This window comes from Syngnathus floridae, chromosome 10 (assembly GCF_059516105.1).
Source record: "Syngnathus floridae isolate MCC-2025c chromosome 10, RoL_Sflo_1.0, whole genome shotgun sequence".
NCBI lineage: Eukaryota > Metazoa > Chordata > Actinopteri > Syngnathiformes > Syngnathidae > Syngnathus > Syngnathus floridae.
In genome coordinates, this window is record NC_142422.1 from 9,652,506 (window position 1) to 9,777,240 (window position 124,735).

At 39.0% G+C, this 124,735-nt stretch overlaps 3 protein-coding genes across 20 annotated transcripts; all 3 read left to right on the top strand.

Moving 5' to 3' along the window:
* Nucleotides 1–4,207: 4,207 nt before the first annotated feature.
* plecb (plectin b) lies at nucleotides 4,208–82,229 on the top strand. 15 transcript variants are annotated; one of them, XM_088386065.1, is made up of 35 exons: nucleotides 4,208–4,354; nucleotides 6,098–6,328; nucleotides 53,159–53,220; nucleotides 56,539–56,553; nucleotides 56,993–57,082; nucleotides 58,102–58,179; nucleotides 58,282–58,386; nucleotides 59,074–59,240; nucleotides 59,494–59,609; nucleotides 60,129–60,232; nucleotides 61,618–61,737; nucleotides 61,861–61,956; nucleotides 62,032–62,159; nucleotides 62,601–62,694; nucleotides 62,821–62,975; nucleotides 63,052–63,364; nucleotides 63,457–63,534; nucleotides 63,648–63,809; nucleotides 63,923–64,027; nucleotides 64,115–64,210; nucleotides 64,370–64,495; nucleotides 64,578–64,730; nucleotides 64,807–64,961; nucleotides 65,072–65,198; nucleotides 65,498–65,681; nucleotides 66,218–66,375; nucleotides 66,971–67,149; nucleotides 67,234–67,372; nucleotides 67,559–67,915; nucleotides 68,014–68,097; nucleotides 68,277–68,381; nucleotides 68,488–68,586; nucleotides 70,225–73,578; nucleotides 74,289–81,307; nucleotides 81,526–82,229. In XM_088386065.1, the coding sequence occupies exons 2-34, from the start codon at nucleotides 6,139–6,141 to the stop codon at nucleotides 80,415–80,417; spliced, it is 13,623 nt and encodes a 4,540-aa protein (XP_088242191.1). In that variant the 5' UTR covers nucleotides 4,208–4,354; nucleotides 6,098–6,138; the 3' UTR covers nucleotides 80,418–81,307; nucleotides 81,526–82,229. The 15 variants fall into 15 exon arrangements, with proteins under 15 accessions (XP_088242191.1, XP_088242192.1, XP_088242193.1 ...); XM_088386066.1 differs by having other exon boundaries at nucleotides 58,282–58,374; XM_088386059.1 differs by lacking the exons at nucleotides 4,208–4,354; nucleotides 6,098–6,328 and adding an exon at nucleotides 35,566–39,299 and having other exon boundaries at nucleotides 81,526–81,642; nucleotides 81,763–82,229.
* A 1,057-nt stretch (nucleotides 82,230–83,286) lies between these two features.
* On the top strand, nucleotides 83,287–106,553 carry macf1b (microtubule actin crosslinking factor 1b). 3 transcript variants are annotated; one of them, XM_088386076.1, is made up of 40 exons: nucleotides 83,287–83,470; nucleotides 84,190–84,301; nucleotides 91,740–91,796; nucleotides 91,905–92,075; nucleotides 92,449–92,615; nucleotides 92,689–92,848; nucleotides 93,148–93,232; nucleotides 93,458–93,702; nucleotides 94,257–94,376; nucleotides 94,487–94,594; nucleotides 94,674–94,892; nucleotides 95,253–95,456; nucleotides 96,304–96,535; nucleotides 96,994–97,220; nucleotides 97,304–97,426; nucleotides 97,505–97,606; nucleotides 97,733–97,834; nucleotides 97,921–98,070; nucleotides 98,142–98,297; nucleotides 98,549–98,746; nucleotides 98,908–99,036; nucleotides 99,114–99,284; nucleotides 99,378–99,533; nucleotides 99,628–99,834; nucleotides 99,944–100,063; nucleotides 100,132–100,301; nucleotides 100,379–100,538; nucleotides 100,868–101,062; nucleotides 101,161–101,286; nucleotides 101,455–101,598; nucleotides 101,727–101,915; nucleotides 101,997–102,111; nucleotides 102,203–102,369; nucleotides 102,505–102,667; nucleotides 103,052–103,206; nucleotides 103,284–103,358; nucleotides 103,437–103,554; nucleotides 104,451–104,596; nucleotides 104,709–104,829; nucleotides 104,923–106,553. In XM_088386076.1, the coding sequence occupies exons 2-40, from the start codon at nucleotides 84,263–84,265 to the stop codon at nucleotides 104,949–104,951; spliced, it is 5,721 nt and encodes a 1,906-aa protein (XP_088242202.1). In that variant the 5' UTR covers nucleotides 83,287–83,470; nucleotides 84,190–84,262; the 3' UTR covers nucleotides 104,952–106,553. The 3 variants fall into 3 exon arrangements, with proteins under 3 accessions (XP_088242202.1, XP_088242201.1, XP_088242200.1); XM_088386074.1 differs by lacking the exons at nucleotides 83,287–83,470; nucleotides 84,190–84,301 and adding exons at nucleotides 88,633–88,936; nucleotides 90,855–91,549; XM_088386075.1 differs by lacking the exon at nucleotides 83,287–83,470 and having other exon boundaries at nucleotides 84,079–84,301.
* A 1,018-nt stretch (nucleotides 106,554–107,571) lies between these two features.
* On the top strand, nucleotides 107,572–117,383 carry slc52a3-2b (solute carrier family 52 member 3-2b). Of its 2 annotated transcripts, none has more exons than XM_088387016.1 (4): nucleotides 107,572–107,741; nucleotides 114,882–115,954; nucleotides 116,149–116,272; nucleotides 116,682–117,383. In XM_088387016.1, exons 2-4 carry the CDS (start codon nucleotides 114,921–114,923, stop codon nucleotides 116,892–116,894), a joined length of 1,371 nt encoding a protein of 456 aa, XP_088243142.1. In that variant the 5' UTR covers nucleotides 107,572–107,741; nucleotides 114,882–114,920; the 3' UTR covers nucleotides 116,895–117,383. The 2 variants fall into 2 exon arrangements, with proteins under 2 accessions (XP_088243142.1, XP_088243141.1); XM_088387015.1 differs by lacking the exon at nucleotides 107,572–107,741 and adding an exon at nucleotides 109,209–109,343.
* Nucleotides 117,384–124,735: the final 7,352 nt, after the last annotated feature.

Sequence of the window (124,735 nt, forward strand, 5' to 3'; positions counted from 1 at the left end):
AAATCTTAAAACACAAAACAGTGAAAAAATAGCTGACAGCGAAACAACTTCTAATTTGTTTTGTTTGTATGAATTAAAAAATACTGTAAACATAATCTTTAGAATACAATTGATAAGAAATACATTTGGAATATTTTTATACACTTCATAACAACTCAAAACAATTAACATTTTTAGTACACAATACTTTTTAGATACATTTCTGTATAAAGGTACCCTTGGCAGCAGAAGAACCCAGGGTGGGTTTTTGCACTTTTTGGACCGGTAAATCCATCCTTGTTTTCTCAGAATCATCCAAGCTATCGCTAACCTCGCTGGGGAGTTGCCCAAGTTGGCAAACTCCCTTGGTTTGATGCAATGATGACACGAGAGGCCAACAACAAAGTTATGACAGAGGCAGTAATACACTGCTGTGATGGGCTCTAATGACTGGCTGCTTAACATTTTGATTTAATGCTCATTAGCTGGATAAATATTCCCATACATATGTTACAACCATCAGACATGCATCTATGATGCATGCCACATGTTTCATTTTATAATTGGGCCTTTTACAAAGAGACCATCGCGGGACTTCTTCAACATAGTCAAGGCCTTACGTATTGATATCTCGGACGGCGGCTCTCAGCCGGAATCGTATATCTGTTGTGTTTCCTGTTTCTTAACGATCTTCAGTCCCCATAGTTTGCGCAGCTCGGCGTGCGAGTTGTCGCGTTGTTGACATTTGAACTCACAAACAGTGGAAAAAGCCCCGGAATCAACACACATTTGTTTGCTTATGTCAAATCATCGGCGTAGACTTGCAGGGTGCCATGAAACGGTTCATAGATGATTCAATACAAAGTGCTTGTTCCCTAAAAACTGTATTGCTAGTCTAGACAATCTCCTCTCTATTGCTACCATCATAACTTAGTGGCAGTGTAAGAACAAGATTTGAGGCAGCTATTTTGTGATGAATCACTGCTCTGAATAAACTTAAATTCCTGATTAGAGGGGTTAAATGAAACAGCGAGTGTTTATGATCTCAATTACCACCTTTGCTGTAGCGCCGACTTTAATTACGTCGTTTCACACACTGCACTTCAAAGAGTCCAAATACTCCACATACATACTGTACACATGTAGATTTCCAGCATCGATTCAAATTGACAACAGCAGCACCTAAATAGACTGACACATGTCTCATCCAATATGATCCACATGCAGAATTAATCAACACCACTGAAGTTTCCTTTCAAGGCCATGATGTCGTCTCACGTGGTGAAACAACCTGTGGTTATAAAAAAAAAATTATGTCACCGTGATTATCATCATTATTGTTAATCACCCATTCATTTTCTGTTTCACAAGAGCCCACAAGATCAAACCTAAGTATTTTAAGCATTTCCCTGAAGCATGGCTCACATCAATGGTAATTGAAACAATATGAGGTATATCTGCACTCACTGTTACTGAACCATCACAGCATTCTGGAGATATGATGATAAGGATGTGAAGTTGCTTTTTCTTCCACCCTTTTGGTACAGAAGCTTGCTCAATTCTAAAATGCAACAGCAGCACTCTCTTGTGGAGGCGGGAAATACATTCACTGTTCGTTGACTGAGAGGTCCAAAACAGCATGGTGAAGCTATGATGACAAGAATGTGTTCATTTTTGTTGAGTTTATAGGGCATCAATGGAATATACTTCCCTTTCAGTATCATAATTACACCATTAGACATCCTTCATAAATCAGAACGTAGCCTGCTATCTGCGATGGCGCTCCCTGATTGTTGCCAGTCATGCTTCACAGGAGGACTCGAGGTCCACTGTGCATTGTAATTGTCTGTCGAATTGCTAAACAACAAATATAATGAAGTTAGTATTTTGCACATTGCTGTGTGTGCTTGTGTGAATTTTACTTTGTGTCTTGAGTGATAGATTTTTAAATTGATACTTGATTGCTTAGTTTCCCGCTATGCTCCACAGAGCATCCATATATTCCTTGAAGCAAATCTCTTTGTTATATTGTACATTTGATAAGTAGTCTTTGTCTCATAGGGTTTTTCCATTATTTACCTTATTTTAATCTGGGCAGCCTATTGAAACTATGATTTTGTCTCTTAAACAGCAGTGACACAGGAGGAGGTAGAAATCAGAAAAGAGAATACAAGTAATGCACTCATATATGGATATACAATACAAACAAATGAATACTGTATCCTGTTTAGTGTTGTAATGGAATGGACCAGTCATGTTCAAAGTGTTTCAAAAACAGACATTTTAAAAAATTATGTTTTTATTTGCACGGACGGAAGGACAGACAGACGGAAGGACGGACGGATGGATGGATGATTATTACAATACAGATGAATTTATTGTTTATGGTTGTTGAAAACAGGATCTTGAAATACCCATATATTTTGCAATTTGATTATTTTTAAAAATTGGTCAGCCCAAGATCTAACCTTACTGTCTTTCATACAGCATCTGTTCTTCCTACTACATGTTTTAAAGATTACACACATATTCAAGTTAAACAACGTGCATGCGATTGTGTTTAAGCATGTGTGAGTGGTGCAATACAGTAGCAGTGCAGGGCTTGCATCCAAGCAGCTGGTACACATCTGTTTCTTCGTCTACTGCTGCGGCCTGTGGTTCATGGAGCGAGGTAAACTGGCATGCGGTGTACTGTGTCTGCACCATTAATAGAGAGGTAGGCTGAATAAATGCGGTTTATGGTGAGAGGCGACTCCTATGGGTAAACTGCATTGGGTTTTTCATGGATTTGATTTTGCGTGTGGGTGTGCATCTTGAAAATGCCGCATGCCTGTGCGTCTGTGGATTGGTGGTTTGTAATAATCTAATGATTGAGCCACTTATAATTGATAATAACCACTCGATAAAGTCTCACATCATACATTTGGCACTTCCGATGTCTTCCATGATGCATTCAGTTCCAAAAGGTTTTCACTCTTTCCATTTATTATTAATGCAATGCCAATGTGTATCCTATAGATTGAATATAATAGCCAACCAATGGCCTTCCAGAGTTGCATCATTACTTTATTGCAATGCTATCTATGATTCTATGATTGATGCTTTCTAACACCATAAAAATGTATTTCTTGCCTTTACACGGGAACTTAATGTGCGTTACCTTCTGAATCAAATACTTGCTCTTAAACTGTTTGTAAACTCTTTTGCGTGACGACGACATGTTTCCACTGGAGAGCAGTGTTGGTCAAGTAATTGTTTTCAGCTTTTGCAATTGCTGTCTTCAGAAGTGCAGGTTCGGCACAGTGTAGCTCAGTCTGTGGCCACATTATAAATACTTTTTTTTGTAATTGGATTATAAAAAGCAGGGTCAAAACCCCAGAGATACTCAGGAAATGAGTAAAAAGCGCACAATGATAGATAGATAGATAGATAGATAGATAGATAGATAGATAGATAGATAGATAGATAGATAGATAGATAGATAGATAGATAGATAGATAGATAGATAGATAGATAGATAGATAGATAGATAGATAGATAGATAGATAGATAGATAGATAGATAGATAGATAGATAGATAGATAGATAGATAGATAGATAGATAGATAGATAGATAGATAGATAGATAGATAGATAGATAGATAGATAGATAGATAGATAGATAGATAGATGGATGGCGCGTCTTTTAATTTCCCCCCCTGCTTGGATTTAGACCTTTGGCACATAAGTTGTGCTTGACTTTTTAATTGCTGTGACCTTTAGACCTCTTTGGCACATAAATTGAGCTTGACTTTGGTGGATTTTTTTAATTTTTATTAAGCAATACCAATTTTATAGCTTTCAAGTGTCAAAACAGGTCAAAATATTCAAAAAGGACAAATAGGTCAAACTTATCGAATATCGAAATATCCATCAGCTCTTCGCAGCATCCACACGTGCACGCACCCACGCACGCACAACATGGATCACATGCGCATATCAGTCCATGGCTTTCCGTGTCCCACGAGACTGGTCTCGTTTCACTTCTGCAGTGACGAAAACGAGAAGGAGAAGGTTGCAGCTCGGTTCCAATTACAACCAGAAGCATGGACGACAACGAAGCTTGGAATGTTTCTTGCTGTCGTAGGATAGATACTGTGTGATGCGGAAGGACAATGATCAGCCTCATTTTGTCTATCCAGTGTTTTACCATATGCCACCGCATGAAGGAGTGGCTGGTTCACTGTTGCTGGAAGTCATTGCTGAATGCAACGCACACTTTTGAGTTCATGCGGTTTCTGCGACGTGTCACCCATAACCTGCGGAATATTTTGAAGCAAATGCATCCATATGGTTCTTTTGCAAACATTGCTGAGCCAGCAGCAAAAGTCGCAAGGTAAGTAGACGCATGACATTCCCTCAGAGAGGAAAAGAGCGCATTGTTCCTGCGATCAGGACGCTGCAGGTGCACTGTTGTAATAGATGTAAAGAAAAAACAAAAACGTTATTTGCCATTTGAAATTAATTGTACCGTAGGTTTATCTTATGTCTCTATTAAGGTCACCAGATGACGGCACATTCTGAGGGTCAATTCCATAGTGGTGTCATTCTGACAGCTGTTTTGAATATTTTGTCAACACAGAAAAAAAACCCAGCAAAACATAAACAGTATACTGCAGTGCCAGTTTATTTTACAGTGGTGTACACTGTACGCCATTGCAAACTACATTAATGGCAATGTATATTTGTTTAAATTTATAGGCTACTTCCCTGATAGTGTCATTTTGAGCGGAGCATATTTATCAAAGTGTTTTTTTTTAATGCCCAACTCTTGCATCGTCCCGTTAGATTGTGAAGTCATAATGTTGGTAAGAGAATGTATTTGCTGCATTTAATGTTTTATACAGAAAAGATTGAGACACGCATATTACAATCAGAAAACACTACATGAGCATACATCGGCTAAATCAAACTCTTACATTTATTTTTATGATAATGGAAAAACATGCAATATGGTTGTTGAATATCCCGATATTGATATTATTTCAATATTTAATGCATTCCCACAGAAATGACATTTTTACTAATGAAATGATTCAATTTTTTTCATGGTGAAAAATAAGCAATATCAATGTCCTCAAAGCTCAAGTGTTTGCATTCTGTTTTTTGTATATCGAATATTTTATCGAAGGCATTTTCTGTTGATACCGAATTATCACCACACCCACGATCTGGGCATTGCACACAACTTCTACGGTAAAGTAAGAAGTTTCAGTCGTGGTGATTATTTTAGGAAAATGAATGATGTTACATTGTGAATAATGTAATGGACTGCTTTACTCTTTAAATGGAGTGATCATTTATGTATCGTGGCCTTGAAATTGTAACACATAACCAGACCCAGTAACTGTAATTGTAGGTAAAAATATAATGAGCACCCTGTTATATTACTTTGTTACTGCCTAAATATACTTGTAATATTAATAATCTATAATCTATAAAAGATTATAGTAATGTAATGCCCCGCCACCAAAACTGGTTGTTGACTACTTAGTATAATCTGTCATTTCTCCCTTTGTCGTGTGGCGTTCTGTTCACTCCTTCTGAAACATTAGCCAGGTAAAGCAGACTTTGTTCTTGCTGCGTCCTCCCAACAATCTCCTCTTTCAAAGTCATTAAGAGCCTTTACGCTTGTCATATCAGCCCAAGATCATTTGAGCCTGCTCAGCAACTTTGTATACGTGGTGGGATGTTGACACAATACTTGTATGCAGTGCATCAAAATTGTATCATGCAGTGCATCATTGTTTTGAACATGAATACATACAGTGTGGCGATTATGTCAATTATAGATTATTATCATTCAAACTCTTGTTTAACTTACCGAAGAACAAGACGTCACTGACAATAGTCGCAGTTTTAAGTAATGTACAGCTCAATTGTGACTTTGAAACATTACAACAGGATAAGAACCTTCCTAAAGAAGAATATGAAATGGCACGGTGGCATGTCATGAGTAAGCAAGTAACCGAAGTTACATTTACATACATAAACACATTGTAAAACACGACATTTGTGCTTACAGGTTATATGTGTATATGTGTGACGTGTCTGTGTTTACCGTCTGTGCTTCGTGCAGCAGTGTGAACTTTCCACTTTGATCATTCCTGCGCATTGGTGATGGCAACCTCAAAAGAAAGAATCAAGGATCGTATCCTGCTGGAGGAGAGCAATCGAGAAGGGAGCAGTGTCCCCTGTCCAGGTGACACACTCCCCTGGAACCTGTCCAAACATCAATGGGCCAAACGCTCCAAGTCAACCTCAGGGGAGGTCCTCGATCCAGCTGAAAGGGCAGTAATCCGCATCGCAGGTAAAGTCACTTTAAAAAATGTGGCGTCCGCCGACTTCATTTGTCAACATGGTTCCAGCAATTAATTAGATGGCAGAAAAGTTGGTGCTGGTTTTAGTATGTGGTGTAAGATATAATGTGATATAAACAGCACTACAGTCTCCTTGTGTATTTGTAGTTAAGTGGTACTGCTGTTTGCAAATCTAAATTTTACCGACATAACATGCCAGGGCAAATGCCAATTCCTTTGCATAATATTTTTCGGGGGGCAGAAGGGCATGTTGTTGTGCCACCCTATGTGACCACGTATACCTGTGACCTGCAATAAGTCTTTAAATTCATGAAGTAAGGTCAGTGGATTGGAGTAAAACTAAGCACCAAGCAACAACGTCATGCTTTTTTTTTTTTTTTAGACCCAGACTAAATTATGTGTACCTCTGGTGATAACAGTATATCGCACTTTTTTTAAAGGTTTATGAAACCATAATTTATTGGTAGAATAATTAGATTCTCTAAATACGATTTCATGTATTTCCTTTTGGAATGCCTGAAAACAAATTGGGATACGTGGTGGTTGTCAACAAGCAAACACTTCAAGTTATTTACTTTATTGCAAATAAGTGCAGAAGAAAATACAAATTTAGTATTAAATGGATTCATAAACAGTAATTTTGGGACTGTTACCTAACAAGATGACACATTTTAACATTAGGAGTAGTGCAAAAGAGACTGTAACCAATGTGAGGTGTGGTTTTGTTTGCACTGCACAGACAATAGGGTCAGATCATGTCTAAACCAACAGTAGTGGTGCTGGAAACACATTACTTATTCATGTTAAGTGAGAGAGGAGGGCGTTTGTATTTTGTAGGTGCAGGTGTTACAGACAAGGAAAAAATGAATTGAAAATGTAAGCGCTGTTTCCAAAACAATTATAAATAAATTGTTAGTCTTGAAATTATCGTAACACATGAGCATACCGTACTACCGACACTAGTTGAAAAGGTTTTTTCTTCCGATAGTTAAACTTCTTTTTTTGCACCAAATCACTTTCAGTTGAAATGTCCTGCACTATTATTTATTTATATATTGTTTACTTAATGTTGCCATTTTTAGGACAATATGTCTTCGATGTGGTTTGTTTTGGAATGTGGTGCGTTTCTGCCAGGCTAAGAGGATTTTTGCATAACTGGTGTACCTACAATGAGCGTATCCTGTGCTGCTCTTCCCGTGATCTTCCATTGGGTCAGGTCAAGGAATGTTACCACACCCGTGGGTGAGTGTTACGGCTTACAGATATCGTTGGTCACAAAGTGCAGATGTGAACAGCCTTTAATAAAATGAGCGGAGGTCCTTTTACCTTTGCTGCTTGATATTAACACCGGGTCTCGAGAAGCTGTTTGTAGGCCAAGTCGATTTATGCATGTATGCTGCTGAAATCAAAAGTCTGACTCTTTTTGCCCCGACACTTACCATTCTTGCCTCAGGCAGAAAAAAAATGATACAATGAAGAATATTTATTAAGACTGGTATTTTAGCACAAAGCATTCTATTTCTCATTTTTTGGACTGGAGATCTGAATCAGGAATAAAAGGATCTTTGTTAATAATCTCACATTGCAAAGTTTCATAGAGACATGACTTTTATTCGTCAATACATGGCTGCCTGTTCTACTGTCATCTTTAAATAATGGAGATATTTAGCTTTACGATTTCCAGAACGTCAAACTCTGTGTTAAAGCTTCTGGGATCGAGACCGCAGTTAACTTTTTGACCAATAGATGGCACTTTATGTCAAAAGGGGCTTGTTGCTGAAAGCTGTCCTCCTAAAGACCACCACATCCTCTGGAAAATGTGTCTCATTTTCCGCACTCACTTCAAATAGAATTGACCACATAGAGTATCCATTGTACTGCTGGTGTTACAGTGCACTAAGACTATATGATTTATGCTCAGTGACGTGGTCTAGAAGACAGAATGTCTTTATTTCATCTGTTCTTTACAACCATGACATTTCCACTTCCGCTTTTACTATATCATCAATCAGTTTTGATACCATCAGAGAAATTGGCTGTACGAGTGATGACGAAATCTGGGGTAGAGTGCAACATCCAATTGCCAAACATGAAATAATAATTTTTTGCTTGTTTTTTTTTTTTTTTTTTAAACATTGATCTATTGGGGTGGAGAATTCCACGAGCGAATGAGAGGCCTCTGAGGTTGGCAGTTTGACCTTTCTGTGTGTTTGTATAGATTTTTTTTCTCTGCATTCCGGTTTCCTCCCACATTCGAAAGACATGGAGCTTGTTGTTAGATAACTGAATCGTCAAAATTTTCCTTCAATGTTATTGTGAGTGGTTGTTGTTTGTATCTATAGTGTGCGCTCTGTGATTGGCTGGCGACTAGTTTACGGTTTGCAGTGACACTTTGCCTAAAGTCCGCGAGAACAGGCTTCAGCTCACCCGTAACAATAGTGCAGATAAGCGATAGAGAAAATGCAATTGAATGTTTTTTTTTTTTACTTTTCATGTAGGCATCAGACAACCATCCAATTATATAAATGTATGACTTCCGCTACAGATCACATAGCGCTGCCTGCGGATCAGGTTGCCACAAAGTTTTGTTGTGCTTTCCAACATGCCCTAAAATATCAAAAGATGCCGCCAAAGCCCTGTCTAAATATGAGAGTCCCTGTAAATGCCCATCTTTTCTTTCTGAAGTCCATAGCCATCTCTTTTGTCTTCTTCCTATTGATGCAGTGCTTACTATCTTTGCAGTATTCCACCAGATTTTCTACCTCCTCGCTGTACTCGAATACCAAGATGTTTAATAAGAGTATATTTATTGTAGCAAAATTATAGTATGTTATTGATTAGGGTTGCACAATGTGCATAGCTTGATGCATTGTCATTAGTGATGTACTGGGTTTTTACGGCCTAATGTGTCAGAAAAAAAGATATCTGATGTTATGTAATATTAGAGAAGTGTAAAAGAGAGAAAAAAAAAGTATTTACTTTCACATCCTAAGCATACCAAACTGTTCTCCGTAAAATTGAGTATATGTCCATAATCAAGGCCTTCTTTATGATTTAGTACTAGATTCACCCGACACACAAAGCACAAGTCAGCATTTGAACTGACTGTGCTTCATCCAGGAAAGAGTGCTTGCTGTTGCCAAGTTGGACTGTCAAGAATTGTGTCTGCAGGGATTTCCTTTTGCTACTATGTAACCCCACTGTTCGAGGCTAACAGGCACAACCTTGTAAACATATTTCAAATCGTGCAGTGGTAAACACGATCAGGGAAGCTTATGAAAAGCAAAAATTTCAATGATCTGAAATATTTCATCTCTTGTGTGTAGTCACTTGGTTGTGACTTGTTTTCAGAAACAATATGTAAGCTTTAAAACTATTTTGATGCATGGAAATGGTTAGTTTGTCATTGCAAATTGCTCACCTAATGTTTGTGTATAATTCTTCAGTGACTCAAGTGAAATAATTACTTTACTTTGTTCTACATTCATTGTGCCAAAGTTATCAAAGAAAAAAATAATGTGTCTCCTTATGAAGTTAATAATGAGGATTCAATCAAAATAAGCAATTGGTTTTTAAGTCTTTAGTCTTCGCTTCGTTCGCTTAGTTCGTTAGTCAAAAGCATTGATATGTTTGTGCAGTAGCATTTTTGATACAACCCTTGAATCAATGAGTTGCGCCGGTGTCCCTGATATGTGTTTACTGAGTGTATACTGACATCCATAACATTCCAGTTGAGTTGAAGTGTTACCATTAAGAGCAGTTTTTGAACTCTGCTCTTACGACAATGCAAGAATAAGCAGTGAGTGAGTGCCTTCCCTTCTGGTCAGTGTATCTTTAAAAGGAGGGGCCGGACATTTATACTCGTTTTAGTGAGTGTGTGTGTTTGAGGTGTATGGGGGGCGTGTGTGTGTATGTGTGTGAAGCTTGTTCGTGGAATGAAGTTGGCAGCTGTGGAGGGTTCACACAGCTGAGAGAGTTGATAGACGACAGCTCAGACTTACAAACTAATTCAAAGTAATAGGAATAAGTAGACTTGCAGGAGAAGGAGGGAAGAGGGTGAGAGTGCCGGCATGGCCGTGTATGAACCCTTCTACCTGCCTCCGGACGCTGAGGAGCAGGACTTCATCCAAGCGTATGAAAGCGTCAGAGAGAAGTATAAAGGTGAGAGCCTGTCTGGTGGCATCATGTGCATGATACATTGAAGACACATTTTAGTCGTTTGCACAAGTCCCGGGCTATTTGTGAGGTTATTGACCTATTCTGTTTATGCCTTGATGTTGTATATGTTTGGACTTGCAGTGTAGGTATTGATGATTGATTTTGGATTGGTACATGGGTTTTAAGTCTTGTGTGTTGAGGGTTACAAAAGTCCATGTTTTACTCTACATGTGTGACTGTCACAGTAAGCCTGCTCTTCTGACCTCTGACCCTAATGAGGCTATTAGATGGGGGATTAGGACTGACTGGATTCTTTTCCTACACAGACACGGCATCATCTCAACTCATTATTACTGAATCATTTTACATTTAGCTACTTTGTCACCCTTGGTGCACCCAAAAGGTACAGCTTTTCTACACTTGACACTTTGGAAAATACTTTCATCTTAGTTGACCTTGGAGAATGGTAAACCTTTTGTATGGAATGAACCATTTGTACCTAAAATTTATCTTTGATAAGTGAGTTAATTTGACCCTGTCTCTTTTAGCACAGTTTGCTTTTACACCTTCTTTGGTCAAATTCTCATATGGCAAGGTTACAAAGAGTAAGTGTAAAAGTGGCCATTGAATGTACCTATAGTCTCTACACAAACGTTTTTTTCCAATCAAATGACACATATTGGGCACATATGTTTAATTATTTTCAGCTATCAATGGTTAATTTTTAATAGCAGCATCTTTTTTTGGTATTGTTATTCACTTTAATTTTGGCTTTCCTTTATCACATCACGATAATACATTACTGTCAAATTTGAACAAAAATGAAAATAAAAAGAAGATGCGGATTGATCATCAAAATGATATTCATGATTAATCTCTTCAATTAGTTGTTAATTATGGGCTTCAGGAACTTTCTCAATAACTTGCAAAAGAAGAGCAGGGGAGAAGAAATTTCTGCAATAGTAACAAAGTTGTTCCAAGTATTCATGGTCGTTAACATGAATCACTGTTCTGTTTGTTGTGCTGGTTCTTTGCAAGGTTATGAGAAGCAGGAGCTCGTTCTGTGGCAGTTGTTTATGTTTCAGGCGTTCCACTCTGTTCCCTTCTAGACACAATCAGTGTTGCATTACGTTACTGTATGCACTCCTTATTAAGGCACATATTTTTCATCATTCACTTCATCTTCATGTTTCTTTCATCAGCCTGCATCAAAGCCAATCTGTTTTTCCTGCAGAAATCACTGCTTTGAGAATTCTTCTTGAAAGTCTTACTATGACCACAGCCTGTTTAGAAAATGAAAACTCTCAAGTAGAAATAACTTGGTCCCACCTAAAATCCTTATTTAGCAGTATTTAACCAAATGAAGGCTCTGACCAATTGATTAAATTTAGATGTTTTTTTTTTAGTCATACTGTGTGCATACATGTCGGATGATTGCACACTGTAATATGATTTTGCATCTGTCATCACTTATTGAAGATGATACTCAAGAATATATAAAATAAAAATATATATGTTGATTGCTAGTTTCCATTCTGAAGTCTGAAGTAGAGTATGTTGTCAACCTCGAGAGGTTGAGCTATACATCCTTGACACAACAGCCTTGACAAGATACATCCTTGACATGACAAATCCTCAGCCAGCATTCATCTGCTTGGCATCACATAAGAAGTTCACAACATCCAGTAAAATATTGCCCTCCCTATAATTTGTTTATTTTATCTTATAAATGAACAGTTAACTGGTTCATTGACATTTCATGTTTCCTTTACTCGACCAAGAAAGCAATGCCTATCCCTTTGAAAAATATCATCCAAGCCTTTTATAATATGATTGCACTAAGTATGCTACGTCTAATATTACTCGCTGGTCATTGCCTGCCTTAATTTGCAGTGCTTTGGATGGGAAAGCCCTGTCCATTGTCCCGTTGACTTCTTTGGAAACATACGCTAACAGCAGCTGAAGTAGAAGTAGTTCCAGGCACACCTAAGGGGGATTACCCAGTTCTGCTGGGTGGATTGCTGATAGAGCACAACCATGGCTGGCATCCATCTTTTGCCAAAGCAAGTGTTCTGCATGGCCCAGTCTTTTGGTATGCAGGGCCTGAAATAATCCCAATATAGCCAGGGACATTTTCAATCATCCAATTAGCCTGTTGTTTTTGGCAAGCTTGGCTGCAGTAATTTAAATTCCCATTTCTTATTGCTGTAAATCCTTGTACAAATAACAATCCAGAAATACAATACGTTAATTGGCAATTTGCAGACATCTACACACCTGTTTAAATGCTATTTTTTGTGATATTAAAAAAACAAGAGCAATAATTACTAATTCCAAAAGATTTCCCAATTTGTGAACAATTACCTGTTACACTCAATAGAGGAAGCTTGTGTTCAGTTTACCAATCAAATTCAAACTAATTTTAAATGAAAGTCGGCATTTGCCAGCCGTCATTTGAAGTGGTCTTTAAAGTTCAGATGTTGCCATGCTTTTTGGGTAATATTATCGAGCAACGTAAGATGAGTCCTCTGAGATTCTAGAACATCAGAAGCAGCGCTTTGTTCAAAGGTATCAGTGAGGAGAAGAGAACAAAAGAGTTTCCAAGGCATCCATTATCGTGCAACGCAATAAAGACACGTCAAGTACCGAATATATGCCACAAGAGTGATATTTTGAAAGAACTTGACATTCTTCCAAAATTGTTGAAAAGACGAGGAGAATACTGTTCAGGAAGTTCTGCCAACAGGCTGACAAGAGGGGTAAAGGAATTTTGCAAAAACACACTTGAAATCTCTCAAACACTTCTGGGAAAATGCGTTACATGATCCAATGAAACCAAGGTTGAACTTTTTGGCAGTAATTCGAAAAGGTATTTTTGGCAGAGAGGTTTGGAACACTTCTCTCCAGCAAAAAAATGGCATGATGGCGACTATCTATCAATCTCTCTGTGATATGAATAATTAAGAGGTCTTTCCAACACTAGCTCTGTGTGGTGGGTTTCACTTTTGCGATGATTTTCCACTTCCTGAAGGATGATGTCATGTGTCGCATCATCTCTTCGAGCTCACTTCTCAGAGTATATCAACAAGAACAAAGCCTTTGGATTTTGTATGATCTCAGAGTCTTTGTCATGGCCCGCTGACTGTGGGCCACTGCCTTAGAGATCAGGGTGAGATTAACGTAGAAGAAAAAGAGGGGGAAGGATCCGGCTGTGAGTAGTCACACCATCGTGGTCACCCTTGGTGCACCTTGGTTGGGTATGTGTTTAATGATGGCCCAATAAACTGAGCAGAGATGAGAAGCAGAGAAATGGGCCCAATATTCACCAGCTGTCGCAGCCCGGCATTGGCCCTTGGTGTGAAGACTGCTTGGTTGCTGAAGACTGTCTTGCCGGTATCTGTGAACGTGTGCATGTTCCTCAGAAGAAACCAGGGAAATGTAGCAAAGTGCAGAAAGTGATCCAGCTGAAAACTAAGAAAATTATTTTTCGTGGAACAGTTCCGCAGCAGCAAAAGTAGTATTCCACTTGGAGCTTCATGCATGTGAATGAGGTTTTTAGCTTCACATGTGTTGACATGCTCTCAGAAATGTGCAGCCATTTGTTGTCCCTTCTACGTTTTATATACAACTATTTCATGCCTTGCGTTGATCAGCACGGTCATACATCTTTGGGGAAAAGATGACTAGAGGGCATGATAACACAACTGCAATGGATTCCTTCAGGGCCTTTTATGGGAGCAAGAGCGCTCCAAAGGGATGCTTCCCCAAGCTGACATCCTTCCTGTCAGACATTTACTGTGACCACATGGCAGGAAACAAGTTACTATCATTTTAAAATGAAACAAAACAAAACTGCTGCTGTTGTTGGTCAAACTATAAGCACAGAGTTCCACTTAATTGACTTTTACTTTTCCCCGTCCGTTTAAAATAAATTTCTTGCCTTGCATAATTATTTGCAATCATGTGTATCTATGTACATTCCAACTTTTGGTTATACGATAGACAAACGGAATGTAATAAATGAGCATTCATTTGATGATCTGTAGAGTTTGTTGTTGTGAATGAAACAGGACAAAAAAAAAGCATAGAAATTGAAAATGTTTTGAAAGAAAGACATTTTTGCCCAAAAAAATTCAATCATCTCATCTCTCTATTGATCATTTAAATGACATTAACGCATGTGTAACTTTAACTTGTCACAGAACATTCTTACAGTAGATTCTTGTTCTACAGTTTGAAACTAGGATGTCTTTATTGTCTAAACAGTTTTTTTTTTTTACCACTCAGCAAAACTGTTTTCTTGAGAAAGTAGCAACATTTTATTTATTCATATGCCAATTTGGAAGATTTGTTCCATTCCTTTAAGTTCCATAGTTACGTATGTTCCGCTACAGTTGGGGTTTTTCATGAAGGGCTCTCTGTTGTAAAGAGCAGTGGAAATAGTTCTTCGTTACTGCCAAGGAGACTTAAGAAGGACTTTGGGTGTATTATTTTCTTAAGAGAATGATAATGAAAATCCCCCGGACACCTGATCGGATGCTTGTTGTGCGATACAGTGCACTGATGTTTAACAGTGAGTTGTCTTACCTTGTTTGTTGTCAACGGTTTCCTGACACTGCCAGGCGTTGACTTTATTGGTGGCAAGTGGTATTCAGAGCAGCTGGAGCCAGTGTGACAGTCACCAACCACAAACTCCAGGAATGTCTCGACAGGTCACCCCTCACAGCTGACACTCTTGGGTGACTGCACCTCATGCGTGCATTCTCACTCTTTCATTCTGTCTCTCTCTGTCTCTCTGTCTCTCTTTCTCTCTCTCTCTCTCTCTCTCTCTTTCTCATCTCAAAATAAATCTCTCTGGCCGTCAGTCAAAATTCATTAAAGCAAATTGAATAGCAAAACTGAGAGCGACTTTAATTTGTTTGACAAATGAACTGCCGAGACTGTCCCAAATAGCATTGCTGGACGCATCCTCCTTTTCACCTGGCTTCACATGATGAGGAGTCACCTCTAAGTCAGTAAGCATCGCTTCCATAGTGGCGAATAAGCCACACATATGACAAGGATCGTCATCACAAAGAGATATAATCCTGGCAAAAATTACTTTTGAAATCAGATGCTCCTCAAATAAGTAACTATTTCACAAGAAATAGAAAAAATGTTGAGATCTTATGAAAACACTGGAAGTGGTGCATCATGCCCTCTAAGCAGATCACTTAATCTCTTTTGAGTCTGGATACCAAAGAAGGATGAGGTGTGTTAACTCAGAATACCTTTCACAGTGATTCTGTCCAGCTCTGACAGAAGATGCGGTTAGGTAGTTAAAAACTGCCTTAAATGGCAGGTCTGACTCCACGAGCTACACACTGCTCAGTTACATAAAAGGTATGAATAAAATCTTTGGACATAATAAATGGCTGTTAAACTAAACAGAGCCTCCTACACGTTCATGTTTCTGTTGACTGTGAGGTCCCTGAGGGGTGTGGCTGCTCTCCCTCGGAGCACAGGTCAAAAGGCAAACCCTGGAAAAAAAACAATTACTACTCCCATTTGTTTGTCTTATCTCAAAGCTCCAATCACTGCTAATTTGGTCTTTCCTGTAACATTGGAACTACCCTTTACTATTACATCAGGATAATATAAAACTGTCTGGCTATGTTTGTCCTCTTGCCACCTTCCAACTTGTCATATATCTTAGATGTGTGTATCGAGTGTGTGGAATTAACCTTGTGTATATTGACGTTGCTATGGCTGATGCAAAACCTTGATGTGTCGCAGAACCATGAAGGCTTACATCGGTGGAATGCCTTTGTACAGTATTTTGTCTTTGACTTTTGTAATCTTTCCATGAATTTAGATTTGAAGTTGGTAGATGAATTCTTGTAAACATAGGCGTACATTTCAGCTATGCAATTGCTTGAGCTGTATTTTGTTTTTATTAAAGTCAATGTTTTGTCATTAAAACATTGTCAGGATAATGCAAATTGGTATATAATGGCTATGTATGAAAAAAACAAAAAATAAAACTGAGTTTGGCTATAATTTTTGAAATGGTAGGGTTGAAGTTAGTCTCTTTAGAGGTATGTGAAAAATCTGGAGGAGCCAATGTAAATTCTGGATGAAACCTTCAGTGTTTCCCACTGGACCAGAATGTATTTGCAGTGGTCTGTATCTGGCGGCTCAGCTGGCTTGAGTGTGTTGTGGGTAGATTTACTCATAAATAAGTGGGCCGAACTACTCATATTCCACAAGCGCAATATTAATCAGAATGCTGTGCTTGGACTTGCAGGGGCCCACACAACATATTATTGCAAAGACAATATTTTGGATTGACATCTGCTTTAACGGGTAAGGACATTTTTTGTAATAGGGATTCTGAAGACATGGTTTGGCTAAGTTGTGTGGTCAATAAAACAAGCCCAAATTTTACAATCACTACAATAACTTTGACTAAACTGAGTCAAGCTCATTATTTCAGCATTCATACTTTTTAACAAACAAAATGTGCTTTACCAGCAGACTTTCACATTTAATTGAAGGTAGTATTCACATGCAAGATAGGTGAACACAAAATGTTTGAGGGACCTGCAGTGACCTGCATGCTAGCGTCTTATATCCTTGGGTGAGCCAAGTTTCCGTGACAATCAAAATATAGCAGTCAGAAACATAGCAAGGTTGTGGCAGGTGTAGAGAATGTTTGCAGAAAGTTGTCAGTGATCAGCTATCAGTGATAGAGCCTACAAGATCATCATTCCCCCATCTCGTTTTACCATTGCTCCCTTCTCTAAATAAACTAGAGCCAAGCATAAAATCAACTACTGTCCATACTATCATTGTTACATGACAAGATGTCTTTTATATTTGCTTCTACTGATATTGCATTTCTCATGATATGAGCATCACATGGGCTAGAGTTTCTGTACCATAATCCTGTACCCTGGCTACAAACTAATCTGACAAACAAACAAACCCTTCCATTAAGTAAAATGTGCGTGTTACAAAACCTGCATCCCCAGGGATGTGATTGTTGTGGTAAACAGCAATTACAGAATTTAATTAGATTTTATGTGTGCAAGACCCTACAAAATTGTAAAGTGTAATAGCCCTTTCCTAAATGCTCCTTTGGACCAAAACAATATTTAAGTTACCTGGGAACATCACCTGCTTCAAATAAATAGAATATTTGCGTCACCTGTTTTAAGATTATTTTGTCTTTGAATAAATTGTGTGTACGCATTTTTCAGTTATGTGGCATTAACTATTACTTCAATATACAATATCTTTTTTTCCATTCAGTTTTATCTTTACCCACCATCTAATTTCTGAATGGGTATCAATTGTCGTCATGTCCTGGACAGTGTATAGTAGGAGGGATGGAGTCAAGGCGCTAACGTTTCATTTTCCATTCAGCTGTTGAGTTTATACAGACGTACAAGTCCTGCCAGCTCCATGCAGGCTCTTCCGTGAAGGCTCCTTTTTGTCACCACTTGGCAAAGTCAGTGTTTCCAGTGAGCGAACAGCCCTGACTAGATCTCTGTCCACCTACCACCATTCTTTAGAATTAAAATAATGACAAAAACATGGCTCTATAAAATGTGCTGGCATAAAACAATTATCGTGAAAATTGTGTGATATTGCAGAACCTTAAATAGCATTTTGAATTGGACTCTAAGAGGTATGTGGTTATATTTAGATTGAGATGAAAATGACAGCATCTTTCCACTGATGCATCTGGTTCAACTCTAACTCTCATGCCCATTTGTATGGCATGAGTTAGGCTTTTTTTTTTCTAGACGCGATTCAGATGTTTAAAATTTGAATGGGGCCATCTTTTATTTGAAAATTATTGTATTAACCCCTCCCAAAATCTGACCTGTCACTTTATATGAGGAAAATCACTTCATGTACTGTGGAGGATTTTACACCAGTATTTTGTGTGAGCCTAGTGGAAGAAATGCCCAAAACTTTCAATTCACAATCTGCCAGACTGTGGGTTATGGGATTCCATCCAATGGCTTAACTATTTTATTACTGACTACAACAGTAGCGTCTGTCTTGGATGAAAACACAAACTGGGTGATTGGTGTACAGTACTCTAAGCCACCGCATTGGGCCAGAGATTTCACTGGGTGAGTGACCTCAGGCAGGAGGAATGTTTTGTCTGGCTGGCCATTTTAACGCTACCATTCTTATGAAGACATCAAAGAGTCAAATTGCTTATTAGACACTTTGGTACAGTTTAGTCAAGCCACCCCCTCAGAAAAAGAAGAAATCAGCAAAGACAGATAAAGAAGAACTGTAGAGATCAAGTGACTTTTGCAAAAATGTTAAACTGTATACATCTACATTTAGAGTATTGACTTGAACTTTGGTATTTAATAATGTCATGAATACTTCAAACACACCTAGAGGCAGGAAGGAACTTTCATTTTATTGGAATTTTCTGATGCTGGGGGCATACAGATTAGAGATTCAAACGCCATTGAAATTGAGTTCAGCAACAAAAGTTGGCAACAAAATATTTCAAAATAAAAGCCAGTGTGTTCCAATATTTTTTAATTTAACAAACCACCACACCCAAGGAAAACCAACCAAATACAGAAGAGGTGACTGCCATGGTGTCAATTTTGACACAAAAGGGAGAGTATCATAACATTAAGTGGCAGTACTATGCTTCACCACTATGTAACTAATGGTGTAGTCATCTTTTTATTTCTGCCACACAATTCAATAAATATGTATTAATGTGCAGTAAAGTCCCCAGTATCTAGCAATAATTTTCATTTATCCCAGTTTAGTATGATCTGCATGACATCATATTTTAAGTTAAAATGGTGAACTTTTTAAAAATAGAATTTGGAACATAATTAGGTACAATGCTATGAGGATTATGATTTGTTTAAACTGACACTGTCAAAGAGCTATTAAGAGTAACTGTTCTGCATCATAATAAAATGTGTTTATAGCAATTATGGCTTTTTGATAGCTACATAATAAGGAAAAATATATTAGGATAAATTCAGCATTGCTGACCCCTCTGGCTGTGAGGTTCTCAATCAAAACCATACATGTATTAGATTTCATTACATAGTGACATTATACATTTACCTAATTCTGTAGTTTGGTTGAATGAGGTTCATTCTTAAAATGGCCCGAGGCGTTTGGGTGTATTCTTTACGTACGTACTTCCTGGTGGTGCTAAAACTGTTAAACAAATGAACATATGGTTCATAGATAGACACTTCCTGGAACTCCTTCCAATAATTTTTTTTACATGAGCGAAAGTTTGGCGGAGGATGTGTGGGAGGGGTTAGGGGAGGAGCTGTTTCATGTCTGTAACCATACATTGTGACGGTGAATGGGTGTGTGTTGAAGTACCAAAACAAAGATTTCCAGTCAGAAGACCTGCAGTATTCTTGCTACTGTACAATGAAGTGGATATTTGTCCAAAAGAGGTAGAAAAGCATCAAGACAAGTCTTTAGTTTTCGTAAGTTCCTAAGCCAAACAGTTCAGGTGGTAATGCTCATAAAGCTACGTCATCAATAAATAGAGTTTATTCATCACTAAAGAGAAGAGCTACTATGGACAATTCAAGATCAATCCAACAAGAGATCACTTATCTGAAAGGTATTTTCCATATTTTAGACTTGCACCGTATACAGCAAAAGTTGTCCCTATTGTGATGATGCAAAGGAAGGATATCTGAGGGAGGCATTGTTTGAGAAGCGGAAGGGAAAATAATTCCCAGTAAAAGACCTTTCCAACTCATTTGTCACTTTAACGCACATTTGTTTTTTTTTTGCAAAAATTTAACCTTTAGTTGTATTTGATGACCCTGTGGTACCTTTGTACAGTTAACATATACATACAGAGTATGTAATATGTATGTATTGTATATAGGTCGTATTAATTCAAGCACTCAGTCCACAAATTTGCCATGCAAAGTTTCCATGCAAACCTGCATCACTGACATTTCTCTTCTCGTCTGCTTGAATGTGACAGAAACTGCAATGTCTTTTGACTACTTCACCCAAAACTGATAGGAGTGTTAAACAATGAAAGAAACATGAGCCTAGAGAGAGATAACCAATAACCTTTTTTTTTTAATTTGCATTATTTTGTGGTCAGCCCCCAGGTTACTATTTTTTCAAATGCCAGGTTTTCAGGCTTTTCTTTCAGAACTGTCTGAATTGTGGGCTCTTTTATTGTGATTATGTGACATCTTAAACTGAAGAATCTTACGTCCCTGTACCTATAACATATGTGTTCTGTATGTGTTTATTTGTGAAATGTAATCGATAATGCCGTGTTCCATAACATGTTTTTAATTATAACAACTTTTGGCATTGTTAGGCATTGTTAGTCAATTTTATTAGTATGAAGACCTACAGGCAGTCAAACAAGAGATAAAGATAACATGTTTTTAATTATAACAGCTTTTGGCATTGTTAGGCATTTTTATTCAATTTTATTGGTATGAAGTGCTACCTAAAACAGGGAGTCAAACAAAAGATAAAGTTTTATTGCTTCGCATCACACTCAGTCTATGAGACTGTACTACAAAGTTAGAAGCTTTTTGAAATGTGCAGTACATTGTCTATAAACATAGTAGCTGTACATGTCTAAGAAGATTACCATAATTGACAGACTCTAAGCTGCTACTTTTTGCACAAGCTTTGAACCCTGCATCTTGTAGTCTGGTGCGTTTTCTATATGAATAAAACAGGATTTTCCACACATTTTAGCTGGTACCTCTCATATTCAGGTGGGGTTTATCGTCCAGAAATGATGGTATGTTTAGTAGAAACCATACTCATCTTTTTAAATCTAGAGGTGATGATATCTGATCAGTAATTTGGATTTAAGGCTCCAATTTTAATCCTCTATCCAGCAAAAAAAAGAAACAAATACAAAAAAAAAAACAATGATCCACACTGCTCATAATCAATTAACCTGGACCATCCTAAGTTGGATCAGTGGTAAATTTGTCACCCGTAAACTACATATACTTTAGGTATGTCTGCATTTAATCAATTAATACTCATACATAGTAGATGAACATGGATCCCTAGCGAGACCTGGATAAATAAAATTAAAAATTAAAATAGTAATTGAAACTCACACTCAACATTTGTCACTGCTTCATTTTCTCTGTTTCTGTCCCACTGCTAAAAAAAAATCAGTCAGTGACCTGTTTGACCATTTTGTAGTTTGCAAAGAGCACTTACGTAGACTGTTTCCTTCTGTCGTACATTAACCTTGCTCTAGTTCCTGGTCAGGAAAGCTTTTTCCAACTCCAGTGGGATGCTGCAAGGTTGACAACCAACAATAGTGTCCTAATGTGATGCGCAGATGTAATGATGGCCTTCCTCTGATAGTTTCCCTGATTTCCGAGGAATGTCCTCTATATCCTTTGACCCATTATTGCATGAAGGTGGCGGTTTAAACCTGGTAGTGTCTTACTGCTGTTATGCTACGAACATCTGCAGTGATGTACCTCTTGCTGACTGACTTTTTACCAGTTTGCTGATTAGAGAGAAGTGTGTTTGCATTCAGGGTAGTGTCAGTGCTTGTGTTGCACAATGTCACATTTTGCAGTGATGTGGTGATACCGATTGTGTGAGGCAAATGTCAGGAGGGCATCTCCACAACAATGTCTAATTTTTAGGAAATACGTTGGTGTGAGTATTTTTCAGTGTGTGAATGTCCAGCATCTTAACATAGTTTTACATCAAAGTGCCATGACAGCTTGAAGCTAATAGGCTTGATTTAACTTGAATCGAGTTATTAGGATGAAGCGCTGCATTATATATCAGATAGGTGTACCTATCTGTACTTCCCCCACATGCTGGTCTGTAACTATCAAAGGACTAGCGCTAACAACAAAACGGCAGTTCCGGTGATGTAACATCATCTCATCATGGTCTGCAAATTATAAATCGATTATTATTGTGCCGTGTCCAATCGATGGAGTGAACAAATTACAACTCGTTCGTTTGTAGCCTATGGATGTGGGTATTTTATGACTTCAGGAAGAAAGGTGAGTTATGCCCCTAGGCTGATCACCAACTGTAGAGTGACAAACAACCAATCGCTCCTTTACTGTCACAATTAATACGTCAGTAAATTCTAAACGCATCAGAGAGTAAAAGCTGATTCTGTCCACTTGGGGGCAGCAAACCTTATTTGCTAAATAAATGGTAAATGTCGAAGCACTACTACAATATCTCGGAATAGCTCATTTCCATGGTGTGTCATGTGACATAACAACAAGGAGACGCAGGGTATTGTTAATAGGTGCCAATTAGAGATGAGAAGACTTTTTTTTCCCCCCAGTGACTTGTTGCAACCTCACTAGTTGTGAGGGAAGAAAGAAAATGCACTAAAATGGCAATTTTTTTTCGTGCAGCAGAGGCTGACATAAATTGAGGGATTCATGTTGGACTTTTGAATGACTACTTAAGAAGCATATGTCGGGTTACTGTGATATCTGTGTGCTGGGTTAATGTGTGTGGTGCTTTGCTGCAATTTAAGGAGATGTATTAATCATTAACCTCCTGTATCCAGCTAAACACCTTCCCTCACAGTTTAGCTTTTACATCGCCATGTCAAATATCTCAACTGCAACATGTGTCTGTATTCAGGAAGTAATTGTCTAGGAATTTTGCACATTTACCTGAGACAGGTGCTCCATTTTTCACGGTATTAGCTGCATTATGTTTACGTATACGATCCCATGTACTAAATAAATTATACAATGTAACATTTTCTGCCTTCTCAAGTCGGATTAAATTAAATGCAACATCTCTTGCCGCCTCGTCTGCATTTAGTGTACTTTTTATCTGCATATTAGTCAACTATACTTTTTTGTACACACAGAAACGACCATACATTTCAAAGATTTGTATACAAAGTAGAGTGAAAACATAAAGGAAAATGCTGTCATGACATTTATAAACATCTTGAGATATTTTATTTAATGTTTTATCCCATAATACTGTAGACCCTGCTTTTCAAACACTTTACACAGCTTTACACACAAGTAAAGGCATTATAATGGAGGGCGGCTCTGACCTGTGTGGGAGGGTGTGTGAGAGACTCCCATTCTGTTCAGCGAAGCATGACTTGTTTGAAAGAGAGAAGGAAAGATCATCGAGAGAGAAAGTCAAAGTTCTCTGAACAAATCTATTAACTGTGAGGGAGAGTTCTTGAGATTTGGGATTTCATGCATTTCCAAAATATTTCGGATTTTTCGTTTCCCATGGCGTCCTTCGCTTCGAGCAAAGGTAAGACACGCTGTTGTAAGTATATGAACAGAGGTGCAGCTTCAAACAAAGACAGGTGACAAAGCCAAGAGGAAAATGGATACAGGTGGAAAGCATACTGGGAATTTCTGAACTACAGGAGGGATTCCACACTGCGTGTATCTCTGAGTGCTTGCTCAGTCTTTGTTACTTTGCATGATGTTGGAAGATCAATGATCAAAACTTTTAATTGAACTGATATTTTAAATCTGACATTTTGAATGAATTGCTTCACTTCAGATCATTAATTATCTCATTTAGAAAACAGAAACTAGTCACAACATAAGTTTTGCGTCCGATTGTGTTTTATTTTTCTACTAGATCCACTATGCTGTATTTTTTATTTTTATTCTTGTAAACACCAATCAACAAAATTGGATATATTTGTATTATTACTAGGTTCAGTTCAATTTTCATGTTTTATACATGCATTTCAACACAAGCAAACAATTCAGTGTCAATTCATTTCTGCAGGTGAGGGAGAGTGAAGGAATGCACAGCTGTGTCACACTCCTGTGACACTTTTGCACTTGCAGTACCTTGCCCTTGGGCAGTGCTAGGGAAGCAGAATAGCATCCCTCCAACAATCACAGTCCCAATTTGTGAATCACATTTTACTACGGGTTCTAAATGTATGACTGTGTGTACTTTATATTTCGGTAGTGTTGAGTCTATTTTTGTGATTTTTCTCATGGCACTCTTTGAGGCCCACTCAGTGGAGCTGTGGAGTACTCGCTAGGTGCTATTTTTCACTGTCATTGAGCTATTTTTTCTGTCACTCTTTGGAATAAGAGGCTAAAATTCTCACTGATCCGTCATCGAGCCACAGAATGATTTAATGATCTCCCACAGAGGGAGAAGAACTAGTCTGCAGTTTGCGGTTGTTTGAGGTTGTTTGTCTGTTTGCAGGTCAGAAAGTTGATATGTACACGTTCAATGTGACAAGTAGATGCTGTTTGTAGGACAGAGACTCTTGATTTTACACTGATCTGCACTCACGTCCATTTTTTAGTATTTTGCTGTTTCGAAAAGATCAAACCTCTCATAGACATATACGTGCCTGCCCATCCATCATCTGCCCATCCATCATCTGTGAAATTAAACAGAAAAGTGTATTATTTTCCCTATTTATCACATCAATCGATAAGTAGAATTCAGAGGCTTTGTGATGAAGTCAAGCCTCCATGAATGAAATGTCCATCTGGTCACTCCGATTCTGGTTTATGAGAACAAGAAGTTGCTCTTGTTTTGTTTCATATGGTCTTGCACTTCTCTGTCACTTGTGTATTTGGCAATGTACAGGTGGACATGTTGAGCTGTGGCCCTTTTGCATGAGATGAACCCCCCCATTCCAAACTGACTGATTTTTTCAGGTTAAAAAGAATGATAAATGCACTGTAATCTTTTTTGTTTTAGTTTTTTTTTATCACAAATTGTCAGTCAGTCATAAAACACATAGCTATGTGTGAGCTGGAACCTAACACAGGTGACTTTTGGCAAGAGGTGGCATATATACAGGAAACAGACAAACAACCAGTCACTCATATGTCATACCCATGGCCAACCTACATCGTTCTAGATTCTTTCCTTTCCCTAACATGGAGTTTATTGTAATTTGAGAGAACAACTGGAGTATCTCGAGGAACCCACATAAGCATGGTGCACAAGATAACATTGTAATACTACTTTGCCAACATAGTCATGTTTATCCTGTGTACATTTGTGAACAGAATCTTGAGCCTGTTCACTGATTGACTGCTGTTCATTATCTTGCAAAATGTTTGCATTGTTTTTACCATCTTACATTTTCTATATAGGGTTATATAGCTGTTTACTTATTTCCAATATCCAATACCCATGCGTTTGCAGGAGGTGTGACTTTTTCAGTCTGCACTCAAGTGACTGTTAATTTAATAGGTTTAGCACAGTAAAGGTAAAATAACCAAACAGTTTTCCTGTTCGGTCTTGTCGGTTATGTAGGGCCGCTATTGAATTCCACCCCCTACTGGAGTCATATGGCAGTCACATCGAAGCCTGGGACTGTTGCCATTATGGATAATACCAAATAATATTTTGCTTTATAGTACTCCATTACTTCCTTTTTCCACTGTTAGTGTACACACTGAAAGTCCAGATCTGGTCATGTTGACTTTGGTCCACGGCCCACCCAATATCTTTCTAAAGCTTTCCACCTAATCTCTTGGCCTTTACTCCCCAGTTGAGATCTTACACACCTGAAAGTAGACATAGTAAAATGTTCTCTTGAGTAATAAGCTTTAAATTAGCTGGTAAAATCCAGAAGAAAATAACATTTCTGTTCAGTCAACAGACAGAGTCACTGCTTATCCAATCAAAAAATAAACAGTGTTCTCTAAATGTTATGTAGGCTTTAAACTGACTTCCTGATTTCCTCACAGTGCTTCTGGGATCTCTAACAGCTAGACTCTTTTCCACAAAATCATCAATCAAAAGCCATCAAATCTCACCATGACCCTACCAGCTTTTCAAATTTTTCATCAGGTTAGCAGGTCTTATTTTAGTTTGAGTGTGAAATTTCCCAGGTCAGCAATGTCATGATGTGATGGGTCAGCAGTGTGTTGGTTACAGGACAGAAATTCATACACATAGGAAACAGCACTATCACTAATATGTGGAATGTCCGATATGTTAGTAAAGCAACGTGGGTGGCAAGTGCCAGCAATGAGGTGGCACGCCCTTGCACAGAGCGGGTGGAGATCTGAATTTTTAAGATTTTCTCTTATCCCCGTTACCGAAGAAGCAGTCCACCCATTTGTGCCTTTTGTTTGTAGATGTTTAAAAAAAAAAAAAAAAAAAGGTATGTTTACCAGAATGCATTTATTTGTTTGAAATTTTTCTTGAATGAATTGCAGCTCATATTTTTTCAAAATGTTGTTTTTGTGAACATTTTATCATCAACACTTTAAATGATTATACCTGGAGAACCCAACACCACTAAAACGTGACGTTTTATTATTGTCCAGTAGATGGTGATATTACCCAGTTAAGGAGAGCTGCTCCAGTTGGCCGATTCATCCATCTATACTAACTTTTAATCATTCCCCTAGACAAGTTTGACATTTTCTCTTCTCTTAAATGATGACTTAGGTGTTTGTAATATAAACAGCCACCCATAATTTGTTTGAATTTCATTTTGGTCTGTGCAGTGAGAATGTAATATAGTTTTCCAAATCTAACTTTAGATACTAAGTAATATACAGTGGATTTAAAATATCCATGCTTCAATTAGTCCACATGTTTTTATCAACACACTTTGAATATATGTTGAGATATACATATTGGACAATACTATGTATTTATTGTTCGCACTTACAAATGACTCAAATACATTCTCTGTGTTTCTCTTTCAGGTGAGTGTCCACTCTTCAGTTGATTCTTTGTGACAAGATGTAGTTGTCAACGTCTGAAGCTGTCAAGACTAATAAGTATTCTGACAACATTTAAACATACACACAGACACGCATGCACACACACACCCTGCAATCATTGTTACATCAGATATTAGAGATTAAAGATAAATGTGCACATGTGTTTTGCTAAATTTTGATATCATGCTTCCCAAGGGTTGGTTCAAAAACCTCCCACCTGATCAATGTGTTCTTTTGAAATTCATCTGTAATATTTTACATGGAGCAGGTTATAATTTGGTTGGGGAAAGGTGCATTTTTCTGGGCTTTACTCAAATCAGCCACAACAAGAATAAGAGTAACTGTACATATACTTTTTATATGTTGTAATATGTGCAGTATATTCTGCACAATTCTGTCATACACACATCTCAACTATGCAGGCTCTTCCATTGCCCTAAAAGTATTACCAGTCTTACGTTGCATGTTTTTTTTTTTTTGCTTTGCCGTTCAAGCCAGAGCTCTTCTATGATACTTCTTTTAACTGTACCCTGAGCATTAGGAAATACTCTTAATTGGATACATCTTATACAATATGATACTTTCCATTAGTTATATTATATATTGTTAGTATCCTGATTATTTTGTCAAGACCGTTGTTTGCAGGACAAAACAATGTTGCAAACTCTTAAGTAGCTCTCTGTTTCCTGAGCAACCTGAGAAGTAGTGTCAATGGTGTCATATTTTTTTTTCCGAGTGTCGCCCCTCACTGCATGAATTAGGATTTTGGCGCATTGTTCAATGTTGTTTCCAAACAGTGAAGGAAGGGAAGCTGCCCATTGTTTGGACTGCTATTATCTTTTTATGGCTGAAGGTTTCAGAGGTGCATGTCACAGTGGAAACAGGATATGGAGTCAACCAGCCGTACTGATAAGAAATGTCCTGGAGTGAGGCCGCTTATGTGTGTGTATGTATGTACGTATCTTATCTATATGGACCATGACATTATAACACAACATTGGATACTCGTGCACAAGAGGGAGCAATAATATCAGAAACACCTGATCATCATGATGCAGTGCATTTCTGCAGAACAGCAAACTACATTCAAAAACATTTTATTCAACGAATATCTCTTTCACTGTGTCATCTTATTTTGATATAGCTCTTTCAAGTGGATGTCATTAGATAGTGTACCTAATGTGTTGAGTGAGATAAGATAGATGCGTAGTAGTAGTAATAGCTCATTGCAGGAAACACCTCATAATCTAATACCGCTTAGTTTATTCAAACTTGAAGCCAATGCATGCAGAGGCAAAGACAGAATAGAATAGAATAGAATAGAATAGAATAGAATAGAATAGAATAGAATAGAATAGAATAGAATAGAAGCAGTGGGTCAAACAGGTCAATGGGTGAGAGATATCCTTGCTAACAATGTTTGCTCTGCTGAGACAGTATGAGGCATAAATATCCATCATGGAGGGGACCGGGCAGCTTTTAGTACTCTCTGCAGCATCTTCCTGTCCGCCATTGGTACAGCTGTCATACCATACTGTAATACAATATGTCATGCAGTGTGTGTGGCCTGGAATGATTGTCAGACAATCATAAAGCACCTTAAATAAACATATTTCACTTATACCAGATTCTATTTATGAGATTTTTGATCCATTAAAGTATGCACTGTTGGTATGTAATGAATCTTCCTATATCTCTAATTAGTGTAGCAGCGAAACGTGAGACTACTGCAAAAACAATTAAAACTTCTGATCCTTATTTTCTACGACTTTACTATTGATATGTCTATGTCGCAGTCGAGACAGTCTGGATTGCAAGTCTTATTGTGTTACATGGGCGTGGCAATGTATGCTAGTGTCTCATTACAGTGGCAAAACAGGATCTGGGATGAGAAATGAAACCCATTTTGATGTCACAATAGTGCTCCTAAGACTGTATCTACTTAATGACGGACAATTTTGCCGTGACGGTTTATTGAAGTTCCTGATGATGGTGAGTCACTGTCTGTAACGTGACTCCAAAGCCACAGAATAATGGGCCTTTTCTTCCCCTCGGCCATGCCACGCACGCACGGATGCACACACACACACACACACACACACACACACACACACACACACACACACGCACGCACACACACACACACACAGACAGAGCAGTAAGTTTTCTGCAAGTCTTTCGTGAAAGTAACAGCCCATGCAGTCATTTTTCTTTCCGCTCGGAGGAAAGCAAGAATGCAATGGATTCATTCTCTCCAGATGTAGGAGTTTTGTGGGAGTGGGCATAATAAATCACTTCTGTACATGTGTGTATGTGTGCGAGTGCAGTGTGTCCAATGGAGGAGGTGCCCACATTGTGATAATGACTAATTTATTACACACCAATCTTCAGGATCCCGATACAAAAATAACATATAGCCTCTCTGGTTGCAATGCAATTCCTCTCATTGTGCCATGCGGTCAGGAAGGCCAATGTGTGGATCCTGTGACAAGTTTTGTTGTGCGATTGTTGGTTACCCGTAGCAACTGGCGCATGGCCACGTTCCCCTCAGACCTTAGCGTCGCCAGCTCATTTGCCTAACCTTTGGGTTGGGTTACCACAGCAACCAAAGGCCACACCCAAACGGTGACTCACCCTGCAAATATGATTTTTGTTCTGTTTTTGTAATATATATATAGTTTACAGTGCTGAACAAATGTTTGAGACCGTCACCTCATTATACGGTTAGGCCACAGCTGCTGTGTTAATTACCAAAATTATTTTGTGTCATATTTCTGTCAACAGAAATAATGTTTTGATTGCTTAACCGTTTTTGAGATTACCATTTGCATATTTCTTGGGGCCATTTCACAATGCAAAAAATTGAAAATAATCCAATCGATTGTCAGAGGCACAGTTGATTGACAGTCTCAACTAGTACATAAATGATACTATTATTATACAACACATGAGACAGGAAATCACGTATTTTAATTAAATATTTTTATGTACTAGTATTTTTGTTTTTATTATACTTTTGATTTTTTATATTTCTGTGCTTGCAGATGGAGAAAAATTGCATTGCCGTTATTATCATTTGACATTGAATTCTAATGTTTGCTCATCATTAGCCGAAGTTTTAAATTTCCATCATTATTATTTCTCCTGTCTTGACTGTTGTGGCTGCCAGTAGATGTATGTGGGACATGGCATTCGGTATCCTGGGCAGCAGGGACAATGTCCAAGCCGACAAGGCCTCAGATTTATGGTGTAGATCTTCCTTTGCTGTTTTGGAACAGACAAGAAAAGATTCCCTTGTTCTTTTCTCAGTAATTCCCTCCCTTGTTACCCTCCACTCTCATTCCTTCTCTCTTTCTCACCCAAATTGTTGATGCCATGTTGGTGCTGGGCATGCAGTTGCTCTCACAGGGGTAAAATGTACAAGTGACAGAATAGCGCTGCTGTAAAACTTTGTTTTATTCGGAGGGGTTTGTAAGCACCATGAACAAAGGAGATCCACTTGGTGACAGATTCTGGCTCAGTCCCAAAAAAGGTAAGTCCCATGTTATCAAAATAATGCGAATCTATAGCCGGACTGACACTAATTGATTATGCATTGTACTCGAGTTGCCACTTGAATGTTTCAGAGTACCAAAGGGTTAAATCAAGCATTTCTTGTGACACAATTTTGAAGCGTCTCCATCCGCCAAAGGTACAGTTAAACACCCCACATAGTAATTCTTGATCGTGCTGGTTGGTTTCACAACTGTTTGCAATTTTTAGCTTCTTTCATTCATAGTGCTTGTTTGTTTGCTTGCACAATATTTCATGCTCTGGCTCTAGCAAACATCTAAAACTTAACTTGTATTCTAGCACGTATTTCACAAAAATTGCTTTTGATTTTTGTTTAATGTTGCTTTGTGCAAAGAGTGCAGAAAAAAATAGTAAAATTGACTTATTATTATTATTCTCAACAGTTGCAGGGGAAATAGTTGAGCATCATTAATTGAGTACATTTTTCATAATCCATGGCGTTAACATGCCAAATCTGCTCCATTATTATCCTTGCTTGGCTGCTTTAGGAAGAGCTAGAAGGATTTAGTGTCTTTGTGGATTCCTCTACTTATTTTGGTGACTGTAGGCTTAAATCTGTGACCTCGCTTATTTCCACTCTGGAAAAGGTAAGGTCAGTGTGAGCAGGTCATACATTAGGGATTTTACATGGATATTTATGCTTGAATTTATTAAACAAGACAAGAAATCTGCATCTTTTTCCCCTCACTACCCATACCAAATGCTCCTTTATGGTGACACCTGCATTTTTTCATTGCTTGAGAGAGAGAGGGAGAGAGAGAGAAAGAGAGGGAGAGAAAGAGAAAGAGACAGACAGACAGACAGACAGACAGACATCAAACTCTGACCGCTCTATTGAACAATTCAATATTGATACATACCATTAATACTGATGTTCCATTACTAAGGTTCACAGTTACTAAGGTCTTTAATTATTGTCTATATTGGCTAAACACTTTGATCAACTGAAGCACATTTCTACGATATGTAGTCCATTGAAATGTATTGTTGCAAGCAAACCTCTAAACATCAACTTTAATATTGAATTTAAAAGAAGGTAAACGTAAGCGTATCTGTATGTGCAAGCCTCCTCATTCAACATTCTCTAAATTTAGAAGATTTCTGGGTTGGAAGTGTTGGAGCTTCATCATGCCTTAGCTCTGTCAGGGGCCACAGCTGTTCCTCTTGTGAGGTCAAACTCCTAAGTATAACCTGTCAGGTGACAAGCTGATCGAATCAAAATAGACCTATCATCTCCCACAAAAAATGCTAACCCTTGCTAACTGTAACATTGATTCTTTATTAATTATTAGTTGTACTGCATTTTATTATCATGGTTTTCTAAATTGCTTTCTGGCCTGACTTGGCACTGACATCAAAATAAATGGCTACACCGGTCGCCAGGTGATATTATTTTGTCACAACAGGTTTATTCTAAGACTTAAGGTCTAAAACATTCATAGATGTGCACCCTTCAGTGTCAATCTTCGTTGTTATTAACATTCATTTGCAGGTTGCTCATGGGTAGCTGCATACATGTTATATTGTAATGGCTAAAGAATTTTACAAGCCTGAATTTCCTGGGCTACTTTGTGAACTCCGATACTCCTCTCTGAGAGCCTCAGTGTCTGGTTATGCAAATGTCTTTGCATGAGATAGCTCTTAGCATGAATTTTATTTTAACTTCTGGAATATTAGCTTTAATAATTTGCATTTTTTGCAGTTGCATTTCTGTTTGGATGTATCAAATACATGCGGCAGGTTTGTATAACTACAACCATGAATTTATTTAAATTATTCAAAGTTAGTCTATCAAAAACGCTGCTCCGAATACACACCCTGCACAAGGTACATGCCAATCCCTTTGTTTATAATCTCTTCCTCCCAGATCATGAAAGAATTATTAACCAAACAATCATGAGGGATGTTTTGAAAGATATTTAACAAGGGTAGGGTACATACCGGCATGGGCCATCCTTTTCCCCCACTGAGAATGAGTAGATCACATGTGTCAAACTCAAGGCGCGGGGCCAGATGTGGCCCGCCATATCATTTTATGTGGCCCGCAAAGACAAAATTTGCATCAAATTGTCTTCAGCTTTAAAACTCATCTTTTTAAAATGTTTGAACAGTTTATTAGTCTGATTTGAAAATGAGTTATTTGTCAGTTTGTTTTGTAGCTTACACCAGTGTTTCTTAACCTGGGTTCGATCGAACCCTAGGGGTTCAGTGAGTCGGTCTCAGGGGTTCGGCAGAGCCTCCACTGCGGAGGAACGAACACACCTGAGTGTCGTGTAAATTCGCGATAACTCATATCTGAACTGGTCTTGCAAAGGCAACAGCAAAAGTCACACTGATTTGCTGGTATGTCATTTGTTGTGAGTTCATGCATTGTGTTGGTTTTATTCTTTGAACAAGGTGACGTTCATGCACAGCTCATTTTGTGCACCAGTAAAAAAACATCTGTCTTGAATTCGATTTTTTTTTTCCCACTAAAGAGGGGTTCAGTGAATGCGCATATGAAACTGATGGGGTTCGGTACCTTCAACAAGGTTAAGAACCACTGGCTTACACTATTATATCATATGAGGAGTTCATAAATGTATTTAGGTTGAGAGTCATAATGGCCCTCCGAAAGAAACTATGACTACATATGACTATGTGGCCGGCGGCAAAAATGACTTTGACACCCCTGGAGTAGATTGTAGTGTTCTATGATAAAGGCTTTTTAAATGTCAGACTCTTTAAAGGTTTTGAGGAATCTTCAATTCAATATGAACAAAAGACCACTGGTGGCCGCTCGGTCTTTGCTACACAAAGTAAAAATGGACAAATATTTGTTGTGCAGTTTCAGATGTAACCAATTTAACACCCACCAGACTGTGTCTGTGCGATATTAATAATTTGGATTAAAATTTGTGAAGTCAATAATCTCTGATGTTGGATTTGAGGCAGAGTTTGCTGACTTGCCGTCTCTGTTGTAGTTCATCCCAAAGGTGATTGATGCAATTGAGGTCAGGGCTTTGTGCCGGTCAGTGAAGTACTTTCACACTCAACTCATCCAACCGTGCCTCGATGGACTGGCTCTGTGCACTGCAATACTTGAACAAAAAGAGCCTTGTTTAAGAGTTGTCTACTCTATTTCTATTTAGGCGATACACCGATCTGACCGGTTGGCCGATATTTTGCATTTCGTGCAAAATCTGTCGACTGTGGAAAAACGTTTGACTGTTGATTTGATCTGTCGACTGTGATGTCATAATTTGCTGATTGATCAATTACATCATACATTGAGTGCATCTGTACAGTAAAACATTACAGTAAACACAATTTTGTTCAACCTTTGTTGTCACCCATGCATAAAGAAGCCTTTAAAGTTAACTATCATTATAATGTTAGAATGTCTAATAGGAAAACTGCCAAAAGTAGTGGGAGTGCTCATGCTCATGGATGAGTAGAAGACCATGCAGTAAATAAACAAGTTGTTTAAATCAATATATTGCTCCATCTTCTTATCAAATCAGTCATTGTTTGTTTTTTAAACTCTATGATCAGCCCCAAAATCCTGATTGTGTAAGGCGTACTTCTATTGTACTTTTGTGTGAGTATAGTTCATTTCTAGTTGTACTCAAACACACCCTGTCTGACAGAAAAGGGGAAAATAAATTATGTTCACAGTGAAAGATTTTTTTGTTCTAAGTGGTCTTCGGGCTGTCTTATAACATCAGTTTATAAACTGCTGCCCCGCTGCTTGCACCCAAAGAGTATATGTGGCTCTGTTGCAAGTAGCTCATTTGACTGTTGCCATGGTAAATATAGTAAAAAAAAGAAGGAAAAAAAAGTTTTCCACTGGTGGTTGGATGTGTAACAGTGTGTGTGGTTTCAAACACCCGGGAAGAATCTTTTCATAGCTGCCCACTAAAATTGCGCAACTGTGTTCACGCAGCTTTCCACTCTCTGTTCTGTTCTGTTTCTGTGTTCATAACTACTGCACATTGATGTGCTCCTATGCAATCCTTGAACAGTTCCCCTTTGCTTTTAATTGGACGTTGGCCATGAGAGGTCCTCTTCCTGACACATAGAGACGAACAGGAGACAGATGCGTAGAGGGTAGAAGTGATCTCGGGATAGAAATCTGATATCATGTCTATGAGTGCTGAAAAGGTTGACTGTAATGCAAAGTTCTTTTTATAGGTATGCAAGAGTTATCAGCTCATTTGAAGTATGACGTTCTAATGTTAGCCAGCAATAAACCTTTGAGGTGCATTGCCATGTTGCGTCATTTTAATGAGCTACGAAAGTGACTTGCAGTTCTTCGTTGAAATTTACGACATGAATAATTTCTGTCTTTGCAATAACGGAAAGTCTAGCATTGAAATATAAGAATAATTTTTTTCTCTTTTAACATGTGTGTGTGTCTGAATTCATTAGTATTTCTTTCACTTATTCCAAGATTGTGAAAGTTAGACCTTCAATGTAGAATGATATCTGATCTGGAAAACTAGATAGCTTGCTCTTGGTAACCTACATGCATGAATAACGTGTGGCTCCAGGCTCAGATGGAGGTATGCCAACTGGTTCTTCCATCTTGTTGAAGTGTATCTGAGTTTAGAAAAGCCCATTCACTGAGCTGGGCGTGTGTCAGCCAGCAACGGTGTTAGTTTAAAAAAAAAGTGTGTGTGCGTGTGTGTGTCTGTGTGGAAATTAGAGGTGTGTACTTTAGTGTGCGAGTGGGCGTTTCTGTAGAAGTCACAGAGCTTCGGAACATGTGCTCAGACACACTTCACTGGTGTGTTGCGCCATTCATTTTACGTTGCGCTTTCTTGCTGTTAATCAGTTCTTTGCGGATAGTTTTCTTCACTTCCTCTTTGCTGCAGTTATATTTACTTAACTGAGAATTTTTTTCCATGCGTCTTTTTTTCCATAAGGAATTGAGAGGGTCGGTAGGAGGAGCCCAACGAAGTGTGCTTCACTCTCTTTCTCTTCCACACACTCATGCTCTCTCTCTCTCTCCCATTCTGACATTGCTATCCCAGCAGAAGGGAGCAAGACTTCATGCTGTGGGGCGACATAATTTGAATTTTGTTTGAATGACATTTGAACGGATTATTCTTTTTCTTCTACAAAACCTACAGGATCAACGAGAGTGAGAAAAGTAAGGGGACATATTAGACTCTTTTTTCTCTTTGATTTATCTTTAATTGAACTGAAGCACGTGTTTTGCCGGAGGATTTTTTTTCCCCCTCACAGTAAGACGTGTGGTCTGTTGAGTCTTATTTTTGTTCCTCTTTAAGATAGTGTTAGATAGATAGCAAAATGGTTGCAGGAATGCTTATGCCCCTGCGGGACCTGAGGGCAATCTACGAGGTTCTCTTTCGAGATGGTGTCATGGTGGCCAAAAAGGACAAGCGACCTCAGACCAAACATCCTGAGGTACAAGGAGTGTCCAACCTACAAGTAATCCGTGTTATGGGATCACTAAAATCCAGAGGCTTTGTGAAGGAAACCTTTGCTTGGAGGCATTTCTACTGGTACCTTACCAATGAGGGTATTGTTTACCTGCGTGACTACCTCCGCCTGCCACTTGAAATTGTTCCTGCCTCCTTGCAGAGGTTTAAGAAATCAGCAGCCACGGCCATGGCTCAACGAGCTGCAAGGGTCCAATCAGTTGAAGGTCCTACATCTTACGTACCCAAACCAGGCCTTAGGGGTGAAGCTGAAAGCCAAGAAGCAGTGGCAGAGCGCCAAAGCTACCGCCATCGGATGATGGGTCCCCAAGAAAAAGAGAGCTACTCTGACAGGACCCCCAGATTCAGGGGCCGTCCACTGTCTGCAGAACCTAAGAGGCCGAAACAAATGGATGACCAATCTGGTTCGTTGTTTACAAAGGGGAACACCTTTCTGGGTGAATCCATGTCAATGGGCCGCTCATATCAGCAGCCTGATGTGAGCAATGAGAAGGCAACATCTCAGCAGAGAGACACATTTGAAGTTCAAAAGGAGAAACAATTGAGTTTGTTCCCTTCTTCAAAAACACCTTGGAAAAGCGATGGGTCAAAGCCTTCTCTGACTGCAGGGTCCTCCAAAACAGCCCCAGTGCTTACTGTGGCTGCTACTGCTGAGGCTACAGATGCTACACCTCCAGAAGGTAGACGTGGGCCCTCTAGTCCTAAGGCAAACACAGAGAAGCTGAAAATTGCGGATGCAAGTGCTGGTAAAATTATGACCAGCAGTTCAACTAGTTCAGCACCTCCTGAAACAGAGATCAAAAAGGCGGTCAACAAGGAGCCTGTTGCACATGTTAAATCGTATGTAACAGACACTGCTGTACCAGCAACTGATAAGGTAAATGCTTTAACCTTGCAGGCTTCTGCCCAGGGACCTAGCACCCTTGTGACAAAAACTGTCACATCCACACATGTCATAACCAAAGTCACCAATAATGATGTCAAAGAAAAAATGAAGATGAATATTGAACCAGAACTTGCCACAACTGAAATAGCAGCTGATAAAATAAAGAAGAGTAAAATGGTTAAATCATCTTCTCAGGGAACATCCAAAATCCTAACCAGGACTGATATTCCTGTTGTGAAATCTGCCAGTAAAGATGCAGTGGGAGAACATCTTAAAGAAGAAATGATCAAACCACAATTAGCTAAATCTACTGGTTCAAAGAACCAAGTTGAATCTAAAATGCTTAATGAAATGGCCAAAACATTTTCAAACAAATCAAATGTTGCCATAATTCAGGCGACAACCAAATCTCAACCACTGATGTCTGTGGATGCAGAAGAACTGACAATTAAAGAAATCCAGAATCCCATTGTCTCTGTGACAACAGTGACTCTCCCACCAAAGGCTCAAAATGAAGAAATTTGTGAAAATACATCAGTGGAGTGCTCACTAACTAAAGTTAGTACAACCAGTGTCACAAGAAAGATGGTTAGTACTGAAAAGGTAAAACCAGACAAAGACAAAACAAAACAGAAGAAAACTGTGGGGGATGCAAGTGAAGGCATCAAGAAAGAAGAGGCATTTGGGCCTGAAGAAACATGTAAAACTCCAGCACAACTCACTGTGTCTTTGGAAAAAGGCACTTCCCCTGAGCTCACTCAAACCATTTTGCCCACTGAACTGGCTATTGAAGACAAACAAGTGATTGTGGGAAGCTCTAAATCTAAGCGAAAGAAAAAGAAGTCTCAAGTAGAGAAAGTAGAGAAGACGAGTGAGGACACACCTGAGACAAAGGTAGAAGATAAAAATGTGAAGGACAAGGCCCATGACAAAGACCAAAGCCCAAGCACACTGCCTGAGGGACCATCTTCTTCACTGACAAATAAGGCTGAACCAAAATTAAATAATACAAGGGAGCAAGTAATTGATGTATCTAAACAAACGGGAGTGACACCAGTGGCTGAAACCTCCAAACAAACAAAGGCTATTTCTGAAAAGTCACCTTTGCCATTTGGCCAAAACACTTCAGTGCCTCCAGTGGCTCATCCAGAAGTTGCACAATCTAAATGTGTTCTGCCAGACATAGACTCAGAGATATGTGGTGAAATTTCTGCTGCTAAATTGAAAGCAGTGACACCGCCATTACAAGAACCTGCCAAGTCTGACAAGAAACATGTTAAATTGTTGAAAACTTTGAATGGCAAACAAAAGGTTGAGAGTTCAGTGGCTTCAACCAAAAAGCTGCAAGCAGAAACATTGCTACCCACTAAAATGACACCTTTGCCTGGGGACACAGACTGCCCAGCTGTGACCTCTGAACTGAAAAAAACTAATGTTTCTCCCAAAACGACTCCTGAAAGAATGTACCGTGAGGAAACCAGTCAGGCAGCAGTTGTGCTCTCTCAGGCCCCTGCAGACAAAGAGGAGGTGGAGCCAGAACTGCTCTTTGCAGAAAAAATCAAGCAGGAGGTTCCAAAAGCAAAAACATCCTCCACTGTTAGGGAAGCACCCAAAGCCAGAGCATTAGCGTCAGCAGAGCCAGTGGTAACAGCAGAGGCAGCTGTAGCTCAGGCACGGGCCAACCCCCTTGTCAAGCAAGAGGAGCCGCCCAGTGTTGCACAACATTCAGCCACTCCGGCAGCAGAGCGCGGCACAGCAAATAAGCTCTCTGTGTCAGAGGCCTTAAAGCAGGAGGAAGAGAAGAAGAGGGACTTGGAGGAGGACACACCCTCTGCCACTACAGCACCCGTAAGTGCCCAGCCTCACGTGGCGGACATCGTTACGTCTGAAAGCCCAGAAACAGACGAGGCCAACATGAAGAGGAAAATTGTAGTGGTTGAAGAGATAGTTGAAGTAAAGCAACTTGTTAGTCCTGAGGTTGCTGGGGCACAAGCAAGTCCACAGCCTGTGCAACCTGAGGGAGAAGAAGAAGAGGAGTTGGACTTGGATGTTTTGGAGGAGATTGCCATTGAGAGGGCACTTTTGTCAGGGGCACCGGGTGTCAGGGTGCATGGAGCTTCAGCTGAGGCAGACTGGGACCACTCACTGGAGGAGCCGGAGGACAAGACATGGCCAAACTTTATAGAAGGTTGGTGTACCAATTACTCTACTTCCTCTATCTTTCTGCAATGCATTGTCTTGCATATTTATTTAAAGTCGATTAAAAGCAACACCGTCTTCCAATGATCTGAGAATAAAGACAAAAAATAAATTTTCAAGATGGATTTAAGCATGGAATATATCAAAGGACAGCCTCTTTCCAGTAAGACCAATTAGCTGTCTCATAGTGTGAAGTATGCATGGAATTTAACCATATGTTATGACAGATAAATTGTCTGATAGGCTCTTAGAACATACTATTAGTGGTATTTTTTAGTCACTGTCAGTTATCGCTGAAGAATGTTTCACTTCTATACATAAAGCTAAAAGACAATAGATCAACAATCTTTCCAAAGAATCCCGGAGTTTCCCTATGTACACATGCAATTGATTGATCAAAAAACATCAATACAGTTGAGGTGGGGGATTGTGGTTCTGCAGGATAACAAACTCATCTGCAAATTGGTAAGGTTCAAGGAATTCTATCTGTGGTCACTCTTCACATGTTTGCCAAATGAGATTTTGCAGACCTTAGGTCACTCCAGCAAGGTGGGGCTGTTTGCTGAGATTTGGCCTCGCCTGGTCCCTGCAGAAATACTTGTGAGCCATAGCTAGATTGAAATGAAGGAGGTGTGGCACTTTTGGGAGTATTTCATATTTTTTCTCTAGCAGTAATAATCCTTCACTGTTACGATATGTTCTCCACTCTAACGTGTACTGTGGCTGTGTTTTGGTTCTCCTGTCAGCCTGATATGTATGAAAGAAAAGTTTGATGACATTCCATTACGCAATAGCATGTGTAAAATTTGGTAGGTATGCATGCAATGTGATAAGAGTTCTGTAAGTTTGCCTCCTTTTTTTAGTTACCCATCTGGGTTTATGCATAACATCTGGATGAAACTTGAGTATTGACATTGAATTCTGTCCTTGTGATTCCGATTATATGGAAATAAGAAGTGAAAGGCATGCAATAGGCCAGCTCACGTGACAAGGGTGTAAGAAGTGCTTTTCACATGGGCGTTGTCTCGTGTGGGTGTGAGTAATAGGCAAAGAGTGAGGGAAAAGCTCGCTCATGGCCTCACTTGTATTTGTTTGGTTCAACACATGACACAAGATCTGGAACTAATTAGCATACATGTTTCAATGTGTGTTCAAAATGTAACAAAATGTATCAAGACATGCAATTAACTGTAAACTGAATGACTCCCACTGATCCAACATAGTGCAGACTCATCATATTGAATGTATTTGAATTATTTATCTTTTGTGGTTTTATCAGTTATGAGTTTTTCTTGTGAAGGGGTTAGATAAGGCTCCCAAGTTTCAATCAAGTCTCTCTGTCAGTGCTTGGTGTCCCACTGCTGACATCTACTGTTCATTCACAACCACTGTTGTTTTAGTCTGCTAATTTCAACAAGTTTAGACAGGTGGTGCTCGGGTGTGTGTCCTTCTGATTTGACCTTAGCTGAGTGTTATGCACAGGTTGTCATTGAAGGTATTTTTAGCAAGGTACTGTTATTATTTGTGGTTGGTTTGTTACATGGCTGCAAATATCTATACTACTGGATGCATGTGTACATTCCTGCAGTTTGTTTACTTTTATTTATCTCAAATTACTTTTACGTTATAAGCCATTAAGGTATTGTCAAGAGTGAGAGTGTGTTTGATGTTCCGTTTGTAGCTTTGTAGAGAACATGATTTGAATGGCGACTGCTGTTCTAAGACTGCACATTCCTCACTTGAGTCTTGTAGACTTGCTTTGAGAAAGTGTTTCAACTTTGCCCACGCATGGCACAAGTGACAATTGGACTTGAACACAACACGGACGTGCCCACTGAGGCCCTCCTTGTTCTCAACTGAACTGAAGCCCAATGGATACTTGTGTAATCACTTAAATGAACAATTACACTATGGTGCAGCTCAGTGCCTTTTATTTGTACTATTGCATCATACTGGTTCAAAAACAAAACTATTCACAAATTTAAGGGTTTGAATTAAAAAACAGAAACAGTTGACCACTGACAGTCTGATTTTACAGAATGTTTAAATCAGAGATGCAACTAAATGTTTTTGCAATGTATTCTGACGCTGCCCAAGGTTTTCAAATTTTCATCAGGTTTTCATACTAGTACTACCTCTACTACTACTACTATTAATGATAATGATAATAATAATAATGACAATTTATAATATAATATATATGCATAAATACCATATCAATATGATTTATTTACTAATATATATATGAATTAAGGGTTAGGGTTACAACAAATGGTAAAATATGTATTGCACAAGATTGAAGAGGTCAAAATTATAAGTGAAATGAAAATATTTCAAACATTTGATTTGCTAGACAAACATTTAAATACATTATTTAAATCAGGGTTAAAAATACATTAAGGTGCACACAAAGCCATTAAGAAAATATTTTGAAAGTGCATTTATGTTGAACTTTACAGTTTTAGATAAAAATATTAATTTTGGAAAAAATATTTGAAACAATCGCATAATAATAATAATATTTCAATAATAGTAATAATAATTATTATTATTATTATTATTATACACAGGCAATTTCACAGATGCATTTTTGTTTTTTTCAATCAATATGTATTGTGTGTTTATATAGATAAAGTGTGCACTATAATGAAAACTCAAGTTACCATTTGAGTCCCATGGCAGATAAAGATCATAGAGTGCTTCTCTGCTTCCCATTTACTGCCTGAGCAGGGCAAGACAGTCATGTTACAATTATTGAACTTTTGGGGCTGCCATAACTTATTTGATAAGGCTTGGGTTTTGGAGCCAAAAAGTTATTATTTGAGTCCTGCTGCAGACAAAAATGCTTAGATGCAAGGCAAGACAGCAATTATTATACAGCAAAAGAGAGGTTAAGTCTGTATCAACTATACAGATGAAAAAGATCAATAGCATCTGGAAATAATTGTGGGTTCAGTCAAAATGCTTATGACTTTAGTCATGTCCCAGAATAACGTCAGAAGCTTAGTGAGGCTACTTCAGTTGTGTTCACATTGAAATAATACCTTTCTTTTACGTAAAGATTACATGTGTTCGTTATTTTGTTGGATGAAATTATCCTTAGTACACTTATCTCTTTACCCTTTGCCAATGAGTGTCAATGAAAACATAGTTCCACATGAACACGTGCTGAAAATACATTTATGGTATGTGTATGAGGCCTCTGTAGAAAGGCAACTAGGGAGGTCCGTGACATGCCTCCTACAGTTCCTTGGAAAGCCCCCACATGGTTTCTACATATAGGTGGACTCTATATGCATTCACATATAAAGCATTGTACATTTCAGGTCTGTTCCCAAGACACAGTATTAAATTACTTTTAACATTGCAGAGCAAGGGGAAGTGTTGACAATTCCCTAATTCATCATGTCTTGTAAAACAAAAACACTATATTTAGATATTGTTTGTGCATTGCTGTATTCCCAGAAGGAATATGGGATTAACACCAGAGGCCATGAGTAAACTGAACAATTTTGCCGTGAGAAGCATGAGTGGCAGAGTTTAAATTGGAATTGGTATTCTGTGGCATTCATTTGTGAACTAAAAGGACAATATACTTGGAAACACAAAATTTGCTACATTGATGGTTACATTTGTTTTTCGGTCCCATATTGGCACTGGATTTGTTCACAAATACACATAAGGCACACTGTGTCTGACGTAAATAGAGCAAACCTCATCCATTATATTTTAATTGGATTAATGTATTTTATCATCATTGGTATTTTGAGATGGGGCGGCCATCTGATTGTTTTCGCATCTCCAGGGGCAAATTTGCCAAATGTCCTGCCAGAGTGCTTCCATCACTTTCTAACTGTGACACGATGTGATCATCTGGCAGTGGTAGATATTATTAGCCCCGAGTTAGCCCCAACCCTTTCTACCCGAACATCCAGCCCTCTTAGCCCTTAGCCCCTGCCCTTTTCCCCAGGCTTGGGGTCGTCCCTCCTCCCCTAGCCACAGAAGAGCAGGCTGACGGATCTAAGCAGCAGGCGCCGCCTGTCAAAATTCAACCCAAGGGAGAAACAAGGCAGTTCAGAGCAAACAAACAGCAGCCTCTTCTGTCCTGTCCGTCCCCCCTCAGTCCTGTTCAGTTCTTGTGTTCTTCGTCTTCCTGTTCTTCTCTGTATCGTCTCTTAGATGAAGATCATACCTGGTAGGTTACCAGATTGGCGTTGCTGTGGTGTCTGTGTAGAGTGTGGTCTCTCTGCCTTGCCTGTTTGTCGAGCTGTCAGAATTTTGTTGGCAAATACAAGGTGAAAGACAGTCTTGTGGTCCCGGTGCTCCCTCACATATTAACACGAACACAACACAGATACCCTTCTTACGTATATGTGTGTTCGCATTGCATGCCAGCTGGCTGCTATTGCTGCTCACATTCCGTGTCACATTTAAAGCATTGAATTAAGGTTGGCTGCCCTACTGCTTTATTTCATTTAATAGTGTGTCAATGGGGGACACTGGACCAAAGCCACCGCCCACCAGCCTAACGTGCTCCCCTTGCTACTTTTAGGAACTCTGTTTGTTGCCAACAGAAGCAACTAAGCCAACAAGTGTGTACGATATTCTGAATTATTTCTGTTTATTGTGAAATGCTGGACAGATGGAATGTGTGCATGTATCTTTATTATGTTATTAAAACAAGCTTAATGGCATCACAGCGATTACACTTGTTTATTATTATGGTGATGATCATGTGAGGGCCTGCAAGTTTGTGTCACCTAATACAAGATAAACCAATCCACGTCACTCTTGTCTGATAATATATCTTACATTATGAGGGTGTTGTCACGTAGGATCACAGTCCAATCATGCTTTTTCTCCAGAATCTCACACAGGAAGAAAAAGGTCATCCCATCAGATGGTCGATATTAGAACAACACTCAGTGGTGTGTCAGAAAAACTGGAACAGCTGCACCTGAAATAGATGTGAATGGTACAATAGAGATAACAGCTAAACCAGGATTTAGGTCGTCACTGCTCAGAATACTTTGAAAGAGGAGGGTTTGGCCTGTGTGCCATTTGTCACAAAGGTCTTGAAAACAGCTGAATAAATAAAATGATGGGCAATTTCAGGGTGGAGAAAACAGCAGGGATTCTTCCACAGGGTCTCCTTAAAAAGCCACACCCGTGCCATCACAGTGTTCTTTGACCCCCTCCTCCAAAGAGGAATTCCCCACCTGTCACCACTAACCAGGCTCCTATCCTCATTTGTTTTACCTTCTGTTCCAAAAATGCCTGCAAGCCCCTTAGGCCCCACATTCCATATATTCGTAGTGGTTGAGCACTTACTGACACTCATTAGATTTTAGAACTTGGATTTTAACAAATTAAGAATGATGCAAGTTACGGTAGAATTAGTCACAAACATTTTGCAATAGTCAACAGAGAACGTGTTTACATACAAGAGTATTATATTGTTTTGTTTTTTCTGAACATTCTCAAACATTCAGTCCAGTATGCTAAATATGACTTTTATGTGACTGTACAATTATTATTATGATGATGATGATGGTGTGTGTATGTGTAGGGGGAATTTGTTAGATTGTCTTGTGACAGCTTAGTGTCATATTGTGCCTGTAAGATCTTATAGTAATGCCTGCTTTTAATTGCTATTGCAAATAATAACTGTCATTATGATAATACATAGCTGACTTTATTGGTGTCGTGATGCAGAGGCATGTGTGGCACTGATAGGATTGCAACAGAGCACACACTGGCAGGCCTTTTTACAGCAGGATTGTAGATGACAGCTCGACAACAACCCTGCTTCCCAAACCGGTTTGATCATGTTTGCTTAGTGCTAAAATGCTGTCTGTGTGTCTTTCTCTGAAAACCCCTCAGCGGCATTACATTGTTTTCAAAACAAGTACCAGTAATTAATTAAAATATACTATGCCGTCTGAGAGTGGTTTCTCTTATGTGAGCACATTTATTATTATCAGAATGTGACTAAACTCACATATACGATGAAGCAATTTACGATTGGTTGATTTACGTTCATCCTTTGTGAATATTAATTTTACACAACACAACACACGATGGAGTCACACAAATGGATGACCATGATACCTAGAACTCGGCTCTCAGGTCTTTTAGAGATACAATCTGCATGTTGACAGCTCGGCCTTGAGTGAAAACTATCATCTATTGCAGCTGTGAATGAGTAATGACAAACTCTGGGGATTTTATGTCCTCATCCTCAGCACTGCTTCAGCTTGTATCCAATGTGTCGTGTTGTGGATGTGAATGTGAGAACATGGACATTAACATTCTTCTATGACCAAGGTGGAACAACGCCATGTAAAAGGGAATACATATGTCGACTGCTGTCTGTTGCAGCAGCAAGTGAGTGAAACCTGATAAGTAAATCCGACAGGGGTTGTTCAGTTTGGTAGCATTTAGCTCATCGCAACATAATTTGGAACGGTGTGCATTTTCAGGTGAACAAATACAATGAGCGGCAGACACAGTGTAACCCACTGAGTCATTCAACAATGTGGAATGTGCCAACTGTAAACAAAAAAACAAGAGAAAAGGTGTGCCTTGTGTTCTGCCACATTCCATTCCAATTTTTTTCTGAGAAATGACAATTCTCTGTTGATCAATCAACAAACTGTCTAGCACATAAGATAAGCAAACCTCAAACATGAACTAAGCCTCATGTCAGTTAAGTACTGATTTAATAAGATGTTAAAATTATTTACAATACAAAGACTAAAACTGAAAACTGGGAATCATTGTTCCCAGTTTGTGCAATACCAGTATGACTTGTTTTAAAGTAGTCAGTAGAGTTCTTAATTTGTCATGTTTTATTTTGCATCAGTAGATTTTGTCTATATTTGGTATACTGGGAATTTCCATCAAAAAGCCCTAATTTTCCTGCCCTTGTAAAAGAGTTTGCTCTCTTATTGAGGGTGAATATGACAACTATATGATTAGACGATCAGTTTAAAGTTCCAGTTCAGAGATCACTGACTTGAAGGAAGAAAATTCAGCATATTTAGATGACTTTCCTTTTAGTCCTACAGTATGAGGTCAGAACCCCATCGTAAATTGTCATATCCTAAAGTTGACTGGCTCCAGTGTTTGTTATTCAAAGGAGTCTTCTTATTTAAGTACACATAGGGCTTGATTACCTTAAGGTTTGTGCATGCAAAAATGATCTAATGACCGACTTGGAACCAGTCACGAGGAGTCATGCTAATGCATATCCCACATTCATATTCATGACATATTCTGTCTGTCAAGTGGCTCATATCACCGCACTGGGACAACTGGTGCTGGCCTCTCCCAGGGTCATTTCCCAGGTCTGCTTTCCAAGTTTTAAACATAATGTAAGGCAGGGTACGCGCATACAACCACTTGCAATGGACTCGAGGTGAGTTAAATCAAATAAAAAATGCTGAGTCCAATTGCAATTTTAGCCCCCGGTATTTGGGATCTTACTAAAATATCACAATATTAGTAAATCACGTGTAACACGCCCACCAACAGCAGTCATCAAGAATACAAAGTTTATTTGGGATCCTAGTAAATCCGACCATAAACTTTCATTTGTGATTATTACTCATGGCAGAACATGTAAAATTAATTCCATAACTGCATGGTGTAGTTTATATATTTAGGTTTATAGGTTCCAGCGTGAATGAATTAATTACTAAGTTTGAAAAAAAGTCTGATGATATAAATGAACTTTTCTATGATGTTAAATTTCAAGTATAGTATTTCAATGGAGGCCTTTAATCGGTTAAAGCGCCACAAGGCTTTGAAAAGGAATGCATCGAGTGGTGAGATTTTGCCTGCAGCTGTAGACATATTAATTGCAACAATTAAATAGAATACGACTGTCTCACGCAAATCACAACATACACATATGTAATGAGCATAGTTGATATTAATATAGTTTGGATATATAGATCTAATTATATCCTGCAGTATTCATGGATGTCGCTGACTTTAAGTTGGAAATTAACCCACTAGATATTCTTTGTTTTCTTGTAAATGAATAGCTGTAGACTAGAATATGACAAATCTGTACAGCATCACACTAATACTGTTTATGTGAAAACAAATATTAAAAAGGTTAAGGCTAAAAAAAGTGCAGTGAAAAAGGTTAATTACTAATAATTTTAATGACTATTTGCTTTACTTTCTGAAGTGTTGGTTGGTTGTGGCTGTACTATCGCTATCTAGTGGGCAAAATGTAGTTGTTTTTTAAATCTCCATGGCAAGCCTGTCAGACATGAAAAACAACACAGTAATAACTTAGTCAGATCGAAGTTGTGTGCTGTCCTATTTTTCTCAATAACAGATGACACATATAAACTATTTAAGCTATTTGGCATATTTTGTCTCCATTTTAATTAGATATATTTGCTAGCCCTGAATGACTAAATGAAAAGCAATGCTACAGTGGAACCATGCAAATATGTCTGCATTTTTTGTAGTGATCTTGGCGGCCAAATTAAATAATTCAGCATTTAAGAACGTAAGTGACCAGAGACGTTTTATGAGCCTTTTGTTAAGTGAAAAATGGCCCTGCAGTTTTTGTCAGGCTGGAAGAGAATACTTTCAAAAAAAGTAAATATATATACTATACATTATGTATTATTAATACTTTTTCAATCTCGTTTCAAAATGGATGGAAACATCACATAATCTTATTTTACTTTCAGCCTTGGTGAAGAGATACTATATTATGCCCTGACCTGCAGAGGGCGACATTTGATACTCTTTTAAGGCCAAACGAGAGAACACCACCCTCAGCTTTGTACGCTGCGGCATTGCATACCTGTCCAAGCTAAATAGATCTGTTTTAACGACCGACATGATGGACAGCCTGACGCTTGGTGGCTTTCCAGGCCTCTGCAAGTCAGAGCTGGGCTATTTTAAAATTCAGCTGTTGTGTCTAATCCAAATGCTTGTTGAGTTTAATAAAGTTTTAGGAGAATTGTTACATTGAATTTGGGCATCTCACTCACATGTCTGCCATCAGGTTGGAGTGGGTTAGGGTGGTAACAGGAGACTCCAGCTTGGCCCAGTGTCAACAAACAGGCCCAACACAGTCACGTAGTGGCCCCAGGCTTCCGGGCCATTGTGAATGTAGAACCCTGGATTTTCCAAAATTACATAGATGAGTGGTACATGGGCAAGTAAGAACCCAAACACATTTGGGGAGAATATGGATACATTTGTGGAGTTAATTTCATCAATGGAACCATTCACCAATTTCACAATCAAACAGTGAACTTGGACTGGTATGTGATACGCTTTATGTGCTACCGGCCTTGTCCTGCCTTTGTTTTCCCAAAATTCTCCTCCACTTTTCAGAAATATATCTATGTAATGTAATCCCGAGGGTGTGTTTGGATCACACCTACTTTTATCGACATTCCTTTTCTATGACTGAGGTGTGGTTGGCCAGATAATGCAATATTATTTACACTCTCACCTGAATGAACCAGTGAAGACATGTCGTTATCCAAGAAACATGAGTCCAGCAATATGTGTAACGTAATAAATCCACGCCAGTGTTCTGCAGCAAGGGATCGGTTTGGAAAACATCAAATAATGAACAGCCAAGGCCAGCATCCAGATTTCAGTGAAAAACCACTAGTGTGTTTTCTATGACTTTACAAGTCCTAATTTAAACGGTATAGCCTCATCATCTGTGGACTGTGTGTACAAAACATCATAGCATTCCAACAATAGCAACAGATAAAGAGAGTACAATCTGTCATGGGAGTCACACAGTACTGAGTTAATTTAGGCTTATTTTTTACTTGAAAACGCATTGAAATTAGACCGAACCAGAGAATACTGTTTGGATCAATTCCACTGATATAAAATCAGGAGACCAGTATTGCTCCTATGCTTGTGAAGGTCAAAATATAATCATACAAGTAACAAAATGCATGTAAGTCATAAAATAAATTGCCGTGTGGTATAATTTGTAATATAGTGAAAACCCTTCAAATTTCCCCAAGTTCTGACTGCTTCTATCAGACCAGGGTGCTCCATCTGGTTTTAATAAAGCCTGATAGAGTCGAGTAATAGGCATTTTGAGACCTTAATGATACGTCTCCTTTGTGGAGGAAAGAGCTCATGACGACAGTGTTCCACACTCTCTGTATCTTTTTCGACTATGATTTGGGTGTCCTCAGAGTTTCCAATAAGTAGCTCTAGTTTTTACACTGACGGGTCAGGGTATACAGACTATAGTTTCTTTTCATGCAGCTTCAATAGGTACAATTTATTGCTAATGCACCCAGTCACAAGAGAGGGCCATTAATGGTCCAAGCCAGGAGAAATGGGAGGGTTGTGCCAGGAAAAGCGTGTAAAACCTGAGCCATTGGAACATGACTTTCCGAGGTGACCCCTCATGTGAGATGCTCAAAGAATAAATTCCATTTTCAAAGCCAGCTCTGAAGTCAACGTCTTCTTATAAGCATTTAGTAGAATGTGCTCTCAAAATCAAGCACTGTTTTGTTACTATTCTTACCATTCTTTAGTGATTCGACACAGTTGACCAATTTCTTAATGATTAACTCGGTTATAAAAAATACTCGAGTCGAGAAAAGTTGTTTACAATTTTTTTGTGTAGTTCCTACATATTAATGTGTTTCTGCTGTTTGTAATGTACGTACAGTTCTGTATGATCAGGCACATAATCATCAGGTTTCATGGCAACATTCATTAAAACAAACTATAACTGCATAAGCAATGTCAGTTACAATAGTGCATGCATCTTGAATTCCTTTTAGAAAAAAATCATGATTATTTTCCTTTTTTGGCTCACCCATGCACCACTCCTTAATTCCTGAGCTTGCCTAGACATTGAATGGAAGGGTGTGTCTCTTGATGTTAAAAACGTAGCTCAAAATGAGCTAATAAATCCACACCCAGCCCGAACCACACTGACACATGCAGCACCTTCATGTTTGTACAGGTTGGGTTTAATACTTTGCCCCTTAGAAAATGGCTTTGGTTGCCTCATATTTTGATGTCAGAAAAGGTGTGAAAATATGATACAAAAATGGGAAGCTAACAGAAAACACCCTGCTGTCAGTCCAACAAACCATATCGTGAAATGTTCATAAAACAACTCAAAATTAATTTATTGGGTTGTTCAATAGAACTGTTTTTCTGACCGATACCAATTAGAATATTCACATTTGAGTACTCACCAATACCATAAATACTTTTGAGATTACACTGTATACCATTAAAAGAACAACAATGCATTTATTGTCAATGTACAACTAGTATACAACAAAATCGGGATCATACACCAGTGGGAGGTGGCTGCCATGCAAGGCACTGCCAGGCCTTAGCCAGAGCAAAATAGGTTTCAATGTCTTGCTCAAGGACACTTCAACATGGTCACCAGGGTTGCGGTTTGAACCGTTGGACTTTGTGTGAAAATCTTGTTTATTAGATTATTTACCGACTGAATGCTGCTATATATGATTTCAAAATTTTGTACTAGCTGGATGAAGACAGTCGTGTTGATACTTTATGATCTTTGTGTTTAGGGCTTTGCTGCCATCTGGTGGCATCTATATGTAATTACAAACTTAATTTTAAGAAGCCACTTATCTATGGATTTTAACTCTTCGCGTCATACCCTTATTGGCTCTGAATAGCAGGGGCTATCTCTATATAAATGTGCTGCAATAGGCGTTATGACTCATCTAGAGGGTGTGTGTGTGTCATATTTTTTAGGAAATGGTACCATTAAGGGATAGTACACGTTTGTTGCCACACTTCTCCCGCCTCCCTCCTTTTCTATCTTAGGGTGTGTTTAGAGCCCTACCCACAATGTCCTCCACTAAATACACACTGGGAACGACACATAGGAAGACAGGCCTGAACTTTATAGCCCACAGGCACCATTTACTATGAAAGGGACTGGTTGAGCGGAGAAAAGGGAAGAGAAAAACACACAAGGAGGATCAAGAAGGGGAAAACTGAACCCTGTCAGGGAGTGGGGAGGTTGAAAGGCAAGAGAGGAGTAATTGGTAGATTTCGAAGTAGTGAGCGTACCTGGGGCACGGGACTGCTGGGACAAACCAAAGGACAGATAGCATCAATTTTAAGATAATTTTGGCAACCAGTCACCAATAATATTTTGAAATTAGGAATATTATTCAACAATGGCATCTCCACATCAGCGGTACAGGAATTTTTCATCTGACAGCATGGGCAGAGAGAGGATGCCCTCAGATGAAATCTATTACCAGGGGATGTTGAAGGCTATGGACACCAGGAAAGGTACCAGTATGCGAAGTTAATGCCTTTCAAACACGGTACTACTGTTTTGAAAAAACTATTTATATAGTGTGTAAAAGGTACTGCCTTGAGCTTACATTGTGTGAACCGGTCATATGTTGTTGTGCAGCATCCGACCATTTTTCTTTGTCGCTTACTTGGCTGGGTACCAGTTGAATTTTTATCTTCAAAACAAAGACTCTATAATTATCTGATTTATACAAGTTTAACAAATACTCTATGATTATTTGATTTATACAAGTTTTAGGTCAGTAAAACCGTGCTCTTGTGTGATATGCCAAGTGGGCTATTCACGAGATAAATGCGTAAGTCATTCCATGCAGTAGTGAAATACGGTACTTTGCTGCTGTTGACGTTTCCCTTGTGTCACACTCCGGACTGATAGCCGGTTAAAATATTGTTAGCTGTTAGACTGATTTGAGTTTCATATCTGGAAACTTGCTTGTGTCCCTATCAACAAGCTCATCCTGCATTTATAAAGTCATGTCAGCATGCAGCAGTGGAAACAGGGTAACGCAATGGGGGTAGAATGCATTGACCACATGTGCCAAGCTCAATAAAGTCCACGGAAAAAAATCTTAATTTTCCCCAGGAAATTGATTCAAGTAGTGTTCACTTCTTCCAAGTTATATAGAGTACAGTAATCTATGAGTAGTAATTACTATAAGGAAAATATGGGAGCATTTTGACATCCACTGTGGAGAGGGCCCTTTGCTTACCCGTTACTAGGTGTGTCACTATGCTGTAGACATAACACTCTCTTGCAACTGATAAGATAAATGACTTTATATTGATGGCCATAGTTCACTCTGGGACTTGCTGTGTGAGTCAAAAATTCTAGGAAGAAGAGTCACTAGTTGCATGGGGTGTAAGCATTTCCACAACCTGTTCTTAATACAAGGTTAAGGTTTAGACGTCACTCTACCATTCTGGTGAGTAACATTATTGTAGCCTTAATAGTTTAGAGCAGTCAGAATAATAAAGGTTGGTAAAACACACCCTGTGTTTTTTTCTTGTTCTCTCAAAGAGACACAACAGGTGGTGGGTCAATGCAGGTAGTGGAGTTGCATTAATGGGTGTGTTCCGTATCTGGGTCTTGCTGTGTCTTGTTGAAAAATTGCTTCCTGCACTTGGTGCTATGTTATGTCATATAGTGGAAGTATGTTAAAACATTAATCAAGCGTAGACATTTTAATATACTTCCTTTGAGACAATGGGGCAAACATGTACACTGATGCTGTCTGATTAAAACAGAATAATGCATTTTCTGGTATTTTCCACCCACCTATTGACAAATTGTGTTTGCCGTGAAATGAAACACACCTTAGCAACCACAACTTTTGGTTCGCTTTCTCCATATAAACAAATTTAATGTATCAGCTGTAAGGTTTCAAGGAACACAGTCATACAGTAGGACATTTTATTTCCCCATCTGACAGCTCGGCAGGAAGTTTACATCAATAGACTGGTCATGATATATTCTGATGTTTTCGTTGTGGTTTCTGTGTTTTTCAGATGAACGAGATCGAGTACAGAAAAAGACCTTCACAAAATGGGTGAACAAGCACTTGATTAAGGTAAATCCATTCTTCAAACTGTCATGTGATAATCACTGTACAGTGATCCCTCGTTTTTTGCGGGAGAGGCGTTCCAGAACCACCCGCGACAAACAAAATTCTGTGAAGTAGAAACGGTATATACATTTAGAATTTTAAACACCACATTTCCAACACGTAGTGTTTCTTGTTGGCTGCTAGAGTGCACGGGCGTATTGTAAGTTAATTAGAATTATGGTTTACCTTCCAAAGCAATGCAAAGTGTCCATCTTTAGAATTGCCACACTACACTAACCGAGGGGACATCAGGCATAGCAAAACTAAAGTTAGTCACGGTTGTGCATAAATCTTCCGTTGGCTTGTGGTCCAGTACACAATATTAAACCCTCCCCAATACTTTTACATGACATAAATCTTTCTTATTCCCTTAATAACCATTCCCACACTGTTCTGTGCATGTACAGTAAATAAAACAAACACATGATATTGTCACGGGTCCCGACTGGTTGCACCGTTGGTGCGCGTGGCCGGCTGCCCCCTCCTGTGCTTGAACTCTTTGATGTTCGCAGTGACGCACTTGCTCAGAGGCACGCCTGTGCTATCAGTGTGTATTTAAATGCCGTTGTTCCATCACTTATAAACCCGTGAAGCAATGCATTCACAAAAGGTGAAGCGCAAAGTGGCGAGGGATCACTGTATAGAACATACATTATGGGCAACATTGTGTCCGTATAATAAAATGTTAGTGATCCGCAAGAAGAAAATTGAACTTAGTTGTCAGGAGTATTGCTATTGTTTTGTCTTAAAACCTTAAGGCTGGGGTAGGAGAACACAATACTAAAATAATGTTATTGTCTACATCTACGACATTGAAGATGTAGTTTTTTTTTTCTTTATTAACACATCATTGCACTGATTTTTGAGTACAGGATGCAATGCTCAGTGTTAAGAGTGTTGAAACTCAGATGTGAGGAAGTTAATAAATTGACCCTTAAACATTTAAAGCATGATCTGAAATAACACCGAATACCTGGGTGTATTTCAAGGAAATAAAACATCTCAATATTCAGTATTGCCAAAACCTATATACAGCTATTAATAACTTTACAAATAGCCAGTAGGGCAGTCCCCGGGGGCACTGCCCCATCGGAACATGCTTGGACCCTGGATGCCAAGCCAGATAATCTTTTTAGTTTTTTTCAATTTTACCGGGAATTATTTTCCGCCGTCTCCTGTAGGTAACACATAGTGAACTTCATCAGTTTATCTGAAGAATTTTAGGGCTTGTAATTTTTTTATTTGTTTTGTGGATATCCTGAGATACCCTTGGCTACCATGGCTCCCCCAAGGAAAAAAATCCTAGCTGCAAAAGATGTTTTCCAAAGATGTGTGTTAAAAAGATTTATAAAAGCACAATTAAATTTACATTTTAGATTTATTAAATATTACAATTTTTTATTATACAAATGAAGTTGCCCAGTTCTACAGATAAAGCTGAATTTTGCATTTCTCTGTCCAGTCACTTTTTTTTACACCCTCGCTGGTTAGTCGTTTCCCATCTTTAACATCACTACCGCCGCAAATGACTCGCTAGAAGCCTATTTAGTCATCTGTGGAAACCATCCGTCCACTGTCACCTTCTCCACTTTTTATACTTAAACTGAACCCTGAAAGCTACCTAATAAATGGATACAGTAATTCCTGAGTGTGAACAATCTAGGAGGGCCCTCTGAAGTTTCTCTTGAGTAAAGTATTTGCTTCAATAAAACAACCCCCACCCTTATCGTACTGAAAATATCCATCATTGTGTCACTTGTCTTTGTAAACGCTACAATTGGCAGTAATATATCTTTAGCCTTGTGGCATTAAGTGCTTAATTGTTATGTATATCCCTGAGGAATGGAACAAGATGGCTGGCACGAGATTGTTTTTTTCCTTTTTATGTGAGTGCAGCACTAACATATCGTGCTATCACATGCACTCGTGCATTCTTGTTACACGTACTGTGTAACACTTCAAACTACTATGGAATGTGACTCAATAGACATCTGGATTATGTTAGTTCCCTCTAAGAAGTAAAATTATGTGCTTTTAGTTGTTGAAGCCAACAGTAGCACATGTGCTGAGCAAGGTTTAGGTGGGTACTTGCATGCTGGCCCATAAACTGCAAGAGACACTGAAGCATGCAGATTTTTTTACACACATTTTTTAAAGAGTTCTTCAGGCAAGTTGTTTAGCCATTTCAAATTGCAGTTTAGACAAAGTTGGTACTGCATCTTAAGACAAGCCATTGTTAAGTTGTAACTTACTCTACAATTACTTTGTGACTATTGCCTGTCAACTTAATTTGGTAAAATAGGACAAAAAAATCTTATCTTATAAATCTGCATCTGTAATTAAAAGTAGGAGATTTTTTTGTCCTATTTTACCAACAGGAATGTGTTAACAGTATGGAATGCTGTGCTAAGGTTAAACTGACAAAGTGATTGATAGTGATAGTTAAATGGTGGGCTCCAGGACACCCTATAGTTTGGGTGTGGTAAGGAGAGGCCCGAAAGAGTCATAGCGGAGTTTTCCTTGCTCATTCAATGAGTTGTAGACGATTACGTCAAGTAATGTTTACTTAATGTCAAGTGCAGGGCATATTAGGTACTTGATGACAGAGTAGCTGGTGACAAGTTTGAGGGCCCATCAATTTTCTTTTGTGAATGATTTTCACCCCGAGAGCAAAATACTTGACTTTGAGGCCTGCTGATCATGTTGAATCCACACACATTATGCTGGTATTCAAGTGAAGAAAAGCATAACAGCTTTAAACAGGACAGGGCAACAACCCCCTATATCATATCATTAGCATAATGGAAATGCAACTTTGTACTAGAATACTTGCAAGTCAATAAAAATGAAAAAGTCATTCCTAGGACTAAAATGTTGTTGCATATTATAACGAATACCGTGTTGTTTATGTCTTAAGAAACAATTGGATTGTGAGAACAGTGAATCCTGGTGGCCGCTATGCCCAGCGTAGTTTAAATTCTTGCCTAAATGAATCATTTGCTGTTCTAACTTGTAAGGGCAAATTTGTTTCATTCCATTTAGGGGCTGAGGTTACTACAAGACCAAACAATCCTATCCTTTAGTAATATTTAGTCTTTGACAAGGCTACTCAAAATGTCTCTCTCTTACCTTCTGTTATCTTGCATACAACCAAATAATCAGTTCTAAACCTACAGTCTATACATCATACTGCATTTGGCACTTTCAATTTAGATTTTTCTAGCACTAACCTGTTTTCATTCCTTTTGTACATTACTCATCTGTTTTAATCTCTCTATTTAGCCCTGGAGAGCAGAGGTAGGTACCGGCATGTTTTAGTTTAGCTCTTCTTAACATGTGTGGACTAGAAAATGGCTAATACAGTACTTGCATTGTGACAGCCCCCACATTCACCGTGTGTGCTCAGTTTTCAAATCACGTCTTCACATTGCTCACCTTCCAACTTGTCTGAACACTTTTGAAAAGTGAATTACAATTTTGGTTTTAGCCAGTCTGATTTAACAGATTGCTCACTTTTTTTTCCTGCAATTTTAAGAGTGCTCAGACTTGAGTCGCTTACATAGTTACTATGTATAATTGAACTGGCACAAAAAGCTCTAGGGGAATTCTTACCCAAATAAGCTATTTCCAATTAGTTTAAATTAACTAATATAACTGCTGTACGGTCCTCCTCAAGATATACTTGTATAACTTTTGTCACACCGTTGCTCATATTTTGTTGTGTTTCTTCTGGTAGGCCCAGCGTCATGTGTCAGATCTGTACGAGGACCTTCGAGATGGACATAATCTGATCTCATTGCTTGAGGTCCTCTCTGGAGAAAAACTGGTCAGTATTGCTGTATCTCTCTAAAATTTGATCTGAAGCAATAAATTTTTGTTAGTATAGTTTGTCAGTTTTATCATACTTATGATATATTTAGTCATCTACGTAGTGCACTACTTGGCTGCAACTATAATTAGTAAGTCAGCGTGGATTTAGTGTCAACTCGTTAGCGGCCTTAAAAAGGAACCGAATGACCTCTGCTCCGAAACAACTCTGCAAAATGATTATGCTCAATGTATTATAATCAAATACATGAATTAAAAACATGAATCTAAAATTGTGTTTTTAAACATATGATTAATGTGAGAGTTAAAACATTTCCTCCAATTCAAGCAAATGTGGTCAAATGCTTATCCTTGCTAATATTAGAATGTTTTTTGGTCAGTGGTCAGAAGTGAATATGATAGTGAACTTTGGCCTTTGTTTTTGATCGCCTGTTGCATCCAGAGCTCAGCTCCTGTTCTCCCTCTTCTCCCTCACCTCCCGTTTGCCTCCCTTTAACCTTTCTCTGTATGAACTGATCATTGCCATCTGGCTCTTTTTGCATTGCTCCTCTTGGAGCTAGCTGAGGGAGAAAAACATTCTCAGGAGAGTTCAGTTGGTGAGTGGGTTTATAAACTGGCTCGTCATGTCCCACATTCCCCCATAATTTCCTTATGCCTTCCTAGAGATTTTTTATTATTTGTTGTTTGTCTTTTGTCTTGTCTTTGTTTGTTTTACAATACCTCAACATTAGAAGACAACAGAAAAAATATGAAAACTCAAAATAAAGTGCGAAGTCTATAGCATGACCTCCCCTCATCCATAAGCAATTGCTGGAACATACAACCTTCTTATACTGATCAGCTGAATTTATTATATCTCGTAATGTTTCAATAAGTTAGTGTTTTAATAATGACTGCTGTGAAAAAGTTAGTAAAAGAACCAAACAACTGCACAAATTTTTTAATGCAAGCATGAAAATTTTGGTTTAGCATTGTTTTGTCACTCTATGCTTAAAGTGTGTTCTCTGTTCACTTCAGCCCAGAGAGAAAGGCCGCATGAGATTCCACAAACTGCAGAATGTACAAATAGCACTGGACTTCCTCAAACACCGTCAGGTAAAATATATCAAATTTAATCAACGTACAAATGTAAATTGTTTGCCCCGTGATTAAATTTTCTGATCAAATGATTGCTTCTTGTTTATTTTTGGTCACCAGGTCAAGCTTGTTAACATCAGAAACGATGACATTGCAGACGGGAACCCCAAGTTGACCCTTGGGTTAATATGGACCATCATCTTACACTTCCAGGTCTCCTCCGCTGTCAGTGTTGTGTTTTATAATTTTATCGCTCCATCCCGCCACCTCTGGGATCTACACCTATCATCTGGGCCTTCCCAACTGTCTGGAACCAATCAGAATGGACTGCACCCTTCCACACTGTTCTCAGAGAATAAACCGTATCTCCTTATTCAATTCATACCACAATCAGAGAATTCACCATAGTTTACTAACGCAGTGTAAGAGGGTGTGTGAGTATGAGTCATCGTGCCTGACTCTCAAGGGTAGGGTGTGCCGAGCCCACATCCCAGATATACAGGCCTCTTCCTGCTTTGTATTTCAAAAGCAAATATCCCCAAATCTTCCAAAATAAAATCTCCAGCAGCTATGGTGTAATGCTGTGTTAACTGTCGCAGAAAAGTATGATTTGTTATTACCATTGGATTCATTCATAAACGTTATATTAAATAGGGGTCTAATAAATTGATGAGAATTTTTAGGCAGCCAAATCTATTACTTATTTCACACAAAAAAAAATCAACCCACTTAATAATAAATCATACTGTATTCTGCTCTTCATTATATGGGAGTAAATAATTTTTACCCCTGCTTTCCTATATTGATTCTGATCAAACTTTGGGCATCAACTAATTCTTATTTTATTTTCCACATTCCCAATTTTTTCCATCATTCAGTGTTTAACTACACAATTTCTATGTACTATTTTAGATCTCGGATATTCAGGTGAATGGCCAGTCTGAAGATATGACGGCCAAGGAAAAGCTCCTTCTCTGGTCTCAGAGGATGACGGATGGCTACCAAGGCCTCCGATGTGACAACTTCAGCACCAGCTGGAGGGATGGGAAACTTTTCAACGCTGTCATACATAAACACTAGTAAGTCTACTCCCTTTTTTGCTGTCAATACAGTTAAGGTTACAGCTTGTCATGACACCTCATCATCCATTATTTTGATAATGACACAGGTCCAAGACAAGTTCAATTTACCGCTTTACCTCTTAATGTTAATATTTTAGCGGAACAAAAAAAATATATTAAAATTGATTCATTATAAAATGCATGTGAAAGTAGTTCATTTGGAATTTTTCATTTCTGGCTTATTCCTATTAATTCCCCGGTGTTCTCCTAGTCCCAGGCTTATTGACATGGGCAAAGTATATCACCAGACCAACCTGCAGAACCTAGAACAGGCCTTCCACGTTGCTGAGAAAGACCTGGGTGTGACACGTCTTCTGGATCCTGAAGGTACAGATGATTTAAAAATTTTTAAAAGCTTTCTAAAATCATACAAAGTTATGATTATTTTTTCTTTTGTAAGACCAGAACATTTTGGAGTTGTAGATGTGATTGAAAAAAACAATGTTAAACGCTAAATTATATTCAATGGAGAAAAAAAAGAAAAAAGGTTCACACACCACACTTTTGCCAACAAAGAGGGAGTAATTACAAAATTTTATTTTCTAGTCCTGGATAGATTCTACAGATTAAACATAGCAAACATTTGCAGCATTTTCTCTTTGACTTTATCTTGTCTGATGCTTGGTTTATTTCCACTTAAATCTAATGATTTTAGATGATTTTATTACGATTACAGTGTCTTAATATTTTGTTTGTCTTTCCATAATACTTTCAATGTTTTATGTAAAGCACTTTGAATTGTCGTGGTCAGCAAATAAACCTGCCTTTCCTTTCCTGGGAATTTGTGTTATTGCACCACTTGCATGGTACAGAGTCTCATAATGCTATTTTGCCTTTTTATTTCAGATGTTGATGTTGCCCACCCTGATGAGAAATCCATCATCACTTATGTGTCTTCGTTGTATGATGTCATGCCTCGGGCCGCTGTGCAGGACACCATGAGAGCTAATGTGAGTGAAATGTAAAAACTTAATCTGTCTGGGATGGCGCAAATCTGGCCATCTCGTACTGTCTGTGTAAGTTAGTTACACAATGTCATATTGCTACAAGATAACTCTCATGTGAAAGTAAGCAGTGCTCTGCACACTCTGCATCTACTTGTGTTCCACGAATCATGTAACAGAAGACTGCCAGCAGAACATTTTTTGTATTTCCCAAAATTGAGACATACTGAGAAAAGACAATGTCACATTACTGGTAAAGTATTTCCAAAATGTTAACACTAATAATGCTCTGTGTTAGAACAAAATGTGATATTTTGGGTCTTGACAGGTTTGCATGTACAAAAACAGGCGTATTCATGATTGCCCTGCCAGATGTGAGCAGATGTGAACGGGCGTGACCAGAATTGCATCTGCCAAATGCGATGAATTGCTGCACGGCTTGTGATGCAAGTTGTGATAGGAGTATATGACATGACATTTATCATAATTCATACCTTAGATGAATTGCCAGTGCAAGTTTGCATTTTTAAGAACATCTGAAAGGCAGGAACAGACCTGCTGTAAAGCATTGCCAGCGTAGCGCAGGCAGAATGAGAGGCAACGTGGAGAAGTTATCTGCTCACATAAACATTTTTGAAATGCCAAAAAACATTAGTTAGACATATTGTCTATTCAACAATGTAATTTATGAGTTTTTGAACAATCCAGGGCTTGACTTAAGTCGCAGTCAGCAATCATGCCAAATCACCTATGACTAAACAACTTTTAACTGCATTTCTGTGTCATTCCATGGTACTATTTTAAGCAGATCAAATTAGCACTGAGTAGGCTTGTGACAAGTAAATGCATTTCTTGTGACAACCAGAACTGAAAGCTATAAGAAACAAGAATATAAATGTATCATTTGGTAATTTAATATCCATTAATTCTTATGAAGTCAAAAAAGTCAAATGCATTAGTATAGCCCTAAATCACAAAAGAAAACAGTCAAAGGGCTTCACATCCCCACACTTGACCAATATTAAAGACATCCCCTGATCGTAACCACTCAGGAAGGAATTTTTAATGACAGTTAATTATTTATCTATTTGAAGGCACGCAATGATTCATGCAGTATGTTATAGCGAAAAAATATAACATACCCACGTCTGTCATTATTTTCCCTCTCTCGCCATATCCTACTTTACACCAGCACTGTTCCCATCGTCGACCTCATTTTCCAATCTGTTCCTTTTCACAATACCTGTTTTGTTTGGTGGTGCCTAATTAAGTTTACTGTGACGTGCGAGTGATCGAAAATGGTGAATCCGAAGAAGAAAAGGTCCCCTGTTGTTTCCCCCTGCTGTTAAACTGAACTGTTGTTGCTATCCGTTTTGCTGTCTTGGCTTCAGGAGTTGGAGGTTCGCTGGCGAGAGTACTATGAGCTCGTAACTCTTCTGCTCCAGTGGATCCGCCACCATGTCATGGTCTTTGAGGAGAGGAGGTTCCCAGCCAATTATGAGGAGATAGAGGTGAGACTATATGCAAATGATGCTTTTATGCATTCTGTAGATTTGTCTTAATTGTCGATTTGTGTACTTTTTTTTTTTTTTTTAATACAAATTGTCTGTTTCCTTAATGTTGTTTTTCATTAGCTCCTTTGGCGCCAGTTCATTAAGTTCAAGGAGTCAGAACTGCCACCAAAAGAATCTGATAAGAACCGTTCCAAGCACATCTACCAAACTTTTGAGGCAAGTTAATTCATTCTATTTGCTTGTATCCTGTTGTAACGAACAAGAATTAATAGTCTTTTTGATTAATCACAGAGTGCAGTCCATGCTGGACAAGTGAAGGTCCCCCCTGGCTACCATCCTATTGATGTGGAGAAAGAATGGGGTCGACTTCACGTTTCCATTTTGGAGAGAGAACGACTGCTGAGGACAGAGTTTGAGAGGTCAGCTGACAGATATTTGATAACATAAACCTTATTTTGATCGAAATAAAGATACTGTATTCCTCAATAGGTCTGAGAAGTACGGACAAAATTTCTTATCTTATTTCCATGCGAGATATGGCTAACAATATTACTCCAGGTTCAGTCACATATCGGTCTCATCGCATTATGAAGCTGATAAGTGGAAATGTAGACATTGTTGTCAGTCGCAGTCACTTCTGCTACACTGCTGAGAATTTTGTTAGGTTTTACTGAGATGAACATTTGAGTGGTTAGGATCATGGCATTTGAGAGTCAATCTTGTAGACGGGAGTTTTTGCTGCAGCACAAATTCCTCTAAGTATCGTGATTGATTTGAAAGCGATATTATATTTTACTCTACGAATTGCAATACATAATAGAGAATCCTTTATATATCTTTTTACCTCTTTTTTCTTTCAGACTTGAGAGACTTCAGAGGATTTTAAGCAAAATCCAGATGGAGACTGGAAGATATGATGAGCACCTAATCCACCTTGAGACCTTGCTCCAGACGGTGAGTCCCAAGCCTACACAGAATTATGATGTAAATGTCAAACTGTCAGTCTCATTGAGATAACATTTCCGAATGTGACGTACCACAGTAATTAACATTGACATTATAATTATCTTGTACTCTTAGGATATCCGCCTCCTGAATGCGGGGAAACCAGCTCAGCACACAGCAGAAATTGAGCGTGAACTAGATAGGGCCGACAACGTTGTTCGTCTGCTCTTCAATGATGTACAGACCCTCAAGGATGGGCGCCACCCTCAGTCTGAACAGATGTACCGCAGGTGGGTGCCACATAAATTGCATTTACCATGAAATATTGATCACTAAATAGCCATACATGATCCTCTTTTTGCACAGAGTCTACAGCCTACATGAGCGCCTAGTCAACTTGCGCAGCGATTACAACCTTCGCCTGAAGACTTCCCAGATTGTCATGACGCATGCATCCCAGAAGACTACCATGTCGAAAGTACGGCCAGAATTGGATGACGTGACATTGCGCTATGTCCAAGATCTTCTTGCCTGGGTGGAGGAGAATCAACGGCGCATCGACGGAGCTGAATGGGGTTCAGATCTGCCTTCTGTCGAGTCACAGCTTGGCAGCCACAGAGGCCTGCACCAGACAGTGGAAGACTTCAGATCAAAGATCGAACGTGCAAAGGCTGATGAGGTACTCATTTTATTTATTTATTTTATTTTCCCATTTATTTTCATTCAGATGAGCCTCTGTTGAGTGTTTTTATTATCCGACTTGGTTTTCAGAACCAGCTATCCCCTGCTAGCAAAGGCACATACAGAGAGTACCTGGGTAAACTGGATCTTCATTATGGCAAACTCCTGGTAAATAGGCAAATAGATATGCATGTTCACCAATTGGTACATGCCTTTAACATTTTTCAATTATCTGAAAATAACCTGATGCATTTTTTTTTCAATCACTTTTCTCCTCTCAGAACTCCTCAAAGTCCCGCTTGAGGAACTTGGATTCACTGCACGCATTTGTCAGTGCAGCGACTAAGGAGCTTATGTGGCTAAATGACAAAGAGGAGGAGGAGGTTCACTTTGATTGGAGTGACCAAAACACCAACATGGCAGCAAAGAAAGACAACTACTCGGTGTGTTTCTGAAGTAGACCTCCTCTTATGATCTTTAATTCAGCATTTGAGAATAGGTTTATACAAATTAACGTGATTTTAATTGGGGTTTTTTTCTTCTTCTTACCCTTCAGGCTCTAATGCGAGAGTTGGAGCACAGGGAGAAAAAAGTCAATGATATCCAGACCACAGGAGATAAGTTTATCAAGGATGGCCATCCTGGCAAGAAGACAGTGGAGGTGATTACATCAAGAACTTTTAGACAGCGACCTTTGGAAAAATGCACCTTTGACTTGCAATCATCATAACTGCTTGCTCTCTCCCAGGCCTTCACAGGTGCCCTGCAGACTCAGTGGAGCTGGATACTGCAACTGTGTTGCTGCATTGAGGCTCATCTTAAAGAAAACACAGCTTACTACCAGGTATTTATGATTTCATTATGACCTAAAATGGATATTGCCGTAAAGATTTTCATATTTAAATATATTCATAAAATATTTTCACGTGACTGTGAAGAAAACAAACATATAAAGATGTGACTGGATAATGGATTAATGAATATTTTTGTCTTCCCATTACAGTTCTTTGCTGATGTAAAAGAGGCTCAGAACAAGATGAAAAAGATGCAGGAGACCATGAATAAGAAATACAGTTGTGATCGTTCTACCACAGCCACACGCCTGGAGGATCTGCTGCAGGATACTGCGGTAGGGATGATTCCTTGCACATACCTTATTGTACAATCAGGTTGTCACCTAGTTTTAATTTAGTTTGCTTCAATGTCAACAGGAAGAGCGAGAACAGTTGAATGAATTCAAGACACATGTGAATGGCCTGAACAAAAGGGCTCGTTCTATCATCCAGCTGAAACCACGTAACCCCACCGTGTCCGTCAAAGGCAAACAGCCCATTCAGGCTGTCTGTGACTTCAAACAACAAGAGGTGATGATTGCTTGCAGTATGCAACATGGATCAAGCAAAGAGCCACTTTAGGCTTACACTCTCCATTCTTTCACAGATTACTGTTCATAAAGGGGACGAGTGTGCGCTCCTCAACAATTCCCAGCCTTTCAAATGGAAGGTTCTGAGTCGCTCTGGACATGAGGCAACTGTGCCATCTGTTTGCTTCCTGGTTCCTCCAGTAAACAAGGATGCCATGGACAGTGTGTCCAGGTGAGAGACCCAAAAAAGCGCAGTTTATAGATTTAAAGATTCATTGATTGTTAAACCTAATGGATGCTGCAGTGCAGTAATGTGAAAGTAAATGTACCTCCTCCTCACAGTCTGGAAACAGGGCATCAGCAGATGATGTCCATGTGGCAGACATTTTATATCAACATGAAGAGCTTGCTATCCTGGCAGTACCTGATGAGGGACTTTACACAGATTCGCTCGTGGAACATCACCATGGTATGTATCTCGGCTGCTGGATAAACGTTTAATTCATTGTTTAATTTGTTTGTTTTAGGATTACATTTAAATCAAATGAAATGATATATGGGAACAACAGTTTTGCTAGCACCTTAAAATAGGATTCGAATGAGGCTTAAGTTTGCAATTTGCATAAAAAAATAAACATTTGTGACCCCAAATTCATTTGAAACGCATTATTTCAACAGCGTTACAATTACTGTTGTTTCACATTGACAAACAATGTTTTAGATTATCTTTTCCACCTACTTATCTCTATGTTCCTCTATCATTTCCAGTTAAAGTCAATGAAACCAGACGAATATAGACAAATGATGAGGAACCTGGAGATCCACTACCAGGACTTCATGCGTGACAGCCAGGACTCTCAGCTTTTTGGACCTGATGACCGCCTACACGTAGAGGGAGACTACACCAAGTCCACCCAACACTTTGAGAGCTTGCTTCGCTCTATGGAGAAAGGTACACATCTTGAAATGTCTGTCTGACGGAAGGGATAAATTATATCTACTGTAGTATATAGAGCAGACATGTTATGTTCTCAATTCATGTTCCAGGGCGAATGGTTGTTAGGCTGGGAGGTGAGTGATGTAAAGTTATGCTTCCAAGCTTTAGTTTAGACATGGATATGTTTTTGTGAGAGTACAGTAGATGTAGATGATTGACTGCATGGTGTTTTCCACTGAAAAGTCTGCACAATACAATTACTGCCTGCAATTCTGGGTTAATTGAATGAAATCGTTTCATTGGTCACGTACGGAAATGAAATAGGCAGTATGCTCGTACCCTTAAAAAATCGAGAGAGATCCAAAAGTTGTATGACATTGGAAAGGTAAATTTTTTTTACCATTTTTATATAAGTATTAGTCCTCATTACAGGTGTGTGCATATGGTGTGAACATGAATTGCATGTGCTCTCATTGTGAGTTTGCGAGCTATTTTGTCTGAATACATTGTTTTCTATTCACACATAATGAAATCGAAAATCCTATTCATAGGTCAACAAAATGAGTCTCTGTGTAAGAACTACATCACAGAGCTCAAGGACCTGCGACTGCAAATTGAGGGTTGTGAAGCCCAGACTGTCGCTCGCATACGCAAACCAATGGAAAAAGACCCTCTGAAAGAATGCGTTCAAAAGACAGTAAACCAGCAGGTATGCTGCACTCATTTTTCTGTTTTAACACAAAGTTACAGTAGAATATGTGCATCAGAGTTTAAACAATAGATGCAGCATTTATACGCCTTTGCTTTTTATACAGAACCCATTAAAGTAGAATATTAATTGACACTATATTGACATACCGTAATACCAAGAAGTGAGCCTGGTTCTGCGTAGCGCAAAACCTTTATCCTTCCTCCTAGCCTTTAAGGGATAGAATTTTTGGCTCCACGTTTATAGGGGTGTCCTTATAGCTTCTCATTTGTAGTGTCATATACGAGCAGCAATATTTCAGTCAAGCCCATATTATTCACTCAGTGAAAACTGAGCGGTTGTAAACAACAAACAACCATACAAAATGCCAAAGAATGTCATGACTAAAAATGCAGAAATTAATCCACGATGGTTTAGCATGATGCACAATAACCATTAAATGACAAGATTGGGTGGCAAAGTACAAATTAAAGAGAAAAATAAGAGAGCTGTTGTAGCAGATTTCCAATTTACATCCACCTCTTTCATTTCCCATATCTACCCAGTTGAATTTATTTTCTTTCTTAACTAATATATTTGACTCTTTGTTTTACAGAAAGTGCAGACAGAGCTTGAGGGTCTCAAAAAGGACCTTGATAAGCTGACAGTGAGGGCACAGGAAATCTTGAAGTCCCCACAGGAATCTACTTCTACTCCTGTGCTACGTTCTGAGCTAGACCTCACCGTTCAGAAGATGGATCATTCCAACTTGCTCTCCTCCATTTATCTTGAGAAGTGAGACTCAAACAATTCTACACAGCAGGTCTTATTGCTTCCACGTTGGTGTGCTTTCAACTGATTCACTGTATCTCGCACCAGGCTCAAGAATGTGGAAATGGTCATTCGTAACAGTCAGGGTGCTGAGGGTGTACTCAAGCAGTATGAGGACTACCTGCGTGAAGCTCACACTGTGCCCAATGACATCCAGGCCGTTGAGACGTACCGTACAAAGCTTAAGGTAATCAGAAAATACGAAAGAATACCTCATCATAGATCACATGTGAATTTTAGATGTATAACAAATATGTCTATCAGTGTATCTCATTTCCCACCACATTGATCATTTAACCTAATCTTTGTCAAGATTTAATTTGTGGTCACTATTCATAACCCTGCCACTTCTGTTTTGGTCTCAAAAATGCAGAAAATCCGAAATGAGGCGGAGGCTGAACAGCCAGTTTTTGATTCTCTTGAAGAAGAACTAAAGAAAGCCTCTACTGTGAGTGACAAGATGAGTCGTGTGCACAGTGAGCGCGATGCTGAGTTGGACCACTACAAGCAGCTTCAGTCTAGCGTTCAGGACCGGTGGAAGGCCGTGTTCACGCAGATTGACCTTCGTCAGAGAGAGCTTGAGCAGCTCGGCCGGCAGCTTGGCTATTACCGTGACAGTTATGATTGGCTTATCACTTGGATAGCAGACGCCAAGCAAAGGCAAGAAAGGATCCAGACCGTGCCTATCACTGACAGCAAAACACTGAAAGAGCAACTGGCCCTGGAAAAGGTCGGTAATTTATGCTGATTTCTACCAACAGCCAAATGCATTGTCATTGCATAAAACAATTGAGTTCAACTTCATTTTTGTCCTGCTTTCCAAAACAGAAATTACTGGAGGAGATTGAGAAGAACAAAGGCAAAGTTGATGAGTGTCAGAAATATGCTAAAGCGTACATTGACACAATCAAGGTGAGAATGAGACACTCGTATGATAAAATTAAAACTGTGGCTCCCTCGTTTTGACATGTGGGCACCAAGCTGAAATGCCACAGAATAAATAAAAGGCCACTAAAAAAGATCATTACCAAATTTACAGTATCTTTGTATTCTTAATACACTTAACTCCAGTGTGTTTTTCCCCCCAAAAGGACTATGAACTCCAGTTGGTTGCCTATAAAGCTCAAGTGGAGCCTCATACTTCTCCTTTAAAGAAAACAAAACTGGATTCTACATCTGATAACATCATTCAGGAGGTATGTTTCTTCAAATCTATGTAATGAACATGTTACACGACCATATATTAATCAGTGTTTGACTTAAAACAACCTCCTTATTCATGTGACTCTTCTTCCATACCAGTATGTAACACTGAGGACCCGATACAGTGAACTGATGACTCTGACCAGTCAGTACATCAAGTTCATCACTGATGCACAGCAACGCCTGGAGAATGAGGAGGTGCGTCACTCCTTGCTGAGAATCCCAAACAAACTCAAATTTAACATGACCTTAACCAACAAGCTAATCAACCAAACTAGCAGCATTTGTAATATTCTCCCATCACCACGCACTCATGTAATGTCTGAGTGTTTCATACTGACCCTCATGCGACAAGCACACATTCACAAGCACGCACACACACACACATGGATAAACAGTATTTGATCGATAGAGTACTGCTATTTGAGAGATTACGGTGAAATTACTTGGTGCTTCAAACTGAAATGGGTGAAGTATGGAAGTAGGTATGTTTTTCTTTTTTGGTTAAATTTACAGTCTCTAAATTGGATGATTTGTCCCATTAGTTAGAGGTTCTTTCTTTCACTTTATTTATTTATTTATTTATTTATTTATTTATTTATTTATTTATTTATTTATTTATTTATTTATTTATTTATTTATTTATTTATTTATTTATAACTCTGGTTGCTTACAGACAGTTACATTCTATTTCCCACTATCTTGGGTTTTCCTTGTCAAATTCACACGTTTGGGTTTTTGAATTCTTTTCTTACCCTAATGGTGTGTTTGTTTGCTTCTCTTAACTGCTTGCCAGTGGTTTACCCTGATGAATGCTTGAACTTGTTTGAGCAGTAAAGAGGTAAATGTTTAGTGGTGATGGTTTTTTCACATGGATTGTTTTTTATTTTCTTGCATTTTTCACTGTACCACATGGCATCATTTCGACATCTTTGGTGACTGGTGTGATAAAATACAGTACATTTTTTCAGTTATAGTAATACCCTAGTATTAAAGAGACATAACAAAGCTAAGTCATTAGACAAATGCAAGAAACAAGGGTGAACATTTAGTGTACTTAACATGGGAGCATGTGAACCTTACTTACTCAAGGAACTTCTCTAAGTCAACCTTACTAGTATATTTGAGTGGAGGGGATTTTATACTTATAATTGGTGTCCTGACTAACAGTGGAATTTTCTGAAGCCTTTTCACTTTGACTTTTCCTTTGCTTCTTTTTCATTTTGTTGTGTGGTTTATATGTAGTGATTTAAAGAACCATTTTTAAAAAAAAAAAAAAAAAGTACCATCAGATAAATATATACTAAAAATTGAATATATATGATTTGGTATGGTACATAAATAATTTAAACGACTGTACATCAAATTAACTTTCTACAGCCTCACTACTATTGTAGAATTGTGACATTAAGTAATTATAGAAAGCAAATTTCAAATTATTTTATGAGTGGAAGACCAATATTCTTGCATGCAATGTGATTTTTCCTTTCGTGAAATAATGTCCATTCCATCCATTAACAAAAAACTTCATCCATTTTCACTGAATTGCCTTGTCATGAATTAAATTCATTGCACCGTGAATTTAACCTCAGTTAATTGTACTTTGCATCTGACGTTGATCTTTGACTTGTTCTGTTAACTGACTTTTAACATTAACATTGCACTGGTAATACATTACATTGCATTGCTCTTATTTCAGTGTGATTATGTTGTGATTACCATTGTAATTACAATGTTAAACCCGCACTGTTTCGAGCTGGTGAATGTAAGCTGTTACCTTCCACGTGTCATGCTCAATTATAATCTTTTCTTTACCATTTGCTTCCACTAATGCAGAAAGCTGCAAAGAAACTCAAAGCAGAAGAACAGAAAAAAATGGCAGAGATGCAGGCTGAGTTAGACAAACAAAAGCAATTAGCAGAAGCACATGCAAAGGCCATTGAAAAGGCTGAAAAAGAGGCGCAAGAGTTGAAACTCAAAATGCAGGAAGAAGTTAATAAGAGAGAAATCGCTGCTGTAGATGCAGAAAAGCAAAAGCACAATGTCCAAATGGAACTTCATGAGCTCAAAAACCTTTCAGAGCAACAAATTAAAGACAAAACTCAGCAAGTGGATGATGCGCTTCAGAGCAGAACAAAGATTGAAGAGGAAATCCGTCTTATAAGAATCCAACTTGAGACAACAGTAAAACAAAAATCTACAGCTGAATCTGAGCTCCAGCAGCTTCGTGACAGAGCAGCTGATGCTGAAAAACTGAGGAAGGCTGCCCAAGAAGAAGCAGAAAAGCTACGCAAACAGGTTAATGAAGAGACCCAGAAAAAGCGTATGGCAGAGGAGGAACTCAAATTAAAATTTGAGGCAGAAAAGGAGGCAGCAAGGCAAAAACAAAAAGCACTGGATGACCTTGAAATGCTCAAATTGCAGGCAGAGGAGGCAGAAAGGCAAGTGAAGCAAGCAGAAATCGAAAAGGAAAGACAAATCCAGGTTGCTCATCAGGCAGCGCAGAAAAGTGCTGCCATTGAGCTCCAGAGCAAACACTTGTCCTTTGTGGAAAAGACCTCAAAGTTGGAAGAATCACTCAAACAGGAGCATGGTACTGTCCTTCAACTGCAACAAGAAGCATCACGCCTTAAGAAACAACACGAAGATGCGGAATCGGCTAGAGAAGAGGCCGAAAAGGAACTTGAGAAATGGAGACAAAAAGCCAATGAGGCCCTTCGTCTAAGGCTCCAGGCTGAAGAAGAATCCCACAAAAAGAATCTTGCACAAGAAGAAGCAGAGAAACAAAAGGATGATGCAGAGCGTGAGGCTAAAAAAAGAGCAAAGGCTGAAGAATCAGCCCTTAAGCAGAGAGACATGGCTGAGAAAGAGCTCGAAAGGCAGAGGAAGATGGCTGAGAGCACAGCACAGCAGAAGCTCATTGCAGAACATGAGCTGATTCGTCTCAAGGCAGACTTTGACAATGCAGAACAACAACGATCCTTGCTAGAAGACGAGCTCTACCGTCTGAAGAATGAAGTCATCGCAGCTCAACAACAGAGGAAACAGCTTGAAGACGAACTAGCCAAAGTTAGAAGCGAAATGGATGTACTCCTACAGCTCAAGTCAAAGGCAGAAAAGGAGACCATGTCAAACACAGAGAAGAGCAAACAGCTTCTTGAGGCAGAGGCCGCCAAGATGAGGGACCTGGCTGAAGAGGCAGGCAAGCTAAGAACCATTGCTGAAGAGGCTAAGCATCAAAGACAAGTTGCTGAGGATGAAGCAGCTCGTCAGAGAGCAGAGGCTGAGAGGATTCTCAAAGAGAAGCTTGCAGCCATCAGCGAGGCCACCCGTTTGAAAACTGAGGCAGAAATTGCTTTGAAAGAAAAAGAAGCAGAAAATGAGAGACTGCGTCGGCAAGCTGAAGACGAAGCTTACCAGAGGAAAGCTTTAGAAGACCAAGCCAATCAGCACAAGCGAGCAATTGAAGAGAAGATAATTCAACTGAAAATGTCATCTGAAGCTGAAATGGATCGACAAAAAGCTATAGTGGACGACACACTCAAACAGAGGCGAGTTGTCGAAGAAGAGATCAGAATCCTCAAGTTCAACTTTGAGAAAGCATCATCGGGAAAGCTCGATCTGGAACTCGAGCTAAATAAGCTGAAAAATATTGCAGAGGAAACACAACAAAGCAGGATCCAAGCAGAGGAGGAAGCTGAAAACCTCAGAAGGCTTGCTCTTGAGGAGGAGCGAAAGAGGAAGGAAGCAGAGGACAAAGTTAAGATGATCACTGCCGCAGAGGAAGAGGCAGCTCGACAGTGCAAAGCAGCTCAGGATGAACTTCAGCGACTAAAAAAGAAGGCAGAAGAAGCCAGGAAGCAAAAAGAATTGGCTGATAAAGAAGCTGAAAAACAAGTTGTAGCAGCTCAACAAGCTGCCCTGAAATGCAGTGCAGCGGAACAGCAAGCACAGAGTGTTCTCGCTCAACAGAAAGAGGATAGTATCATGCAGAAGAAGCTCAAAGACGAATATGAGAAAGCCAGAATGCTTGCCAAAGAAGCCGAGGCTGCAAAGGAGAAGGCAGAGCAGGAAGCAGCACTGCTCCGTCAACAAGCAGAGGAAGCCGAGCGACAAAAAATGGCTGCTGAATTAGAAGCCGCAAACCAAGCCAAAGCCCAGGAAGATGCTGAGAGGTTGAGGAAGGAAGCCGAATTTGAAGCTGCTAAACTTGCCCAAGCTGAAGCTGCAGCATTGAAGCAGAAGCAACAAGCGGATGCTGAAATGGCAAAGCACAAAAAACTGGCAGAGCAAACACTAAAGCAGAAATTTGTCGTAGAACAAGAGCTCACAAAAGTTAAACTTCAGCTTAATGAGACCGATAATCAAAAGTCTCTACTCGATGCAGAGCTGCATCGCTTAAAGGATGAGGTTGACGATGCTGTCAAACAAAAATCCCAGGTTGAAGATGAACTGTTGAAAGTAAAAGTTCAGATGGAAGAGCTGCTGAAGCTTAAAATGAAAATTGAGGAGGAGAATCAGCGCCTCATCAAGAAAGACAAAGACAACACTCAGAAATTCCTTGCAGAGGAAGCTGAAAACATGAAAAAGCTTGCTGAGAATGCTGCTAGACTTAGTGTAGAAGCACAAGAGGCAGCTCGCTTGAGGCAGCTTGCTGAAGAAGACCTGAATCAGCAACGCGCTCTTGCGGAGAAAATGCTCAAAGAGAAGATGCAGGCTATTCAGGAAGCATCGAAATTTAGAGCAGAGGCAGAGATGCTTCAGAGGCAGAAGGACTTGGCTCAAGAGCAAGCACAAAAGCTCCTTGAGGACAAACAGCTTATGCAGCAACTGCTGGAAGAGGAAACTGAGGAATATCAGAAATCCCTCGAAGCCGAACGAAAAAGGCAATTGGAGATCGTAGCAGAGGCAGAAAAACTTAGGCTCCAAGTTTCTCAGCTCAGTGAAGCCCAGGCAAAAGCAGAAGAAGAAGCGAAAAAATTCAAGCAACAAGCTGATACAATAGCGTCCCGTCTTCATCAAACTGAAATTGCCACTAAAGAAAAAATGACTGTTGTTGAAAAACTGGAATTTGAGAGACAAAATAACAGCAAAGAAGCCGGCGACTTACGCAAAGCTATCGCAGAGCTTGAGAAAGAGAAGGCTAGACTGAAAAGAGATGCTGAAGAACTTCAAAATAAATCTAAAGAGGTATTGTGTCAAAATGGCATAACAACGCAGTTTATGCCATTGTTAACTCTCAAAACTAACCCAGTTTTTTCTTCCAGTTTCTCCTATCTCTATTGTTCGATTAAACTAACCATGCATCTTTGATTTTTAGTTTCACTTTATTTTTGCAGTGCACTGTGCTCATGCACATCCCACCCTGAATGTGTCATGCCATGGAACAATTCTAGGGAGCACATCATTATATTGTTGTCTGAAAACATATCTATATCACAAAGCAGTAAATCCTAATTAGGATGTGTAACCTAGAATGTGATAATTAATATCAATTTTACAGAAACAACCATTTTCATTTTATCAGGAAATGGTTATAGTAAAGGCTTGGGATAATGCAGTAGGAAGAAACTAGACCTTCTGGGATTGTGTATAAAAAAAACTGGGTAATTTATTCCATCCGAAAAAATGTTTTTGCACATAGCAGGCTAAATGTGGTGCGGTACATAGAGTGTTTAATAAAGATGTTACTTACTAAGTTGTTTGATAAATATCCCAATTAAATTCATGACAACAAATTAGAAATTAATCCACATAAAATAAATTATCATGCATTAGCAGATTGCACTGTATGGTGTTTGGTGTGGTGGTTTGAGACACAAAAACTGGTGTGAGGAACATATATAAAGCCCAGCAAAAACTTTTACTGACTTGTTTTTTTCTTGCTTTTTTCCTGCCAGATGGCTGATGCGCAGCAGAAACAAATTGAACATGAGAAGATAATGCTCCAGCAAACATTCCTTACAGAAAAAGAAATGTTGTTGAAAAAGGAGAAGCTCATTGAAGATGAGAAAAAGAGATTGGAGAGCCAATTTGAAGAGGAAGTCAAAAAGGCACAAGCTCTGAAAGATGAACAGGAGCGCCAAAGACTACAAATGGAGGAAGAGAAGAAGAAATTGCAAGCTACTATGGATGCGGCTCTTAATAAACAGAAAGAAGCTGAAAAGGAGATGATAAACAAGCAAAAAGAAATGCAGGAACTTGAAAAGAAGAGACTGGATCAGGAAAGAATCCTAGCAGAAGAGAACCAGAAACTGCGTGAGAAACTCCAGCAGATGGAGACAGTGCAGACTGTCAAAGTTACTACGGTTGACAATGTTTTCAATGGGCAAAATGCCAGTGACGCAGTAGACAGTGTGGGGAAGAAACCAGATCCATTATCTTTTGATGGTATTCGTGAAAAAGTCCCAGCTAGCAGACTTTTCGAGTTAGGTCTTTTACCAAAGAAAGATTTTGATAAGCTCAAAAATGGTAAAACTACAGTTCAAGACCTTGGTGAGAAAGAACACCTCAAAACCATTCTTAAAGGAAAGAACAGCATTGCTGGTATTTTGACACCATCGAATAAAAAGGTGTCAATCTACCAAGCATCTCAAGAGAAAAAAATTACTCCAGGCACAGCCATGATACTTCTTGAAGCTCAGGCAGCAACTGGTTACATGCTGGATCCCATTAATAAGAAAAAGCTTCCTGTTAATGAAGCTGTCAAGGAAGGCTTGATTGGCCCAGAGCTACACAATAAAATGCTTTTAGCCGAAAGAGCTGTTATTGGATACAAAGATCCATATACAGGGGACAAAATATCTGTCTTTGAATCAATGAAGAAGGGTCTGATAGAACATGATCATGCTATCAGAGTCCTTGAGGCTCAGATCGCAACAGGGGGCATCATTGATCCTGTCAATAGTCACCGTGTGCCCAAAGAAGTGGCCTATAAACAGGGACTATCTGATCCAGAAATGCACAAGACTTTAGAAAAACCAGCAGATGATGCAAAAGGTTACTTTGATCCGAGCACCCAAGAGCCACTGACATATTCTGAGCTCATGATGAGATGTAAACCTGACCCCGAAACTGGCTTGCTTCTTTTGCCAATCACAGATAAAGCTGCACAATGCTCAAGTATATACACAGAGGAAGAGACCAAGGATGTGTTCAGTAAAACAACTGTGTCTGTTCCATTTGGAAAATTCAAAGGAAAGACTGTCACCATTTGGGATATAATAAATTCGGAGTACTTCACTGAAGATCAAAAGAAAGATCTTCTCCGTCAGTACAAGACAGGCAAGATCACAATTGAAAAAATTATTAAGATTGTAATCACTGTAGCAGAAGAAAAAGAAAAGAAGAATGAAATTAACTTCAGTGGTCTTCGAGCACCGGTTCCTGCTTCTGAACTCCTTGAATCCAAAATTATCGATAAAGACCTGTACAACAAATTGCAAAAGGGTAACAAGACTGTCAAAGAGGTATCTGAAATGGACCCTGTCAACAAAGCTCTTAAAGGCACTAATTGCATTGCAGGCATAGTTACTGAGTCATCAAAGGAGCCCATGTCCTTTTATAAGGCAATGAAGAAGGACATATTGAGACCTGGGCTTGCCTTAAATATGCTTGAAGCCCAAGCAGGAACAGGCTATGTGGTTGATCCTGTTGAAAATCAAAAGTACACTGTTGATGAAGCTGTCAAAGCAGGAGTTGTTGGTCCTGAGCTGCACGAAAAGCTCTTGAGTGCAGAGAGAGCCGTTACCGGTTACAAAGATCCATATACCGGAAAGACGGTCTCTCTGTTTCAAGCAATGAAAAAAGATCTGATTCCTAAAGAGCAAGGAATCAGGCTGCTAGATGCCCAAATGACCACGGGTGGCATCATTGATCCCGTCAAAAGCCATCGTGTTCCCCATGATGTCGCTTGCAAGCGAAATTATTTTGATGATGAAATGAAACGGGTTCTAAGTCAACCAACTGATGAAGTCAAATGTTTCTATGACCCCAACATGAAAGAAAATGCCACATATGCACAGCTGTTCCAGAGATGTTTAACTGATGAAAAAACCGGCCTGCAGCTTTTCTTTCTCACCAATGAAGCCATCAATGCAAAAGAAGAGCCAACACTTAGTGAGGCCCAGACAAAAGAGGCTATGACTAAGGAAACAATTGAACTGGATTACGGGCCACTCAAGGGCAGGAAAATGACCGTTTGGGATCTTATAAACTCTGACTATTTGACTGAGGCACAAAGACTTGACCTGCTCAAACAATTTAGGTCTGGAAAGATAACAATTGAAAAGATACTTAAAATTATCATCACAATTATAGAAGAAGAGGAGGCAAAGAAACAGGAACAGCTAAACTTCAAGGGTCTCAGATCACCCATACCAGCAGGTCGTCTTCATGAGTCCAAAATAATTGACAAAACAACACTTAATCTTCTTGAACATGGCAAGACAACACCTAAAAAAGTCAGTGAGAATCCCCATGTGAAGAAATATCTCCAGGGCTCAGATTGTGTCGCTGGCATTTTCCTAGAGCCAAAACAAGAGACATCAAGCATTTATCAGGCTATGAAGAAAAACCTGATCAGACACAACACGGGTCTTTCACTTCTGGAGGCTCAGGCCGCTACCGGGTTCATTGTAGATCCTGTGAAAAAACAATTTTTGACAGTAGATGAAGCCGTAAAATCTGGTCTTGTAGGCCCTGAGCTCCATGAAAAGTTGCTCTCTGCAGAAAAGGCAGTCACGGGATATAAAGATCCATTTACAGGCAACAAAATAGGACTCTTTGAAGCTATGCAAAAGGATCTCGTTTTGAAAGACCAAGCGCTGCCATTCCTAGAGGCACAAATGGTCACTGGAGGAATAATTGACCCTGTAAACAGTTTCCGTGTCCCAATGGATGTTGCATTTGACAAGAACCTTTTCAGTCAGGAAATGGCGAACAGACTCTCTCAGCCATCTGATGATAACAAGGTTTTCATAGACCCAGAAACTGATGAAAATGTAACATATAGACAGCTTAAAGACAAGTGCAAAAGGGATCCAGATACAGGCATGTGTATCCTCCCACTATCAAAGCCTCAGTCTCCTACAGTTGTGGAGAAGACATATCTCTTCACGGAGGAGCAAACACAGAGTGACCTGGCCAATACCCAAATTGACGTCCCGATTGAGGGTGTTGCTGAGCAATCCACAAACCTCTGGGATATCATGAACTCAAATTTGATTCCAGAACAGCAGAGGCAAAAGCTTATCGATGAATATCGTTCTGGAAACATCACCAAAGAGCGGATGATCATAATTATTATTGAAATCATGGAGCAGAGAGAGATCATCCGAAATGAGAGTCCTCTTCTATGTAAGACGATGAGGAGACAAGTTACCATTGAGGAGCTGCACAATGCCCGTATCATTGACTTGGAAACGTACAACCTTCTTAAACAGGGCAAACGAAATATCCGCGACATAATGGAGATGACTAGTGTAAAACAGTATTTATATGGCACTGGCTGTGTTGCCGGAGTCCAGACTGACTCGAGCTCAAAGATCAGTATATACCAAGCAATGAACAGGGGATTTCTTAAACCAGAAATTGCCCTTAGCCTCTTGGAAGCACAGGCAGCGACAGGATTCATTGTTGATCCAGTTAAAAACGAGACGCTTACTGTTGATGAAGCCGTTCGTAAGGGTGTTGTAGGCCCCGAGATCCATGATAAACTACTTTCTGCTGAGAGAGCAGTTACGGGATACAAAGACCCATACAGCGGAAAAGTCATATCTCTTTTCCAGGCAATGAAAAAAGATCTCGTTAAAGAGGATTATGCTCTGAAAATGTTAGAAGCACAATCTGCCACAGGAGGAATTATTGATCCTGTATTCCAGTTCCACCTACCCACAGACATTGCTATGCAGAGGGGTTATATCAACAAGGAAACCAACGAGAAATTGACAAATGACGTTAAAGGTTTCGTTGACCCTGTTACTGATGAGAACTTGTCATATGCACAGCTACTTAAGAGATGCACGCTCGAGGGCGGGTTGCGTCTCCTCTCTCTGGGAGACAAGAGACTGACGTTCAAGGGCCTTAGAAAACAAATCACAATGGAAGAACTTGTCCTTTCACAAATTATTGACCAGAAAACGGTCACCGAACTAAATGAAGGTCTTATTTCAGTGGAGGAGGTCAGTAATAGGTTGTCCAAGTACCTTGAGGGCACAAGCTGCATTGCAGGTGTGTTCATAGAGAACACAAGAGAACGTCTATCAATTTACCAAGCCATGAAGAAAAACATGATCAGGCCAGGCACAGCCTTCGAACTTCTTGAGGCCCAGGCAGCCACAGGGTATGTTATTGACCCAATCAAAAACCTTAAACTGACTGTTAATGAAGCAGTGAAAATGGGAATTGTTGGACCTGAATTCAAAGACAAACTTCTTTCTGCGGAGCGTGCAGTGACGGGATATAGAGATCCATATTCAGGCAAGACAATATCACTCTTCCAGGCCATGAAAAAGGGACTCATCCTCAAAGATCATGGCATCCGTCTCTTAGAGGCTCAGATAGCCACTGGTGGAATAATTGACCCAGAGGAAAGTCACAGATTGCCAGTTGAGATGGCCTATGAACGTGGTTTCTTTGATGAGGAAATGAACGAAATACTGACAGACCCATCTGATGACACTAAAGGGTTCTTTGATCCCAACACTGAAGAGAACCTAACATACCTGCAACTCATGGAGAGATGCATTACTGATCCTGACACTGGCCTGGTTCTCCTTCTCCTTAAACAAAAGAAGCGAGAGAGAAAGACTTCCTCAAAATCTTCAGTTCGTAAACGAAGAGTTGTTATTGTTGACCCAGATACAGGCAAAGAAATGACAGTGTATGAGGCCTACAGGAGGGGACTCATTGACAACCAGACCTACTTGGAGCTTGCTCAACAGGAGTGTGAATGGGAAGAAATCACAATGACATCCTCAGATGGTACAGTCAAATCCGTCATTATTGACAGGAAGTCAGGAAGACAATATGATGTTGATGACGCTCTTGCACGTGGCCTCATTGACCAAAATTCTCTTGAAACATATCGATCTGGAAACCTGTCCATCACAGAGTTTGCTGACATGCTGACCGGAAACATGGGAGGCTTCCGTTCTCGTTCATCTTCATTTGGTTCCACATTTGGTTCTGATTTCTCCTCTCCCATGAGCCCAATTCCTTCCATAAAACCACCTGCAGTCATATGGAATGATCCAACAGAGGAGACTGGCCCTATAGCCGGAATCCTGGACATAGACACGTTGGAGAAGGTATCCATCACTGAGGCTATTCGCAGAAACTTGGTAGACAATATCACTGGCCAAAGACTGTTGGAGGCCCAAGCCTGTACTGGGGGAATAATTGACCCTTCCAGTGGAGAGAGATTTTCAGTCACAGACGCTGCAGAAAAGGGTCTTGTTGACAAAGTTATGGTAGATCGTCTTAATCTGGCTCAAAAAGCATTCAATGGATTTGAAGACCCCAGAACTAAGGAGAGGATGTCTGCCTCCCAAGCTCTGAAGAAGGGCTGGTTGTATTATGAAGCTGGGCAGCGATTCCTTGAAATACAATATCTGACAGGTGGACTTGTTGAGCCTGATGTCGAGGGAAGAGTCTCACTGGATGAATCAATCAAGAAGGGTACAATCGATGCCCGCACAGCCCAGAAACTTAGAGATGTCAATTCCTACTCAAGATACCTCACGTGTCCAAAAACTAAACTCAAAATCTCTTTCAGAGATGCTATGGACAGAAGCATGGTAGAGGAAGGAACTAGTCTGAGGCTTCTGGAGGCCTCTTCACAGTCTAGCAAAGGCCTCTATAGTCCCTACAATGTCAGTGGCTCTGGATCTGCTTATGGTTCACGGTCGGGTTCAAGGACAGGTTCCCGATCAGGATCCAGGAGAGGCAGTATTGATGCAGGCTTCACCGTCAACTACTCTTCCTCTTCTTTCACATCTTCCTCAACTGGCTATAGCCGCAAGTTTTGATTGGCCATATCTGCCTTCAACAGCTTTATTAATTGGCATACTCAACAAATAAATTAACAGTACGATTATATTGTTCATTTCTTTCTGTGGGGGAATAAAAAAATTATTAGCAGAGTAATTTATTTATTTTGCCCGCCAAATCAAGCCCTACCTTGACTATGCATGTTGTTTCAAGGAACCATGTCTCAAGTCTATTGAAAAAATTGAAAATAAAGAAAACAAAGAATTTCTACAAATATAGGAATTATATTTTTTTGAAAGTATAAATAAAAAAACTCAACATTCAGTATATCCAGCATGTTTCTGCTTTTTCAAAAGGGCTTCATAGCTCTTATTTTATGGCTAAAATTTTTGAAACATAGTATATTTGTGTTTTCTGAACTAATGCTATTTTTTTGTCAAACTAAAATATTTTTCCAGTATTCTTTGTTTTATTTGAAATTCAATACATTGTTTATTTTGTATCTTTTTTGACACTACTAAACAAGATGCATAGTTACGATGTTTTGACAAAATCCAAATATGTATCTAATGCATACACAGATTCAAATGCTTGTATAGTCGAAACAGATTTTGTGTTTAGTTGATTCTAATATTGGATTGTGTATTTGCGGTATCCAAGACACACTAAAATGTAAACACCAGAATACAACAGTGAGATTTCCTGTCTGAATGAAAGTTATGAAAAAAGAAAAAATACAGTACTTTCATATGAGTTTTTGTGATGCTTTGTATTTTATATTAAATGGACTTGCTTGCATGCTTTTTGTACTCTATACACACTCTATACACATCTTGGATTCTTCATAATCATTCTTCCCTGCAAACCCTAAGATGATATCAGCCTGCCTTCCACACATGATGCAGACCTGCCTTCTGTTAATTTTGTTGTAAGTTGTTTTGCTTTTCCATGATTTGTTTTTGTGTGTGTGTTCCTTACATTCATTAAGTCATTCATCATTCGAACTGCTTGTTCCTCAAATTCATTCTACGTATTTCTTATTAGTTTGTCACCAGCAATACAAAATCAAGTTGACACATTTAAAACTAGTTTAGCTTTGCAATTTTATTGGTGTTTAACTACAATTGCTTTTCTTCTTTTCAACAGCTCCTTCAGTCTCTAAGAATCCCTCGTTTGAGCACAGATTTCCAGATGACCCCAGTTTATGAGCCCAACAAACTAGATGGATTTTTCAAACAGTATGAACATCCCATAGGAGCACAGGTACACTAAATGTCTAGAAATTGGTTATTTCCGTTTCATTAAGCTTTATATGAATAATTTAATTCAAAGATTGGCCATTACACCATTATTTGTTTACCTTGAATTATTTTATTTTTTTAGCATTGGCGTCATTGTTTGTATTTTGCAATTGAAGAGAGCTGAGACAGACTCAACCTGACACCAACCCTGGTTGCTTGTACTAGAACCTTCTTCATCAAGGACTTTTAATTTTTTGCAACAATACTCATCACTACCCACAATCTCAGAAATTCATTTATATTTGAAAAAAATCAACCAACATGAACCTTTGTTAATATTTTTCCTAACATCCATATTAGTCATGCATGTTCTGTTACACAAGACTTTAAAATACAAATCATTGTCATTTTTGTTTAATCTTCGATTATTTTTGTTGTAGCAACAATGTTCAGTTTTTTGTTTTAATTTGCTACAGTAATATTAGGGTGAATATGGATATTCAGTAGTAATAATGAGCTTGCTTTTAAAGAGATTTTGGTTTATACTATGTTTTTTTTGACTGATGAATGTTCTTGACTTAACTTATGTAAATAAAATTTTTGAGATGCCCTATTGTCATTTTATATTAATATGATTTAAACCATCTATTTCCATTATTTTTACTATTGTTTCAATTTCAATTATCCATCTGCTTAAATCAATAAAAAAATCTAATTAAACATTTAAAAGGAACACGAAAAATGACCATAATGTATATGGTAAACACAGGCCAATTGACTTAGTTTAGTGAACTGACCACAAGGGGACAGTATTTTCATTAGTGAACCATCTGTGGTGACCCTGACAAAAGCAGACTAGCCCCAAATATTCATGATATAATACATTTTAGTTATCATTTCTAATTGAGCCTCTTTATATGATACATATGCATTCATTCATAGATAGATAGATAGATAGATAGATAGATAGATAGATAGATAGATAGATAGATAGATAGATAGATAGATAGATAGATAGATAGATAGATAGATAGATAGATAGATAGATAGATAGATAGATAGATAGATAGATAGATAGATAGATAGATAGTGATACCCGGGGGAAATATACATATCTATACAAATTATTGTAAAAGTAGCTGTCTCACTCATTTTAATGTGAAGACATATCTTGAAGTACCGTCATAAGAATAAAAAAATACAAATTGTATTAAAAATATCACTTATTAGCTGCTCTTTAACGAGCTGGGTCATGTGCTGTATTCTGACAAGTTATGACCATAGTGACACAGTGCCGCAAAGATGATCAGTAGTGGACTGACACACCGGTGCACAATCCATCCAGCCACTGTTAATGTCAAATCCTGTTTTATATCCTAACTCCTTGCTCATTATGAAATGTGTGGTTGGGATTATTCTGGAGGCTAGTAACAATCTCATATTTTGGGTTTGTCCGTCAGTTTTCTTATCCAATGAAATATTTAAAGTAGGACAACAATGTTAATATTGGTATTGTGATTTTGCATGCATGCACATTGTGCTCTGTGTGTCAATATTAGCCACCGACACCTATCGAGAAGACTTCAAGCAAAGGCAGTGAGGAATTTATGCCAATTAGTTCTTCACACAACTTTTTTGAATTCTTGAATTTGAATCATTCCATCTCAGAATTTTCTGCAAACAATGAGGTAAGAATCAAAGAGCATCAAGAATTGAAGCACATCAAGTCACTTATTCTTCATACACCATGTGTATTTGAAATGTACTACATGGACGGTTCATGTGATCTTGCAGGATACAGGAGGGGATTTGTTTGAATCAACAACACCATCACAGGACCAGCAACACTGGTATGCAAAGAGCTGGGATTTTAAAAAAAAAAAAAAAAAAGCAGATGACTTATATGCATTCTTGAAGAAAAATGCCTTGTATTAATTTAAATGAAAGTACTGGAAATACACGACTCACAAAAACATACGAACATTGGCTTTTGGGTGAAATTTCAAGATTAATCTAAAATGCAATAATGGCTTTACAGGTGAACTTAATTTGACCGTCCCAAACGTTTTGCACACTTCCGATAGTTTAATTCACATTAGTGTTTTCATGACGTTACAACACATTTCTTGATTCAGTTTTATTTGGTATTTAAATGACGGTGTTATGCTGCTGATTCATATAATCTGTTGCAATAGACATTATTTTGAGTAGGACTGTGGTCTGTGAGATGAAAGAAAGTATTTGAGGTCACCGTTCAAGCGAGCACCATCAGTTGGTGGAGGCCCCGAGCATATCTAAGGAATCAGAAATTGTGAGCATCACAACAGAATTGACGAGTGAAATGTTCATCAAGCTGGATAACAGTAAGGTTTGGGTGGAATGTAATGGGTTCTTCAGAAAACTAAAATGACATGATACGCTTTGCTTGCATTGCTTAATGTAATTTGTGTGTACACAGAAGAAAAAAAATTGTTTAGCTTTGTTGTAATAATCAGAATAATAATACCAATTAATTTGATTGCTTAATGATGCCAACATCACTAAATGTTTGTTTTTTGTTTTGTTTCAGGAGGGACGTTGAGGATTCAAGCCAATGGCAGTGTGAGTTCAGGGGTCAAATCAGAGCACTGAGACAATGGCTGATGTGTATGGAGATGAGGCTTCCCCCCTTTAACCTCAGGGTCAGTTTTTGCTTGTTTTCTTATTGTTGTCTCTGTACTCATCTCTGCTATTTTTCTCTTCCTCCTTCATCCCATTTCCATCATAAGGATTTATTTTCCTTTACCAGCAGGACTTTCGTGTAAACATCAGTGCATCTCTAAAGTATTTACACAAATAGAATAAGTTCTGAACTAATTGACTGACCTGCTGTGGGGATGGTTTTCAACAGTAGAAATTGGAAGACGAGTCAGGATTTCAGGATGGATGCATAGAGCAATGTACAGAGAAATCTTGGCTAAAGAGCCACTGCAGTGTGCTTGGGACTTCAGACTGCATAGGGCAAATATTTCTTCTTGCAGGACAACCAGCATAAGCAAACAACCAAGACAACAAAGTGGTGACTTTCTGAGAACTCTGTGAATGTCCTTGAGTGGCTCAGAGACCAGTCAGGAATCTTCTGGAGAGATCTGATTTTTTTTTTTCCCCCTGGTCTGGTTATTGGGTGGTCTATCAAGTTTTTTTTTTTTGGAGGGAGAAATTATTCCATTTTTGTACGAGGCTGTAACATAAAACGTGAATAAACTTAGACATTGTGAATACTTTTTGGATGCACTGTCTGTGACATTGACTTCAGCCCAGTAAAACAAAATGGATGGGTAGTTTCTTTTGTTTCTTTCTTTCTTACCAAACATAATACAATGAAAACCTAAATTTCTACTCCTGCAGGGAAACCTCTTTAGACCACAGGGAGGCAGAGGTGTGGGGGAATCAGGCTTTTTGTGCTTGGTCTGGGAAGCCAGGCTACACAAGTGTTTATCACTGGAGGCCCTCTGCTCACATGAATGAACATACTGAAAAGACATGAAATGCTGTGGGGATGACAAGGACAGGGTGTCGCAAAAGAAAAGAAAGGAAGGAGGAGCATTGCGGTAAATGTGATCATATCCCACTGTTTTATTGATCACCACTGTCACATGAATGTTTATATCAAGTGCATTTATTTTGCCACGGGGAAAGATGTATTAAGAAACATCTTTATTAAGAAAAAAATCACAAGAGCTTAACATGAAATTAGGTAATAAACATGTATAAGGACTTATATATATTTTTTTAAATGTGTAAAGTGTTCAAATATAAATTAGGGGATTTCTGGCAAAACAAATCTTGTCTGAAGTGAATTAGTTGAATTGAGCAATTAGTTGTGTTAGAGTATAGTGTTGAGGTGGATTATATGTTTCTAATTCTTCTAATTCATTGAGGGTTTGCAATATACATAGTATAGAATAAAATAAGTAGTAATATAAAATAAAGTTTAATAACAAATAGCATTATTTTGGGTGATTGATTCATTTCATGTTTTGTCAGATCTACATGTTTCACCAATGTGGCTTGAATGTTTTGGGTGGCTTGTTACCGTCCCCAATGAGAGTGTGTTAAATATGCACTTGGCTCTGTATTGCCTTTGTCATATTACATCCGGTTACAGACTATTGTCATGCTAATGTGTTTTGTCTGGCGCTCTGCTAGTTTTTTTGGTGTTTTGTTTTTCACGTTGTACCTTTGGGACTCGTTAGTTATCAGCATGAATGAGGACCTAGTAGATACAGACCTTTAACATCACACTTCAGAGGGTCTCACACCTGCTCCTGAAGACATGAAGTATGCCATAATTATCTGTTTGAACAGAAATGTTGTCATTTTTTTAACCTTTTTGTGGAACATTTTTTGACTGATTATTACATTTATAATTCCAGGCTTGAAATAAACAGCATCGCAGCTTGTGAGGGAAAAGTTGCATTGTGCATCTCATCAATACACACTGCCATATTTTGTCATATATGTCGACCAATAATAAGAGGGGTCTTCATTTCCTCAGGGACAAGGGGTTTCCTTGCCCAGAATATGGTAAACATTGTCACCCCCCCATAAATTTCTTTCCATAGAACCTTGAGCCTTTCGTAGGCTTCTGTCCCACTGAGCAGTGAACAATTACAAGTGTTTTCGAAGGCATCCAATGCTGCGTTCACGTCAGAATTCGTCAGGGTTCGTTCGAGGTTGCAAATCTTCGCAGAACGTGGGAAATGTTTTAGTGAGTTTTCTTGTCGCAAGAAAATTTTGAAAATGTCCAATATTCCCATACGACAATAAAAGTACAGGCTGCTGACCGTTTGGTGAACATTTGGGACCTTGATTAAACCCTGACACTTGCAATTGAGTATTAAAAAAAAAAAAACTCAAATGTAAAACCGTATGATATGGTTGATCACCAAGTGGCTAAACCCTCATTCAAACCAAAACTGTAACTTCTAGCATCAAGGCAACTCGACACGGCCCAGAAAGCCCAATTGGGAAGTACTATATAGCCTTTCATTTACTTTTCTTTGAAGCAACCACTTTGGGTGATAAATGAATGTGCGTGAAAAGGGTTTCTGGTTTGACCTAAAGAATGAACCCTCCTTTTTGTGTCTCATGAACGGGGCAAATTACCATGTTTGGGGGAGGACACATTTTGAAGTCTTATTTAACAAAATTTAAGGAAAGCAGCATTAGTTTAAGAATGCAGAAATTTAGCATAACAATCCTGTACAATCCTCTGTTTTTAGGACTTGGTTTACTTTTTAGATAATGGGAACTTATTTAAATATGTGTTTTTCTTTTAATCTTTGATTGAATTTTTAACTCCTAACCTAAGTTCAGAGTCATGGATTTGATTTAAAAAAAAAAGAAGTTAAATACTTGAAATCACAGTGATCCAAAGAAACAGGTCTGTATATCAATCTGGCTGCAGATTGTCTATCGTAGGTTCTTAGAATACGCATGAGGAACTCTTCTTGAGCTCTCCCCAGGGGTTTGATAACATCACCCCACAGGCGTCATTTATGCCATTTCGCTCTTTCTGGCCTATGTCATTGACAGTTGTCTATTCTTCTCCACTTTAGTACAGTATTTTGTTTTCTATCAATTCCTCCAAAACTAAAAACAAGACGAGTAGTGTTTTAATTCTTTACGATAAATTGCATTAGAAACAGATTTAGAAAACGCTGAATTTGTTCTGAACTAAATATTAGGTTGGCTTTAAAAAACTAACATTTAACAGAGGAACACTCAACTTGTGAATTAGGTAGGGGAAAAAAAAACCTATCCGCGTGCGTGTCTGTTAATTGGAATTGTTAAGTAGGATATTGCGTGGGTGTATGCACAGTACAAGCGTGCATTTGTTAGTTGGATCAGTTGATTTGGTCCATTATTTGGCTGGTTGGAGAAATACAGAGGCAACAAAATAAAGAGGGCACGATATAAACTTCTGGGAAGTGACGAGCGTGTACACTTCCTGTGTGCTTATGTACACTTGCACAGAAAACAGTACTCTATTCTGTAGTTTTACGCTGGGAATGTTAGTCTTTGATTTACTGTAAACCCAAAATAAAAGTGCCCCATTTCTTATAACATCCAACAATGTTCACATGAATTGTTGCGTTAAACTAAGATTGGTAGTCCTCAGAAATATTACGGCATTTTTTAACAAGATATTTCTCATTAGGAGTCCTTCCTTTGCTTTTTAAGGCCATAAGCAGAGAAAATACTAATGGTGTTAGTATCATTGAATAATTCTTTGTTTCTGAGCAAGGATTACAATGGATGAAAGTAAAATGAAATGTAATTTGAGATATTTTGCAGAAATTTGTTGCCTTTCTTGCTCCTGAGGAGACATGCTGAATTGACTGAATGGAGAATTAGCAATGCAAGGGGGTTGGGATGTTGTATGTGTGGGTGGGTATCAGAGTGGGTGTGGGTCTCTTTTGTCGCCTGCACTTCTCTCCCTCACCACCAAAAGGGGAATGGGCTGAGGCAGCTGTCACTTAACATGTGAATGTTTTGAGGGCGGCCCGGGGGCCTTTAGAAAACTCTTTTTTTTTCTCCCCCCCACCCACTCAAGTCGCGGCAGCATGGAGTTTTTAAGCTGCTTTCAGATCCGCAGGACAGCCTTATCGGGTAAAACGAGGGAGGGTATGAGGGGAAAACCAAGAGAGAGGTAAAAGGGTCACTTTGCCATCCAGCTGCTTGGTACAGGATCAACCTGAGCAGCTTCAGACTTGGTGAGAACGACATCGTCTTGTGAAATGGATCTGTTCGGGTCTGACCTCCATGTATAAGCTGCACTTGGCAGTGAACTGTGGGAGTTCAATTGAGTCGTTGGAATACATTGTCTGCATCTCGGCACACTATCCCATCAGCGGCGTTAACAAGGAAGGAATTCCTCTATCACAGCTCTTACAACAAAGAAGAAAGGGAGAGGAGCAGAGAGCCGGTGGGAGGAGAAGTAAGCTGAGGGGAGGGGTGCACTGTGAGGGGAAAGGAGGAGGACATTGTTTCCCTGTGACTGTGGGCAACGGAAAAGCATGAGTTATCAGGACATGTGCATGGTTGTGTTTAGAAAGTGTGTTTGTAGGTGAGCATGTGTAAATGAGTGGAATTTATTGATTGTGTATTCAGGAGAGCATGCATGTGTTTGGGTGTGCAGCCTTCAGTTTGGGATGTTGGAACTGGGAGGCCACTCAAAGGATGCTCAGACAAAGCTTTTTTTCTTTCCTGTTTGAATGCTGAAATGGGACTGGCTGGATTCCTTTACTCATGTTGTTGGTCCCTGGTATAGGGTAAGTGTAATTCATGTAATATCTAACTGCCCAAACTCCCAGTATTAAACTACAATTTGTGTTTCCAGTGCATGAACTGGGAATTCACATCATCAAGGACTTTGGACTGGGGTTTGGCTATATTTGAGTAAAGAGCAATTACTTTGGACAGGCTGCAAAATTCCTGCAAAAAACATATATATGTATATTTTTGTACTATGGCCTATTAGTCCTGATTAACATCCTTGAGCCATTGGTTAACCTTTCTATAGAATACTATGGGCTTATTTTGTTATATAAGTCTTTTGAGTAAATGTATTGCCCAATATGCACATTCAGGGACCACTACAATCATTATTATTTTAATACCTCGCTTAACTGTGAGCGTAAAAGAGCACTACTCTACTGCTGTAATTCGGGATTTTTACTGTGCTGCTAGTTCCCCAATTGGATAATTTATTTACACCAAAGGATCATATTTTGTTCCTAATGAATTAAATTGAGTGCATTGATTTACTAGAAATAACAGTTGAGCGCAGAGAACCGGCTGGTTTGAATTAAAGTAGACCCGGGTTAAGTGATGAGATGGTTAGGTCATTGCAAGATAATGAAATGGATCAGTAGTATTATGGCTGCTAGCTCACAGACAGTTACTGGCATTTCAGATGCAGGAGCAACGGATTTTTAGAGTGCGTTGATTATAATGTAAATTGGGACAATGAAAAACATTATTTTCTGCGTAATTTGACCTCACCCTTCATACAGACCTAAAAAAAACAGAAACACAGTTTTGGGCAGTGGGTGACTGTTGCACAACTTAATTATTAATTTCATGAGATCACTGTGATGTGGCAATAAAAGACAGCACACCCATGCTTTTGAATTGTTAACCTATGTGGATATAGCCAGATACTCTGTTCCCCACTGGTGGGCAGTGATGTGAACTAACTGGGTAATTATTGATCTAGATGTTGAGGCTTTGTCTGGGACCACTCTCTGATCAGACTCAGTACTCCCCTGTGGATTATCTGACAGCATCAGCTGCCTGGTGAGACATACAGTATATGAGATGCAATTACTAATGGACATGAAGGCATCATACTTCAAGTCTCATTTAGTTAAAAGCCATGTCCTCTAGAATGTGTGTAGTTTAACATTTGTGTGAGAAAAACGAAATTCAAGTTCAATGTCATAATAAATGGTTTGTCGTTTTCCATGGCCACAGACTATTTGGATCACAAAAGATATTAAAAGCACACAGACTAGTATGAACTATAGGTGGTAAACAGTTAATTCCCATTTCTGTTTCAAAAGCCAACCCTCTATTTGTCTGTTGATGCAACACCGTTGTGGACCCTCTTTGGTCATCAAGTTAAGGTGACCTTGAGAGGTCTGAATTGGGACAGTACCGAAGGTAGCACACTGTGAAACTTGCAGGGACATTTGCTGTGATAGTCTGATGAGCACACCTTAGCTTCTTTAGTCCTAGATCACTGTACAAAAAAATTAAGGCAAACAACAGAAGTGTTTCTTCCAGTCCACTTGTGAACAAAGGACATACAAATCAGTGTCCAAAATATATGTTGATACTGTTAACACTAGTTTGACAACAAGTTTAATAGAAGTGGGTCACTTGGACTTGGCTGAGTGAATGGGATTGGCTCATTGCCACTGGTTCGTCATGCCGACAGTGGGATCGTTGACAAGCCTGTCACATTGATTTGTAAGACCAGAATATTTTAGCTGCGAGTTATAGCATGTGTGTATGTAGTCTAAATGAAAACAAAAGCACAGCAAACATCAGAGCCAAGTGTCACGCTAGGGTTCCTTCTGGCCAAGAAAGGAGTAATACAGAGAGCTGGTTTCATTTTAGCTGTGGCATGTAGTGCTGTGAAAAAACAGTGTATTTTTGCATGATGATTCATTTGTCTTATTTTAGGTAGCTAAAGGAGAATCTACATGCATGGCCGAGGGCTTTTACCTCAATTATTGCCTCATTAGCCTCTGGGCTGAAGGATTATGGGTAACCTCATAAGCCGGCCCAGCTGCCTGGGCCAAAAGTCCAAGCATGTGCGATCAGATGAGGACTTCCTGAAAGAGTGCTACCAACGACGAAAAGAGTGTCAGCCTCCTCACCATGGGCAGGATAAAAGCAAGGACAATGTGGCAGAGACAGTCAAGGAGGCACAAGAACTTCATCCCAAGAGAGAAGAAGGATCTCATACACCGGTTTCTGACAAACCCCTCCACAGCTCCCCTGCTTCCACAATCAGAAGTACCAGTACGTTGGATAACGCCTGGCAGGGCACCCCTTCTCCTGTAAAACCATCACGAAATGGGACACTGACTAGAAGAACTGTTCCCCCAGAGTATTCAAGATCTCCCTTGGCTTATCCTGACAAGACTGCTGCAGAGAGAAGGACTAGTTTTCACAGGGGAGACTCTAGAGAAGGAAGTCCCTGGTCGTGGAAGACGGTGGCATCACGGGAAGTGACGGAAGTGACGGAGGTGACTGAAACTATTGTGACTGAGATCGTGGAGGTGACAGAGTATCCAACAGGAGATAAGGGAGGGGACCCCATAATCACAAGAACTGTTCGAGTCCTGAATGGAGTTGCCCAGGAACTTGCTGAGGTTGATACAAAAAACTTTTAACATTATTAAATCACTCAATTCCTTCCATTCCATCCCTTTGTTTTGTCATCTAAACTAACATTGTGTATTATATAGCAATGCTTGGTCTCAATCTCTGTCAGTAGCCCGACGTTCATCTATCTACAAGTGTAATTAAAAAAAAAATGATGCAACCTTGTTCACTTCACAGCTCCAAGGTGATGGACACTCAAGCTCAGATCAAGAGTCCTGTGTGGATAAATGGAAGGTATGCTTTACCGTTTCATGTTAACAAAACTGATTAGATTTTGCCTTCTAAGTATTCATTCAATTAATTGATGTGGTCAATATTATGGGATGCATGATTTTCCTAAAGGAAACCAAGTCTACTTTGGCTCTGCGAAACATATCTACTGATACTGGGACGTTCCTTCAAAGTCTGGAAGCCTTGCTGACATGGGTGTGTGAAATAGAGGAGCTCACAGCTAATCAGAAGCCTCCATCTTCAGAAGTCAAAGTGGTTAAAGCACAGCTTCAAGAACAAAGGGTTTGTTTCTAATCTCCTTTCATACTCCATAGACACTTAAATTGCCTTGAGTAGGCAGATAAACCAAAATAGTTAAACTGGATGAAGGTATAGCAAGGTAAGACCTGTTTTGAATGAAAGAGAAAGTGCCCTGTTGAGGAGTGAGTGGGCAGAGTTTGCTTACCTGATGTTGGCAAATCTCAGAGGGAGGACCCTCTGGACCCTCCGGATTATGAATGAATATTGCATAAATCTTGACAGTGACGTTTCCATGTTTACTTCTGTCATGTGCATGCATACTAGCCAATTATTGTTGACATTGAACATCTTTTTTGACTCTTTTGGTGACGTCATAAATCATCAACTAAGCATAATATTGTACTGTATGTTTTAGCTCCTGCTGCGCCTTCTAACAGACAGACGGAAAAGTATCCATACTATGTTGTTAGAGGGTCCTCGGCTGGTGGAGGCCCACCCAGGAGAGGAGGGGGATCAGGCAAGGGTCAAGCTTTCTGCTCTCAAACAGAAGTGGGAGTCCATACAGTGGGAGGCGGATCAAAGGTCAGCTATTACAGGCATTGTCTTCAACACACACACCTCACTAAAGCTTATCAATTAACTATATTCTTTGTAGGAGGGACAGTCTGGAAGGCATTCTACCAATGGCCCGACTCTTCCAGGAAGGCGTAGACAATCTGCAGCAGTGGCTGATATCTGTTGAGCAGGCCCTAGCTGAACTACGCAATGCTGAAAGAGTGATGCTGAATCTTTCAGATGCCACAGAGAGGGCTAAGGTTGGAAATGTTGACCTCTTCTTCATAGTGTATTTTCTTTCTTTCTTTCTTTCTTTCTTTCTTTCTTTCTTTCTTTCTTTCTTTCTTTCTTTCTTTCTTTATTTCTTTATTTATTTATTTATTATTATGATTATTTTATTATTATTTATACAAGTCGAACTTGACATGCAGTCATTTCTTTTCTGGCATTATTTATTTATTTATTTATTTATTTATTTATTTATTCATGTATTTATTATTATGATTATTTTATTATTATTTATACAAGTCGAACTTGACATGCAGTCATTTCTTTTCAGGCATTCACTGATGAGATTCAGGCTAAAAGTGCGGCGCTTGCAAAAGTTCAAAAAACAGGCCATGAGCTCATGGAAGTGATTTCAGGTAATAATATATCCACTAAATAATTAGGATTTCATGATGATTGCTAAACCGAAGGTGACATTTACAAGCCCTTCCTCATTACTTTATATTACTATGTTAAATGTAAAGTGCTTTGTTACAGCTGCAGCTGTTGCAAAATGCACTATATAAACAAAGTTATATGGTATCGCATTGTCTCGTATTGTATTGTACTATACCAATGATATATGGTGACTGTGATTTCAGAGGAGGAAGAACACCAGGTGCAGGAGAAATTAGATGGACTTCGCATCCGATGCTCCGTGCTAAATTTGAGTAGTCTTGATGTACTACAAAGGCTGGAGCAGGCTCTGGAAGCATCCAATCGCTGTACATCCAGCCAGGAGGACCTCCACCTGTGGCTGGGTCGTATTGAGAGAGAACTCTTGGGTATAGCAGGACCACAGACATATGGCGGAGATGCAGTGCTATGTGCAGCTGAAAGACAGAGGGTAAGATCAAGCTGTTGAAAAAAATGTTAACCTAAAATATCCAAGTTACTTTGTTACCAAGCTCCCCAGACATATGGTTGTCATTCTATCGAGTTCATCAACATTTGCTAATTTATCAACCAAGATGGAATCATATTAATTGCTGGACTTCACATGTTTACATTTAACTAATGTTCCTCTCATTTACAAGACAGTCCAGCAAACGGAAAATACATATCTTCAATTATCAGTCAATTAATGCTCGGATAATGCAAGTGGATTTAAAGTTATTGTTACTTACAGCAGTGACAAATGCAATACAATAGCTAGTTAAGTACTGTATTAAATATAGCATTACATTGGTGAGACTAGCCAGACTGCATTCTCAATTAAATGTTAGATCAGTGGCTGTAAACTACCTTAAATATTTGGGAGAAACCAAAATGTCAGACCAAGATTAAAATCATTTGGCTTGGGGGTACGTTACTTTTATAAATACTATTCATACTACTTTATATAGTTGTGTTTTAATGACCCTCGTCATATTTTTGATGACTCTATTTATGTTTTAATAGCTCGAACAGGCTGTAGTGAAAGAAGTGGCTTGGTTTAAGGATGCAGCGCTAAGACTTGAAAAGATGAAAACTGTTCACCTGGATCAAGACCTCATATCAGAACAACTCAATGAGCAGAAGGTTGTGCACATTGAACACTACTTTGATTTGTATTGTAAGAGATTTTGTATAAAGGTGCAATTTAACTGATTCAAAGCACAAACAAATTGGGTGTTTTGTCTCCTGGGTAGATTTTGGCTGTGGAGATTCTTCAACACAGGTTCAACATTGAGAAGATGGTAAAAATAGCTGAACTCTTGCAAACATACAGCGAGGAAAGTGAAGTGTGGAATCTACAGGTAAGCACTTTACCACATAATACTTTGTATGCAGTGTGTTGTTGGAGTTTTAAAATTGTCCTTTTATCTTTCTATCCAGACCCCATTAGATGCCTTACAGGAACAATGCGCCACTACATCAGCGACTAATTCCCATGGAGTTTTGCAGCTTGAGCATGCTCAGTCACTTGTTGTTCAGTTCTCGGAGGGCCTTACTGAGGTTTCACCCTGGCTAGATGAAACACAAACCCTTGTTGGGCAGCTCTCCCTCAGCACAATCAGCTTTGAAGCATTACGTGAGCAACAAGACCTTTTACAGGTAAAAAGAGCCTTCTCCATATTACATCATTGCGTCTCTTCTAGTGAACAAAAAAAAGCCTTTTTACCTTACATTTTAAAAGTTCAGATGTGTTATATAGAAGTAATTTTCCTGTTATCTAAATGTCAAGAGCTTTATCTCCTAAGATCCCGATTCCCAAATCAAGAATGTTCAATTGTGTGCTTACACGTTCCACATTTGGTAGACATAATTCTGGCTGCGCTCGGTCAGTAGATCAGCTTCTGTTTCCATGAGCAAGTTTGTGCCCATTTTTACACACACAAATCTTCAGCACATCAGGGTGTAAGACTTTAAATTCAGTGATGTTAAACAATTTAATTCTTTTCCTCCTACTTTAAGGGTCTCAGAGAGTCAATAGCTGAACATCGGCCTTTGATCACACGCTTATGCTCCTTGGCCAAACGCCTGTTCGAGCTAAACCCAATTCAGGGAGAGGGATTTTGCCGCAAAGCCACGGAGGCTGAGGAGCGGCACAGAGCCATCAGAGAACGTGTCAGAGAGACTGCCATTGTACTTGAAGACTCCCTACCCAGATTCACTCAAGTAAGGTTCCACCAATTGTAAATTAGGATCATGCAAGTACACTTATTTGATAACAAATTTTCCAGTAAGGCAATGGCATAAACAGCACGTGGGTGTTTGAATGACAAATTGGGACGTATCGCTTGCTCAAAGGAACAGGAATTCAGTAAACATGCAAATCAATTCAACAACAGCACTACAAATAATATGTGCATATTTGACTAATTACGCTGTATTGAATATGAAATGTATTTTGCAATGAAATTAACAGTACTAGTATGTACTTGGCAGCATGGTGGGGTACTGGTTAGCACGTCCGCCTCACAATTCAAAGGGTGCAGGTTTGATTCCACCTCCGGCCCTCCCCGTGTAGAGTTTGCATGTACTTCCTGTGCCTGCGTAGGTTTTTTTCAGGCACTCTGGTTTTCTATCACATCCTCAAAAACATGAATGGTAGGCAAATTGAACACTCTAAATTGCCCGTAAGTGTGAGTGTGAATGCGGATGGTTGTTCATCTCTGTGTGCCCTGTGATTGGCTGGCAACCGGTTCAGGGTGTCCCCCGCCTACTGCCCGATGACTGCTGGGATAGGCTCCAGCACGCCCGTGACCCCTGTGAGGACAAGCAGTACAAATAATGGATGTACTAGTATATAAGTTGGAACACCACAATTAGGTTTACCAAATATTTATGGAATCTCTCTAATGTGGATGAATTGCTATTTTAATATCTAGTTTTCCACATAAATTTAGTGTTACGAATAAAATATTTAGTTATGCATGTAATTTGCCAAGAAAGTCAGAGCAAAAATTCAAGTGTTACACTGTATTTTGTTGCAATAATAATGCAACCATTTTAATTTCTTTAGCTGAATGAGAGGATGGTTCTTCTCAGAGAAAGTCTTGACCGCCTGCGCAGTCACATCCAGAGTCCAACACCTCTTCAGTGTCTGACCCAGAGGATTCAGGAGCAACTACATGACAACAAGCACTTGCTGTCTGAACTATCCAAATTGGAGCTCAGCCTCACAAGTGTCAAGACACAGGCACAAGACTTGCTGACTAACACAAGGGCGGCAGGGATTACATCCCTCGACACGGGTGATAATCATTGCTTGAATGTTACTTTTTTACATTCCTCACAGACAGAGATGTTGCCTTAATCCATGTCACAGTCATCTACTCACAATGGCGGAGCTAGACTTTTATCCTTTGGGGTCAAGGGGTAGCCAAGGCTAGCTCAGTGGTCCGCCAAGCAAAAAACAATTTTTAAAACGCCCCAAATTCTTCCGAAAATCTGATAAACATACATTATGTGTTCTCTATGGATACTGAGGCAAAATGTGAATACAGATTCTGATTTTTTTTTTAAAATACCTAAAAGTCAATTATCTGGCCTGGTGCCTACGGGGGGGCGTTCATGCACATTTAAGTGTGTGGGGGAGCAGTGTCTCTGCGGCCTCCCCTTTAGCTCCGCCAGTGTCTACTCATATTAATATTCCACACTTGCTGTGTCAATGCTTCTCACCCCGAACTTTGTGACATCTTTACAATACTAGCAATCCAGGAGCAAGTCTCAATTCTTTCCCAGCTGTTGGATGAGACGCATAGTCAGGTCCAAGAAAGGGAAAGCTGGTTGCTCAAACTACTGAATCTATCCATGAAGTTTTGGAGTGATGTTGCTGAGGTCACCGCAGCTCTCAGTAATGCTCAGCAAGCAGTTTTGGATCTTAATGCAAGCCAAACGGACTGTGAAACAATCCGCCAGTGCTTAGAGACCATGCAGGTTGGCTAGTGAAGTCTTAAGCCTTACAGTGTTACAAAACACAAATTTTGACATAATTATTCCTTAAATTTGACATCCAACAGACACTCAGGGAAGACATTGACACTTTGCAAGGAGATTTAGACACCCTTGGTGTTCTCGGAATGGATCTGATGTCAGCATGTGGGGACACAGACAAACCGGATGTCACAAAAAGCCTGGATGAAGTAAGGAGTATGATTAAATTTATCATTTGTGATGATATGAGATGTAATGAGAACAACAATGTGTTTGACCTTTTTAAGCTTTATTGCCTGTGGAACAATTTGAGTAAATTATGGAACGAATGCCGTGAGAAGCTGGAGGAGTCCTTGCAAATGTCCTTAAATTACCAAGACACTATGCAGGTATGTATATGATTATGGATCTTTTGTGTTTAATAAAGGAGCAGGTACTAAATATTAGTGTATGTTTATTCATGCATCTTGTTCAGTGTGAAAATTAGTCAGTCAGCCTAACATTTTACATTTTAGGGACTTTTTGAGTGGTTGAAATCTGCAGAATTGAGGTCAACAGAAGAGTTCATGGTTGGAACTGACCTAGAATCAGTCAAAGAGCAGCTGCGTGAACTCAAGGTGAGCATTCACTATGATATATAGCGCGAGTAGCAGGCCCCACTACATATCACTAGTTGATTAATTCTGTTATTTGTGTTTCTCAGGAATTTAAGCGAGAACTGTACCAGAAGAAGATTGAAATAGAAAGCCAAAACCATCGCTTTGTATTTCGATCGTCACCAGGCTCAGTCTCACCCCTGTGTGACTTTCGACTGCGTTGGGACAATCTGGAGTCAGAAACTGTCAACAGACAGGTGAGCGAGTGTCTAGCTAGCTACTTTTTTTGTTTGCAGATGTACTTTTTCATATACTTTTTTGTTTGCAGCATCAACTGGAGTGTGCGCTACTAGGTTTGGGACAGTTCCAAAACACACTGGATGAATTACAGACATGGCTTGCCCATACTGCTGAACAATTGCGGGGCAAAAAAACAATCAGCATCGACCTGCAGGCTTGTGAAATAGAGCTGGCAAAACATAAGGTTGGTGATGAGATAATAATGTTCAATAGTGAAAATGCCTGCAAAGGAAAGTCATTGTGGCAAACATCTCTCAAATTACGAACAATAAAACCTCAAATGATAAAAAGAAACATACCTACGTACATGTACTGTTTCCTGAAAAAGTTATGTTTGCACAAATTTGTCCACATAAATATGTAACAAAAATTTCCAGACATAATCCAAGAACAAGCTCATGACATTAACTATGGAACATCTCTCTTTTGTTACAGGTGTTGCGTAATGATGTCATGTCTCACGTTCGCACAATGGAATCTTTGAACCAGGCAGGCAAGGAGTTGCTAGAAGTTGGGTCCGGGGACTGTGCACATAGTCTTCAGTCTCGACTGGACCAACTCAGTGAAAGCTGGGAGTTTGTTTGTTGTGAAACTGAACGTTATCAGCTGGAGTTAGAGAACAGACTCAGTCAGGTAATGATTTTTAATTGTAAGTGTATAATTACGGGGTACCGTCTGTAAAGCAGCTCAATATCCCATTACCATGATTTTTATGAGATCTCCTTTTTGGGTTACCAATAACATGTTTGTGCACCTTTACTCAAGTAAAATACATTTTATGTCATCTTTTGCAGGTGCAAGATATTACAATGGAAATTCAAGACCTCCTGCAGTGGTTGGACAACACAGACATCAGGTTGCCATCTTCCAAATCCATGTGGGGAATGCCAGAAACAACCACTGAGAGGCTTAATGCTCATTTGGTGAGACACACAAACTCTTTTACAAACTTTGTAACTCAAAGTGAACCTACTTGCTTTGTTCTGCACACCCGTAACAGGAATTATGCAATGAGACAGACTCAAAGCTTCACACCTATACAGAGGTGAAAAATGCCATTCAAAGAATGCTGGAAAGCAGCAATGTTGTGCCGGGATCAAGTACAGAACACAGCCTGTCCATAATAGAACAAAAGTGGTCTTCCGTGTACAACAAAGTTCAAGAGCGAAAGGTCTCTCAACTCTTCCATTCTGCTTCATCCATTATTAATCTTAATGATTAAGACATGATACAGTTGCGTATTGTTTTTTTCCCCTTCTTTTAGGCAAAGCTTATGAATGGCTTGAAACTGGCCAAGGAATTCCACAGTGACATCCAGGACCTTCTCACCAAGATGTCCAACTGTAAAGAGTCTATTGGACTCCTCACACCTCCCAGCTTTGTTCTGGACACAGTTTACAACCAACTACAAGATCACAGAGTAGGGTTTGTTTTATACGTCATTCTTGTTGTTGCTTTTCAGCATGACTTGATGTAATAACTGTTTATTGTTTAATTTATACATATCTGTAAAGACGCTGGTGGATGAGGTGAATGGTTATGGGGAGAAGAAGACCACGGTGGAGAGTGCTGGCAGTAGACTTGCTGCGCTTAGCAGGAAAGAGGACTGTGATGTCATTCATAACCTCATCATGACTGTCCAGGATCGCTACAAAAAACTACAGCAGTGTATTTCAGAGAGAGGCATTGCACTAGAGGAGGTCAAAAAGAATGCCAAACAGGTAGAGGGTTTTTTATATTTACAATCACCAACCATTATAAGCATTAACCTTGAGTGTGAAACATGGCATCCCATTTTGAACTGACTGACTGTTACCTCCTCTATTTCAGTTTAATGAATCTTGGCGCCTCCTGGTGGACTGGATGTTTGAGGTAGAAGAAACCTTAGACAACCATAAAGAGATTGCACAGTCACATGAGGAGATTAAACAACAACTAACTGAGCAGAAGGTGCGGTTCACGTTAAACAACAGCTTTGTCATTCGTACATGTTCACTGATCCCGATCATTTTCTTTAGGAGTTCCAGAAAATGCTCAGATCCAAGAGGCCAATGTATGAAGCGACGCTAAAGAGTGGCCGCAAACTTCATGAACGAGCTCAAAGCAGCTATGACCAACAGCACCTGGAAAACCTCCTGGCTGAATTGAAAGACTCCTGGGACACCATCAATGGAAAGTCAACGGAGAGGTATCAAGATACGTTATTGTTTGCAGGAGAATATTAAATCCTAAGTTTAAAACTTACTTATGTTTTTCTACTTGCAGACAACACAAACTAGAGGAAGCGTTGCTGTTCTCAGGAAGGTTCACTGATGCTCTTCAAGCTCTGAATGGCTGGCTTTATAGAGCTGAGCCCCACTTAGCTGAGGATGTTCTTGTCAGTGGAGACAAGGACATGGTCAACAATTTGATAGACAAACATAAGGTAAGGCAAGAAAACTGAATTTTGACATTACTAGTTCCATGTTCTGCGAAACACATTGTATTTTTAACTACAGTATATCACATTCCCAAGAATCACCTTCTTTCTTGTTTTGCCCCGATGATCATAATATTTCATTTTTGTTCTGACTCTGAAACTTTGAGAACTGATTTGAAAGTAACGTTGTCGTTTTCTTCCCAACGCAGCTGAGTGCTTTCTATTGGCTGACACACTTTCATTCACAGAATGATGCCCTCTCAGAAATTGTCTTACTTCATATGCATTTTATTAGTGTCACAATTTCGCACATTCTCATCATTGTTCTTGTGTAGGCATTTCAAAAGGAGCTGGGGAAGCGGGCAGGGTGCATCAAGACCCTGAAACGCTCTGTAAAGGACCTGACCAAGAGCAGTACGGCTGATTCCCACTGGCTGCAGGAGCAAATGGATGAACTGGAGAGCCGCTGGGAGGTGGTGTGCAGGCTGTCAGTCGGCAAACAGGACAGACTTGAGGCTGCACTTCAGCAGGTAGTTCAAGCTTAGTATTAGTAACTTTGTGCTATGTGATACTTAATAAATGTTGATAGTATTGCTAACTTTCATATCTTGATCTTTGTTCTCTTGAGGCTGAGAAATTTGATGGCCTTGTCCACTCGTTCATGGAGCGTCTCAGTGAGGTGGAGAGGCTTTTTAAATACGGTGTCATACCGGAAGAAGAAGAAAGTTTGCTTGCCTTCCACAAACACAATGAGGTAAACACTGTTTACGCAGGTCAGAGTAAAAAAATAAGTCTGATTAGGATTAGTGAGCGACTCAATAAAGTCTGATAATGGGAACTTTGTCGCTCGTGGTTGTATTCGTAGATCATTAAAAAATGTAATACATTCATGAAAAATTGACTTTTGCGTACTTTTCCACAGGAAACAATGTTTACCTTAAAAACACAATCAGCAGAGTTGGAGAATATCCAGTGTCTGGGTCAAAAGATCCTCTCCTCTTGTCATCCAGACTCAGTCGTAACCCTCAAGTCTTGGATGGGTGTCACCAAGACCCGCTACGAGGAGGTGAGCGATCTTGTGCCAGCATAATGACAAATGACACATTCATTCTTCAGTCAATGGTTTGCCAGTTACACTTAGTACTGGTACAGTATTCCTCATTAGAGAATCCCTTTTGTGGTTTTCTGAGATAGGTTCTGACATGGGCCCAGCAACAAGGCTTAAGGATCCAGACGACTTTAGCTTTACTGGAGGAAGAGAGAGCGGAAGTCCAGAGGCTGTTGGAATGGATCTCCTCAGCACAAGAAGCTCTCAGTATCAGAGATGAAGAACCTGTGCCTGAAAACACAGAGCAGAACCAAGAATTTATTGAGCAGCACTGTGTATGTTTTTTACTATCATGTAAAAAAGAAGGGTGCCTAACCCTTTACCACATGTCAGCTAAATTCGATTTCCTTCTGCAGGTGTTCATGGAGGAGCTCAATAAGAAGCTACCAGAAGTTGAACATGCAACAAAGTCCTGCAAACGCAAGAGTGTTTCAAAACATCAGGTTTCACCCTTCAAACGAACAATCACAAGTAAGGACACCACTGTTAATGTGCTACTCATAAAGCAATGTCAACAATTTGTGTTTAGAATTTATTAGACTTCCACGCTTTGTCTACCCAGAGAGGCGGAGCACTCTAAAGTTGCAGCCTCCAGCACCACTCCCCCTGGAGCACCTTGACCCCCAGACCCCACTGCTCAGTCAGCTGGTCAGTCAGTGGCAGCAACTTTGGCTCCTGGCGGTAGCAAGACAAAAACATCTTGAACAACACCAGCAAAAACTCAAAGAGGTTATTGCGTTTGTTGAGAATGAAACAAGTACACTGTTGGATGAGTCCAATGTGAATGGACCCATTGTGATTATTTTTTTACTAATTTTGATGTGACATTAAGCCCTGTATTTTTGCTTTTTTTTTAAAATGCAGATTGAAGAATTTGCCAACTTTGACTTTAATATTTGGCGAAAACGTTACATTCAGTGGATAAGCCATTTGAAGTCTCGCATCCTAGATGTATTCCGCAACATTGATCGGGATCAGGATGGACGCATCAGCCAGAAAGAGTTCATTGACTATGTCCTGGCTTCGAGTAAGACCTACTGCCGTTTCTCTTTTGTTGTTGTGTGTACTAGTAAATGTGAAATTCATAAATTACCAATTACGAATGAAAATTGACCAGTGAATGTGATGCTGTTAACAGAACAGAAAGCCAGACAAATTTCCGACTGCGCCTGATTACTACTACTATTTAATAAAGTAATGAAAAACTTTTCAGAAGGCACTCTGAAGCCATTACACCAAAGGATGTGTAAAAATGTGCTTTTACAAATTAAATGCAATCATCTTTTTGACTCATGTAATCCATTGTCACCAACATCATGTCCATAAAGCTTTTCTGTACTGTGAGTATTTAATTGTATTATTATTACTTCCCTGTATCAACTGACCTCTCTCCCCACCCCATTCACTGCAGAATTCCCCACCAACTCGCTGGAGATGAACGCAGTTGCAAACATTTTTGATATGAACAGTGATGGTTTCATTGATTATTATGAGTTTGTGAGTGCGCTGCACCCCAGCAGAGACCCTTACAGGAAAACTCTGGACGCAGATCAAATCAATGAAGAGGTACATTGCTTACGAGTGGAGAAATTACTTGCCGTGACTCAAATGGTTCACATACTTTTGCATATTTCTTTTTGCAGGTGAGCCGTCAGGTATCACAATGTAATTGTCCCAAGACGTTTCAAGTAGAGCAGATCAGTGCCAACAGATACAGGGTGAGTTATGTTTCTTTTTGCCTTACAAGAAATATGTTTGACAGTGAATTGTCATTGCAAGTTTTCAATTGTGTGCAGTTTGGAGATTCCCAACAGTTGCGGATGGTGCGTATGTTGCGGAGCACACTGATGGTCAGAGTGGGAGGAGGCTGGACTGCTTTGGATGAGTTCCTGGTGAAGAACGATCCCTGCAGAGGTAAGGTTACTGCAAACTGGACTTGTCTCAATTTTTACTTCAAGGTCACAGTTTGATGACAGAATGCATCAATAAACATAACAAATGCATCTATAAAGATAAAGAAATATAGCAAGTCATTAATTTTAATAATAGTACGGTAGTATCAAGGTTGTTTTAAGTTCCAAGCATCAATCACAAAAGATGGTTGTAGTTCCCAACCGATTACCACTAAACTTTGTGGGAAATGAATGGCTGAGGAACATTTCGGTGCACATCATGTATCGAGAAAAACAGCAAGTTCAACAAATCTTTTATTTATATGAAAACTTGAGAGAAAAAAAACAATAACAAAAAAGATCCTTTATTACAGCCTACAGGTGGTTTCAGTAAAGGTCTGCAATATATTGTACAGTGTTGACCTTGTTTATGTTTGTGTGCAAACTTGTTGAAACCTTTCTGCTAAACAAAAGAAAAACATGCGATGGTCAAAGAAAATAAGAATATGCATTGAAACCTTGAAACTGTGGTCTAATGAAAAATACAAATGACCTGAGAATGAACAAAATCAGACATTGGATATGTTTAGCCTCGATGTGAGGGAACAGATATGCACTGTGAGCAAAATAGCTGAGAACAACATTATTTTTGATTAGAGGTGAACTCAAATGTAAATGTGCATGAGAGTTATAAGGCACCATCAAAATATTGAATTAAAGGTTAGTTTTGTCCGACTTATTTCATTATTGTTATCTTTATTAAATTTTTGGGACTGTAATTCAAAAGCAATGCTGTGACTGTCATTAGTTGGATTTGTCTACTTTGTTCATCATTACATTTGTCTTTTGTTATTTCTGTGACAATTAAGAAATTCTTGAATGGGTAACAACGTTCTAAAAACTGCACTTTTGCCACAGTAAAAGGTCGGACCAACCTGAAGATCAAGCAAAAGTACTTATCTCCCACAGCGAGCACATCGAAAGGTTTGACTGTCAGCAGGTCCAACTCAAGCCTCAGTCTCTATAGCAGCGCCTCCGCCCCCACCAGCCCCATGACACGCAAGGCAAGCTAGGACTTACTCACACGTTTGCCACCTTTGATTGTGCATTACCACTTCATGTTAAATATTTTTGTACTTCACAAATGGCACCTGACTAGCAAGTCTTGCTTTTCAGGCTTTACTCCGCCGAAGTTTTTCAGGCGACCGTTGCATACGTCCACGAAGTTCCATTGCTGCATTAGGATCTGAACTCCTGTTTGTTTCTACAGAAGGCCACAACTCTCTATCACCATCAGGTCAGGCAATAACCTTTTATCTCAAGTGACTGCATGTGCAGTCTGTTCTTTATACAATATATCACTTTGTTTTCATTCTTTCTCATCCTCCAGAAGAAGCTGAGAGGCTGCTCCCTACATGATTGCCTCTGCCTTCAAGCTCCACGTGTGCACTAAACCCAAACAGCCTTATGGCCCTGAATGACAGACATACTGATAAGTAGAAATGTTGTGGTCGAACACAAAATGCAGACCCTGAAAAAAAACAACAGAAGGTCAAGATATAGAAAGATCTGCAGCTTTGGAGTGTCTGTTGAAACTCTCCAAGTGTGAAGAATCAAACATGTTCACGCTCCAGTTGCAATTTACACATAAAAATATAAATGGACACTGGAAGGTTTTGTAAATGTTTTGCATGGAAACTTAATGCATGGTTGCCTTATGATCATTTTTTTCCCCTTAGCAATGTTTACTGATTTTTATATTATCAGAATCAGTAAGTATAAACGGCTATGTAGTTTGTCTGTTTAACCTAATAGTGTACATTGTTCAGTTGCGAACATTTACTGCCATGGGAAAAAAAAAGTATGTTCTTTGTTTGTCCACTGAGAATCCAAAAACACAAATACCAAAACCACTATTAATTTGCGAGGATACAGTATGTTGGTCCTCAATTGTACAATGTAAATTGGGTTTTTTTGGGGTTGTTTTTTTGCTGCTGCAAAGATGATATTTTTGGCAGGGCCACAACCTTGTATCATTTACGGTTTCTGAGGCCGTGCGTTTAAGTGATCTTGCATTGTTTTTAATGCTTTTAGGAAAATGTCATCATTGAAAATTGTGCATCCAACAAATGCAATGACATTTTGAATAGTCGACTACTTTGTCAAGATTGTTTTTAAGGGGGATTTCATGGAACATTGCTGTGAAAGTGTCGATCTGATATTTGCTTTTTATTGCAGTAAAGGTTTTTGTTTTTCCTTGAATTTTCTTCACATATTAAGCACTTTCTTACTACATTACAGGTTGATTTATTAGCAAAAAATGTAGTAGTTATGAGATACATGTTAAAGTCTGTTTTTGTACATAGCCATCAAGTCTGTTTTCCAAAAATACAATTCAGAATTGATAGTATTTTTTTGCTTGTCTAGCAACTTGTACCAAAAGTGCATCTTGTCTCTTGTTTTTCCTTTCTGTAGTGTGGAATGTCTCTTACGGTCAGCTCACATGTAAACAACACAATTGTGCACTGCTTTATTGCTCGTTTTACTATGTGATAAATGAAAGATACCAAGCAACTTTACATAAATTAAAATTTTCTTTTGGGGTACTGTCTATCCATGACAATTAAACAAGCTGGTCAGTGAGAGAACAATACATTTTCGCTATCTTTGTAAATAACTCAGCTTAAATGCACCATTTTATGCTCTAGTTTTTCAGACCTGGTATTGCAGACAGAAGGTGAAATACAGTAGGGTTGAGTCTATGCAGGTGAATTGATTCATTAAATATTTTTAAGTATAGAATACGCCTTTTGGCCTCAATTTGTTTGTATTGGGATATGGGTTATACTGTGGAGAAACAACATTTCAACTCATTTACTATGCACCTTTAACTTAATCTTTACATGTTCCTGTATTCAGCACTCTTTACGATGTCCAATTTTGGCGACCTCTCAATTTAGGTCACTAATCATTTTCTGTTGAAGTGCACCAATAAATGAATCATTTGTTACAAAATTCAAATATTGGTTGTGATTATCGCCTCAATATGATTCTAGTATTAAACAATCACATTGTAAGTCACTGATTTTGCTGTATTTTCTATCCCAAAAAGTTATTTGTTTGTTTTTCATGCCATCAGTTACCATGTTTTGCCATCACGTCAAAGTAATAGTAGTATTACTTGCAGTTGTAGTTATAGTGGTAGTACAGGCTGCAATAGAGTAGCAGTACTAGTGTTATGTGAAAATGTAGGCTATATATGCATGCATAGACCTCTGTTGTGCATATTATATAATCATCAAGTCTCAGTGGGAGAAATTTTATCTGTGGAGCCTCATCTCAGTTTGCTATCCCGCTGTCAATGTTTCTACAAACAGTCATACTGGTTCAAACACATAGGCCAGCAGTTTTCAAAAGAAAGGAACGTATTGTTCTTTGAAAGTACTGACCATGACCCAAGATCAGAACAACACCCTGCTGCTAGGTTTTGTCAAAGCAAGTTGGCTAGGCTGTGACCTCTTTGGCTCATGTATATTATACGGGATGATAAATTGGAAAGGTTTATTAGAGGAAGTTAACAATGTTATTTAAAATATTACTATAACTACTTGAAGCACAAATACACAATAAATATCTTTTATTCAAGCAGACAAATTCTAGCCGGAATAGAATTGATGCCATTCTCAAGGACTTAGAGAGCAAATTGGCATTTTTCCTTCAAAACGTTCCACTCCTTATATTTTGGAATCAAATCCACTCTCCAATCCATGGCTCCACACTGAACTAATGTCATTACCTTGAATGGGATCACAAACAGAACTCTAGCTTTCAGGGTACAGCACAACAAATCTTATTAATGCGGTTTAGGTTCTAACAATTTGTTTTTATTACTTTGTACATTCCCCTGGTACTGAAATTTTAATTTGCTCTCTCCATCTCTTTTTCTCACTTCCCGAATTCCCTTCCTCCACTCAGACATGTTTTCTCTGACTGGTTCACAGTCATGACTCCTGGCTCAGCCCTCTGTAGTCACATGACAATATTGCAGAAATCCAGATTAGTAAAACACTGGAGTCAAAGAGAATAATGAATACTCTACTGAAACACCAAAAGGCCAACACAGATTCGCTGCGCATTGTCTTAAGGGCTGTATATTTGTTGTGAAACCTTTTACTAATGCTGACTCACCGTTTTCATATCCACAGGCAGGTAGGTTAGTGTTTGATATCCTTTTGCAATGATTACAAATACTAAGTAGACAATAAATAATTAATTACAAAATATTATGAATTACCAAACATTTCATAATTATTATTGTTGGAATTTCATTGTAAACTGATTTTTTTAACTTATTAAATGAATGAATGAATGAATGAATAGGAAGCCCATAAAGCCTTTTTAGTCTGTGGGACTCATAAGGTAGTAGATAAATACAGGCTGGCCAAACAGCCAAACAATGTTTTGTAACTGGAAAAAAATATATAGTTATGAGAGTTTTAGTAACAGTTGCAAATTGAGAAACTTGTAGCACACTTACTATGATGTTTAAAATAGAATTTTGCCCGTTTTCTGTTTTTTTTCTCCATTAACCTCGTTTTTCGTGGTAAGCTATGTTTTTCTGTCTTTTTTGAGGGGGAAATGTACAGGAATATAAATAAATAAAATAAAATAAAATAAATAAATAAATGGTTGAAATAATAAATCAATACATAAACAATAAATAAATAAAACAAAACATTTTTCTCTCTCATAAAATGGCAAATATACTTTTGAGCCCATCTGTTGCTCATCCCTGATATAGGCTGCTGTTTTATGAAGTTTATTCCATTCAATATTTTTTTGTGTTTTTGAGGGGATTATAAACAAATAAATAAACAAATGAATAATAAATAAATAAATAAATAAATAAATAAATAAATTTAACTAACTAACTAACTAACTAACTAACTAACTAACTAACTAACTAACTAACTAACTAACTAACTAACTAACTGAATGAATAAATAAATAAATAAATAAATAAATAAATAAATAAATAAATAAATAAATAAATAAATAACAAAAATGAGTTTGAAATATAAAATAAAGCCTTTTTCTCTCCCATAAAATAGGAAATATACTTTAGAGCCCATGTGTTGCCCGTCACTGATATAGAATGTCGTTTTATGAAGAGTAGTCCATTTATGTGATTTAGTTTACAGCAGTGGTTCTTAACCTGGGTTCGAGCGAACCCTAGGGGTTTGGTGAGTCGGCCTCAGGGGTTCGGCAGAGCCTCCACTGAGAGGTCCAAACAAACCTGATTTATTGTGTAAATTCTGATTTGCCAGTATGTAATTTGTTGTGAGTCCATGCATTGTGTTGATTTTGTTATTTGAACAAGGGGATGTTCATGCACGGCTTATTTTGTGCACCAGTAAAAAACATCGATGTCTTGAATTTCAAAAAAATAATTTTATTTTTCACTAAAGAGGGGTTCGGTGAATGCACATATGAAACTGGTGGGGTTCGGTACCTCCAACAAGGTTAAGAACCACTGGTTTACAGTCAGATTTGTCACGTCCAATATGGCAACCACCCTCTCGTATCGCTGTACCGGACCAATATCCTCAAGGTTGTTAATGTTCTATGTTGACGTTGCGTGTTCACAGTATGGCATGTACGCATGTGCAGTTCCCGTAGTTAACAGTTACAGAACGTAATCGAAGCCGGCCAGCACGCGCACGCACGGAAAACGCGCGCACTGCCATAGAGTAAAGTCATAATAGTGGGATGATAATTTGTTGGAACAGCGTGAGAATCCTGTTTGATAAGGTAAACGGATTTTTGTTGTTTTAATTAGGTTTGTGCGACTGGATTGTTGGGTCATTATTCTAAGGTTTCAAAGTCACTGAGTATGCTGCTATTTTATTATAGCCCTCTGTGTTGTTTTAAAAAAAAAAAAAAATCTGGCTTCATCACATTATTGTTAAGTATGTCTGTTGATTCTGTTTAACTCTATAAAGGTTAACATTATGGCTATTTACCTTGGCGAGTATATCCACGTGGTACTTTATATGGGCGCAGTGTGTTGAAGTTCATGGCATCCTTCACCGGAGGAGGAGACAAGGTCAAGCACAGGAGATTAAGTTATTTTTGTTGAGTTTGGCCAGTGTTTTGAGTATCTCAAGTATTTGATGCACTAAATAGACAAAAATAAGAGTATTTTGAAAGTGAAGCATTGTAATTACCATTATGAAACCCAGTTCAAGTGCAGTATAAAAAAAGAAAATCCAATGAAAAGGTATTGATGAAAAATATCAGACTGTTAAGCCAATTTCAATATCATCCCAGGTAGACAGAATGCAGTTGCAAATGCAAAGCTGTAAAGTTTTATACATCAGTTATTGCCTTGTGAACGAAATCAGGAAGTGTTGTTGCAATAAATGTGTTGAGTCTTTTGCTTCACTGTGGAGAAATCCCTTTGCAGAGTTGTTTTAATTCTGTAATAGTAATAATATTATATAGTATGGGGTGTAAATTGTCTATTTAACGTCATGCTATTGCATCTCAGTTTGATTTAAATCTTGACTTTTACCTAGCAACTTCAAAGCATTATTTTTTTTCATTCAAAGGTGTTATTTATAGTAGATAATAGACATCGGCATTGTTTCTTGAGTCTTCAAATGTGTTTTATTTACACTACTCTGCATCATGTGACAGACAGACAGACACATACATACAGGAGTTATTTTTAATAATTGTGTGAGCGGGGGCGAGAATCATTCGCCCTGCATAGTCCAGCGCTGCAGCTTTGTTTTGCTTTCAATAAAGACAACGTTTTCAGAATCTATCTCTTCACCGCCAATAGCACTTGTACAATATGTATTTGTTAATGTTGTGAGAAACTACAGTCAAACCTCGGTTTTCGACCACAATCCGTTCCAGAAGGCGGTTCGAGAAGTGAATCGGTCGAATTCCGAATCTATTTTTCCCATTACAAATAATGGAATTTTTTTTTTTTAATCCGTTCCAAGACAAAAAAAAAACGCCTTTTATAAGCATTTTTTCATTTGCGCAATTTTGTCTGATCGCGCAACTGCAGCGCACCGCCGAACGCGCGACTGTAGCGTGCCGCCGACCGCGCAACTGCACCGCGCTGGTCGCATTATTGTGACAGATCCGTCGCTGAAATTTAGAAAATTGGTTCGTGACTGAACGATTCATTCAAAAGAAGGAATCTTTTCAGTGAACAAGAGTGAACGAATCACTTCATGAAGTGATTGGTTTTTTGTTTGTTTGTTTTTTTTCATTTCATATGACTTCAACCAGTAAGTGTCGGTAATGCGCATTGAAGCTGGTGCCACCTCGCCGTAAAACAAAACGAAGAAGAAAATGACGTAACTTCTCGTTCACGAACGAGTCCAGTTCACCAACTGAACGGATCTGTGAGTGAACGAGTCAGTGAGTGAGTGATTTACATTTCCAGTTCATCGCGAGAACGGATCAGTGAACGAGTTAATGGGTGAACTGCCTTCCCGTGCATCAACGGATCAACGTGTTGCGTTTCCCGGCGTCAACTATGTAAGCCAGAATGTAGATGTATGATTTGCCAAGGAACGAAAGAACCACTCACTGAAACACCACTTCTTTTATGCGTGTTTTGTCCAAGCTAACGGCTAACTTTATTGCATGAAGGGATGCGCCGTTATGCAACAACGGGGAGATTATGCATCTCTTTGGGTAATCTTGATTTTATAACACTTGTAGTAGTTTTTAAATAATGTGTATGCATATATACGCCTAACTATTGTTATCCAATATATCTACTGCAATTTCACATTAGATTGCTGGTTTGAAATTTACTTTTATTATTATTAGCATTATTATTTTAATAAACATTAAAACCTGTTAAAACTTGCCTGGTGTTTTATTCCTTGTTTTTATTTTTTATTTTTTGGGCATGAAAACAAAAATCTGACATTTGGTTAACTGCTTTATGTACGTTATGTAATATGTAATATAAAAAAGGAATAAATAAATAAAGTGTAGCGAACGATTCGGTGAACGATTCTTTTGAACAAATATTTTGAGTGAACCGATTCTAAAGATTCAGTTCACTTACGAACTGGAATGCACATCACTAGTACAAAACAGTACAGACGACCATAGGATGACAAGTCGAAATAGCCGACTGGTTAGTGAAACGGCCTCTTCCTCACCAAGCGCTTGGTTCGATCCCAGTTATGAGGATATTCCCAAATGAGCTTTTATAGTGTAATTAACTCTTTATTTATTTATTCTTTGTTTTGTTTTTTCTACCTCGTGTAGTGTACCTATTGAAGTGTCCATGAGGTGTACCTAATCACAGGCCACTTCATTAGGGAAAAAGCTTAAGTGAAAGTGAAAAGTGCCACACCCGCCCTCACCCCCATGGTCAAAAGTACAGGTGTCAAACTCTAGTACTTGGGGCCGCGTTCCAACATGTTTTCCAAGATTCCCTCGTTAAGTGCACCTGCGTGAAAAGTTTTAGCTCCTGCAGAACATGAAATGAACAAAATCTTTTCACGCAGGTGTGTTTAACGAGGGTAACTTGGAAAACATATTGGAACGCGGCCCCTCGAGGACTGGAGGTCGACACCCCTGGTTTAAGTGAAAAGTACCACACCCGCCCTCACCCCCACTTTCTGATTGGCTGTTTGATCTGTGACGTCACTCGGACACTCTATTAGGTACACCGCCATTTTCAGATGTTCCTAATAGCAGGCCACTTCATTAGGGAAAAATCATGGTCAAAGCTTAAATGAAAGTGAGAAGTGCCACACCCGCCCTCACCCCCACTTTCTCATTGGCTGTTTGATCTGTGACGTCACTTGGACACTTCATTAGGTACACCACCATTTTCAAGTGTACCTAATAACAGGCCACTTTATTAGGGAAATATCATGGTCAAAGGTCACAGGTGTCAAGCTCTAGTCCTTGGGGCCGCATTCCAACATGTTTTCCACGATTCCCTCGTTAAGTGCACCTGCGTGAAAAGTTTTAGCTCCTGCAGGATGTGAAATGAACAAAATCTTTTCACACAGGTGTGTTTAACGAGGGTAACTTGGAAAACATATTGGAATGCGGCCCCTCGAGGACTGGAGGTCGACACCCCTGGTATGCATATATACACCTAAATATTGTTATCCAATATATGTACTGCAATTTCACATTGAATTGCTGGTTTGAAATTTATTATTATTATTATTATTATTTGATTTTCTTTTAAATAAACATTCATGTTAAAACTTCTCTGGTGTTTTATTCCTTGTTTTTATATTCGCCAATTTAAAAAAATTGCAGTACATTTATTGGATAACAATATTTAGGTGTATATATGCATACCAGGGGTGTCAACCTCCAGTCCTCGAGGGGCCGCATTCCAATATGTTTTCCAAGTTACCCTCGTTAAACACACCTGCGTGAAAAGATTTTGTTCATTTCATGTTCTGCAAGAGCTACAACTTTTCACGCAGGTGCACTTAACGAGGGAATCTTGGAAAACATGTTGGAACGCGGCCCCAAGGACTAGAGCTTGACACCTGTACTTTTGACCATGGGGGTGAGGGCGGGTGTGACACTTTTCACTTTCACTTAAGCTTTTTCCCTAATGAAGTGGCCTGTGATTAGGTACACCTCATGGACACTTCAATAGATACACTACACGAGGTAGGAAAAAAAAAAAGAATAAATAAATAAAGAGTTAATTGCACTATAAAAACTCATTTGGGAATATCCTCGTAACTGGGATCGAACCAAGCGCTTGCTGAGGAAAAGGCCGCTTCACTAACCAGTCGGCTATTTCGACCTGTCCTCCTCTGGTCGTCTGCACTGTTTTGTACTAGTGATGTGCATTCCAGTTCGTAAGTGAACTGAATCTCTAGAATCGGTTTACTCAAAATATTTGTTCAAAAGAATCGTTCACCGAATCATTTGCTAAACTTTATTTATTTATTCCTTTTTTATATTACATATTACACAACGTAAAACACATATACATATTGTCATATAAAGCAGTTAACCAAATGTCAGATTTTTGTTTTCATGGCCAAAAAAATAAAAACAAGGATTAAAACACCAGACAAGTTTTAACAGGTTTTAATGTTCATTAAAATAATAATAATAATAATAATAATAATAATAATAATAATAATAATAATAATAATAATAATAATAATAATAATGAAAGAATTTCAAACCAGCAATCTAATGTGAAATTGCAGTAGATATATTGGATAACAATATTTAGGTGTATATATGCATACACGTTATTTAAAAACTACTATAAGTGTTATAAATTCAAGATTACCCAAAGAGAAGCATAATCTCCCCGTTGTTGCATAACGGCGCATCCCTTCATGCAATAAAGTTAGCAGTTAGCTTGGAGAAAACGCACATAAAAGAAGTGGTGTTTCAGTGAGTGGTTCTTTCTTTCCTTGGCAAATCATAAATCTACATTCTGGCTTACATAGTTCACGCCAGGAGACGCAACACGTTGATCGGTTGATGCACGTGAAGGCAGTTCACTGATCCGCTCTCGCTATGAACTGGAAATGCAAATCACTCACTCACTGACTCATTCACTCATAGATCCGTTCAGTTGGTGAACGGGAAATGCAATCAACGACTTGTTTGTGAACGGGAAGTTACGTCATTTTCTTCTTCGTTTTGTTTTGTGGCGAGGTGGCAGCAGCTTCAATGCGCATTACCGACATCTATTGGTTGTTGGTCATATGAACTGAAGAACGAATCACTTTAGGAAGTGATTTGTTCACTCTCGTTCACTGAAGAAAAATCATTCTTTTGAACGAATTGTTCACTCACGAGCCAACACTACTTTTAGAGCATCATTGTGTTTTAGGATTGCTTTACTGCTCCCACTTGCTTTCTTTGGAGGCATGATTAGGGGTTAATACAATCCTCAAAGTAACGAAAATACAATAACAAACGGAGTCAGACGGCATCCGGGCCGCGTGGTCGGGTTTTCTCGGGTCCTTTCGGCTCATCTCGCGAGGTTCGACCTCCGAATTTTGTTCGACAACTGAAACAAGAAAAATCTCGAATTTTTCGTTCGAATACCGATTTGTTCGAGAACCCGGACGTTCGAAAATCGAGGATTGACTGTACTGAACAATATACAGTAATCCCTCGTTTTTCACTGGGGTTAGTTCCAAAAAGAACCCGTGATAGGTGAAATCCGTGAATTAGAAAACTTTTTTTTATTGCCATTATTATACATGTATAACATTAAAAATTTTGCACATGATGTATTGAGAGCTTTCTTTCCATCAAAATGTTCTGATCAAACTGGCCTTTTTTGATGTGTTTCAGATAGTATAAATCTTCATTTGCTTCTTCAACGCCACCATCATGTCAGTGCTGACTCACGTGCTGGCATGTTTGTTTGGCATGGGCTCCTGGGTGGCAATCAACGGAATGTGGGTGGAGCTCCCACTAATAGTGCCACAAATCCCTGAGGGTTGGTTCCTGCCGTCCTACCTCACAGTCCTCATCCAGATGGCCAACATAGGCCCGCTCGTCATCATCTTGATGCATCGTTTTCGCCCAGGAGTGCTGAATGAGAAGCCGGTCATCTACTGCATCGTTACGTTGGGCATCTTTGTGGCGTTCCTTTTGGCGTTCTTCTGGAAGCACACAGTTACAATAGGGAGCACTCTGCACAGTGTGCCTCTTTTGATATTATGTTTCCTGCTCTCTGTGGTGGACTGCACGTCCTCTGTCACCTTTCTGCCTTTCATGATGCGTCTGTGCCCCCAGTACCTCACCAGCTACTTTGCAGGTGAAGGCCTCAGTGGTCTGGTACCTGCACTGGTGGCTCTCTTTCAAGGTGTTGGTGTAGTCCATTGTCATAATGCTACTTTGACACTGCCATTGAACAAAACGCTTGGGAATTCTACTGTTGACACTTGGGGGTTCCAAGCAGTGTATCAACCAGCAAAATTCTCTGTTCAAATCTTCTTCCTGTTGTTGAGCGTAATGATGGTTGTTTGCCTGATTGCCTTCATTCTTCTCAACCATCACCCAGCTGTGGCTCGGGAGAAGAGGAATGAGCTTTATTTCAGGGAAGAAGTGACACGACGGGAGAGAGAGCAAGTTTTCTCTTTAAACACCCGAACACCAGAGAAAAAGCCAATGTTAAATTCCTTCGAGTCTGCCAAGAGGGAACCTCGCAGCGCCTTTGGCAGGGGCACATACAGTAACTCTGAGGTGGTTTTCATCTTTGTTGTACTGGCTTGGGTGAATGCTCTGACCAATGCAGTGCTGCCATCAGTGCAGTCTTACTCCTGTCTGCCTTATGGAAACCAGGCCTACCATCTGGCTGCCACAATGGCAGCTGTCGCCAACCCAATGGCCTGTTTCATTGCCATGTTTAGGCCAATCAGGTAAGCGTGACTAATGTGGCATTCTGAAAATCCTGATGTCCAAATATAAGCCGGTCAAAGGCTAAATATTTCTGTAGCGACGCTTAATATATCGCTCAGGTGCAAGAAGCAAAGTAGCATGTATGCCATTCATGTAAACCTAAATAAAGATTGAAAATGTAGAATTGCATTTAATGTGTTGCCCTTTATTCCAGGTCACTCATCTTCATGTGTCTTCTGACTGTCTTTGGCACTGGATTTGGAGCCTACATCATGGCAATGGCTGCTCTTAGTCCGTGTCCTTTGCTGGTCCACAGTATATCTGGAACTGTTGTTATAGTAAGACAACACTTTCAACATTTAAAGTTTTCATTATAACTCTGAGAACATTATACCTACAGTACATAATGTATTGAGAGCAGTACACATGGATTTAGTCATTGTAATTTTTTCTGGAGGAGGAGCCATTTATTGTTTTTCTTATCTAATATTTATCTGTGAAGAAGGCCGCAAAGTCATTGCATGAAGGAACTGAAACTGTGGAGTTTGGACGGGTATTATCATCGTTTCTATCAAGAACCTCAAAAATCAAATGCTAATGGTAAATGAATATTTTAAATACGATATATACGCATTGTAGTACATATGGGGCTATAGTACTTTATTGTTTCAGTTTAGATTTTGTTTTGTGCTCGTACCAGCTTCACTTATTATTCTTAGCATTTATTTTGCATCTTGTGTGTTTCAGGTGCTGGTTTGGATCGTATTTGTTCTCTCCCTGTCCTATGTAAAGGTAATAATTGGAGTGATTCTACGAGATGAGGGCCATGGTGCCCTTGTGTGGTGTGGGGCTGTAGTCCAGTTGGGCTCCATGCTGGGTGCCCTTTCTATGTTTCCACTGGTGAGCATTTATGGCCTTTTTAAGTCAGGTGATGCCTGTAACACCAAGTGTCCCTTGTGACAAAGAAACATGTTAAAAATACTGCTATACAAACCAGAAATTCAACATGCTCTTGTGCTGTAATGGGGGCACATTAGTGGCAGTGTTAAGTGATAAGGCTTATATATTCTGACTTTTTAACAGAGCTGAGTGGCCTCAGGTGTTTATCTGCCACTCCATCTTGTTTTGTAATCCTAATTGTTAATACATAGTAGATTTCTTATTTCACTTGATCAACTTCTGAAAGAGTAAAGACCACAAAACATGACCAGATCTAAATATGCATTATTGTTTTTTTTTTTCATGGTCAGTAAGTTCCTTAGCTTTTACAAGGTTTGTTAACATTATATTGAGTTCAAAATGTTATTATGAGCGTGCACTTTTTTTTTAAATTAAGATGCTAATTTCAGACAACACTGTTGCATTGAATTACAGACTGCTGTAGAATTGTTACTGCTGTAGAATTGTTACTGTTAAAACAATGCAAATAAACCCAAAATGAAAATTCTCTTTTCTTAGTACTTTTGTTGTTATTTATATGTCACCTTTTCTAATATTTTTCTAGAACATAGCTACAGGTGTGTTATATAATACCAGTATGTATGTGTAGAAAGTGTTCCGTACCTATACCACGGTTCACCTTCCGTGGCCTCGCGGTCTCACAAATGTAGGAGAATGGGTTAACATATTCGCATGAGGTGTTTTCTGGTCTGCTGAGATGGTGATGATGAAGACTGAGAGGTTCACAGTTTCTTCAAACAGGTCAAAACAATCAATAAAATCTGTAATGCAATTGTTTGCCACTAGATGCCAGACATTACTTAGTTGTGCTTGTACCATTTATAGGCTTACTCTGTGAGTAGGCCTAATAATTTGGGGATTTGGTATGACACGGCCAAACACAATGCCTTAATATTATCACAGTATTGAGTGAGTTAATTTTTGTGGGAAAGATGCACACAATACAATTTAGCACTTACCTAATGTTGGACAAAGAAAATCACAGTATGTGTTTTTTTATTCTATGAAAACATATTTGTATGTGTTTTTTCCATATTTAAAACTGCATTTTTGTCATCAATCTGGTTACAAAGTGCATGCAGGTATAGCAGCTCCCTAGTAGTGCTTATGCCACCTTCATTTGTTTTTATTCTAAGTTGCTCATCCCTGTTTTATCGGGTACAGGTTTTATTTTTTTTTTGTACTACATGTGGTGCAAAGTATTAGAATATAATTCACTGGGTGATGTCACGACAATAAAAACCCTGATACAATTGTCCCTGCTATTGGTACTATATGTGTCTCGAAGACTGAGAGACTGGGGTCATCTACGTACATACAAGCACAAAGACAAAATTAGATTTGTCTTTTCTGTTTTACATTGGAGTCTGAGGATCTGAACAAAGTTTTTTGTAGGCTATACATACATATGTACATTTTCACGTCAGCGTTAGGTGCATTTCAAACATGGGTTGTTAACATTTGCATATGGCAACTCAAACATAACAATCATCTTGTTTTTAAGAGATTACGACTAAATATTGCCATTAACAATTTGCAAGACCAGAAAAATCACGTCGTATATATATATATATATATATATATATATATATATATATATATATATATATATATATGTTAGGCCAATAGCAATTAATTGATGTGATGTTACAAGGTGGTGGTGAGTATTTTAGGTAGGAGACTTCACTTGCACGTGTTGCAAATGAACACTGGGTGTCTCTGTTTGAATGGGAAAACCAAAAAGAATTGAAGCGCCTTCTTTTCCTCAAACTTCATGATCCAAATGGTATTCCATAAAATACATTAAATCAATTCAAATCCCAAATATGAACTTTAGGTACATAGGGACTTTATTATATTTTCCACAGTACCCCAAAATGCTGTTGTACTTTAGGGGTGGCCTGGTGAGGTATCCCTCTGGAGGGGGTCTGCCCATATTACAGCATCTGCATCATATCCCCCTCACACTAAATCAGAGACTGTATGTGTGTAAGGAGTGTGTTCATTTTTCTTTCCTCTAATCCCCAGGGACAGGTAAGAATGAAAAAGTCATAACTAGTCAGTGTCTGATTCAGATCCCAGAGGTTCCATGTGAACATCTGGGGTCATCATCTCTGTGTGGTTCATACATCACCTGCTGGCTCTTATCTCTTGCAGTAGTTTTTATGACTTATGGTGTGTTTAGTGTAAATACTGCAGAGCAGTTTGGAAGGATTTGCAAAGGGGGTGACTGAGTCCATACACTTAAATGGCGCCCATTAACAGTGGTCAGAATAAATATGGGTGGCAGATAATTAAAGGTGAAAAGTGTTAAAGCACATTAGTCTTTAACTTTATATTTATTTTTCTTTACTTCATGTGTAACATTGTCTCATTTTACCTTAAATTCTTCTCTGCTTTCTACACGTTTATGTCCACAATGTCAATCTAAAACACATGATCGAATGTCCTCATTCATGCTGCTTTTTAATGCGTAGTTATGGGACTGCGGTATGCAGAGAATGATTTAATTTTGCAAAACGGCCAAGAACGATCACGTCTCGCCTGCTGTTATGCAATCGTTCCTCACTCACAACGCAGTGTCTGCTAAAACCTTGACTAGATGGGGGTTGGAGTGTCTTGGTGCTGGAAACGTCAGTGTCTGGCCCAAAGGAGTATAAAAATATTTCTTCTTGTAAATGACTCAAGACTATATATAAAACTGAAACTAAGGCATTGTGTATATAAAACTGAGAAAAGTGAGATGCGAATGAGCACATCAAAAGACAATTTATTTTTAAAACGTGATTTGGTAATATAGGTTTGGAATGAGGCGTTTTACATGGAAATGCACCACATCCTATAATTCTTCTCATATTGAAATGCGGATTTTTATATAGAACTTGCCAGGTTATTTTATGGTTATTTTATTTTATAAATTTTGTCAAGACTTTCATTTGCCCTATGCTCAACAAATTAATGAGATTAAAAACATACTTTAGGTAGCAACATTTTAAATATGTCCACTTTTCACACCCGTTGCATTGAGTTTCACCACATTTATCAATCCAATGCATCGGAGATTACCTTTCCCGTTAGGTCCATTATATTCAAATGGGCTTGGCCTTTTTTCTTCTTCGCAACAAGACATAAAGTAATCAAAAGTTGAAAGCAAACACTCAAGGAGGCACTTAGCAAAAAGAAAAAAGAAAAGCTTTTATGATAAAACATTCATATAGCGTACAGGAGACAGGTAATCTTTGAAGATGATAGGGTTGTCTTGTGGTCAGTTTCAATATAGTATAGCTTGGGGAGCCTTGTAGATGAATGCTGCTAATAACATCCCCGCCCACCCATCATCCACTGGACCATCCAGGCAGAACTACTAATACCTGAGTGTGTCTCCTCAGCGGCGTGAATGATGCCTTAAAGAGCTGTTGGAGGCTGGACCAAAGTAGGGTTCATTACCATGACAGACTGATGACAGCTGACAACAAATGAAGTCACTGCTCATAGTATTGGCATTTGCTTAGTTTTGCATAAACACAAACAAATTATATATTCCAGAATTGATTGGAATTATTTTTCCCGGAATTTTTATAATGGCGGTTTGAAAACAGTATTTTTCTTTTCTATATATTTTAAGATTCAATAACCTCTTCTTAACCTTTTTGTGCTGTTTTTGGTGCATCAGTGAAAAGCTTACCATGCACTGTGTCTTAATAATCTGATATTTGAAGATAAATTAGCATTAATCTAAACACGTCAGAGAGTAAAAGAGAAGACAGTGTGAATGTGTGATAACTTTATGGTCAGTTTATCACAATTTTCCTTTCATTGAAAGTGCAGCATTGTGATTTGATTTCAACTGCACACCTGTAAAATTATACAAGTGCAGCTTGTGGAAAACATTTGTCCACATACAGCAAAAAAAAAAACAACCAAAAAAAAAAAATGCAGGCCTGATGAATGAAAAAGGACAAAACAGTGATAAATAGGTTGAAATTGCAGACATTTGGCAAAAATCCCAACTTGGACAGTTTTAATATCAGCAGGATGTTTACAGGTGATGATAGAAGTGATTTGCAGTCACCTCATCATATGTTCTCCATGCACAGTCAGTGTGCAGACAACTTCAAGTAGACTCAACAATTTGTCAGGTACACAAACCCTCTCAGTTTACTGCACGCAGACATGTGGTGGATCAGAGCATACTTGTGGACTCGGCAGGTATGACGAGCAGCTTTTGTAACCTTGGGACAGAGTCTGTCTGGCCTGTTTTCAAGATTTTGAACTAAACTAAGCTAACAGACCTCAGTCTGTGGCTTTATAAATGAGTGTAAACACGTGTGATCCATTTTGTCATCTAACTCTGAAAGGGAGCCAATCGGCATATTTTCCAAAATGTCAACCGCTTTGTCTTTCTCTAATGAGAGCAATAAGAGTGAACTATTATATTATTAATAATTATTGCAATCATGGTTTCCAGTGCGCTTCGTCTTTGCAATCCATAATCACAGCCCACGCTGGATTTGTGGCTTGAGTAAATCCTGTTCACAGTTCCACCCTCTGTGATGTGAGAAGTTGGAACCAGCACTGAGTCAAAAGATCACACAGCAATCTCCAGTCTGTGCGGAAGTCCTGGATTGCATGCGGGGTCAGTTTTAGGTCACAGTAGGCATCCATTAGTGGCCTTATTTAGAGTCTGATTCCTTTAAGAGGAGTGATTGGCCAGTAAAGACAAAGAATCATTACCTTTACCCGCCCCCTCCCTGCCAGCAGTCAATAATGAAGGATCATTAAAATGAATAGATGAACATTCCCCTTTTCTCCGGATCCTTATTGCAAAATCAGTGTCAAGGGAAATGAAGATTGAGCTTGGAGAAGGCGTCTAAAAGCCTCGCAGTGTTTGTCATGAACTCATCTTCAGTGCCCGTCTGCTTTATCTACTGTAAGAGTCTGCACCTGCCTCGATTCTTGACTAGCCAGGGCTTTTACTGAAGCCCATTAAGTATATCTCTAATGTGCGCTACAATATACTTCAACGTAAACGTTGCGCATATGTGCTAAAACATTTACAGCCAGCAATGGACGACTGATTGCTTGGGAAGTCTCAATGAAGAAATGCAGCCCACAAAGTGGACCAGAAAGACCATATTGACTCCATTCACTTCCATGTGCCGAATTGAGAACAGTTATGATCGTATAAACACACACTTAAAGATAATGATCGGCAGTGATGAAAAAAGTATAAAAATAAAAGAGGGGGGAAACGTTACCACTATTATTATACATGATGTAAAAACAACAATGAATACAACTGAAATGATTAATTGCTTAAATGTGATGCAAAGATTTTGATCATTTCAACATTTCTGATAAAACTTATATAAGTCCCTGAATGTGATTTGTCTTGAGTCAAACTAGGAATGTGAAGAGAAAAGGTAGAAGTTAAAGTTATCGTGTAGAACGATATATTAATGATCCTAATAACCATCGCAAATGTCCACTTTATGCTTAATGTCCCACCGGCAGTAGACCCCTGGGATAACCCAGGACACACTGCTAAGTCTCTCAGATGGCCTGGGAATCACTTGGGATTCTTCGGGATGAGCTGGACAAAGTGACTGGGGAGTGGGAAGTTTGGGCATCCCTGCTGAAGCTGCTGCCCCCCAAAGAAAATGGATAGACAGATGGATATTGAAAATGCATACCAATTTCATTTTCCTGAGCATAGAGAGTTTTTTTTTGTGTGAGAAATGGACCATCTTTAATGGACTCTCTTCAGTATTTGCACAATTGTAATTGTTAAGTACTATTTTATTGTTAAGTAGTATTTTGTTGCTGTTATACTAGAGTGCCTCAAACTAATAGATACAATTTATTTGTGTGTTTCCAACTAAATCGACCAAAACATTTGATTTTAATTTCTACATTATATAAAAAAATGAATGTGTGAATAAAAGAAAAGCAATACATTGGCAGGAACTAAGTTGCCACTGATGCTCACTATTTTGAGTCTTAAACATCTGTCACAACATGTTTATAAAACCAAGCCAACCATTTCACACATCACAAAGGAAAGAGAGCATATCAACTTGAATGCTTGCAGATGGAGTATAAAAGATTTTCCATGAGACATCTGCTTGTCTTCCTAGGTGTAGCTGTCTTTTAAAATGGTCAGTCGTCTGAGGGTCTTCCACCATATGATAATATCAGCAGGTCATGTCCATGTGGTGTCTCAAAAAAACTTTTGTGTACACCTGTGGAGACTGCACTTTGCTCTGCTGTCATGCTGCTCATGGTATATTTTCATGCTGTGCAATAATCATACAGTATATGACAGGGGTGGGCAATTACGGTCCTCGAGGGCCGGTGTCCTGCATGTTTTATAGGTCTCCCTGCTGCAAGACACCTGTTTCAAATGATCAGGATTGTTACCCAGCTTCTGCAGACCTTGCTAATAATCTGACCATTTGAATCAGATGTGTTGGTTGCAACAGGGTGACATAGAAAACATGCAGGACACAGGCCCTCGAGGACCAAAATTGCCCTAACCCTAGTTTGAAACCCTAGTTTGGAACCCTAACCCTAGTTTGAAACCCTAACCCTAATTTGAAACCCTAGTTTTAAACCCTAGTTGGAAACCCTAACCCTAGTTTGAAACCCGAGGTTAAAATCCTAACCTGAGTTTGAAACCCTAACCCTTGTTTATAAACCCTGACCCTAGTTTTAAACCCTAGGTTAAAACCCTAACCCTCGTTTGAAACCCTAGTTTGAAACCCTAACTCTAGTTTGAACCCTTGACCCTAATTTTAAAACCTAGTTGGAAACGTAGGTTTCATTTTAGAAATGAAACTCTGTGAATGTTTTTCATAAAGCAGTGCGGGGCTTTGAAAATTAAAATATGCCGAAACCAACGGGGTTCAAGTATAAAATTGTTGAAGTATGCATAATCGAGTGGAAAGGATGGCCTGGCTGAGTCATTTTTTTTACCGTCTTCCAGGGAATCTCGCTGCCAGTGGAAGAAGACCAAGGTAAAGAAAGGATGCCAGGAAAAAGGGGGGGTGTTTGCCAATGTACATATATTGTGGGGCTATTTTGGGATTGCCACGGTCATCCAGGGGAGCACCGCCCAGGCCTGCCCTCTGTCTCTATGGGGATGGGTGCTTCATAACTTTGATGGATGGAAAAAGATCTGAGGAGTGGCAGGTGGTACACAAGAGTAAGGCACATCTCCCACGACGAGAAGCGTTTCACACAACGACCCGCCACTAACAACTCTCCCCGGAAAACACACAGGCCTCTGCTTGCAGCAAGATGATAAGTAGCTTGTTGCATTTGATAGCTTGTCATAAAAGGAAAGTCACAGCCAAACGTTTCAGCAGTGATTCAAATTTTGAGTGTAACTGAATTTGCTGCTTCAGTATTTTTCATTTTTTTTAAACAATAATCAAACTATGAAAATGACTTTTGAAGATGTTTTTTAAAACAATAACATCTGTGAAATTAGTTAATCCCTTCGTTTCCTGACCTGTCATCAGAACATGCATTTCAATTAGGCATATCAAAGCTAAAGCAAATAAATAAACAAATAAAAAAACAGAACTGCTATTGCACTACAAAAACAAAATACAAGCAAGTCACTAGTGACATGTTAAAGAGTTAAATTAGTGAAACCCAAAATTGATAATAAGATGAAAACAGGCTGTTTTCAAGATATATAATTCTTTTTCCCCCTCCGTGAGTCGTCACCTTATCGTGGTGGAGGGGTTTGCGTGCCCCTATGATCCTAGGAGCCATGTTGTCGGGGGCTTCATGCCCCTGGTAGGGTCACCCATGGCAAACGGGTCCTAGGTGAG

Coding starts and splice junctions, on each gene's coding strand:
- macf1b (XM_088386074.1), top strand. CDS start 90,935: ATGGGTAACCTCATAAGCCGGCCCAGCTGCCTGGGCCAAAAGTCCAAG. Junction 93,233..93,457: donor GCTCATGGAAGTGATTTCAG/GTAATAATATAT, acceptor CTGTGATTTCAG/AGGAGGAAGAACACCAGGTG. Junction 99,835..99,943: donor TCAAAAAGAATGCCAAACAG/GTAGAGGGTTTT, acceptor CCTCTATTTCAG/TTTAATGAATCTTGGCGCCT.
- plecb (XM_088386058.1), top strand. CDS start 36,074: ATGGTTGCAGGAATGCTTATGCCCCTGCGGGACCTGAGGGCAATCTAC. Junction 65,682..66,217: donor GCTTCGCTCTATGGAGAAAG/GTACACATCTTG, acceptor TCCTATTCATAG/GTCAACAAAATGAGTCTCTG. Junction 67,150..67,233: donor TCCTCCATTTATCTTGAGAA/GTGAGACTCAAA, acceptor ATCTCGCACCAG/GCTCAAGAATGTGGAAATGG.
- slc52a3-2b (XM_088387016.1), top strand. CDS start 114,921: ATGTCAGTGCTGACTCACGTGCTGGCATGTTTGTTTGGCATGGGCTCC. Junction 115,955..116,148: donor GCCATGTTTAGGCCAATCAG/GTAAGCGTGACT, acceptor CCTTTATTCCAG/GTCACTCATCTTCATGTGTC. Junction 116,273..116,681: donor TATCTGGAACTGTTGTTATA/GTAAGACAACAC, acceptor TGTGTGTTTCAG/GTGCTGGTTTGGATCGTATT.